Source organism: Astatotilapia calliptera, chromosome 5, assembly GCF_900246225.1.
Source record: "Astatotilapia calliptera chromosome 5, fAstCal1.2, whole genome shotgun sequence".
NCBI lineage: Eukaryota > Metazoa > Chordata > Actinopteri > Cichliformes > Cichlidae > Astatotilapia > Astatotilapia calliptera.
The window spans coordinates 671149-815327 of record NC_039306.1 but is presented as its reverse complement, the minus strand read 5'-3'; the positions used below and the strand labels follow the sequence as shown (position 1 = coordinate 815327).

Genomic DNA, 144179 nt, shown 5'->3' with positions numbered 1-144179 from the left:
TTAAAGATAACATATCATTATTGTTTAATCGTGACTATAAGTGAAACAATCATTCAATCAAAATAAAGATGATTAATCAATTTGAACTCTACAGTTTATTCCAACAAGCCCAAACCTGGAAATACGCAGCCTGACAGAAATCTCACATCCAGTCACAAACAGTAAAGTGAAGTTTAGTAACCTTTGCTCCTGGGAATACGACAACACGTGCCTTGATCATCCTGCCTTAAGGTTTGCAGTCACATTTGCGACAGCCTGTCTCCAGCGGCCTCGGTTAGTCTCGGTCACAGTTTTACTTTCGTTGTTCGGCACAGGGAGCGATCTGTGCTGTGAATAGTAGAAGCAACGCCAGGATGTTTCGTGGTGCTCGTCATGTTCTGGGAAAGTCGGGTCGTAGGGTCGTAGGGCATTTTGTTTACGTCGGATGAGACGATCTGTGTCGAGAATCTACATTTATGTTCCTCAGCTTTCCTCGTAACGGAGGCTCGTTCCTCCCGCTGCACAGTTTTACAGCAAGCTTGTAGATTTGTATATAAATGATTAATTATTATGCTCTTCATCACTCTGCACCGCAGTGATTCCTCCTCAGTGGAGCAGCAGATGAGGACGTAAAATCACTCTAAGCAATAAGGATTGATACCGATCAATAGTTCTGATGTGTGTCTTTTGTTTACTGCTCATTCAGTGGGCGCCTTCTGTTTTTATTTGCCCCCAAATCAGCTGGACATTTGATTTATTTGTATATGTTTTCCCATGTAATGTACATTATACTGTATATACATGAAGTTGGGTCATTGTTAAGAAAAACACTCTTCGACTTTATTTTTACAGATTACTGGAGAATGTGAACTTGAAGTTAATTTTGTGTGTTTAAGTTGTTTTTAATTTGTAAGATGAACAAAATTTAATAAAAACATGAAGGTAAAGTTGAGTTCAGTGTTCATTTTTCCATAAAACCGAGTAAAATGATTCCTGCCTGTATTTCATTTAAGAATGTTTTGTGGAAACATCACTATAATACGGGAGAAACAGCAGGAGCAATGACAGCCAACTTATTAACTAATATTGGTTAAAGAACAAACATTTTGACTAAATATGCATCAATTCAATTTCCCTTGATTGTCTGAACTTTCCTTCAGACCTGAAGATTATTTGTCCAAATGTGATGGTGAGACCCTGGAGGGTGCTTGGAAAAGCATCGTTTTACTTCCTCCCTGATGTCATGTTTCACAAAGAATCAGTCATTTCAGGGTTGCAGGGATGTTGCCAGTCACGTCAGCTAAGCCGATGAGCTCATACGTGCATTGTCCAACTGGTTGCTGAAGGTTGCTGAAGTTGGTGTCTTCCATGCAATTTACGGGCAATCGGCACTGGCAACCAAAGTAACTGCAACAAGGTTTTTGGTGCAGCAACCTCCAGCAACCACTCACCAGCTGAATAATAAACACATTTCCCTAGCAACCAGTGGTTACCATGGAGTCACTGACTGGTCTCTAGGCCTGTGTGATTGAGGCATAAACTGCTTCAGGTGCATACCTGCTGCTGCCTCTGCAAGCTGCTTGTCAACCATACCTCCACCCATACTCCTCCTTTCATACTGTTCATGTTACTTCTGATTTAATCAGTGTCACGTCTGTTGTTATCATCCATGCTCTGTTCTTTGAGTGGCGAAGGGTGTCATGAAAAATATTCTCCAGCAGCCCTTTGAGTGCAGACAAAGAGTAAACAATGTCCTCAGACGATGGAGTTGGAATGATGTTCCTGTACTTCCACAGGAGTCCACCTTCAGCTCCCTAAAGATTGACTTTCTTGTGCACCATCGCTAAAACAAAAAATGAAATTATTCCGAGTATTCCTAAAAAATTGACAGCTTTTGAATGCTCCTTCTGTTGTAACTACAAACTATGAGTGGGTGACACCAGGAGCAGGTTGTGGTCTGTAGCAGGTCAGTGGAGGGAGAACGTTGCAGCCATGTTTAAATCTGTGTCCAAACATAGGCTTGGTGTTTCCCACTGGGCCTCAGCACTGAAGGTTTTCCTGTCAGGAAGTCCAGACGGGGCTCTGGGTCACAGGACGCAGCACGAACAATGTAAGTTAATAAAGCTTGCAGAGATATGTGAACAATGGATCATCCAAGAAATCTCTCCCAAAAGTCCCTAAACTGGAACACAAATCCATAATTCACGAGACAAACACCAAGACTAAAATATCTCTTTGTGTGCAGGAAACGAGCGCACGAGCCGCCGGGGTGCTGTAAAGCTAAACTAACATAAAGACAGTTTCATTTGTCACGCAGTCAAAGTTTGGGAGCATTAATGTAAAGGTGGAGATGTGAGCCGTTTCACACGCAGCTCTGGTTGTTACAGTCACAGGTGTACTCATGCTGGTTTGTTAGGGTTACTGCATGCCGGCTCACAGCCCAGACTTTGTTTTTTTTAACTGTCAGCTACACTTGATGAACTCGTGGGGTTAAAAACCTGCTCCGCAGCTCTCCTGCCAGCAGTGAAGTTTCTGTTTGGGCTTGTGTTCAGCTTTGTGTTAATACACAAACACTGTATGTGTGTTTTTATTATCAAAGGGATTTATGTGAGTGTGCAGGACTGTAACCTAAGGTTTATATTATTAACAGGTCAGAGTAACGCAAAAATAATGTAACAAGTAACAAATTACTTAATTACTCCCTGGAGCAAGTAACAGTAATTAGTTTTAAAAAGTAATTTATTTTTGAGTAAGAACCCCAAACACTGATAGAAAGCTGCTTTGATCCCTATAAATAATTTTCTCCTTCATAACAACTGAATGTTTGAACTCACCTGTTTAAATTGTATTCAGGCTTAAAGGTTGTGGCTGGGGGCGTGGTCTCTTTGACTGACAGGTGGCTGCTAGTGATGGGATTTCCGGCTCTTTTTAGAGATCCGGCTCTTTCGGTTCGGCTCACTAAAAAGAGCCGGCTCTTTCGGCTCCGAACCGGCTCTTCAGGTTGTTTTGTTGCTTTAATTAATTTATTATTAACAATAATATAAAATTATGCACAAAAGGAATTACTAACGTAAAAACAAGTGGTTTTATTTATATATGTTTATATATAAATATATGCGGTGGCCCCTAGAGACAAAACACGTACAAACTCCAAAACACGTTTCTAGCATGAACTGAACTTCCAAAGCAGAGCTACTAGATCACTTAAATTACACAATTGAAAGCATGTGTGTATTGTTTGTGTATTTATACACAGGCACTCATATATATATTCAAATAATTTAAAAAAAAGTTCATTTACCTGTTATTACCACACACCAAATCCGGTCGTTGGTACTTGCTGGCTTGTGTAGCCACAAGATAACAAAGGCTCAACACTGCGCCCAGCATCCTGGAGCACTTCTGTTGTCTTTTGTACGTGTTTTGAGTTTTTATGTGCTTCTGAGTTTTTAAATGCTTCTGAGTTTTTACGTGCTTCGGAGTTTGTACGTGTTTTTACGTGTTTTGGAGTTTTTACGTGTTTTGGAGTTTGTACGTGTTTTTACGTGTTTTGGAGTTTGTACATGCTTCAGAGTTCGTACGTGATTTGAAGTTTGTATGTGCTTTGTCTCTAGGGGCCACCGTAAATATACTTTGATTTATTCACTCCACATAAAATGTAATAAATAAATCATATAATACAAAAATCAACTATTCACATTTCAAGTTTTAACTATTTAAATTTTCAGCTTTTTCCTTTCACAAATTTAAAGTGAAAAGAACACAAAACACTGCAAACCACAACACAATTAAATATAAATTATAATATGAAAACTAAAAGAACATGCATATTCTCTGTCATATGGACCTGCATGAATAAACTTTCTCAATCCTTTATCATCTGCAACCGAAAATAGTTGTGGATGATTACTATACCTTTCTAATGTTGTTGTCCCTGCCTCTCTTTCTCTCTCTCTGGCTCTGTTCCTGTGCTACTGAGTGTAACTACCGCCCCTCCCCCCTCTGCCCAGCGTAAAGCACAAGGCTCGCGTGCAGAGTGAAGCGGGAAAAAAGTGCGAGAGAGAGGCTGAGAGAAAGAAAAAAAAAAAACCCACGTGACGGCTCGCGATAAGGAGCCGGCTTGCGTCGTTCACGTCAAAGAGTCGGCTCTAAGAGCCATTTCGTTCGCGAACGACCCATCACTAGTGGCTGCAGCTGTTAGCTGTGTGCTAGGCCTCCCCTCAGCTAACTGGAGCCCCGTGTTTGTGCTGCTGGAACATTTTTGATGACATTAGCTGATCAATGACTTGGCTGCTGTACGAACAGAGCTCAGGTCCAGTGTTGGTGAGTGAAACTGGGATTTTATTTGGATGTCGCTGAGCTCCTTAGCAGGTGTGTGTTTGATGCACCTGTGCATAGTTAGTAGTTGGTTTCAGCTTTGCAAAACACTGCGAGGAGAAGTTTGGCTGACAGTGTGGATGACTCAGGCATGACAAGTGTTACAGAATCCAGCGACAGCAGTCAAGTGTGAAACACGAGCAGGGAAGCTCGTGTTGCCTCGTCTACCCCAAAAACCACCCGTCAGGGTAACGCGCTGTTTCTAAGTAGTGGTTGTATTTCAGAGCTTTAATTCTGTCCAAAGAGATAAAAACGACCACAAAATATCAGAAAACTGATGCAAAATAACTACAAAGAGGCTGAAAACAAGTAGCACGGAGGGATTAACCACGTGCTCAGTTTTAATGACACCCAGTGATTAAATCAGCTGTAAACAAATGTCAGTCATACCTCTGTGGAAAGCCTTCTTTATCTTCATTTCCTTTATCTAAAGTGCTCGTCAGGAGCTTTCAGAGGAATTTTCATTCACTTTTTACACCCACAGTATAAAATAAATAAACGAGTGTTTATGGTGTTGTTGTTTTTGAGCGTTAAACATTGGGGATCTCATGCTGGGCCTTTGTGGCATTTCCTGTGCAGCAGAGGAGCCTCTGATTACAGGAAGCCGCCTCTTACTGCGTTTGTAATCAACTGATTGGAGATGAACAGTCACCATCTGGACTCAATAAAAAGGTGTGTTCACTTTTTAAGGCTGCAGCAGTTTATATGTCACCTAACGAAGGACGAGTTGCCATTTTTCCACCTGATTTACTTCCCAGATAAAGAATTCCCAGCCAAACGTTCAGTGGCTTCAGAAAGTGCCTTTTTATGCTGAGGTCAGTGCTCAAATAATCGTTTATAGAAAGTCCTTCTTCCCATTAATTATCTTAGACTTATGTGGGGATGCTTGAAAGGGTTTAGTTTGCTACTGAAGCTTTTTATTATGTCCGATCATTACTTGCACTGAAGTCTTTTGCCCTGTTTTCTAATGGCGCTCTAAAGTGAAAGATGCCACCTGCAGACACGTCGCTGTTAACAGATCAGCGACTCGCAGGTGAAAGGCTGACGGTGTGAGCAGCTGTAGCACAGATGTGCTGATGTTTAAACAGGCAGTAGCTGTGATGTCATCCCTGAAGCGAGCTGTAGCCTGCTGTAAGAGCTGCAGCGCGTCCTGTTTAGATGCTCCAGCAGCATTTCCTGCAGCTGCACGCTGGAGACCGGCCCTTTGTGTGTGCGTTATCTTCAGGATGCAGCTCTCTTCCTGCTGACTCTTTCTTCTGTAACAGACCTTCGGGGTGTTCGGTGGATGAATGCGTGCCGTCCATCGAGGGTTGTTGTGAAACGTTGTGTCCCTCGACTCCTTCGGGGGTTTTCTATGTTTGTTCTAAAGCTTTGTCTTCTCAGCATTTGGGGGCAGGTGTGAACTCTATTTAGGATCTAAATTCAGACTCACAACAGTGTTACACAACACAGCATTAATGTCCGATCACTGAAACCCTGAATAGTGAATAAAAATCTCCACGTGGATTTAACTGAGGAAATGGGTCAGATTAGCTCAGAAAGTCCTGCAGTGATTCATGTTTCAGCTGATTTATGCATTTTTTTTTTTTAGCAGTCATGTCAGGAGAAGACAGAAGCTGTTTGATAATGAAGAGCATGTCCACATGTTTAATGAAGACAACTCAGTGTGGGCCCAAACAGCTGTGTAGCCTTTATAAAACACTTATGCTAATTATGGAAAAAAGGCACTTTGCATGGGAGCATAAAGATAAGGCTCCGGAGCAATGGATGAAGGTCATGTGGTCTAAGAAGAGAGGTCAACAAAGTGTTGCACCCATCATGCCTAGTGGCCACTGTGTGAGTCTGTGGGGATGTGTCGTGGTCTGGAGTCGCTCTGTTGGACACTTCAGGACATCGATGGCACAGCGTGCTCCAACTGAGAGCTCGAGCAGTCATCAGGCTCAGAGTATGAAAGAGTGCAGAACTTTAAAGAGTCTGTGGGATGTGCTGCAGAAGACTGTTTGCAGCAGTCCAACTTTCCCATCATCCATACAAGATCTCTGGGTGGATCCTGCAGCACTGCATGAGCTTATCAACATGATGCTCTGGTGATTTAATGGCATCATCAAAGCTAAAGGCGATCCAACAAACTTTACAGAGAAAACATTCGACCTTGCAAGTAAATCAGTACAGTATTATTAAACTGGCTGTAGACCGGGCATGACTGTTTCTGGGACTAAGACTGACTCTGTTTTCGTCTCTGAAGGGTTACCATGGTATTCGGAGATGGGCGTGGCTGCTTTATCGCGCTGTAGCTCTCAGCACACAGTGTCTTCATGATCCCTTCCATCAACGCAAACATAACAATGATGCAGTGATACCCAAAATAACAATTGGCTTGTTATAAATAGCATTTGGTCAAACAGGCTTGCACAGTGTTGTGCTGCATTAGATGTGTTCAAGTTGCCTGACTGCCAACACAGAACAACAAGCTGCAGCCACAAATATGTCTGCCTCTGGTTCTGAGTGAGCCACAGCACCATTTTCAGACAGTCAGTCTCCTAAAGTCTGACTGCTGATGATTTGTTTGTTTTTCTTCTCTGATGGTGCCTCTCCTCCTGCTGGGGAGTTTCACACCAGCGTTTAACTCTTCAGCCCGAGCTTTCAGCTTTGGCATGTCACCTGAGTTTAGATCACATCTTCTACTAAAGCTGCAGTTTGCATCGGGCTGTAAACGTGTTTCTTTCTGCTGTAAAGTTGGACGTTTTAACCTGTGAGTCTGTGGGGACTGACTCACTGCTGGAGCCCCAAGTGGACGTCAGAGGAACTGCAGCTTTTATTTTCAGTCACCTCAATTTTAATTTTTTTGTGATAAAGTTGAAGAATTTCAGCAGAATCATAGATTTACAGAATTATAAATTTCAGTGTTTGCTACCACTGAATATTAGCCTCACAGACACATCTCACTCTGAATGTTAGTCGCTTTAAAAGTGACGATCAGAGGGACGGAGTTTGATCTGGAAAAAGTAAAATACTTTTGTCAGATTTCCTGCAACTTTTTGGAAACTGCTGAACCGTCAACGACAGTTTGTTGTTGTCTTATTTTATGCAAATAGTGTGAGTGTGTGCGTTACGGTGTGTGGTGAATTGGAGCTAAACCCAGATATCTGACACCAACTGCACAAACAAAAAAACAACCTTTATGAATGTCATGAAAAATCCAAAAACAGGAAACAAAATCCTCAGAAAATCTAAAAGTTACAAGAAACAGCCAAAACATTGGGGACCTCAAGACTTAAATATGAACAGACCAGAACCAGGAACAGGACTCGGCATCTTCCTCCCAGTTTATTTGTTTTTATTATGAAGCACTTTGTTTTTAAACTTGCTGAACAAATAAAATAAACTGACTATATATGGATTTTATTGTCTGATCATGTAGCCGTTCTCTCCTTGGTTTAGTGGACACGACATGAACGAGTGATTCTAAAATACTTTTAATGATTCACAGTTTTTTGTACACTTGTGTACTTTATACACATTATAAACACTTTAGAGAACGATGATAATAACTGTAAGAGCCTCTGATGATAATGTTTTATCATTCATTGAGCCAGAAAAGCTCACAGGTGAGATCCTCACCTGGTCTCCTCACCAGAAATCATCATCCTGCGTTAGTAAAAAAAAAGAAACTAAACCAGTAAATATTTAAAAAAAATCTAACTTTTCTTTGGCTCATAGAAGCTTTATGTGATTTGAAAGCATCTGCAAATAAGATCAGTTTAGCGGTGGAGACGTAAGCCCACCTCGCACGGTGACAGCGGCCCGATGGCCTGCAGCTCACACTGGCTTCAGGTTTTCACAGGAATGAAAACGCACAGAGCTCAGCGTCGTATGCAAAGCTCCCGGGGCGCGGCTGATCTGGGCAGACTGCGGTTTAGCTTCTGCTGACGTGGACGACTGTTCGCTGGAATTTATTGTAAAGGATCAAAGCTGAAGAAATGCCCATCGGAGGCTTTACTAACACAACAGGCTCAGAACAAACAGCCGTGCAGGAGGAGACAAAGAAACGAGCAGCAACCAGGAGAAGACTGCAGTGTTTTTATAAAGAGGAGCATGCACCTCAGAACACAAAACACTCATCCACTGTTCTCCTGTTGGCTGAAAACTACAAATCTGAAGTGACAACAAACCAAAAACACAACAGTTACAAAATGCAACGCAAAAGCAAAAGAAAGGAAAAAGATAAGAAACAAAACGACTAAAACGAGATGAAAAAAGCACCAACACATGTCATGAAAATGACACACAAACCAAAATGTGACACAAACATCAGCAAAGAGAAGCAAAACTGCTAAAAGTTCAAACACCTCTGTTTATTGTGTGTCTCTGAATTCAATCACCTCGATTCTTAGCGTCAGTATTGTGAGTAAAATAAAGAGAAAACACGACCAAACAGGAGCAGAGCTTCTTTAAACCTTTCCTGCCTGCGAGCTCCGGGTCCGTCTCAGCTCTCGCCACCTCTGCAGCACGTGTCATGTTCACCACCTGAGCACAAACACACAAACTGTGGCTGCTGAGTGTGTTTGAGGCTCAGCACACCTGTGGCCAAAAAGAAGAAGTTTGTCTGCTGTGTCCACATGGCTGAGACACACAAGAGTGAAATGAGCCGTCAGTGGCAGAAAGCTGCAGATAAGCCTGAAAACTGTGGCTTTAAGACACTTCCTGCTTTCTTGCACAGCAGCGAACAATACAGTGGACATTAAGCCACACACGTGTCATATTTAATGCCGTATATGGAAGAAAACACACGTGTGTATAATCTTCAACTGTCAAACTTCATAATTTCATTAAGAACATCCCATTTATTTACTTTATTTGCTTTTACAGTTTGCTTTGGCTCATACTCCACCTGCTCTGTCCGATCAGTTTTGCAGCTTTTGCGTGACTCTGAGCGGAGAGCAAAGGTCACACGTCACAGTTCATCCTGCTGCTTCGATTAGCAGTCACAACATCAATAAACCGTGACCCACTTCCACCGCAGCCGTACAGGCCCGAGCCACAACATTACCTCCACCATGTTTGACGTGTGATGTGGTATGCTTCAGACCACCAGCTGTTTCTCTCCTCTATATTCACGCAGCCATGAAACTGTTTTTCAGTAAACTGTTCAATTACTGTGATAATGGAGGCCTGTATGAAAGTGTCACTGTCTAAATGAACCTGTCTGTAGATGGAAATATTAACAGCAGGTGTGTAAACATCCACTCTAGTCTAAGACACTCATCCTTTGCTGACCTGTAGATGTAAAACCAAAAGTTTCCAATGAGGAGTCATGATGGGAGAGCTCTGAGTTAATGGCATTAAAATGCAGAACATGAAGGAACATGTTTATTAAAAAGGCCAGCCTCGTGTACCAACTTCACAGGAAAAAACATCAGCTGGTGTTCTCATTTATACTGCAGTAAAACCACAAAACTCCCACCAGAAGTTACACTGACAGAAAGAAGCAGAGAAACTGTAGCGGTATCACAAACCCAGACCTCTCAGTTTTTCCACACCTACCATCTCTCTGCTACGTGGCACAGATGTTTGTACTGTTTGAACATGTCAATCAGTTTACTGGTTGGATTTAAAAAACCTTTCAACATTTCTGTTCATTCGTGTGCCACACAGACAGTAACAGACTACATGTACCGCCGTTACGTATTTAAAATACTAAATATGAGTAACTGTATTCTGTTACAGTTACCGTTTAAAAAGGTGGCATTTAGAATACAGTTACTTTCTTGAAATAAAGGGATTACTTTCCTGTTTCATATGTTCGGCTATGCCCTCTCTGTTTTTGGTAATTCCACACTGGTGGAAACCCAAACAAAACACGCATTAAGACCAGGCTCTCTGTCCTGGTCGTTGTGTCCTTGGGCAAGACACTTTACCCTACTTGCCTACTGGTGTTGGCCAGAGGGGCCGATGGCGCGATATGGCAGCCTGGCTTCTGTCAGTCTGCCCCAGGGCAGCTGTGGCTACAACTGTAGCTGCCTCCACCAGTGTGTGAATGTGAGAGTGAATGAATAGTGGTATTGTAAAGCGCTTTGGGTGCCTAGAAAAGCGCTATATAAATCCAATCCATTATTATTAATTCAATTCAATTTTATTCATATAGCGCCAAATCACAACAAAAGTCGCCTCAAGGCGCTTCATAGATACAGAGGAAACCCCAACAATCATATGACCCCCTGTGAGCAGCACTTTGGCGACAGTGGGAAGGAAAAACTCCCTTTTAACAGGAAGAAACCTCCGGCAGAACCAGGCTCAGGGAGGGGCGGGGCCATCTGCTGTGATTGGTTGGGGTGAGAGAAGGAAGACAGGATGAAGACATGCTGTGGAAGAGAGACAGAGGTTAATAACAGATATGATTCAATGCAGAGAGGTCTGTTAACACATAGTGAGTGAGAAAGGTGACTGGAAAGGAAAAACTCAATGCATCATGGGAATCCCCCGGCAGCCTACGTCTATTGCAGCATAACTAAGGGAGGATTCAGGGTCACCTGGTCCAGCCCTAACTATATGCTTTAGCAAAAAGGAAAGTTTGAAGCCTAATCTTGAAAGTAGAGATAGTGTCTGTCTCCTGAATCCAAACTGGAAGCTGGTTCCACAGAAGAGGGGCCTGAAAACTGAAGGCTCTGCCTCCCATTCTACTTTTAAATACTCTAGGAACAACAAGTAGGCCTGCAGAGCGAGAGTGAAGTGCTCTAATAGGATGATATGGTACTACAAGGTCATTAAGATAAGATGGGGCCTGATTATTTAAGACCTTGTATGTGAGGAGCAGGATTTTGAATTCAATTCTGGATTTAACAGGAAGCCAAAACAGGAGAAATCTGCTCTCTCTTTCTAGTCCCTGTCAGGACTCTTGCTGCAGCATTTTGGATCAGCTGAAGGCTTTTCAGGGAGTTTTTAGGACATCCTGATAATAATGAATTACAGTCGTCCAGCCTGGAAGTAATAAATGCATGAACTAGTTTTTCAGCGTCACTCTGAGACAGGATATTTCTAACTTTAGAGATGTTGCACAAATGGAAGAACGCAGTCTGACATATTTGTTTAATATGTGCGTTGAAGGACATGTCCTGGTCAAAAATGACTCCAAGGTTCCTCACAGTGTTACTGGAGGCCAAGGTAATGCCATCCAGAGTAAGAATCTGGTTAGATACCATATTTCTAAGCTTTTCAGGGCCGAGTACATTAACCTCAGTTTGATCTGAATTAAGAAGCAGAAAGTTAGCGGCCATCCAGGTCTTTATGTCTTTAAGACATTCTTAAAGACTGCAGTTTGACCTCAGCCTTTCCAAGCAAACCCTTGAGTTCATCTGAAATGTTGCAGAGTTGCTATATTTACACTTACAAACACGTCACATGAGCGTCAGGCTAATCGAGCAGGGAGCCCCGCCCTCTGTCAGCTTGGATTAAGCTTTTGCACGTATGAAGCAGATGAGCTGTCAGATTTCTGCACGTTCAGCCTCTTTTTTTAAATTGTTTGTAGACATTTTGGATGCGTAACCGTCCCCATCTCTCCTCCGCAACGGCTGGCCTCGGTCGGCCTGGACGCCAAGAACACGGTGTGTATCTGGGAGTGGAAGAGAGGGAAGATCCTGGCCACGGCCACGGGACACTCGGACAGGGTGAGAGCGTGCACCAATCAGCTTCCTCTGCAGTTAAGCCTCGCCGCTTGCCGCCGTCTGGCAAAGCCTCTGGGCGGTGCCGTCTGAGCGGGACAGAAAATCAGCGTGAAGCACCACACACCAATCAGATCTCAATAAAAAATCTTTTACAGAGTTTGAAAGTGTTTCCTTCTCATCGTACTTCCACTGTGCATGCACGCGTTTTCACATAAACCCGATAACGGACGATTCTTCTGTTCTCCAGATCTTTGACATCTGCTGGGATCCGTTTCAGCAAAGCCGCCTGGTGAGCTGCGGCGTGAAGCACATCAAGGTAACGCAGAAATCGTCGTTTTGTGCTCGTCTCCAGAAATGTGGAAGTAAAATGTAACGTATTCCTCCTACCCAGAAATATGACTGGTCAGCACATTTACCTTCTCCACCTTCATGTAGCTGCTTAGTTTCACTCGAGGTAATAAAATAGTTCCTCTGAACGCCCGTCATTAAATATCTCTGACTCTCTAACGAGCCGAGAAGGAAGCAGATATAAAAGCTGGAGACAACTCCCAGCTCAGCTTCTCTCATTGTTAGTTTGTATTGTTGATTGTTATTTATGCTTAGAAATATTTAACCATAGATGCTTAGAGGTGTATAATCAATTGTGTAGTGATAAGTTGTGTGATCTTTAACAGGCTACAGAGGCTTGGTGTGCATTCCACACCTACATCCTGGGAGCATGAGAGAGGTCATACCTTCTCTTATTGTTTTATGGTAGGATTAACGTAGCTACGTCTGTTTTAGTCTAAGTGCTTTTCTGTTTAGATGAACTGCTGGACTTCCTCACCGGGGGGGGGTCTAGTCTACCCTCTTCCTGACCAAGGATGTTTGACCCTTTGATCAGCAACACACACACACACACACACACACACACACACACACACACGGTACTCTTTGTTTGTATGTAGACGTCGTATGTTAATGAACCTATGCATATTCATGTAACCTCAATAAAAGGATAGTGTATGGGAGGACGGACGAGAGCTACTGGGGTCAAGCGAAGGGACGGCGCTCTGTCCAATCTCTCCCGTGCACGAGTACCATGAAGAAGTTTGCCTACTTGCGTCTTGCTTGCAGTGTAATTATATTGTCTTAACGTTCCAGCGAATAGGTTCAAGCTACAAACCTAACACTCATCCAATCAGAGTCCAGTCCAGATATCAAAAAGCACCTTTACATGGTTCACTGCTGTGGATTTAAATACAAGACAAATCCAGGACAATTTAGATTGTTTTTTCTTTTTTATTTGCTGTTTTGAACACATTTTCCCAACGCCTCTAACCTGTAGATTCGCCGGATGGTGGCCACTTCATGACTGGCTTTAGCGTCCTCAGCCCCGTTTTTCTCTTCAGACTCGTGTTTCAGGTCGTGGTCCATGTTTGCTTCACTAAGAGTCACGACTTCCCTTGCAGGATAAACAGACGATGTCACAGGTTGCTCCTCAGGGAAAGTTTGATCCGGCAGCATTTCAGGCTCGCTCTCACTGAACTCGCTTTCTCTCGTGTCTCCGTCACTTTCTGTCGTGTCTCCATCGCTCTCCAGAAACTCTTCCATGAAGCGGTCTAAAACCGGAAAGCCATCCTCCATGAAGTGTTCAATGATGCTCGTCACATCTTCACGTAGCTTTTCCCAACGCCTCTAACCTGTAGATTCGCCGGATGGTGGCCACTTCATGACTGGCTTTAGCGTCCTCAGCCCCGTTTTTCTCTTCAGACTCGTGTTTCAGGTCGTGGTCCATGTTTGCTTCTGTGTTTGTGAAGAAGCAAGCTCAGGTGTGTTTGGTTTTAAACTCTGCAGAGGGAACTGCCATGCAGGGCCGTTGCTAGCCATTTGGGTGCCCTAAGCACAAATGCTTTATGGTGCCCCCCCCACTGAAAAAAAAAAAAAAAAAAACATTAATACTTTTGAATTTCTCAGTGGAATTTGTTTAAATAACAACAAACATGACAGTTAAACAAATAAATAAGGTTAAAGGAGGTTAAAAATACTGTTACAAATAAATACTGAAACAAAAATTGAACATTGGAACAAGAACAAAGAGCCTGGCAATAATGTGTAATTTTTTTTATAAAAAAATAATATATATAATATAATAGTATTATTATTAATATATTTACAAATAGTTTCACAATAGAATTTAAATAAGAAACTTAAATAAGAAAAATAAGAATTTGAACACAAAAGCCACATTCCTTAAGTAACTATGTTAAACATTTTTACAATTCGTTGTCAGAGTATGCCCTAGACTCTAGGGCATACTCTGACAACCAGAAAATGCAGGCGTGGTGTGCCTCTCTAGGGCCTAGAGAGGCACACGCCTGCATTTTCTGGTTGCAAAATCAGCTATAAGGTCATCATATGATAGCTTCTGAGCCACGTCACCATTGATGCTGATAACAGCCAGACCACTTAAACGTTCCTGCCCCATTGATGAACGCAGGTACGTTTTAATGAGTTTGAGCTTTGAAAAGCTTCGCTCAGCAGAGGCAACTGTGACAGGCAGGGTCAGTGCAATACGCAGAGCAATCCACAGATTGGGATATACCTCTTGAAGCTGATTGTCATGTAAAAATGACAGCATTTCCAAAGCAGACGTCTGTGGTGGCAGCTGAGGAAGGTTGATGATTTCCTGCATCATCTCAGGTCCATCAATGTCAGCTACTCCCTTATCTGTCAGTGTCTTCTGTACTTCAGTGCAGTGTTTTTTTAAATCCTCCTTGGACATCCCATTCACTTTGCTGAAATCAAGCAGCACTCCATATTTCTCCTTCACTTGATTCATGGTCTCAAACCTCTCCTGTAGGGAGATTAAAGCAGAGTCCACAACACAATTGAAAAATGTGACCTCAAGCTTTTTAAGGGCATCATGGAGGGGCTCATCAACAGCTTCATATGCAAACTGCCTTTTTGTGCTCCTGAGCCTTTTCTCCTTCAACTGTGGTTCTATGTTCAGGGCCTCACAGAGTTCTTTGGCAGCTGACACAGCCTCATCAAACCCAGACTGTCTGTATTTAGAGAGGTTACTTTTGGCAGTGTCAATGAGCCTGACAGCAACATCGAGCTGCATGGAGCTGGACTGTAGTAACTTGTTCACCTGGTTTGTGATTGTAAGAAGTTCACACCACACGATGGAGCAAATCAAAAATCGAAATGAGGCTACTTCCTCAGCAAGCACTTGAGCCTCCACCTTTGCGACTGCATCACTTACAGCTTCTCTGGCCTCCAGGAGAGCATCCCTCACTTCTTTTGTCTGACTCCGGACAGCAGTTACACTTTGAAGCCTGCTTTCCCATCTAACGTCACTCCAAGATTTAAGTGTCAATTTCACGTTTTGTTAAAATGGCCCATCGCTTGATGAACAACTTCTGCAAATACCCAAAGTAGCCAGTTGCATCTGGAGAGGACTTGGCAGCATCAGCTATGACCAGATTCATCGTGTGAGCTCCACAAGGCACAAACAATGCTCTCGGGTTTAATTGTAGCAGTCTGGCCTGAACACCTTGCTTCTTCCCCTTCATGTTGGCCCCATTGTCATAGGCCTGTCCTCGACAGTTTTCAAATGGAATGCCAAGCTCCTTCAACTTGTCAAGGACAACATTGGACAGGTTAAGGCCAGTTGTTTGCTCCACATTTATATAGCCAAGAAAGTATTCTTTAATATCTGGTTGTGCTTGGAAACAAACAATGCGTACTATGACTGACATTTGTTCAGTGTGACTCACATCTGGAGTACAGTCAAGAATGATGGAGAAGTATTTTGCCAACTGGATTTGCTTCACAATGGCGCGGAATGTTTCTGAAGAGATAATCTGAATTAGTTCGTTCTGTGTCTCAGGGCTGAGGTAATGTGTGTGGGAACCTTCATCTTTTATGTTGGCCAAGTGATTTGCCATTACAAGGTCATATGTTGCCATAAGCTCTACTTCCTTCAAGAAGTTGCCATTGTCCGGCTCATAAAGACAGTCAGAAGAGCCCCTAAAAGACAAATTTCTGGAAGCCAGTGAGAGAGTTATTGAGAGTAATCGTTTGAGAATCTCTCGCCACTTTTTCCTTTCTGCCTCTAGTAAGGTCAACTCCTGTTGATCTATTGCCATGCTTTTCTTTAGCCGTGTGTCCAGTTCTCTCCACTTAAGCATGCACTGTATGTGGTCTTGGCTACACTCATGACCCCTCAAACGGATGTTGATGTTCGACCAGTCACTGAAGCCCTCTGTACTCAGCTTTATATCCTTCACACTGAAAAGCTTACATGCAAAGCAGAACACAGCATTGTTCTGCGGTGAGTACACTAACCAGCTCCGGTGAACCTTTTCTCCATTGGGAAGAATTTTGAACTTAAGGCTAGTGTGAAATGCTCTTCCATCAGGCCCCTTTGGAAAATTAAAATCAGAGCTGACATTAAAAGGACCTCTCCGCACAATTTCAACACGATCAGCATCTACAATGTGAGCTGGCCAAAGAGCAGGATCGGTTGAAGGGGGCACACATGTCTCCACAGTGTCACTTTCTGATAGTCTCTCAGTGACAGGACTCTCAGTGGTACTTGTGTATGGAACTGTACCTGAACTGGTGGTTGATGGTTCTTGTTCTTCTTGGCTAGGGATTGTTGCAGGGTCTACAATGGCTGGTGGTTGATGTCCAGGGATGGCACTACTACTGGATGGTTCATCCTGTCCTTGAGATCCTCCTTGAACATATTTAAGCATTGACCCTGCATACAAGAGAAAATATTCAGGGATTTTACAGAAATACAATTTTGAATCTACAGTAGGCCTACGAAAGATTGCATTATAAGACTAATAAATTAAGTAAGTCACTGGTACATTTAAAAATTACTAACTATATTTTACATGTATAGATTTTCATAATGGCAAATGGCAATATAAACATGCTGTACATAATTTGATATAAATGCGCAAGTAGGAAATCTATATTACTGGAAGATATAGGTTTCATATTACAGTTTCACCAACAGATGTCGCCCTTGATCTATGAACCTAAAGAAAGACGAGAACTATTTATGTGTTCAGACGTCAATGGCATAAATAAGATATGCGTCTTTATAGATATCCTGAAATGCAGCAACATACAAAGTAATCTTGTCTAATCTGATAATAATACTTGACTGCATCACTGACCTATCCCAAAGTTAAGGTTAATCAGTAGCATGCATGACGTTAGCCAGCTAGCAACCTGAGGAGGGAAATGCTAGTCTCACGAATCACGATAACGTTAGCAATCGTGAGTCACGATTGCTAACGTTATCTGAAAACCGTCAATTGAGTGACCATGATGAGTTGCTTTTAGTAGTCCATTCTATATTCATATCCACAACGTAAACAAACTACCCAACATCAATCATTTGCAACATTTGTTAACACAGTATGAACACTGCTAACAGGAGCTATCACAGAGTTGACGGACATGAGCGTGCAAGCAAGGGCTACAATAATGAACTTTTTTTATTATTATTATTTAAACATTGCCTTACCGGCAAGCGACGCCTGAGTTTCATCACGCTTCCTCTTCTTCTTTCTTTTCTCCGCTCCCGACTCCTGTTGCCGTTTCGAGGCCATGTTCAAACAGGTGTTTACCAATTATAGAACAGACCACTGGGAGTGGGGGGGCACCAGGAGGAGACTGGAGACAGGGCACAAAGCAGATTCACCCCTTTTCTCGGGAAAATTGTTTTATGTTGCTTTTGTATTGTTTAACCATATTAATGCATATGATATTTATAGTATTAATATGGTTTACTTTTTTTTTTTTACGACCCTGATTTTTTTGGTGCCCTACCGGCCATTTGGTGCCCTACGCAGTGTGCGTTATGTGCGTTTGCGGAGCTACGGCAGAGGTTTCCCCTCGGGAGCAACTGTTTGCTTTCCTTCACTAAGAGTCACGACTTCCCTTGCAGGATAAACAGATGATGTCACAGGTTGCTCCTCAGGGAAAGTTTGATCCGGCAGCATTTCAGGCTCGCTCTCACTGAACTCGCTTTCTCTCGTGTCTCCGTCACTTTCTGTCGTGTCTCCATCGCTCTCCAGAAACTCTTCCATGAAGCGGTCTAAAACCGGAAAGCCATCCTCCATGAAGTGTTCAATGATGCTCGTCACATCTTCACGTAGCTTTTCCCAACGCCTCTAACCTGTAGATTCGCCGGATGGTGGCCACTTCATGACTGGCTTTAGCGTCCTCAGCCCCGTTTTTCTCTTCAGACTCGTGTTTCAGGTCGTGGTCCATGTTTGCTTCACTAAGAGTCACGACTTCCCTTGCAGGATAAACAGACGATGCCACAGGTTGCTCCTCAGGGAAAGTTTGATCCGACAGCATTTCAGGCTCGCTCTCACTGAACTCTCTTTCTCTCGCGACTCCGTCACTTTCTCTCGCGTCTCCGTCACTTTCTCTCGTGCCTCCGTCACTTTCCAGAAAGCCATCCTCCATGAAGTGTTCAATGATGCTCGTCACATCTTCACGTAGCTTTTCCAACGCCTCTAACCTGTAGATTCGCCGGATGGTGGCCACTTCATGACTGGCTTTAGCGTCCTCAGCCCCGTTTTTCTCTTCAGACTCGTGTTTCAGGTCGTGGTCCATGTTTGCTTCTGTGTTTGTGAAGAAGTAAGCTCAGGTGTGTTTGGTTTTAAACTCTGCAGAGGGAACTGCCATGCAGGGCCGTTGCTAGCCATTTGGGTGCCCTAAGCACAAATGCTTTATGGTGCCCCCCCCCACTGAAAAAAAAAAAAAAAAAAACATTAATACTTTTGAATTTCTCAGTGGAATTTGTTTAATTAAATAACAACAAACATGACAGTTAAACAAATAAATAAGGTTAAAGGAGGTTAAAAATACTGTTACAAATAAATACTGAAACAAAAATTGAACATTGGAACAAGAACAAAGAGCCTGGCAATAATGTGTAATTTTTTTTATAAAAAAATAATATATATAATATAATAGTATTATTATTAATATATTTACAAATAGTTTCACAATAGAATTTAAATAAGAAACTTAAATAAGAAAAATAAGAATTTGAACACAAAAGCCACATTCCTTAAGTAACTATGTTAAACATTTTTACAATTCGTTGTCAGAGTATGCCCTCTAAATTTCAAAATTTAGATTGCTTGGCTGGTCGGCTTATTGGACTCACCAGTGACCTGCCACTTAAGACAAAAGAAATCCAAATAGAATTTGCAATATTCAGATTTACCTCTTGCATGATCTGCAAGTGGTGGGCAAGTTTCTGCCCAGAAACACCGCCCTTCTTCTGGAAAACTGTCATCAACTGAGGTGTAATTCTGTCTAACTGTGCCGCGAAGGTCATCTCCAGTTGAAGTGTTGTAATACACTGGAATTCAGCATTTACCTGTATCTCTCACACACACACACACACACACACACACACACACACACACACAAGACTGGTGCTTAATCATTGGTATGATTATTTTGTTATTTCTTCATTAAATGCTACAATGCAATTGCCATCACTTCATAAAGCATGATTATCATATGGGTTAGTATACAGTGCATGAAGGATGTTACTACTGTTAATCAAAGAAGAAATGAATGGCATCAGTCCATTTAACGGGTTTAAAGGGTTTTAAAAAGCAGATATTTGTCTGTTTCAGGTGGTTGGCAACACATTTTCCTGTGCTCTTTGTCCACTGGTGGGAGTGTCTCACCTGTGAGGTCAGCGGGGCAGAACTCTGCCATCAGCAACAGAGAGCAGAGAAAATTTAGATGTGCAACTAAAAACATGCTTGCCATGTAAGCCCCAAACATCTCTGAAATTGCTCTGCAAACTTCAGAGTACTTATACTTCAGGAGTCCTGTGGGTACCGTAAAGACTCATGTATGCAAACAAACCACATTTTTTTTTGCAATCTGATCCTTTTTCTCTTGGCTGTTTCCTTCAGGGATCACCACAGTGAATGATCCACCTCCATCTAACCCTATGCTCTGCATCCTCTTAACTCACAAGAACTAAATTCCTGTTTTTCATTTCACTTTCGCAAGTTTTTTTTTTCTTTTGTCCTGGATAAAAGAAATTTAATCATATATATTAATTGATATTAATTAATATCAATATTAATAATCACAAGAACCCTTAAGATGAGATAGATAAACTTGTCCCTGCAATACTGTGACAAATACTGTTGTGATAAATATGTAAGGAATTTGCATGTACTTACCAAAATAACACCATCTTCTTGAATAAACAGTAACACATAAGGGGAAGAAAATCTGCCAGAAAAGGAAGACAAATAAAAAATAAAAAAAAACTTTAGAAAGACAAACAATTACCGTTTCCAAGCCATTAGTGCATTACTTCATGATACTCCCTTGTAACAAAACAAATCTTACTTGTGCCTCTGTGCAAACTACAGATGGCACGATACCACTTTTTTATGTCCGATACCGATATCATAAATTTGATTATCTGCCGATGCCGATATGAATCCGATAGTGTATTTTATAATAAATAAAACTGTTTTTATAAATATTTTGCTGCATTTTGTATAAGTTCATACTCAGTTTTAAAAACAAAACATTAAAGCTATTCTGTTATACCTGTATGCAAAAAATACACTGCACCCAAAATATTTTATACGTCAGCAATACTGATCAACCTAAAAAACTTACACCATCCTCCTTATTCAGGTATTCTAAACAGTACATAGAAATATTAAACTAACTAATAGGACTGCCAACTCCCAGCAAAAATATTAGGAAACCACCCCGCACCCTTCGCCTGATAATGCTTAATTGACGTAATCTACTTTAATGCACAGAAATCAATTATTTTTCTATAATAATTTGATTCAACATTTTTCTTCAATACAGTTGCAGACAGCGTACCTTCCCAAAGGAAAAAGTGCTATATGTACTACTATTACTAGGGCATATATTAGACTTAATATTTACTACATACAATAATGGATCTCTATACATTTAACCAGATCACCACTTTGGTAGTAAGATTTAGAATAATTATTTATTAAAAGCTAGACATTTAAAATGAGAATAAGAAAGAAAATTATGTCTTTGTGTCTCTCTTTCCCTGTTAATGCCCTACCTGGCCCCCTGGCAAAACTTTGCTAGATCCGCCCCTGCACAGTTACCAGATGTCAGCTACATAGAAAAGGATCCTGGTGTTATTTGTCTCTCATAAACAGTTCATAACTTCCCTTCAACTCATTCATGTGACCTAAAATGTAAACCTGTTTCTTCATTACCTGTTCAGCTCTAATGATTCAGTAAAAACTTCTCCTGGTTTCACCTTCATGTTTCCTTCTCACCACATATCCAAACTATCATGACCAGCAGCTATTACGGCTGTGGCTCCAGAAAACATAAGCGGATACTAGAAGTAATATTAAAAAAATTCTAGCAACAGCTTATCAAGCTTAAACGTGCTGCTGTTGTTTATCTGCCGTTTTCCTCTTTCTAGCGCAAACTGGGTGACTAACAAATGAGAGAGACTAGCGACAGAAAAGCCGATCAGCTGATAATCGATCAGTTTCATGATTGAAGTAGCAACAGGAGAGGGAGGGGGGAGAATGAGGGAAGAAGTTTTAGCTGTTCAGCATGAAGACACCGAATAACTCCAGCTTTGTGTCTTTTTTCATTCTAGCTGAAGTATAAAACAAATCGCTTCCTTTCCCCCACAATACAAAACTCCGACAGCCAGTCCAGCTGTGGCTCCATACATCGGTTGTTAAGCTCAACATGGAAATACTATGCAAACATACAGAGATGAACTTACACACTTGCTTTACTTCTGTGTTAGTTTTCTCTGAGATTAAATGCAGCGGTTTGGAAGCACGTAGCGAGGCTTTAAATGCTAAACCAGACCGCTGACAGGTCTTGCACTCAACAGCTCAAGTGAAGCAACTTCTTTTCTGAGTTAATTTCAGTCCTGACAAACATCACTCTCAGTGCCTTTTGAGCTCACATTTTTGGCAACCACTGAGTTATTCTCCTCCACAGTTTACAACCATTATTTTTTTCTGCACAAAAGACGTTGTGCAACGCCAATCCTACTTATTTCCTACTGCACCCCTGACTGTGCAGGTGCGTTCAGAAGCCCCCTCCCCCGCCCGACTATTCCTTAATGCCAATGTTGTGGCGGGAGGGACGATTTCTCCACTTAAAACTGCAGGCGACTGTACAGTGAACTTTACAGCTAACTACAGAGAAATTGCCTCGTTCCATAATTTGTTAGTACAAAGTGTGCCACAAGAACTAAGCTAAAAACATATGACATTTTAACGCATCAATACAATTACTCTTTTAATAGAGCAGTAGCTAATAGAGCACATAGCTAGCTTAAGTCAAATCACGACAAAGTTCAGAGGTGTACAACTACTTAGACTTCTTTCTCCATGTGCACACGTCTTAAAGAGTCAACATGCTTTGACTGCGGTAAAAAAAATAAAACAAAAACGACCGTAAAAGGTTTACTTACCGAAGCTAGACCACCTTTATATGAAGTTGTGCGATTAACTTGAGCCCGCTTGCAGCACACAAAGAGTCCGCTTCTTCAGTCCGCGTGCAAAATGGTGGCCTGTCCTAACGCATGCGCAAAATGGCCCAGCAGGAGGCTATGAAAAACATACTTAAGCATTTTGAGCTACATTTAATTAACTAAAATTAATTGGATTAAAACGCAGGGAATGTATTCTGGAGTTACTCGAATTATATATGTAGACAGGAATTACTCATTTGAATTGAAAAGATATACCAAAATATAATATGCTATATTTAAAAGGAGACAATATCACTTTTTTCAGTGTACAGTCCCAATCAAAAGTTTAAGGCAACTTGAAAAAGGGCACAAAATCATATTTTTAATGATTTTTTTTTTTTTTTTGGAAATAATTTTTCTTAACAAGGTTCCAAGTAGAGCTTCACCATGCAACAAGAAGACATGGGAATGAGACAAAAAAAACGAGCATGCAATTTATTGAAAACGACACTTAAACTGAAACTGGCTGTTTTACAGCTGATCTAAAGTTTAGGAGCACACCTCCAAATAAACCCTGTAAACCCCCCAAAAAAGAAATCAATGTTCCCAAACATAAACATGGAGTAGCTCCACAGTTATTGTTTTTCTTCTATGGTGCAAATAGTTTTTAAAATTACTTTGGAAATTTTGTTCAACCCCAATGAGCCTTTGCGGTGTATTATATTAAAAAAAATTGTGATTATTTATTCCAGATAATTCTGACAATAGGTCATTTAACAGATTTATATCATTTTCAAAGGTAAAATTTTGATGTTTACAAAGTTGAATTAAGTTTTTCAAAGCTGAAAAAGACTGCATATGTTTGCAAGCAGCATATTCTGTTAATATTAATTGCAAGGCAAGGGTTATCTGATGATTGTAGGTTATCTGAGGATCACATGGTCTGACCTTGAGGTGAATTTGGTGGGATGTCCACTCCTGTGAAGATCAAAGGCTAAAAGGCTAGCATATGCATATATATATGCATATATATATGCATATGCAGTAAGGGTATACTTAGTGTTTTTTGTATTTTAGTTTGCTTTTTGTTAAATAAATAATAACATTGCATAACATCATGTATTATTGTTCATCTGAGGATACATTTAAATAATTGATTTTGGATATATAGACTAGCTGCTCTAATGCATCATTCTCTCTTTCTCTGCAAATTTGCCCAAACTCATCTCTTTTTAAGGTACGAGGGTTATTTACAGTAAAAACTCATGTTAACAATGCTGGAGGATTAAGGTGGTACTCTGCTTTGCTTTTTCTTTATCAAACTAACTCCTTTATGCAGAAACAGTAGAAACAATTGATGACAACATGTCATATTGTTACATTGTTAACACTGTTGTTTGTTGTCTATGATGTGCTCACAGGCGCAGCTCCAAAACCGTATGTCACAATACTTAAAGAAAAGGGGCTGCTGCAGTGTCAAGTTCCAGGTGCTTCTCCTAAACCTACAGTTGAGTGGTGGGACAGTGACAACAAAACACTTCCTTTTAAGACGGTGCAGGATGAAGAACAACAAGGTCGCTTCCACGTCACCGTCCAGACTACTGTAACTGAGCCTGGCTGTTATCACTGTGTAGCCACACAGATGGAAAAATGGCATCGGATTTCTTCAGAGATCTGTGTGCATCATGGTGAGTGAGATATAATTCTTCAAATAAGTGTGAACACTAAAATGTGAATATGTGCTTAGACTGAACACTAAGAATGTGGTCGGGGAGGAAAGACATGAACATAAAAGACGATGTGCATGCTGGAAAAAAGCTGTCAGTTTCTAACTGAATGTTGAAAAACTAAACTCGCAAACACATACTGTATATTATAGAAGATGAACTTGCTGTTGTGACTGATTTGTTTATGAACTCTTACATGATGCTCCAAGCTAATTTCTCTATCAAAATATTGGTGTTTTTTAAACCTGAGCATGCTTGCAGACTCTTGAAATAACACTTCCATGGTAAATCTCACTCTGCTTTATTTTTCATTTTTAAACATTAATGGCATCATATTCACACTCTGGGTGGTGCTATTACTTGGTGTTGGCTCTCTCTAGAGTATCATTTTGTGTTGCTGTTAGGACACAGTGGTGTTTTTGTGTAACTTATCTGTGTACCCAGTTTAATTAAAAACTTGTCTTATTGTCTTATTTCATAGTATAATTTTCACATGCCCTGTCTGAAGCACTCTGTTGATTCACTCGCTAAATATAGTCACAGTATTCACTCACTATGTCTTTAGGGATTTGCTAGCTTGACTTGTAGCTGACTCAGTAGCAGCATGGATTCTTCACCTGTACCTCCTGCACTTTCCTGCTCAGTGTGTGAGACGTCTAGTTACTCCTCAGCCTCCTTTAGTAATAATGATACTTGTAATAAATGTAGCCGCAGCTCTGCAGCTTTGCAGGAGGATTACTGAATTGGAGACTTAACATCACGGCTTTGAACAACCCATAGCTAGCCAGGCCCCTGTAGCCGGTGCAGCTGAAGGTAGCATAGGCCCCAGCATATTGTCCTGAGCAGCCAGGGAAACAGGATGGCTGGGTGATGGTGAGGAGGAAGCGTAGTCCTAAACAGAAGCTCCAGGTACACCACCAACTCATTCATGTATCTAACTGTTTTCCCCACTCGGTGACACACCTGCCAGGAATCAAACTGTGGTAATTGGTGATTCTGTTCTGAGACATATGAAGGTACAGGGCTCGCAAAATTTCTCCAGTCGGGCTACCAAAATCTGTCTCAGCCCTGAGGTAAAGACAACAGCACCCATAGTCAATTGTCTTCCAGGGGTCAGAGCAGGCAACATTGATGGAAATTTAAACAATTTCAGACTCTGTAGTTTTCTCTGGTCTCCTCCCTAGTCAGACCATGACTCGCATGTTTAGCCGCATGTTCTCCTTAAATTGCTGTCTGTCTGAGTGGTGTCCAAAAAGCGTTGTGGGATTTAATTGGCAAACCTTCTGGAGGAAACCTGGTCTTGTTAGGACAGACGGCATCATCCCACTTTGGATGGAGCAGCTCTCATTTCTAGAAATATGGACAAATTTATTAAACCCCCCAAAATATGACTATCCAGAGTTGGGACCAGGAAGCAGAGTTGCAGTCTTGCACGCCTCTCTGCAGCTTCTCTCCTCCTGCTACCCCCCCAAAAACCCATCTCCATAGAGACTGTGTCAGCTTCCAAACAGACAAAATAAAAATAAAAATCTGCACAAACCAACTTAAACATAAGAAAACTGCACCAACAAGTAAAACAGTGAAATGTGGATTATTAAATATTAGGTCTCTCTCCTCCAAGTCTCTGTTAGTACATGACTTAATAATTGATCAACAAATTGATTTACTCTGTCTTAGAGAAACCTGGTTGCAGCAGGATGATTATGTTAGTTTAAATGAATCAACACCCCCGAGTCATTCTAACTACCAGAAACCTCGAAGGCCGGGGGGGCGGTGTGGCAGCAATTTTTCACACCAGCCTATTAATTAATGAAAGACCAAGACAGACTTTTAATTCATTTGAAAGCATGAAAGCTTAGCCTCAGAAACCAGTCTTACTTGTTATCATCTATCGTCCACCTGGGCCTTACACAGAGTTTCTGTCTGATTTCTCAGACTTTTTATCTGATTTAGTTCTGAGCTCAGATAAAATAATTATTGTGGGTGATTTTAACATCCATGTAGATGCTTTGATCTTTAGATGCAGATGTACAGCCGATTCTTGTTCTGTCCAGGTGGCTCTTCTATGTTGTGCCATACATTTATGGAGTGGCTGTTTGGTTTCCCCAGTCTAGAGATCTGAGTACTCCTTGCTAAACTGTACACCATACACTACGTTCTTAAGTTTGTGTTTAGGAGTTTTGTCTTTTGGATGAACCAGTTTTTGTCTGAGTGTGTGGCTGAGTCTGAAGTACACTGGGATGTCGTGCTTGGAGAAGAATCTCCGGAGTTTCTCTGATAAACCTGCAACATAAGGGCTGACTTTGTCTTTCTCCCTAGTTGATCTCTGACCTTCTTTACTGTGCATGCAGTGGTTTGTATCATATCTATCTAATAGACTCCAATTTGGAGGGATTTTTTTCTGGCCAGTGTTGCCCCATTGTTAGCAATATTAACTCAGCTAACTGCAAAATTTCCAAGGACCTCACCACTATCCTAGCTCCCCTCATGAGGAACATGCCCCATCACATTAAAAACTCGAGATGATGGATCATGATGAAACTAATCTCCTGTGATGTAGTCTCTCTCTTCACATACATAACTACAACTGAGGCAGTGGAGACTGTCAGAAAATGACTACAACAAGACAGCTTTTTAGAAAACAGAACGAGCTTCACGTCTGATCAGATTTGCACACTGTTAGACCTCTGCCTTACCACCACATATTTTAAATACAACAAGGTTTCTACAGAGAAAAACATGGATGTGCCATGGGCTCCCGGTGTCACCTATTGTAGCCAAACTTTACATGGAGCTTGTTACCTAAACTGAAATAATTGCTACTATTTGGAGTAAGTGTAGTAAATGAAAAGTATTTTTATGAGCCACCTCATCTATTTGATCATGAACATTTATGTTGGAAAGGTTTGGTCACCATTTTACACAATTTGTTTTCTCAAATTCATGTTGTTTTCTGATGTGTATGCATCATTGTCTGTTACACTTGTCTAATGAGAAACTTTTTGTACTGTTTCCACAGAAAAGATGTGTTAGGGAAAATATTCTAAAACACTTCTTCAGTAAAGACTCAGAGAAGAGAAACACACAGAACTTCTTGCTAGCAAGGGCAGCCTCCAGACTGAGACTCGCACTAATCTGCCCCAATCTTTATTTATACTTCAGTAGGTGTGTGTGTGTGTGTGTGTGTGTGTGTGTGTGTGTGTGTGTGTGTGTGTGTGTGTGTGTGTGTGTCCTGCTGATCAAAGGGTCATGAGAGCACAAAAGGTACATCCTTGGTCAGGAAAGGGGGTAGTCTCCCCCACCCTAGATAACATGGTGAGGAAGTCCAGCAGTTCATCTATATGTAAAGAAGCACTTAAACTAAAACAGACATAGCTACGTTAATCCTGCCGTAAAACAATAAAACAAGGTATGAGCTCTCATGCTCCCAGACGTGGGGGTGCATTCCTGGGATGCACCCCAAGCCTGCAGCCTGTTAGAGATCACACACAATTAATTATATGCCTCTAAGTATACATGGTTGAATATTTTCTAATACAAATAACTACATGCAGTATTCTACCATATGCAAACTTATATCACTAAAAGATTATACTGACTACTAAATACAATTTTCCATTGACAAGATGGATCAACCACCCTCAGGTAAAGTCCAAAATACCAGCCAGTCAGCAAGGTAAATGACAAAAAAAAAACCCAACTCCAGGAACCAGCACAATAAGTCACACAAAAAGATCTGTTAGGAACATAAAGAAGTCATGGTAAAGTTTAAAAAAAAAATCGAATAATGTAATGTTTAATTTTTTAGAAGTACAGGAGAAATATTTGTTGTTTAAAAATATTTAATTTACTTCAGCAGTTGAAATTACAAGTTATGCAGGCACAGGCTTTTAGATTAATGAAGGCTAGAAATGTAAAAAGAGAAATAGGGAGGAGTGCAAAGTGAGCAGAAATTATAAAGTCAAAGAGGAATGACGTTAAAAAATGGAATTTGCAACTGTCAGTTTTATATTTGATTTGCTTCACTGACTTCTTCAGAAGGAGACAAAACACTGATGGCTTTATTCTGACTTTATTTAAAGATTATACATAGCTTCTCCTGAGTGACAGAATATGTTCTACAGCAGTTTTTACAGGCAGAGTGACACTGCTCAGGACCTGCATATTTCCATGTGTAAAATCAGATATCGATCCCTTTACAGAAATCACAGTGCAGGTTTACCATTTATCATATTATAATTTGTTGGATTTGTTCAGAATGCCATATTTATATTGTGCAAAGGAGTTAATAGATTTCAGTAACTTTGTGTGTTGTGTGGGTCACAACATTAGGAGTACCAGTCATTATAATTTAATGCTGTATGATATATCAACATTTACTCAGCCTCAAATACCTTTATAACAATGTCAGAAAAACCTTAACATTTAATTTAAATGTAATTTAAACTTTATAACAGATGAGACTTTATGGTGCTGAGTTATAAATGAAGTGATTCTAAAAACTTTGTCTCACTTCACTTGTTCCAAATTTTGTCCTGTTACAGCTTTATTCCAAAATGGATTAAATTAATTTTTCAATTCAATAAGAAAAATGAAAATTTGGTAGAAGGGTAGAAAAAAGTGACTGCAACACTGAAGGACCCAGTGAGCACAGAGGCATCAGTCATCTGTCAGTGGCAGCGCTTCAGCATTGCTCTGTGGAGAGGAAACTCTTCAAGAAGAAACTTTTCTGCAGCACTTCATCAATCACATCTATAAGCAATGTTCCCTCTAAGCTGCATGCGCAATTGCACACTGCTGGCACGGTCTCTGTGCACAGAAAATCTGCGTTGCGCACAAAAAAAATCTTAAAACGATGCCACCTTATCCCATAGTTCAGCCAATAATGCGATTCACATTCGTATATACGCAGCTAATCAACGTCGTTGACAGGCCATGAAAGCGTCCTTATCAATGTTTCCTCTAGTTTTTCATGTGTCTGAGCGAACATACAAACTCCCTGAGCGGCCCCTTGTGCCGGCTTTATAAAAAAAAAAAGTTGTGTTTTTAAAATTGGAGTTCAAGTTATTTTTACTTCCAATAGTGTTAACATACTACACAGGTCATGAACAAGAATTTTTTTTTTTTTACATTTTCATTGTAAGTGGGCTAAAGCAGTCAATTAAAAGTAGTCTAACATAAATGTAAATGCTGTAATTTGATTATTTTAATAAACCATGTGACTTGGATGGATTGGATGCTGGCGTGACCACAGCGCACACGTTTGATGTCGCTCACAGTGGTCCAAGGGACCGCTCAGGGAGTTTGTGTGTTTGCTCAAACACATGAAAAATTAGAGGGAACATTGCCTATGTGGTAGAATGGCCAGACAGAAGCCCTGTAAAAGTCACATGACAGCCTGCCTGGAGTTTGCCAAAAGGCATCTGAAGGACTCTCAGACCACGAGAAACAAAATTCTCTGGTCTGATGAAACAAGATTAAACCCTTTGGCCTGAATGCCAAAAATAATGTTTTGAGGAAACCAGGCATCACTCATCACCTGACCAACACCATCTCTATAGTGAAGCATGGTGATGGCAGCATCATGGGGCCGAGGGGGAGGGGGCTTAAGTGTTAAGCAAGGAAGAAAGAAAGTATTAGCAAACTGAAATGTCATATAAGCCAGCTGGTAAAGCGTGAGACATCAGTCACCCCGTCTGTCCCCCGTGAATATGTGCGCAGGTCCTCACAAACATCTCACCCCCAATATCCTGAAAAACCATCTACCATCAAAGAGGGCAAAATACACCACCATGAAATCCAGAAACCAAACACCGTAGCAAGGACAGACAAAACAGCAAGTAGTTTGGTGGCTCATGTTTGTTGCATTCCAAATTATCAGAGCCTGAACACAAACACACAGAATTGTGACAGAAACCCACACAAGCAGAAACTCCAAGTAGCTGCAACCTACAGCAAAGACCAAGCCGCTGTGGGCACCAGCATGCCAAGCTAGAAACATGCAAGAAGGCCTCACCAGTGTTCAAGGCACCTCCCAAGATCCAACAGGTGCAACCAAGGCACAAGTGTCACAGAATGACCCAGCCCACAGAGTGCCCATCCAGCTCGCCACCTCCTGAGAGAGTGGAAGGTTTCCACCCAACTCTAGAGGACTGGGCATAGCACAGGGGGTTAGATCCAGGGGAAAGGAAAAGAAAGAAGAGGAAGTTCCCAAAGCCATCAGACCTTGGCATACCATTTCCCATGGAGCCACCAGGAGAGGCACACTGGGCGAGCCCCCACCACCGAGAACCACAGACAACCAGATCCAGTGAGCACAGAAGGAGGAGAGAGAAGCAGGGGAGAAATGGGGAGAGACACAAGGGGGCAACAGAACAGCCTCTGGTTGGAGGGAGGGGATGACATTAATGCCAGGCAGCCCGATCTGTGATTATTTTGGTGGTATTTAATTAGTTGTTGTTGTTGGTGTTGTTTTAAATCACATTCTAATAGTCTGAGGGTTAAGGTCACTGATGACGACTGAGACTTTTTAGGGTTAACCTTCAAAGAAATTCACTTAATTTAAAACAAAAAAACAGACTCTGTTTTAATGATGCGGTTGTAAGAGGAGGAATGAGTCAGTATGAAGTGACATGAAAGACATTTCTTCTGTGAAATCACTCAAACACACTCACAGTAATCTCATACACTTCACAATAATTTAGTGATGAATTTAGAAAAAGCTGGTGTGACACAATTGTTAAAGACATAAAAAGACATCCTTAGGAAATAAGATCATGACAAACAATTATATGTTCTAAACCACAAGTGAAAAGAAAACAAACTCATTGAGCCAAATGTACCACTGAGTGTTTTAGTGATAACTCGGCAGATTAGATGGAGGGAAAAAATGTAAAAACCCAGCAATGTTACAGTCACACATGTGGAAGAAAATAAGGGCACTAATACAACTTTGGTTCTACTGTTTTTATTTTTCAATTAAAATTATAATGAAGCTAAAAGATAGGACACTGTCTTCATCATAACAAATTATTAGAGTCAAATGATATTAATCCTATTTGAATATTTTGGATTGCAGGATAATATAAACCTGTAATTATTCATTTTACACGTTTCAGTGAGGTGATAAATATGTTTGTCCAGATGAAGCTTCCATGAAAATGCAACTAAGACAAAGTTAGAGTGTCACACGTAACTCTTCTCCAAAGCATACGCCACACAAGATGGTTAATTTGGGTAGCAGCCCTTTTACTTGCCACACACAAATACACTGTGGTTTTTGCTCATTCAGCCTGGGACACAGAAACTCCCCTGGTGGTTCACTGCTGCCTTCTGCCTCTCTGCTTCTCACTGACAACAAAAAACACAAGTCCACGTTAATCCCCTGCCCAGGCACACATGCTCTTCGCTCCACCCCGTGAGCACACTGCATCACCCCTCCTCTGCAGCAGGTCAGAGACCACGCCCCCGCCACACAGAGATTTAAGGGTTGTTGTTTTTTTTCTCGTACCTACTTGGTTAAGATTCCAAGCAAGTGTCGAAAATGTGATGTCAACAGACTGGATGCCACTGATTGGCTAGTCAATGGCATCACCCACTAAGACGTGAGAACATCTCCTTCACAGAATTATCTATGCTGACATCACTCAGGTCGCTGTTTAAACCTGCTGTTTGTTGCTGACATGTAGTCACAGTTGGAATTTTTTTCTCTTCTTCTTCAGGGCTCCCCGTATGGGCTGCTGCACTCATCGGTGTTATTGTTGGTGTTATTGTTGGTGTTGTGGCTGGGCTTACATTTAAAAAACACTGTGTGAAGAAAGGTGAGTTTTACTACTGTACTATAATATCACAAATTCTTCATGACTCCCTGATGTTAGGTCTTAACCTTTTGATTTATGTCAAAGAAGATAAATACTTTGTTTGCTCCATTCAGTGGGTGACCAGTGTAGTTGTGTGCTTCTTGAATATTTTGATTTCCTTCCTGCAGGTTCACAAAGAAGAGAGAACGGTGTGGTGTAAAGTGCTCTTGATTCTAAACAACCTTCAAAAGTGTGAAGTGGTGGTACTTTAAATCTGTTTTTCCCCCTTTGATACATCTGAGATTTTAATCAGGACAGGTGAACAAGTTGGTTTGAGTTAACTCTTCTTCGTCTTGGCTCAGGACATTGCTCCTCCTGACTCCTGACTACTTTCCCATTTTCAGCACAGATCTGAGCTGCATTTGAAAGCTTTGCTAATGACATGAAGATGTTTCAAGAAATCCTCTTTTAAATGCACCAAAGTACAAGGTTTTACTGTAGTTGCCTAACTTTAAGCTTAAAGTAATCAAAGCGTGCTTCCAAACAGTAATTATACTGTCTTACTCAGATATTGTTAGAAGAACACATTTTGACTTTTGTCAAAATGGCAAAATGACTTCATGTCATTGTGATATGTGTTCTTACATAAAAGTGTGCAGCTCTATAAATAATTTGCTGACCAAATTTTCTCTGACATTTCTTGACACATGCTGACCTCCCAGCCCATTGTTCCTTCAGTGGGCTGGTTTCAGTCATTATGCAAATGTACTGTTTATAAGATTGAAACCTGCAGTCAGCTGAGACTGAAGACGTCACTTGGATGAGTGACAAAATGTTTCTCCCACTGAAAACGTCCAGATGAACAGAATGAACTTTTGGAGATTTCTCTGACATTTATGTTATTAATACGGACAGTGATGGTTTGTTTTCATCATAACAGATTAAGATAATTGTAGCTCTAACAAAAATTGATAAATAATAAGAAATGCAAAATTAAATTTACCTAAGATAAAAGGGACCCATAATGTTAAGACTTGAGATGTTAAAATATCAGGTTTGTCAGTCCAAAGCTGTCATACAGATGGTGAAGAATATAAACTCATATTTAACTCAGGTTAGTTAAACATGTGTACTCATGTTGGAATACTTGATTAAACTGAACCCGCAGCACTTCTCTTGTAAATCAATGTGAGTATTTTGCAGTGGCAGAGATAGTTCAGTAGGTAGAGTGGTGGCCCCATGATCGGAAGGTCGTGGATTCAAATCCACTGAACGGCTACTGTGTGGTATCCCTGAGCACAAGGTACCGTCCCTACACACTGCTCCCCCAGCGCCCAGTGGCTGCCCACTGCTTCACTGAGTGGATGGGTAAAATGCAGGGAGGAATTTCCCCACAGGGAACAATTAAGAATACATTATTGTCATTATTATTATATAAAAATATTTCTGTTTGCCAAGCAGGTCTGTCAGGTACACGTGTGCTGTAGTATGTTGTTGTTGGCTCCGTTGAATTTTTTTTATTTTTTTTATTTTTTTTACAAGTTATATTTATGCTGTTAATTGTTGGCAGATTTTTTTTATATTCATGCCATTTCAGAGAGCGCTTAAGGGTGCACAAGTCTGAATAAGAGATGAAACAACAAACTTCTGTGTCTACTATTTTGTTTTTGGTGTATGTGTTTCTTTAAAGATTCATAAAGAGAGGAAATGTATTAATGTCTTAGTCAAATTTCAAAAAAATTCTTATTTTGAAGCAGCTGTGCTTTGATAAAAGACATTTTGAGGCCAGGAAACCATTTTAATAAAACATATAAACCCAGGACTCTTATCCTCTATTGACTGATTTCATACACAAAATAATATCTGGTATATGTAGTGCCTCTAGTCAAGACCAGTACAATATCAATTTCAGTAGAGATCCTAGACATTGAGGTGGTTTTGATTTAGAGATTTACAAAAGGGGGTTGTCTCGGAAGTGAACAACTGGGATCTTTATTTCCTCCTTACAAATTGTCAACAACATATACAGTCACAGTCAACAAGTTTGCATTCTACACAAACAGTGCAGAAGAGTGAATTTCCTTTTTATCTTTTGTTCATTTAAATCATTTAACCTCTTTCCCTCCAAAAAGATCATTATGAAATATTATCCATCATATATAACCAAATATTTCAGGGTATTCTTAAATTCCAGATGTATTGATAAAAAATGGTATTTCCTATTAGCTCATTTTCTTTGTGGAGCTAAGCTGGGCATACACTGCGATTTATTTATTTATTTATTTATTTTTCCCCAGTTGCGTTATTCAGCTCCTGCTCAAACTGTACAACAGAATCACAGAGTGCTCACATTTTGCATCCAAATTTGAACTTGGTGATAAAGTGTTACCAAAACTTATATTACAAAGCTAATATGTAACACAAAATCTGTCTCTCGCTCTCCCTCTCTGTCTTTCACTAACACACACACACACACACACACCATCATAACCATCAACTTTGCTAAATTGCTGATGAAAAACATAATTGAGCAGCAATGTCCATCCAGCTCTTTTCACATTTGGTGCAGTCGTGATCATTTTGTGAGGCCAGATTGAAAAGGCTAGGATGAGCTTGCCAAAGCTCTACAAGTTGTGCCTCCATCGCTTGTGTCCAGATCACACGCTGCATTGTCATGCTACTCTCTTTTTCATTTCCATTTCTGTGTTTGTGCATGCTTATTTACTGTCCGTCTCATTCAGCCAGTTACTTAGACAAACTAGCCTGTTCACATTTCGCAAACTTAAATAGCAACCCAGGCACACAGTGGAGAGTGAGTGGAGTGGAGAGGAGAGTGACAGAGAAAACAAAAACACACCACATGGTCAGAGGGCCCGGGTGCGCCAGTGTCCGACAGCGTCGCCTCTGTCAGTGCGCCCCAGGGCAGCTGTGGCTACAATAAAGCTTGCCATCACCAGTGTGTGAATGGGTGGATGACTGAATGTGTAAAGCGCTTTGGGGTCCTTAGGGATACAGGCCATTTCACATAGCGATAGGTGGCGCTAATGCACTGGGAAGCTGGTTTGTCAACCAAACTCAAAGAAGAAGAAGGAGCGATTCAAACCTGCTGAGAAGACGCTCCAGTTCTTCAAGAGGCGGTTAAAATTATTCAGAGACGAGAAACGACATGTGAGAGAGTGAAAGAAAACAGTTTTATTATAAGGTTTGCATGTAAAATGGATATTATTTTTTAAAAAAGGATGAAGCTGTGGCTGATCTCTGTGGTGAAAGGACTTGAATAAGGACACGAGGTAAAGATTGGCTTGTTAGCTGCTCACATTTTAACTGACGAGTAAGGTTGTTTACAAGACTTTTAGGGTTAAATTCCCGTTGTTGGGATAAGCGTATTTGTAATCACTGTGTTGTTCGATGCTTTCGATCCAGTGATTAATATCAATCTGTGCTAAAATCATAACAATGAAGTAAGTTTTATCTCAAAACAAGTCTAATTTTCAATCAACAAATTCCACCAAATTTCTCTAATTAACGCATTAGAATAGAATAGAATAGAATTCAACTTTATTGTCATTGCACATGCACAGGTACAGGGCAACGAAATGCAGTTTGCATCCATCCAGAAGTGCTTTAGTGATATAGATATATTACAATATATATTAGCAATAGTATAGATATGTAAGTATATTACAGAAATGGGTCTATTATGTTATAATGTACACGGTATGAAGTATGTTGTGAATATTCTATAACTATAAGTATGTACAGGCTGTAGTGAGTACAAGCTATGTACAGGATATGAACAGGATATAAATATGAAAAACTATACAGAATATGAAATAAATAACTTTACAGAATCTGAGATATACAGTTATACAGAAATGGGAACTATGCAAGTTGTAAACAGTTGTAGGGTTGAAAATTATCGTATGTACAGAATGATTATTTACACAGAGCTATACAGTAGTGCAGTTAAGATAAGTGAGGGTGTAGATAGTTTCTACAGAGGTATATAAAGTGCTAGTGGTTGTGAGTGGTGGTTCACTCCATGTTATTATTGTGTTTGAGGGTACAGTTGTCCATTGTGGGTGTGTGTATGTTCAGTCCATGAGTTAACGTGGGTCAGATGTCAGGAGGCAGAGTTCAGGAGTCTGACAGCTGTGGGGAAGAAGCTGTTCCGGTACCTGGTGGTCTTAGTCCGGAGGCTCCTGTAGCGCCTCCCAGAGGGCAGGAGGGTGAAGAGTCCATTAACGACTCTTTGTGATGGCTTTCATATTTTACAAAAACTAAAAGGTAAATGCATAATACACTAATATACAGACACATTTACTCATTTCAAATAATATGATCATCACGCTGTTCTCAACTGTTGTCGGTTATTAACCAAATATTCTAGTTTAAGCTGTGTTCAGGTGGCTCTGTGTGTGAACCCTGGCATGTCAGAAAAAGTTTGAGAACCACTCCTATAAAACGTCCCAACCACACCTTTTTTACAGGGTTCCTTATGGCTCTGACAGTAAACGAAATAAAAATCTTTTCATGTTTATTAAAATGGAAACAGCTAATTTTTAAAAACTTTTTTTTCATTCTTGTAAGTGATCATTTTTATTCTGGCATTAAAAATGTGCATCCCATACACCTAATGCTTTAAGGTTTCCTCAGCTAAAATTTACGACACATTCTGTCTCCGGTTTCCTTATACAGTGGTGATTATATTGGAAGTACACCTGTTATTGTAAATAAAACAAACATGTATACACATAAACTGTTTAGGATTTGTCTCTTATTGGTAAAGGGACTCCTGATATATTGTTAAGTAGTTTACAGTGTCAGAACTGAGCAGTGAATCCTTAAATGGAAGAGGTCGCGATTTACATCATTGCCATGCGACCAAACAGTCCGGTTGTAGAAGCAAATTGTGCTGGTTAGCTTTTTGTTTTTTATAGCAAAACGCTGCAATTTAAAATTAGGAAAATTAGTTTAAGCTTTAGTTTAGTTTAATACCTGCTTGTTAAACCCTGGGATTTTTCAAAGCTACTTTCAACAGTGGTGCGCAGAAATCTGGCTGAGTATTATCTTCAGAGCTGTAAGGAAACGGGGATTGGTAGGGGAAGAGGGGTTATGGATCCGGTTTACGCCTGGTGGGTGAAATTAGGAACACAGGGATAATAAAGAAGTTGCTGTGTTCTTTGATGTAGAAAGGCATGTGATATGCTCAGGAGAGAGGGTTTAATGATTAAATTGTATGGTGTAGGAATAGGAAAAAGGATGTTTAATTGGATATGGGCTTTCTTATATGGCAGAATCATTCAAGTTAAGATAGGGACACGTGTCAAAGCCATGCAAAACAAAAAATGGAACCTCGCAGAGAAGTGTAGAAAGTCCAACGTTGTTTTCTGTTATGATTAATGATATTTTTAAAGATATATCTGATAGTTATGGTAAATCACTTTTCGCTGATAACGGAGCGGTATGGGTAAGGGGGAGGATTGTTGTCTATCTTTTTAAGAAACTTCAAGAGGGGATAGATAAGGTGGAAAAGTGGAGTTGTAAACGAGCCAAAATTTGTCAAAGAGCATAATTCAGTTGTTTCATGTTCTGAACCTGAAAGCAGGGTTTGATCTTTGCTTTCATTCTATAACACTGGGCGTGTTTTTCTACAAAGGTTTGAACTTTGAGAGTTTAACCAAGAGAGAAAAGTGTGAAAATGTTCATGCCTGTCTGAGAAAAGCGTATAAAGGTTGTAGTGAGGGGTTTTACAGCCTTAAAACATCTATAATCATTGTAAAAAATAAAGTTGACTACTTCGCAGATTTCACCTATCGCAGGTTATTTTTAGAACGTAACTCCCGCAATAAACGAGGGAGCGCTGTAGATATAATCTCACAGAAGTTAGTATCACTCTGCAAACATGTATATAACAGAGTAACTATATTTAATGTAACTCACCTGAACAGATAACACCAGCATATTTATGGAGTCTGCTGCTTTTTATCTCAGATCTTCTGCACTCAGTTAGAGATGTTTCATTTCCTGAACACGTCACATTATCAAACCAGATTTCTCCGGATCCTTCACCAAAGTGCGTGACATTAACTGGTGTTCCATAGTCCAGCTCATTACAGACTACCTGAGCGTCAGTGAAGTCCCAGCCATCATCAGAGACTGTTCTCCACGAGTTTCTGTGGTAGATTTCAACTCTTCCAGAACACAGAGTCGACCCAGCTAGCCTGACCCCTGAACACAAAACACAACGAACATGTGTGTATGTCATTGTTGTCATTATGGGTGGCTGTAGCTCAGGAGGTAGAGCAGAGCGCCTACTGATGGGAAGGTTGGTGGTTCGATTCCTGGCTTCTCCAGTCTGCATGCCAAGTATCCTTGGGCAAGATACTAACCCCAAGTTGCTCAGATGCATCCATCGGAGTATGAATGTGTGTGAATGTGGTTAGAGAAAGTGCTTGTGTGAATGTAGCATGTTGTATGCAGTACTTTGAGTACTCCGGGAGAGTATAAGAATCAGACCATTTACCATGTTGTTTTAGGTCCCAACTAGGGATGGGTGGCACCGGTTCTGACATAAACGGTAGTAACCAGACCGAAAAGCAGCGCACGTTTCGGTGCTTTATTTTCCTGAGATGTCAGACACTTTGGATTCTAGCCAATCATTTTACCTTTCCAAGGATAGTGGGCGGGCCCAGGTACGTACGTTCTTTTAGAGCAGAGCTACAGATTAAAAATGCCCAAGGCGAAGCGGTCAAAAGTCTGGCTGTACTTCACAGCAAAAGATGCAAACTCAGCAGCAACAAGTGCTTTAAGCTGATACTGTGATACTGTGAAAGGAGGTAACACCTCGAATCCGATGAAACACCTGGCGACGCATAGCGTTTTTTAAAAGCCGAGAAATGCGCCGTATTTGATAGCTTGCTGCGAGACCTCACACCGAGCACATCTACTGTGGGTGTGGTGCCTGTTATCAACCCGGAGTTAGCAACATCCCCCAAGAACCCAAAGAGGAGAGTCCTGGCCCCTAGCCCTGCCAGTGTAGCAGAAATGATGAGGATGATGATGGCAGCAGCAGCCGTTCTTCTCTGCGTGAGTAGCTTCATGTTGTTCGAGTGTAATTTACGTTGAGTAGGCTAACCACGTTATTACATTAATGCATGTAAGGTGAACTAGCAAACATCATCATAGCTACATGCAGCTGTCTTCTTGTTTGATGGCAGATACTCCCTTCACCCTGGCTAAAAAGGCTAAAATGACCAAAGAAAAAGTGGAAAACAGCTAAACAAGAGAGGTTTTTGGACAAAGTTTGTGTTTTTTCCATTGTTTAAGCACCGGTTCAAGCGCCATTTCAAAAGTACCGGTTTGGCACCAGTATCGGATAAAACCTAAACGATACCCATCCCTAGTCCCAACGCACCCGAGCCACAACTCAGGCCTGCAACGAGGTGTTTGCTAACAGAAAGACTGTTGCAGTTAAGGTGTGTGTGTCAGTGAGAGTGTGTGTGTCATGGCCCTGTGTCGGTGACCCAGTGTTTTTGAGTTTTGGACACTTCCCTGTGTTTCCTGTTTTACTTTGAAGGTCCTGTATTCTGTTTTACTTCCTTGTCTTGTCTAATTAGGTTCAGCTGTGTTCCCCTGTGGTGCGTCATTCCCTCCTTACCTTGTGTGTATTTATAGTGTGTGCCTGCCTGTGTTCCTTGTCGCGTCGTCTGTGTAACCTGGTGTAATTTCTGCGTCTCTCTGCCCAACATTCTCCGTGCCATTTTTGCTCTTCATCCCGTGTTTCTGTGGTTTCAGGTTTGTTCTTTAGTTGTTCCCAGTTTAGGTTGTGTTTTAGTTTTGCCCTCACTTTGTTATGTTCACCTTCTGTAATAAAGCTCACTCGCATCACAGCCAGTGCAGTTTGGGTCCTTCCTTCACTACACCACATGACTGCTGCCACAGCCGTGACAGAGTGGGCCCACACTATTATTTAATTATTTGGTTTCAGTTGATGTTAAATACTTTACCATTGCTCAACCAACTTTATTAATTTTACTTATTTTCTTTTGTGTTTTTGGAACTAATCAGTCACTAAAGCAGTGTTAACTTTATTAACCTGCTAGTGTGTGGTTTGTTTCCATATAGTGTAGTTTAGTGCATATTTCATTTCACAAGCATCAGAAAGGGGGAATCAGCACTAAGTAACAACAGGAACCCAGGGCCCCTCTCAGTAGAGACAGGTGTCACATAATTATAACATAGCTGTGTGGACAAAGTTGTTTTCAGTTTTATAGCTTAGAGAACAGTGGATGTTTTTCTCTGTGGATTACAGCTGCATTCATATTGAATAGGAAACATTTCATACCTGAACTGCTGGATAATAAAACAGATTTGTTTAATGTACAGTGCAGCCAAAAACATGTGTTTACAGTATCTGACACACCGTGCGTAATCCAAACATCTCTCACCTAAACAGATGACACCAGCGTCCTCATGATGTCCAGTCTTGTTACCGAAAGCCTCCATGATCGTACTTGCGTAGAGATGTTTCAGTTCCTGCGCAGCCCAAATAATGAAGCCAGATCAGCCCGGTTCCTTCACCAAAGTGAGCTTTTGTAGTGGCTCTCAGTGCTGTTCCACAGTCTAACTGTCTGCAGACCACCTCAGCATCTTTTAAGTCCCAGGCATCGTCACAGATTGTTCCCCAGGAGCCATTGTGATAGATTTCAACTCTTCCAGAGCAGCGAGTCGACCCAGACCCAGCTAATCTGATCTGACCACCTAACAGAAGAGAGAAGAGCGTGCACAGTATTTATGTCGTGTTATTTACACCAAACTTTATCATTTAGACTCATTTTGTCAAACACGACTGACCTGCAGCAGCTGACACATAAGAGACTGTAGAAAAGAGAAATAAGGCTGATTATTCTCTGGACTGTAAAGTGAAACATGCTGAGATAAGAAAACTACTCAGTGATGTCAAATGCATCTCACAGGTAAAGACAGTGACCTGTGCTGTCTGAGGAGCATCAGAGTGAAGGACGTCAGAGTGCTGCCATCTTGTGGTTTAAATGTGCGCTTACATAATCCTAAATCTTAGCACGGAGCTTCAGATGTTTGTTTCTGGCCTTCTTCACTGTTTTTTGTAACTAAGAGTAAATGAGTTAAAAGTTGGGGGCAGGTTTTCTCTCCTCTCTCTGCCAGGTGAAATTCTTGGTGAGCTGAATTGTGGAGCTGCTCTGTTTCTGTAAAAAACCAAAGAGATGTATCAAAACGTATCTGCCTGCTCGCCTTCAACCGCATCAGCCTTCTGGAAAACTCGTGCTCGCCGCTCCTGACCCCCCTCAGTTCTGGAGAAACAGTAAAGTAAGAATTCAGACTCAGTTATCAGCAGAGGCGGAGCCAGACATTTGAAACACCCGGGGCTTAGCCCAAAGAGTAGTATGCATGTGGGATTTTTTTTTTTTTTTTTTTTTTTGGGGGGGGGTGTAGAAATGACTGAAAGATTAATAGGCTCTGTTCAAAAAAGAATGACTTCATATAGGGAAAAATATATATCACATGTGCAGGACACCTTAAACTAGTTTTTTAATTAAGCAGCAAGGCAGAACAAGGTCAGGGCTGTATCAAGACACGAGGACTAAACCCCAATTCAACCAGACCCAGAACTGATCCAGAATTAAAACAGGACTACAAGAGTTCAAAATCAGGACTACTGAGGACTTAACCAAGACAGAACCAGAATCAGAACTAGATGATAGCACTAAAAATCATCATAGACCTGCACTACACTTATTTTTTAATTCTACCAAAGTCCAATATTTAGATTGAGAAACGTTTATATAATTATTTAGCCTTGTTGTGCAAACAAGCCTGCAAAACTTAATAAATACAGAATTTGAAAAATAACAAACCTAAAAAGAAACACTAGGTACGAGATACATGAGGACCTGTGATACGGTGATACTTTTGGTAAACAACCATTTGACTAACAGGTGTGTCTCACCTGCTCTTGTTCATCTGTTCTGTCCTCGTTCTCCATCTCCCTCTCTGTTCCTCTCTCTCCCTCTTTGTGCTGACAATCATCAAATATACAGATATTTACAAACTCTTCAGATAAAAACACTTTTTTAATTGTAACATCAAATCAGACTAAATGTTTATTTTTTTAGATTGATAAATATAAAAACATATTTGTTAACTTTAAGAGTAAAGAGAGAAACTATCTGTGTTTCTTAATTGCAAATGGCACCAAATTGTATTCAAACTTGAGCCACATTTATGGAGCTCCACAGTTCTGTTCCAGGTGTTTTGGTTGACATCTCCTGATGTTCCCATGTCACAGAAACAGGCTCTGTGTTTTGCCTTATATGCATCCACAGGTGTGCCACCAATTTACTCACATGGACTCTACTAACCTATCAGAAGCTTCTTCAGCTCAGAATGGAATCGTCTGGAGTTTTCTTATTAATTAACAATAAATTTAGTGTACATGTACTCCTACATTTGATGAAAGTGATAAAAATAGCTCTGTCTCTCTTTATTCTGAAATTTAACTAATTCAAAAGATATTTCAATATTTATCTAAAACAAAAGTTTATCTAAATTGATGTTGTACAGTAAAAATGTTTTCTCCCTAAAGTGTAAATATCTGGTTACAAATGTGAATATCCTGCTGTGTACTGAAATCCCTCTTGTTTTGCATAGAAATATACTGAACAACATACAAAGCATAATATATAAAATAACATTTACCTGAGTTTTTTCTTTGAAAGAAGCCTCGAATGTCCATTCTTATATTTCAGTGCATAACTGAAACCGATTTAGTCGGGGAGGGTAAGAACTGAAAATATGAAATAAACACACGTAAGCTAAGAATCTCTAAAAAAATAGCATTTGTTCGGCTTTTCATTTTGCCATTTGTTGATTCACTTGAAGAGCGAGTAACGTAATATGGGTCAAGTGATCAGTTTGATATCAATCTTTCGTGATGCACCGCCATATTTACATTATTTGTACAGTACGAATGATTTGCTTTGGTACCTGGTCAAACTTAAGCTCTCCTTAGTATGGCTGGCTCTGTTTCTCCAACAGCGCACTCACGGGCAGCAGCTGCCCCGCCCTCTCGCTCAGTCGCTTAGTGCCTGAGCTCGGATCATACCAATATCAGGGGGGGATTCACGCACAGTCGTAAATTCCCACAGTGTGCACTATGTGCTTATATCATCGAGTTTCTTCATCCTATTGCACGGACCTATTTGAAAACAAAACAGGAATCATGCTTTCCAAACCGTAGCACCAAAACTGTGGACCAGTTGACCTCCCCCTCTACGCACCATTGACTCTGTGGCTTCTTTTAAAAACCAGCTGAAAACTCCTCTATTCAGACGGGTTCTTGTGTAATGTGTTGTTCTGTCTGATGTCTTTAAATTCCCTGTAAAGCACTTTGTAATAGATTCCCTTCTTAAAAAGTGCCATACAAATAAATTTTACTTACTGCTTTCAATGACCGGCGCACAGTGCAAACACTCAGATTTGCAGATTTTTCAAAGTGGTCCGATTGATCTCGAAGTGAACTGACGCGTGACTGCAAAGATTCAGAGAGATGAAAAGCAGTGAGTAGCTCTGTGTCAGGTTTTTAGAGTCAAACCTGAAGTTGTCTCCTGCTGCAGAGTTCAGATCGACGGTGGATGTAAATCCAGTGTTCTCTCTTTTAGCTCTGTTTTTGGTCTCCACCGGCTCCTTTCCTCTGTCGCTGCTCCGCTACAGCAGCTGGGCTAATTACAATAAATAACTATTACCGTAGCTTTAACTACATCTCTCTGTGTGCAGATGTTTGTCTGTGGAAAGCTGCACTTATTCTTCAGTTTGGAGGGAAGAGACGTGTCAGGAATGAGTTCAGTAGGTCAGCGCTCAGCTGGAAGCAGCTCCCGTCTGTCAGACTGTAAAAAGAGGAAAATGTTTTTCATTTGTCTGACAGGTGTGTTGATTTCACGCTTCCACACCACACGACTGCACACACTCCTTTGTGAACGTCAGCTCACACTGAAGGCAGAGGTGAAGGTTCTGTCTGCTCAGAGCAAATCCAGCATTAAAACCACTTCCTGTTTAAGAACTTTGTACATCACAGGGAAAAATAAGACAGGCGAGGAACCTTTGTCATGTTTGCAGGTCTTCCAGCTCTCCTGCTGCATGAGCAGCTGAAATCTTACATTTGACTCAGACTGAAGAAGTCACCTGGATGAGCGAAAATGTTGCATTTATTAAACCGAATCAACTTTTATGGCATTTCCTTCCCTAAATTATCGAGCGTGCATCAAGAACTTCTTGCAGTTAGCATTTCGTTCCCTTTACGAGCAGCATTTTTAACAAGAAGGAAAAAACTCTAAAACAGGTGTTGGTCTGTTCAGTGAGCTTTAGACAGGCGTTCATACAGTGAAAATAAATACTGGGACAGGTGGATAATGTTCTTTGCTGAATGTGTAGCTCTACAAATAAGTTTATTGATTTATTTTTTAATAAATAGGTATAAGTACTTGAACTCTTCCACTTGGGGCAGGAACTTGTCCTGCCCCAGGAACTGGTTCTCATTCCCATCTGTTCACACTCGGCCACGAACCATTCCAGTGCGAGCTGGAGGCCATCACCCGATGAAGCCAACAGAACCACGTCATCTGCGAAAAGCAGAGATGAGACCACCGTTCCTAACCTCATCTATGGTCACGAGCTGTGTGTAGTGACCGACGACAGAAATGAGCTTCCTCCAAAGGGTGGCTGGCCCTTAGAGATGGGGTGAGAAGTACGACCATCTGGGAGAATCTCGGCTTCCCCTGGACCGGCTGGAGGAGGCGGCTGGGGAGAGGGAGGTCTGGGCCTCTCTGCTTAGGCTGCTGCCCCCCGACCCGGCCCCGGATAAGCAGAAGATGGATGGAGGTATAAGTAGTTCACAGCTTTGCAGTGAAGCTCTTACTGGCCAGACTTGGCTTTACTCACCTGGCTTGTGCGTCCCGTCATCAGTGTGACTGCAGTGATTTGACCTGTTCTTTAACCTTCAGTCTGTTCATGTTACATATACAACATGACGGACTTCAACTTTATGACAGTAAAACATTTACAGGTTCCAAACTTCCTTCTTAATTTTGCCAGATTCTGTGGGAATGATTTGTGATTTACAGTCAAACATCACGGAGGCGGTCTCTCCTGCATGAAGTCCAGTTGCTGGTTTTCCTGAGTGGGTGCCTGCTGCCAGCAAGCTGACTCAGTGCTGTCAAAGCCATAACATCCTCCACAAACATGGTGTGGAACAGCTGTGGGCGTGTCCTCATCTCTCCAGGCTATCATCCACACACAAATACATTTAACCATGTCACCCAAAATACCAACAGTCATTCCATAACTACATGGCCTCTATGACACGTCACGACATTCAACAACAGAGCCTTTATAGGCACAGAGGAAGTTAATAAAACATGTAACACACTGAGTCTATTTCAGGTTTTTGCTCTTTATGTACTGAATCACACTTGTTATTAATCCACAGCATGTCTTTATCCTGTCTTCCTTCTCTCACCCCAACCAATCACAGCAGATGGCCCCGCCCCTCCCTGAGCCTGGTTCTGTTGGAGGTTTCTTCCTGTTAAAAGGGAGTTTTTCCTTCCTACTGTCGCCAAAGTGCTTGCTCAGGGTCATATTTCCCGCTGTGGAGCGCACAAACATTTATGGATAATATTGTTACCTGACATTTGATCAGTCCTGTAGGTGCGGTGAATACTGCTGCAATATGATTGGACAGTCGTTGTTTACAGCGAGCATATCATATTGAGCAGGCCGAGCTTTGATAAATCTGAGCAGCATCCAACTGTTCTATATCCGTCCGTCCAAGTCAGGTCAATGGAGGGGGGCTGAAGGCTGTCCCAGCTGTCATGTCGAAGATTTTGTACCTGCAAACATTTCATGGCTCAGTCGGCGTCATCATGTTTTGGTTTTGTGGTCGATGTTGAGTCACGATTACAAAATGCTTCCAAAATCGTGGAGTTTGGTTTGAGGTACTTACCAGGCGTTGCCTCTGCGTCCAGGTTAGAGTTTCTCTCCAGGGAAAGTTTGTGTTTCAGAATTGCTTTCCACCGTCTCCTTATTGATTAGACGAAAGCGGCATAAACAAAACCTGGTAGGTAGAATGAGAAGAAAAACAGACTATAGTGGTGACTCAGACTCACACACTCGTTTTCTTGCCGAGCTAATTAAATTCACACTTGAGCGCTCACATCCCTGACTTTATGATGCCGACACCGGGAACAGAAATAGGGTGGCTGTAATAGTCCAACCGTCGTTCACCCTGCAACAAATGAAGCTGGATTTAGACGTACATAAACATACCTCGCTTAGAAGTGTCCTGTTTGTTTTTTATACCATCTGTATGGCCGTTCTTCCTGAGTAACACTGAAAAGGAAGAATTAACCCTGAAGCGAGCTCACCGAGCTGCAGGCCTCAGGAGGACCGACCTCAGCAGCTTCCTGTTCTCACTGCTCAGGCTCTCATGTCTGAGTGGACGGGGACGGCGTGTGACTCATCAGGTCATGTGATTGGATGTGTTACGCGTCACTTTGATGTGTGTCTGAAAACATACTGTAAATGATCTAAAATAATTCCCACAGAAAAGAGCTGCACAGTATCAAACAAAAGCCCAGGTTTGTGTTGCTCGTCTCTGCTTTTTATTTATTCACTGGTCGCACCGTTTGCAGTCTTCTGCTGTGATCCGTGGATCCTGAATCCTGCCAGAGGGCATCGGGGGAACAGCTGCCGGGTCCTTTCAAGCTCTCGGGGTCTTCCTGAGGCAGCGCCGGGTGCACGCCTCCTGTCAGCGGGGCAGATTAGGCTCAGTGATGTGCCGAGCTGTGTTCGTGGCCTTATCGTCCATGCTGTATCACACGATGAAGCCACCTGTCAGAGGGAGCTCCAGAAAAGTCACCTGGGGTTTAAGGGGTCAGTATGAAGGTCTTTAAATGCCTGAGGTACAAAATCCGTGGTGGACTCGCAGTTTGAAGCTACTCACCACTGAGTTGTTGATGAACGTCAGAGCTTGATGCTTCATGGTGTGGACCAAGTGTAAAAACCTCAGGCTGAAACTGACACCGGTGATCTAAGGAGGGCAATAAAACGCCGGCTGTAGTCCTGCTGAAATGTCAGCTGCATAATAAGTGGAGCGTGGAGAGCGTTCGCTGGATACTCGTTAGTGTTGTCACACACGGAGCGCTAATGAAAGGCTGTTAACTGTAAAAGGCTGCGGAACAAAGGGAGTCGTGGTCGCGGACCAGAGCGGGGAACACGCCTGCTGCAGGAACGTGGGTCAAACCCACAAACGAGAAACTGTTCGACATGAACAGGCGGGAGAGAGAGGCGTGAAACGGCCGCAAGACAACAGGAGACGATGGAGAGTGAAGAGAGCATGAGTGTGAAAAGTCAGTGAGAGCAGAGAAAGGACAAGTTCCCTCTAACAAAGGCAGGAAACCAGAGCGAGGACGACTGCGGCAGACTGATTTATGGAGCTCACAGATGATGCAACCAAGTGATGCGAAGGTGGACAGCTGAGGTGAAGAAGAGTGGCAGGAGCGAGTGTGTGATGACGAGCCAGAGAATGGATAATAATCTGAATAATGTTGGCAACTGGCTTCTTCTCAGATAGTGTTTATTCACACGCCGCCTGCCAGTGAGCACAGAGGATTGTGGGTAAGGACTATGGCACAGTAAGATCCTGAACACAGACACGTTAAAGGCTGCAGAAATCCATGAGAGTGAGGATGATGCAGAGAAGTCTGTTTATGTTTAGGCACCTGAAGTCAGCACGCCACAAACTGCAGTTCCTCTGATGACCACACGAGGCTGGCCCCCAGAGTGCGTCCACCCCACAGACCCTCACGTTAAAATGTTCAACTTTACAGCAGAAATGTAAATGCTGTGAAGCATTTTGTTGTTGTCGTTTCGTGTCTGCTGTCTTTTTGCACCTCTTTGGCTTTTTTCGTGTCATTTAATACACGTTTCTTGTCGTCAGCGCAGAGGAGGGAGGGTGGATGAGCTGGACAAAGGATGATGACGATGAAGCTGTCAGGCGGGAGGAAACGAGGAAGAGCTCAGAGGAGGTTCGTGGATGTAGTGAAGGAGCACAGAGGAGGATGCTGGGAGAGGAGGTGGTGACGCCTGCGTCTGAGGTCATTTCCTGTTTGTTCTGTTGTTTATCTTTTCCAAGCTCGTGTTTTATTTCGTTTTCAGGTCATCTTCAGTTTCTTTGACATTCTGTTTGTGTTTTTGTATTTCTCATACTGATGTTTTTTTTTCTCTGCTGACATTTTGCATCTTTCTGTTGTTTTTGTGACTTTTGTGCATTTTTCTTCCTTCTGCTGTTTTGTCTCATTTACATCTTTTACCTCTTAGCCGCTGAGCTGTGTCTTTTTCTCGTTGGTGTCTTTTTCTTTCTTGTGTCGTTTTCTGCTTGTAGAGTCGCTGACTTTGGTGCTTGTTTGTCTTCTTGCTGTAATTGTGTTTCTCCCACTCACCGTGTGGTTGTTTCTGGGTTGTTTAGAGTCTTTTGTGATAGTTTTGCACCTTTTCTTGCATTTTCTGTCTGCCTCTGGTCACTTTGTGCAGTTTTGCGACTCAGACATCAGAACAAAAAAAAATGGCAATAAAAGCAAAAAAAAGTGTTCAGAAACTGAAGGAGACACAAAATAAAATACTGTGAAACAACTGGAGATGTTATAAAGGGAAAAGAAATGCACGACAGCAAAGCTGAGAACTACAGAGGCGGTCAGGTATATATTTTTGAACACACATATAACCTATGAGCTCGTTCATAATTTAAGCTCCTGTGGAGCAGGTGGAGGAAAATGTCTCCGCAGTGACGTCAGCAGAGTCTGAAACTATAGATTCAATTATATGGTTTGAACCGAGAGCCGGCTGGACACGACTGTCATTACATTGATTCTGCTCCTGCAGCCACAGTCCATTTAAAGTAAAAGGAAATTACGGTGCACTGCGAGCGGGGCGCTGTCATTTCTGCTCTGCTTGTGTGTTTGACACACGTGCACGCACTGTCACATCTGCGTGCACGTGCAGCACGTGTGGATTTACGGAAATTGCTCAAACCCGCAGTTGCGGGCGTCCGAGCGAGCCTGTCAAATGATGCCAAGTGACGCACGGCGCAGCTGTAGTCAAGGAGATTTGCTTCAGATTTAGCACTCTGTGGATGCGAGCAATAAATAAATAAATAACAGCAGGGCGGCCGGGTGGTTCAAGAGGCCATCGGTTACATTAAAGGTCACCCCGTCGCAGCTTCGATCCGGCTCAGCCATCCGTCCCATTATTACCACAGCAATAATCCAGTAATCTGCTAATCAGGAGCTGTTCGGGCACAGCGTGGAAAACTGAGAAGCAATAAAATGGTAAGTAATTTGCAGATAAACACATGTGACTCAAAGTGTTACTATAGCCTTCTGTCTCACTGAAAAGATGCCCACTTTCCTCAGAAAATCCACAAATAAAGCTGGAAATGTTTTCCAGAGGATCGAACACAGAAACGGGAAGCAGTCCAAATCCTTTTCTTTTAAACAAACATCTTCCAAAGTGTCTGCATCAAACGATTAATACCCCTCTGTGATATTTGTAACGATACTTAAAGCAGACTGTCATCTTTAATTAGGACCACGGCTGTCTTCAGTTTATAATCAGCCTCTTTAAATGGAGACGAGTCCTCTGTGGGCGAATTTCAATCAGTAAAGACTCGTTTGAAAGGCATAAATATACATTAAGTGGTTTATTTGATGGCGCATATGATGAAGAAGGTTTTGGTGATCAGACCACACAGTGAAGTCCTTATTTTAAGGCGACGATGGTGGTGGAGCTGTTTTTTATTTCAATTTAAATTATGTATGACATTAAGTCTCTTCTCACCTGAATGAGTGATGATTGAACAATTGAGCAATAATTGAACAGCACTCTGAACGCTGCCTCACTTACTTCCGTCCGACTTTCATCACAGAGCCAACGTCTGCACACTCGAGCTCCGAGATCTTGACACGTTCAAATATCACAAGATACTCGGCGAGTTCAGCTCAGACGCCGTCCCAGAGGTGAGCTTGGAAATCAGGCTGAATTCAAAGTGAAATTAATTTCACTGACTGAATATTCTGAGTGGAAACAGCCTGGCTGATTTTCTTTCTATTACCAACCACAGCAGTGCAAAACAGACTCGGCAGCTAATTAGGACCAAGCGTAAAAACATATTCATGCATTCATATTCATGTGGTAATGCAACACACAGTTTGCACTTCGTTTGGTGGCATCATTAATGTGCTGCTTACACACAGGTGTCAAACCTCCACTCCTCATGCCTTTAGATTTTGCTTCCAAAGAGCCGGACTGTCTTTTTTGTTTTGTTTTGTTTTTTGTTTTTTTAAGTGAGTTCTCCAAATTTCACAACTCTTTTTCCGTCCTGACTCATTTGAAAGTATATTCTTTTGTTTATGAACCTTTGAGTCATTCAAGGTCAAAACGCCTAACTCACTGGAAGAGCCAGTGTTGCATCTACGCATAAGATCAACCTAAAACCTAATCAATGTTAAATTAGATCTAAATTAGATCAAAGATAACGCAGTTTGATGAAAAATAGTATTTTTGCACCAACACAGTGACTCCCAAAGAGCTTTTAGCCTGTAACCTGTTATATCTCTGCAGCGTGTGCAGTGTGTCCTTAAACACGTGAAGAAACTGAAGACGTGGAAGAGTAAATGAACAGCATCTGAAATTCATGTTCTTAAGAAACGGGAAGAAATCCGGCAAAGCCCTGACACAGGACCTGAGAGATGATCTGCACGTTTAGCTGATTATCAGAAATGTCTCAGTGACTGGCAGCTGTCAGGAAGCCGTTCTTAATAAAGGAAAACTGAGGCATGAAAATTATACAAGAACTGAACTGAAGATCAGAGGAACAGGTCTGATGGAGAGATGGATCCACATAATGGTCAGTATGTAGGAGGAGGTCCAACACTGAGAGTCTGCAGCCATCTGTGAGGCCGGGCGGAGGCTCTGTCATGGTTTCAGCATCATGTCAGTCAGTGGTTTTGGAGATCTTTAATAAACTGATGAATTATGAACTCAGAAAAGGACCACCAGAGTCTGATCTGCTATCTGTAAACTTTGATTTTCAGCAGGACAATGATGCCAAACCCTGGCAGTGCAGTGAAATAAAGTGGATATAAAACACACACAGTATCAGTCGTGGATGGGCCCCCCCAGAGCCCGGGCCCCAGCATTACTGAAGCTGTGTGGGATCATCGTGACAGAGACATCCTGTCCTTGAAAATGTTTCTAGGCGACCTTCACGACTCTGACTTTAAACACAACGCCTCTCATCCATTGACCGCACCTCTCAAGCATCATCTTTGTGTAATGTGTGGAAATGTAAAGTTTCCATGACTTCTTTATTACTTTTTTCCATTAGAAACGAGCCCACTTCAACCCCAACGTCAAATCAAATCAAATCAAATCACTTTTTATTGTCACATCACATGTGCAGGCACACTGGCACAGCACATGCGAGTGAAATTCTTGTGTGCGAGCCCCACAAGCAACAGAGATGTGCAAACACAACAACACAAACGAGCAAAATACAAGAATGGCCAACCTGAAACTAATAAATATATGTACAATATATAATAGTGTATGCATTTCTGGATGTGTATACTAAATATTTTCCTACGTGTGTGTGTGTGTGTATATACATTTTTACAAATTAAATAGTAAAAAAATAAAATAAAATAATAATAATAATAATAATAATAATAATAATAATAATAAAATGTATAAAATATACAGAGTTGAATATGTGCGTCCAAACCAGCTTTCTGATTCTGAAATCTCGACCCTCTAAGGGACGATAAAACACGCGCAGACGAGTCCTCTGCGTCTGCAGCGCTCCTGGTGTGGGCAAAGAGGTACTGCAACAACATCCATCACAACATCCATCTCTCTCCTCCTCTCTCTCTCCCTCTCTCGGTCCCTCCCCCTTCTCCTCCTTGCTGTTACCGGACAGACCGGAGCAGCATCCCCGCGTTACTGTAGCCAGGCTTCCTTCAGCTGTTTCCGCTGCACCTGCGTGAGCCGCTCGCCCCTTAAGTGAAGCGAACCCACAGCGCGATCACAGCAGCGGTGCGTGGAACCCGGAGAGGAGGAGACGCGAGTGACCGTGGCCGGGATGAAGCAGGAGCGCACGGACCGTTTCCTCCGGTAAAAGAGCGTAGCAGGAGCCTGGACATCACCGGCGGGAAGCGGAGGCGGAGGAGGGGGGGAATTCGGGGATACAGCCATGGCGACGGGAGGAGGAGGCGGAGGTGGAGGAGTGAGGCGCAGGAGGAGGAAAGCGGGGCTCCCGGGGTTCTGCTGGAAGACCTGCTACTTCCCGCTTTTGTTCTGGGTCGTTTCCGCGTGCGGGGAGGAGAAGACGTTCATCGTGGAGGTGAGTGAGGAGGTGTGCGTGCGTGTGTTAACGTGGGGTAAACACCCACGCCGTCATCACTCCCCGCGTTAACGCGCGCAGGCTGGAGCAGAGAGTCGTGCGGTCCTCGGGATGTTTTTCACGTCCGTGCCCCCCCCCAAAAAAAAAAAAAAAAAAAATCATCTCCCTCCCCAGCCTCGAACCTCACTCTAAAGTGACAGCCCCCCACCCCCCGGGAGTCAGAGAGGGTCTTTTGTTCCCATCCTGGGGGGATGCCCGCTGCCTTTACTCGTGAACGCTCCTGGTAGTTTTTTGTCTCGTCACGCGTGGATCGCAGATATCTGGCTGTCCTCCTCCTCTGGCTGTGCGGAGGAGGTGGAGGAGGAGTAGGTCCTAAATGATGAAGCAAGTGTGAGAAACTTTGGGGGAGCTGATGGACAGCTGTTACCCCCCCATCATCCCCTAATTAGAACTGAGGGTGAATGTGCGCGTGCAGGAGAGCGCGCGTGGCACCAGTCAATAAATGATGAGCGCGTACAGTGAACAAAGCTCCAGCAGCACAGCGAGCCCCTTCCCTCGGCCTCCACACTCCAAATATAGCCTCCCTCCATAATTCATGGAGCTGGCTGGGAGTCGGAGGAGAGGTGCGCGCGGATGCTCAGACCTGTTCTGCTCGTGCACGAGGGCCGGGCTTTGTCTCGGGCCGCACAGAAAGTTCAAGTGTGGAGAGCGCACGTGCGGCCCTGCGATGTTTGCTGAGAGGCAGGATGATACCTGGCTGCGCGTTTGGGTCACGCGTGATGAGAGTGGGTGTTTTCGGCGCGTGGTCTTTGTGAAGTGACACTTTGGTAGAGACAAAGGGGCGCCCGTGGCTGTGCCGCGCGCGGCTGTGAAGTCACAGACCCGTCTGAGCTGCAGCGGTTCCAACTGAGACAAACAACCAATGAGCCGCCGCCGCCCCCCCCCCCCCCCCCCCCCACACACACACACAAACCCGCACCATCGTGACGTGTCGCAGAGCTGAAGGTGAAGTCTTTGTTTAAGGCTCCACAAACCCGAAATATTGTAATGACGCTGATGTGTGATGAACAGAAACACACGTCTCCTCTGACCCGCGGAGCTCTGCAGATATTTGTCTCTTTTTATTTTCCAACATTTTCTTATAAAGAAATAAAAATAACAAAAATGAATACGAGTTACTCAGGACGGTGTTTGTTTCAGCTGCGTTTACTCAACACATGCTGCAAAAACATTATCAGTACTCTCAGAATAGTTTCAGTTTCATTTGAATGCCTTTCCACAAATGTTCCGCTCAGGGTGATGTCCCCTAACATCTCGCTGAAAACTTAAAAGCCCTCTAAATTTTAAATGTTAGTGACTTCATGGAATAAAATGGAATCTGGTCTTTTTCATTGTTTTTTCATGGAAAAAATAAACATCAACGACTTTTTATCAGTTTTTAAAAGTCACCGCTGTTTGTCTTAAGTTTCAGCTGCCTTTGGTCAACATTAAATGTTCGATGTGACATACAGTCTGTACCAAACACAGACTGTATGTAAAAGATGGAAGCAGCCACAGCATTTTTAAGCTGTGGCTTTCTGACTTCGCCATGTTAGTTTTCATGGAGCCACAAGTGGCCACATGTGTTTCGCAGTAGTGGATTACTAAATTAGCAATACTAGCTATCTTAGTTAACAAGCTGCATCCATAGGCTGTCAATCAGAGAGGCCACGCCTCTAATAATGCAAAGTTTAAACCTTCATTCAATCTAAGCAGATGAAAAACAACAGATGTTATTTATAAAAACATTTTCAGGTCCTCTACAGTTGTTCTGAAAGTATTTATTTATTTATATATATCAGGCTGTAAACAAGTTTATTTGAGCCTATTTATTGCAGCCTCTGCTGGACGTTGGAGGAACTGCAGTTTTTGGCAGTTCATCACGTCATTTGTTTCTTACTGTTAAAATCGATACATTGTTTATATTGTTTGCTAAGTTTTTGGGGTTTTTTACATTTTGAGGCTTAACAAACAACATGTTTGTGCAGCAGCTTATTGCAACATGCCGTTAAGTTTCAGGTTTAAACGACTTCTAGCAGCGGTGTAAATAAGTGCACGTATGTGCCCTGAACTCTAAACTGGTACTTTCAGGATTACAGGGTTATTTTAGAAACAACTGTCAGATCTGAGTGTTTATTTGGAGGACGTGGTCGGGGCTGAGAAAACCACTGAAGCTCGAACTACTGAAACCCCTGCAGGGAAGACGTGGGGAGGCAGCGGACGTGGAACCGGGTGACTCCTAACAGCTTCGGTCTTGAAGCTCCAGCCGTCACATGGATTGTGGAAGTTGTTTGATTGCTGATGTTGTGTGCGTGTGTGTTTCTGCCTGAGCATGCTGAAGTCTTTGTGTGACAGCTGAGGCTGCAGAGGTCACATCTGTGCAGGCCTTCATGTTTTTCTGGGAAGCTTTTGATCACGTCACAGGTGCCGTTTATTCATGTGTCTGCTTCACATGCTGCTGCTCATCATGTGAAAGTTTGAAATTGTGAGTTCTCCTGCTGGGATGTAATGAGGTTTGCAGTCTCAGTACTTGGAGGTTTGGGAGGAAGGCTGTGCCGTGAGTCTGTATTAGCTCGTTTGATGAAAACGATGCGTTTCCTGATATTTCTAATCCCGCAAAGAAAAGCGAAGCTTATATTTGATTAGTGAACACACAATGTTAAAATTAAAGCTAATTCTAAAACAAAAGGGCTTTACTTTAATTTCATTCTCATTAAACGCCCTCTCAGGGTGAAAGAGAAGCAAACGAAGCAGAGGGTTATTCCGCACACTTCTGTCAGCAAACCCCCCGAACACTGGTGCAAAATGTAATAAAGAAATTGCAAGTTTACGCTGAATCACAATTTCCAAGTTCTCCATATTAAAAACATTTGGTCTCACCCTGAAATACACAGGCACATTTATTTTGTCTTTGCAACTTAAAGTGACTGCCTTCAAATAAATACTGATGCCTTTAAATAAATGAATGACATTTAGCTACTCCAGCCTTAAATATACTTCTCTATGCAGGAGAAATCCTGTGACATCACTGATGTGAAAACAAAACACTAGAAAGCTTCGTTTTGCTCATTTCTAACCATGAAATGTTGCATATTGATGACTTCAAAGAGAGCAATTAATAGATGAATTAAATAAATAAAGTTTTTAAATGGATTGTTTTGCATGGATGAACTTTTTCTTCATTATAGAGACATTAACCTCCTAAGACCTGAACTCTTCCACTGCATTCATTTTTAATTTCTCTTTGATATTTGGGCTGATTGGGGCCCGATGAATGTAAAAACAAAGAATTACCAGATTTTATTTTTTACCTTATTTTTGTTTTTAAGAAAAATAAGAGCCACATATGAGGATATTCGTTTAAGATTTTGATAGAACAGTAGCAGCATAATGTCCTCGTAGGTGGATATCACGCCCTTCTAGAGCAAAATTGAGTATTTTGGTCTAAATAACCCAAAATGTGTGGACGCCAGGTCCTAGGAGGTTAAAGCTCTTAATGACGTTCTACCTTAAATGGTAAAAACACGGAATTGAGTTTTTATTTAACGGTTCTTCTTGAAAAAATCTTTTAAAAATGCAAATAAATGAATAAATGCAGATGTGAAAACCACCACAGAAGCACTCATTGAACTAGTATCATATTTACAGTTAGTTCATTCTGATTAGCGCATGCAGTGACACTTATAGTTCATTTTCTTAATTTACCAGTTAATAATGATGAAGTGGCAGATCGTGAATAAATGAATGAATGAATTCAGCCTATTTTAAGTATTGCACACTGTCAGTTACTCAAATTAAATTCATTGTTTCTCCACATGAGATTATTAATATGTCACCTGTTAATGTTGATATTTCACTTGCACTGCATGAGGTAATTCCTCAACTTTAATTTTCCTTTGTTCGTGCTCACAACAAAACGGACGTGACGGGAAAACTGTTCATTTCAAATCAGCGCTGCAGTGATTACAGTGACTCATAGCCAGGCTTCAGATGTCCTCGTTGGCACGCAAAAACATGAAGACCTCTGGGTTTGAGGCTGGGTGACTGTGGTTGATACGATGCCCTGCTTTCGCGATTCAAAGAAAAAGAAAGTTATCGATCTCTCGACACTCAGCCGTCACTCCGAACCCTTCGGCGCCTCGTGGCCGAGCAGCGACCTTCAGGCTGCCGCGGTGACACAAACACGCAGCCCTGCAGCGGTGGGCACGCCGCCGCTCAGGAGTGAAAACACAGATGCTTCTCTGTGCAGACAGGCAGAGAAAGAGGGGGAGCGGAGGCAGAAGGAGGCTGACTCGCTCGTCCGCGCTCCTTTGTCTGTTCGCCTGTTTACACAATTGGTCAAATTTCTGCAGCCTGCAAACCTACAAATGTGTTTCAATCCAAGGATTTGCGACTAGAAGAAACAAACAACTGTTGTGTGGGCCGGCGCTGCTGCTGCTGTTGTGCTGCTGCTTCATAAACAGATGATTAACCCAGTGTTAACCAATGTCAGGTTAGCAGCCAATCAGCTGAGTCACTGTTAAACAAAAGATGTTTCTGGGTGCTGAAGACACTGAGCGGTGCAGCGTAACATTCATGCCCCTTTGATTCAAAGTATCTTTGCTGGGATTATAACGCTGTGGATGTGGATAATGACACCAGTGGTGGTGACGTGGCAGAAATAATGTGAAGATGACGATGAGGAGAACGTCCAGGCCTAGTTATCGTGATGGCAGCGGTTTGTTGTTATGACGGGGAAAGCACGTTTCCAAACCTCTCTAGGTTTTTGTTTTTCTCTGCCTCCCTGGAGGAGAGGAGCGCTGGGGGGGAGCGCCGTCCCTGGAGGCTTATAAACACCACATTACACCTGAGAAATGGGCTAAACGAGCCTGCTGTGCTGTACTTACCCGAGCCCTGTGTGGGCGGGTGTGAATTCGCACCTGTTATCGATAAGCTTTGTCCCGATTTGCCATCGCTGGAGTGAAGTGCCGACGTTATTCTTCAGAGTTTCCCGATCCACAGTGTTGCCTCGGTCTTCCTCTCTCCCGTCCATCGCCCTCCTCAGCCATTGTCTTCCTCATTGTCTTCCCTTTGCCGCTCGCTCGGTGCGAGCTGCAGCTGTAAATAAGAGGAGTTGTCACTGTGCATTTGATGAAGGTATTGTTCTGTCGGGGTGCAGCGAGCCGAGGACAAACTACATTTGAGGAGCCGTTTAAAGGACTTGGAAGCAGAGATGCGGTGGATGGTTGGCTCAGCTGAACTCAATCAACCTGCCCTGTTTAATAATTTACGTGCTTTTCAAACCGCCATGATATAAATTCATAATATGCACGACTGCCTGATGTGCTGCTCCTTCTGTGCACAGTCTGATGTGTCACTGGCAGAGGAAGGACTGTCACCGGTCCTCGCTGTCGTGATTGACTGGCAGAGCTTCTTAATGTTCTCAGCAGGATCACAGCGTGTTCACACATAAATGCCTTTTGCCAAACCTTTCCAGGTATACATCAGCAGCAGTGTCTTGACACATTAGCCATGTTTACATGGACGCGCGTAACCGGATCAAAGGTCTGATGGGAATAAAAATGCTTTATGTAAACAAGCCAGTCAGAAGATTTTCAACATTTCCAGGTGGTTGCGTCAATCATTAATTGGATTTGTGCAAACACTTCTTCTCATGTTTGGAGAGAATTTATCCTTACGGTGCAGGTCAGTTAGTTTAGTGGTAGACGTGGTGGGAGTGACAGAAAACTGGTCTGTGTTAGTGTGAGAAATCCTGACAGTCGGAAATCACAACTTCTACTATTTCTGGGAAGATGGACAATTCTGCACGTATCAGAATTATTGAATCTGTTGAAACCTTTGATCCACAAAACGCTCGTCAGGATCGGATCACCTTGAAGCTCTAATCTCAGTTTTAATCAGATTGTGCACGCGTAAACATGGCTGCCATCCAGGGAAACGGCCCCCGGCGGGAGCTAACGTCTACAAAGACGCATCGGTCTCACGACGCGAGAGAGGCGGCACAACGACGTCTGAAAGTTCCAAATATTTTCAGATCTCGATTAATTGCTTGGATCATAAATGCGACTTCCAGGAAGTAAACTGTAGTTTGTAATGCGACGATTGTGGTTGCACCAATGCACAAAAACCGAGACGTGCTGTTGACATCTCAGCTTCTTCGTTGTGTTTCCGTAAATATTCATGAAATGTGAAAATGTGAAGTTTGATCTGTTTTTACTCCATATTTTTATTTTAACTTGTCATTTTACACCATCCACGGTCCCCTAATCTGGAGCTCTGAGCTGTTCCCTTATTTAATGCTGCAGAATCATTTGTCCCGTGCTACGGTCACATGGGGGGAAAAGGTCAGTGATCACAGTCAGATCGAAGGAGACAGGTGGAGACAGTCTGTCTCCCATCAGTTAAGTCAGTTTGATAATATGATTATTAACTGTGACAATCAGTGAAAACCACAAATCAGCAGTTATATGGAACCTTAAGCAGAACCCAGCTGTGTGGAACCCGTTCAGTCGAGTGCAGAGATGAGTTGTGTTCATCAGCACAAACTCAGATTAACTGCAAACCGTTTCCAGCGTGTCTGCGAGTGATTGCAGTCGGTCTGAGTCGCACCATGATGTTGTGGCGACAGGTTGCCTCTGACCTGTGCAGCTGCTTTATGATTGAAAGTATTAACTCAGAGATTGAAGATGCTGCACATTCAGATCTTTTAATATTCTGTTTTTTTAGCATCTTATGAACTTTTTAATGAAGGTTTATAAAATCAAGTTGCACACAAAGGGGCCTAACAATATTACAGAGGTTTTTCAGACACGATTCCCAGCACAGAGGCCGATTAATTCTCAGTCAGGTGGCTAATTGATTAAATCGAGTAATTGTTTCAGCATCCAGTAAAGCTGGTGTCGTGATGTAATCACAAGCGTAAACAGCAAAACACCAGCAGGACTTTAATGGAAAGCCATTGTGTAAGACATACAGCAGTCAAGAGGCTGTTAGATGGCTGTTAATACCACAGCACTGTGTTTTCTTGCATCATTAGGCTGCAGCTTTAGATGAGAGTCCTGCAGCGCGCTGGAGATGCTGAGCAGGACAGAAATGTGAGTGCCGTTCTAATTATAAATGAATCCGTGCGTGCGGCGAGTAAGAGCATCTTGCCTCTCCGCGAGTTCCCCGGGTGCGCCGCCGAAGGATTACGCTTGATCAGTGTGGCAGCGCAGGAAGAGGAAACCATTTCACACCAGGATGTGAACTTAATTACGCTCTGCGCCTGCAGCTGGGCGCATCATCCTGGTGTACCTCTGCAATGTGCATCGCTATGGTAAACTAACTGATCTGTTTGTCAGGAATTTTTACTGTGAACTTTCAAAAATAAAGCGAAAACACAGGCGTGACGCGCAGGGCTGTAAGCCTGTTATCTGATTATGGTGCGTCTGAACAGAGCTCAGAAGACTAGCATTTGGAAGCTGACAGCAGTTTGAACAAAGCAGAAGTACTTCCCACATCCCGTTGTCCATCACTCAGACCTCCTCTTCCCTTCTGCTTCATCCATCCATAAAATCTCCATTGATCTGTTGATAAATCTGTTCATCCATCTGTCCATCAATCCTGAGACGGCACTGCTGACATCGAGCCTTCGCTGCATGCTGAAACGATGCTGAAGTGATGCGGTCACATCTTTGCTGTTAGACGTTTTGGATCTTGCGTTATAAACTGGATTAGCAACGTACGCTTTGATCCGATTGATCCAACCGAAGTGCAAAAATCAAATCGCATAAAAATACCAGAGAAGCCGACCGTTCATCCCCACAACCCAGCGATCCGCCCCTCACACCGACCTGATCTACAATCTGAAGACCGAGGAACACATTTTAAGAAGTGCCTTATTTGGGGAAAACATAAAAGACGGTAGCTGCAGAACGAGAACAGCTTTGCTCATCGAGGCAGGAGGAGAACAGCAGCTTGTATAGTTGAACATGTGACTCGGCGGAGTGCACGTTTAAAATGAGCGTGAGCTCCATGGACCCTGTTGAACAGCCGCCCTGAACCCTTTTACATTCTCAGCCATTCCCTGCAGGTTGTGCATTAACTTTTTATCGAGTGGACATGAGCAGCTTCAGTCTTTCATCGGTTTTTATTTTTTAAAGCGGGCGCTTGGATTAAATTTAAATTTTCATGCAAATGACCTCTGAGCTGCTTTGGACCTGTTTCACTTTAGTTCTACGAACCTTTAATTCTTTATAACATTTGGTGTAAAATAATTCACTCTCACATAAACACAGTAGCCACTTCATCTAATAATGCATGGCTGCAGATACTTTATTAAATCTGATCTCAGTTCAGCGCTGTGTCTTTCATCATGTAATAAACGATTACTTTTTATGATGGCCTGTTCCTCAAACATCAGCGGGATCACATGTTTTATTGTCATGTGAGCACCAGCATGCATCAGAAGCATAAAATGATGCCGTCAGAATATACATGATAACTACAACAATAAATAAATGGGTAATAATCCTCGTGAGAGCAGCTTTAGGCAGTGAATGGATGGATACACCTGAGGCCTGTCAGACACCAAAATCACATTTTTATGTTGGTATATTTTAAGTTGCTTTGAAGTTTGAGAGCCGCGTTTTTACCATAACAGCTGAACTTGTTTCTTATTCATGCAATCTGTAAACAACGCTTAATAAAAGCTCATCTGCTTAAAAATACGCTTATAAAGTTTGAAGCTTCAGTCAAAAGAAAAATGAAGTTTCGTTCCCGTTCCTCTCGTCATATCTTTCTCATCTGTAAATCTTCTGCTTAAAAGCACCACAGAGGAGCTCGGCCTTTTCAAGCAACAACAAACATTTTACCAGAAATGACGCCTCAAAACGATAAATCTGCCGATGGTTGCTGATGGCTCCCCCGTCCCGTCTTCCAGTTGGATGTGGCCGGGATGGCCTGACAGGAGCATCACCGGTATAGCTGCGCACCTGAAGGGCTTTTTAAATTATTGAGGATGTTGTGGAGGTAAAGCTTCTGCTCCCGTTGACTCACGAGTCTCCTCCGTTTCCACAGCTTTGATTCACACCCTGACTGATGCTGGATTTTCGCTCACGCTCGCAGCTCTAGGGAAGTCGATCCATCGAGGCGGATGCATCTGAACGGCTGCTGGCCGCATTTCCACGAAACGTTTCTCAGATGTACTCGTGTGTGTTTTGCTGTTGTTGCGCAGCTGCTGCAGAGGTCTTCACTGTGCAGCGGGGAGAGGTACCTCCAGGGTTACCCCTGTGTTTTTGGTGTTCGCCCACATTACAGGGCCACATCTGCACAGAGACTTATGCTGCACAGCTAAGACTCACTCCATGTATGTCCAAACATATGAATATACATTTGTAATTATGTGACCAAAGCACTTGACGCGAACATTCAAACAGTGCTTATTATCGTGTCTGTTGCTGCTTTTCTAATATTACACTTCTGATTATCTAAGTGGACCTGTGCATTTTAGTAATTGGTTATATTCTGTCTCTTAGTTAGATTAATAAGCACCGGGTGGATTTATTAAGTTGATAACCAGCTTCATGTGACCACTTAGCCTGATTGCTGATGTTAGGATCAGTCAGATATATCCCGTGTATCTGGAGCCTGCTGTGTATTTCCTGTGGTGTTTTTCTTTTGTTGGTTTTGCAATGAGGTGATGATCCAGACACCAAAGGGGGCAGAACAACAGTTACAAAATCAAATACTTTATTTTCTGAAGTCTTGCAGTAAACAGAAGGTGCTGTGGGTGCGAGGCGGGATGTCCAAAGGTGGTGCAAAGGATCCGAACTCTGCAAATAAATTGGAAACAAGACAAAGACTGAGGGAGCGCGCTCAGACTAAACTCTCAGAGAAACAGAGAAAGGCTCCGGTGAAGTCAAAGGAGAACAAAGGATGTAAAAAAAAGAGAAGCCACATGAGGAGCTACCCTTCAAAGGAAGCGGATCCAAGATCACACAGAGGAGCAGTAAGAGGCAGACAGGAAGCACAGGAAGAGGAGCAACACCAGCCCTGGACTGGAGAAGGTGGCGATGTAGGAAAGCTGTTGTTTAACATCTCCCAGCTCTGCGTCTCCCTCCTCTCTGTCTGACAAAGGCGAGCAGCTACGCTACATCCTGCACGCTCTGATCGTCCGGCACGTGTGTCGCCGTGTACGGCGTGTGAGCGTTATATGAAACCACAGACATGAGGTCATAGCTGTGAGCCCATCAGTCCCACCTGGGCGTTCCTCAAAAGGGTTTCATATTACATAAACACGAGTGTTTTCTAAGTTAGACGTCACGTTGAAGTGCAGCGTGTGAGTCCATGTGTGCTGCAATTGGTGTGATGGAGGAGTAATTATTTACTGTGAGATGTAAACAAACATTTCCTGAACATTCACAAACCTGTGAAAAGCTGCCGGCTCTGGAACATCTGACAATTTATGACCCTTGTTTTTGTGCTGGAGCGTCTGTAGCCTGCTCACTGTGGATGGTGCTGATCACAGTGTGTTTACATGTAAACGCAGAGGCACATAAAACCAGACCTGTTTTTCTGTGAGGGCAAAAAAGTGGCAATATTTACATGACTAAAAATAGGACAAATATGAGAAAACAACAAAATCAAGCAAAAAAAAAAATGTTGGTAACACTGACCTGTTTTCAGCACTAAATTTGTTTCCTCATTTTTAACGTGATGTCGCACATTTGTGTCTGGACTCATTTCAAAGTCACACTTTGAACATTTTGTCCGAAAATGACCATATTTGGACAGGAAGCCATGATAACTGCCAATCAGTGCTCAGGAACATCCAAATAAATCCACGCCTCACAGTTACCATGGGGCGTGGCCTTTTGTAGGACCCGCCCCACAGTAACTGTGAGAATCTGAGCTTCAGACTCACGGGGATTCTTGTGCATGCACTGATCTGATTATCTAAAACTTTGACCTTTCACATGAATGTTAGTTATGGAAGTCTTTATCAACAAATCGATCCAGCTGTGAGCTGAGCCGGGAGACGGCTGAGTGGAAAGAAAACCTCTCAGGTCCCACAGGGGGAACCTCCCAGAATGCATCGTGCCTGAAGAAGTGCTGTTATTTTCAGTTTGTGAAAGTTTGGCATTTGTGAGTCTGAGCACACTCGCCAGCAAACCCACTGCATACACCTGAAGCTCGGATTGGCCCCGTGGGAGTTTAACCTTTGACCTCTGCTGTGTTAGTCCTGCTTTCTATCAGTACAGCTCAGAGTCAGCATTTCTGAAGCTTGTGCTCACGCTCTCCTTCGAGTTGGCTTTCTCCTGAAGTTCTTCAGCTCACCGAGTCCGTCACTGAGTGATCGACAGATCCGACAACAGTTTGCATTGTTCTCTCTGAGCTGCCCTGCAGGGTGTTGGATTAAACCACTGACAGCGCTTTTGGCTCAGTCACGGATTTCTCTTCACGCGTTTAATGCATGAAGATGATCATCTTCAGTTTAATTTGATTTTTGGCCTCAAGGTCCGTTTATTCATGTCGTCTGATTTCTGTTCGTGGTGTGTGGGAAGAAGGGGAATTTAGTTTGCCCGTCCCTGTGAGCACAGACGCTGTTACTGAAACATGAAGCAGCAGCTTCTTCAGGCTGATCTGATGAACAAACGTCACAGAATGAAGCTTCACGGCTCAAAGTTAAGACATCAGGCCTCCACAGTCAGGGGTGAGAGGTGTTGTCCATAAAGGACATTAGCTCGGCTGACATCGTCCACTCACCAACCTCCTCTGTGGAGTCTAGGGGCCTGGCCAGGACACTCATTACTAGTCTATTAATCTGTGTCTTGTCCCTCTCCATCAAACAACCACATAGAAGCCTGCAGAGGCCGTCGCTGTGTCGTAAAGTGTCCTCAGTCCCGACTCCCTAAAAGACGTCAGCGTGTCCTGCAGACAGAGCAGACCTGCAGATCTTTCATGCTGGTTTTCTGAAGCTTGAAGTGACAGTATTTGGAGGGTGGAGTACACAAGTACACACACACCTTTTAATCACCTCTAAGCAACAGATAATTAAAATCCTAGAATTTCGCCAAAACTGGAGGTCAGACTTTGTGGACGTGCTTTAAAATTTACTGCACAGCAGCCACATTATAGGTCAGATCATTTAATTACAAAGGCTCCAACAGCACAAACGGTCCAGTTCAGGGTCTCCAGTTAGCTAGCGGACCGCTAACAGCTACGGCCATCTTTGTCAGCACACCTGCCTCTCTCTGCGGTCATGCCGGCATCTTTCAGCCTCAATAAAGTTTAAATTGGGTGAATGAAATCCCGCTTTGCCACCTGAGATGTTGTATGAAGGGGAAATTAGCTACAAAGACCAAAACATGTTTATTTCTCCTGTAAATTTCAGGCATTTTAACATTGGGTCTGACTCACTGCTGCAGCCAGCCTCAAGTGGACATTAGAGGAACTGCAGTTTTGGGCGGCACAGCGTTGGCTCCATTTTTGAGCCCCAGAGGCTGCTTGGAACTGACCGAATGTTACTGCAATATGTTTTAGAGAGAGGCTTGGAAAGAGACGCGCGTCCTGCAGGGAAGTGTGTCCCTAATCAAAGTTGAGTGATAGATTTGTGTGTTTTCAACAAATCCGGGCATTTTATCAAGTGGAAAATGGAACCAGGATTTCTGTAATGAAGGTGCCAGTGTAGGTGTCAGGAGAGGAAAACAAGCACAGAATATAAAATATACCTTTAATTCTGCTAATTTGATTGTAATCTGGCTTTTGATGGTCCATCAGGGGGTGGGAGAGGTACAGGAGTACGGCGTGTGCTGGTTTTCCGAGGAAGCAGATAAACGAGCAAACCTGGTGATGAACATAAGTGAATACTGTCAACTTCAAACACTGAAACATAGAGAACATCAGGATGTGAGTAATCTGTAAGTCTCTGCACACAAGAGAAAGCTTCGTTCCATATTTATTTATTTTTCTATCAAGTCACATCAAATCAAAGCTTCCATCGAGGCTGCACGGCACCAACGGTTGGAGCTGGTGCCAGGAAGCCAAAAATAAAGCCCCCGTTCAGGCTTTTACAATCTCTTCAGGTGCCCCCTTCAAGCCACAGCACTCATATTCAGCTGACGGATGAGAAACACTCACAGCAGGCAGCGAGCGAGTGTGAGAAAGTGTGTGAGGGAAGCTTTGCTGAACATTTGTGACAAATGCATCCCCGGCGGCAGGGAGCTGTTGTTGTTGTGCTGCTGCGTAGATGGAGACGGCGAGGCTTCGCGATGGAGGAAAATGAAGCGTCTTTGTTGTACTGATAAAATGAATGCTTGAACAGCAGGTTTGTATGTTTGCGTGCACGGCCACAATCAGACCGACCCCCGAGCTTCCGAAATATTAGGAGAAGCTGTTTGGAATTTCTTTTTGATCATCTTCGGCCTCGTTGCCCTCATCTTTCTAAATTTCAGTTGTTTATTTGAATCCTTTATTGTTGCTGTTTTAAATCTGTTTTTGTTTTTTGTCGTTCTTGTTGTTATTGTGTTGTTCGTTGTAGTTTTAAGTGTCTTTGTTGTGTTTCTGTGTCTCTGCGTTGCCATTTTAAGTCTTTGTTCCTGTAATTTTGGATTTCTTTGTTGTAGTTTTCGGTGTTCAGAATTTCTTTGATGTCTGTTTTTATTTCAAGCGTTTGTTGCTGTTTGAGTCTTTGATGTTGTTGTTTTTCTTGTCTTTGTTCTTTCGTTGTTCTCTTGTCTGTTGTTGTTATTTTTGAGTCTTTGTTGCCGTATCTTTGAATCACGTTGCTGTCTCTTTGTTTCTGAGACTGTTGGATTTTGAGTGTGGTCATGTTTTGGGGGTTTCCTGTTTCATTTCAAGCTTGTTTCTTGTCACTTTGATTCCTTTAGTTGGCAGTTTGAGCGTCTCCGTTGTTGCTACAAACTGTAGTGGTTGACACATTTCCATGAAGAACTGGGACTGATGTAAAAATAATCTGCTAAATCAAACGTGGGCTGACTTCCTGTGGATAACAGAGTAGCTGAAAGCAGTTTTTTGTGGCTGGTTGAGGCTTTGTTGGCATTTTGAGCCTTTTTGTTACCGCGTGAGGTGCCTGTTGTGTTTTTGGGTTTCTGTGCTGACATGTTGAGTCTTTGTAGTTTTAAATCTGTTGTTTGGAGCCTCTCTATCATCATTTTGTGTCTCATTGTAGTTTGATTCTATCTGAAGACTTTTTTTATGTCACTAACGTGAATTATTTGAGTCAGTCTGGTTCCTGCACGGTGGCACGGTGGTTAGCACTGTTGCCGCACAGCAAGAAGGTCCTGAGTTCAATTCCACCATCAGGCCGGGGTCTTTCTGTGTGGAGTTTGCATGTTCTCCCCGTGTTTGCGTGGGTTCCCTCTGGGTACTCCGGCTTCCTCCCACCGTCCAAAGACATGCAGCTTGTGGGGATAGGTTAATTGATTAATCCAAATTGCCACTAGGTGTGAATGTGTGAGTGAATGTGAGTGCGAATGGTTGTCTGTCCCTGTGTGTTGGCCCTGCGACGGACTGGCGACCTGTCCAGGGTGTACCCTGCCTCTCGCCCTATGACAGCTGGGATAGGCTCCAGCGCCCCCTGCGACCCTGAAAAGGATAAGCGGAAGCGAATGGATGGATGGATGGATGGTTCCTGATGGTTGAACAGTTAGTGAGGGAGACGCATCGTCCTCATCCTGGGTGGAAATGATGTCCTCTTGTTTGTTTCTCGACTCAGTCGGTTTTTACAGTTTCCAGGGTGAAAGCCCTGACTTTGTACCACATGATGAATCTGATCGCATCAGGGATTTGTCTCTGGATCGTCTCCTGCTGCGTCTCGCTCGTCTAATCAGGCTGAAGAGGCAGAGTGCAGAAATGATGGGAATAAATTTCATTACCAAACATCTCAAATTCTTCCTCTTCACTCCGATCTTTGTTCTCCGAGGGAATCCTTTCTGACAAGACACAATGCCGACTTTTCATTTTCTGCACAAATATCAAATTGCAGCAGCAGACATTAGCTCTCTGGGACAGCGAGCGCTGATTTCATTCATTAATCACTCACCGCACGGCACCGCGCTCTGTTTTGACTCATAAATTGTGCTGTGGAATCATATTACTGAGCGTGGTGTTTGTAAAAACAGCAGAAGGTGAGTCCAAAAGGATTCACTTCCCTTTCCTGACATTTCTGATCAAACATCATCCCTGAATATTTTGGTGCTTTCATTTTCATGCTACAGTGAAAAGGGAAGCACTGGACCTCATGCTTTAGTGCAAACTGACGCTATCGTCTCTCTGCCATAGTTCAGACAGACTCACTTCCTTCCATTATGTGCATCACTGATACTGAACCAGTGCACGGTGCCAGGCGGTATGTGATGGCACCATGGGGAACCACTTTAAAACAGTTCTATGAGAAAGCTCCAAGTCTTAATAGGAATTATGGAAAATTTCCCATAGCATCAAAAAAATAATGATTTATTTTTTTAGGGGCATTTTAGAACTAAAATGCTAAAACATCTGCTTTTCAGATGTTTTAGGGTTAATATCAGGTCCTGTGGCTCCGTGAATGTGAACTCTGTAGAGTGGAATATGTGTGTGATCTCTCACAGTGGACTCTGAGGCCTGTGGAGACCACATGTGTGATATATTTTACTTACAGCTTCTCATACACAGAGAACACAACAGTCTTTAAAACAGTCCAGATTAAGTGAATAGCTTCAGAGAGATTAAAGCTGCAATATGAAAAACCTATATGAACGTCAGTGTGATATTCTTGACCACCGAGTACAAATGCAAACTAGAAAGAGCAGCTTTCTCCTAATATTACAGGCCTCTCGACTAACCTTTTGTCACGGCTGCACCAGCGTTAGGTGCACCCAAAATTTTCAGCCTTCATTTAATAAGTTACCGTATTTTTCGGACCATAAGGCACATTAAGCGAAACAAAACAGTCAGATGAGATAGCATAGGTAAGCATGTCTCCGAACAGGAGCCATTTTGTGGTCCTTATACACACATAATATAATATTACGTTGAATCACAGTACGTATCACTCCGCGAGGCTCCGTAATGCTCCAACAATCCATCAAGCGGTGCGGCTTCGTAGCTTAGCAAAGTCGAGCTAAAATGTTTTGACAGATTTCTGAGCGCCGTGTAGCACATGACATCAGTTCGAGGTCAGTAAGCACAACCAGAATTCATACATAAGGCGCACTTTTGAGGAAATTAAAGGATTTTAAGTGAGCCTTATAGTGCGGAAAATACAGTACTGAACATGTTCTTGTGCTTCACTGAGCTGAAATTTAAACTTAAAATATTACGAGATGTATCAAATAAAAAGAAAGTCAAAATTAAAAGTGCCTCAAAGGCTTCGAACTGAACATCTTAATATCTGAACATCTTAATATCTGAACATCTTACCGTGGGCGTGGGCATCTGAGAGGCTTCGCCCTTGACTATCTCTGATTGGTTTACACCACGATATGGGCATAATGCATGTCTGCTGTTGACCACACAGAGACTTTCAGAGTTGCAGAGACTGTTTTTTCAGGATGTTTAGTGCAGGGAAAGATTTGACGGAAGAACTGAGATGAATCTGAGCTCTCTGCCAGACTATGCACAAAGTAAAATGTATGAAGAAAATGGCAGATTAATAATCGTTGGCTTCTCCTGGTGATCATCAGAACAAGTAAAACACGCTGGTCCTTTTCACAAACTAATATTAGAGAAAATATGCAGCATGCTAAACACCCGCTTATCAGGCCGTGCACGGTGTTCGGACGGGGGAAGCGCCTGGCGGGTTGCACCCATTGCACTCAAGCTGCGACGGTAAATAGTTTAGCCGGGGGAGACGAGGTCTATTTTTATCGCAGCAGACAGACGGAGGAGACACACTGGCAGGCTGACGCACAGGTTGAGGCTTCGGGGAGAGACGGCCAATCAGGCTCCGAGACGGACAGGGACGCAGCCAATCAGGTGGACGGGCAGACAGGTGGACACAGATGCAAACAGACAGGCTGTTACAAACCAGGAGGAAGAAATATCAGCTCCCACAGCACATTTTAAGTGGCTTTAGTGTTCCTGCAGGGCCGGCGTGGGCACATATCAGCTGTTAGTCAGTTAATCAACGAATCAATCAGAAGAAATGTTCATAAAGACAAAAATATCTGAAGACTTGCTTCCACCAAGATGTCTCATTTTGTAGTTTTTCTTTGTTGTGTGTGGCTGCAGAGTGAATCTGTCGAGGTTTCAGGCAAACACTTTAATGATTATGAGGCTGCGGTTTGAAGTGCCGTTGAGAAATTACGATCTGTCCCGGTTCTCGTTCCGGGCCGTAAAACAAACAGCACATTAAAGAGTGAAGCCTCCTCTAATATCTTATTCTAATCTTGCATTAACAGCGCATTAATGCAGCTGTGTCTTCGCTTTGGCTGCGTCTCATGCTTACATTAGCCGATCTTTTCATTACCTGTCTTTAGCGTTAAGGAGCTCACTGTGACTAAAGTGGTCTGCATGAGAACCCTGACCCAAACACGGGGCCCTAATGGAGTTTCATTAAAGGTCAAAGAAAGTATTTTCTTCCTCTTTCCAGGCAGATCGATCCGTGTTTGGAGTTAAAGATGGATCCAGACAGACCCTAGAAGACTGGCAGCTGTAATTGCAGCAAAAGCTGGTTCTACAAAGTATTGACTCAGGGGGCTGAATAATTGCGCACACCCCACTTTGCAGTTATTTATTTGTAAAAAATATTTGGAATCATGTATGATTTTCGATCCACTTCTCACGTGTGCACCACTTTCTTTCACGTGGAATTCCAATAAAATTGATTCATGTTTGTGGCTGTAATGTGACAAAATGTGGGAAAGTTCGAGGGGGTCGAATACTTTTGCAAGCCGCTGTACATCAGCGGGCCTGAACAGATTCACCTGTATTTGATTAGAGTTGGGCATAAACAGCTTGGTTGGCTCCTTTTCACCATGATACTGTCGTTCATTATTATTATCATTATTACAGCTAAAAGGAGAGCTTGATACAAACAGCTGATGAAGATGAGTTCATGGTCATTTTTGAAGCATAAACTGTAAGTAAAGAAAAACCTCCACCCTTAGAAATGAGATAATTTCTTGCTTTTTTGAGAAAGATGTCACACAAAGATGTTGCACAGTCCTCCACTGATAAACAAATAGACAGATTAATTTATATTTAAAAAAAGAGTTATATCCATGGTCGTAACTGAGGAGCGGGGTTTGTCCGGCCCAACTGTTGTTTTATGAGTTCGTCGAGTTCCTCCCATAAACTGTATTTAAAAGCTGGATGTTTGTCATTGTTATTGGTATTTTTTTAAACCTCATGTTGGCTTTTTCATTTTTTTTATTTGTTTAATTAGACGTATGAATTTGGCAGCTACAATTTAGTGCAGCAGGTAAAGGATTACGAAAACGTCCAGACGGTCTGTTGTATCATCAGTAGGGATGGGTATCGTTTAGGTTTTATCCAATACCGGTGCCAAACCAGTACTTTTGAAACTGTGCCGGTGCTCAAACCGGTGCTTAAAGAATGGAGAACACAAAATTGGTCCAAAAACCTCTCATGTTCAGCTGTTTTTTTGTAAAAAGATAACAATGTTAGCCTTTTCTGCAGCTATGGGGCATATATGGTATCACTCTTGGCTGGAAGCAGTGCTTAAACAATGGAAAAAACACAAACTTTGTCCAAAAACCTCTCATGTTTAACTGTTTCCCACTTTTTCTTTGGTCATTTTAGCCTTTTTGGCCAGGGTGAAGGGAGTATCTGCCATCAAACAAGAAGACAGCCGCATGTAGCTATGATGATGTTTGCTAGTTCACCTTACATGCATTAATGTAATAACGTGGTTAGCCTACTCAACGTAAATTACACACGAACAACATGAAGCTACTCACGCAGAGAAGAACGGCTGCTGCTGCATCATCATCCTCATCATTTCTGCTACACTGGCAGGGCTAGGGGCCAGGACTCTCCTCTTCGGGTTTTTGGGGGATGTTGCTCTGGGTCCAATAACAGGCACCACACCCACAGTAGATGTGCCCGGTGTGAGGTCTCGCAGCAAGCTATCAAATACGGCGCATTTCTCGGATTTTAAAAAAAACGCTATGCGTCGCCAGGTGTTTCATCAGATTCGAGGTGTTACCTCCTTTGACAGTATCACAGTATCAGCTTAAAGCACTTGTTGCTGCTGAGTTTGCATCTTTTGCTGTGAGGTACAGCCAGACTTTTGACCGCTTCGCCTTGGGCATTTTTAATCTGTAGCTCTGCTCTAAAAGAACGCACGTACCTGGACCCGCCTACTATCCTCGGAAACGTAAAATGATTGGCTAGAATCTAAAGTGTATCACAGCTCAGGAAAAAAAAAAGCACCGAAATAAAGCACCGAAATGTGCGCTGCTTTTCGGTCTGGTTACTACAGTTTATGACAGAACCGGTACCCATCCCTAATCATCAGATATTTGCATTAAAATGTTTCAGAGCAGAAACGCTTTCCAGACGTTTCGTTTATTTCTGCTGTAAAGGTGGATGTTTTAACGTGGGACTGACTCGCTGCTGGAGCCTCCAGTGGACATTAGAGGAACTGCAGTTTTTGGCTTAATTTTCTTAGTCAATGTTGTGGAGACATGAAAATAAAAATGTGGCATTTTTGAGCCAACTGAAGACGAGTTTTGGCATCCTGATATCTGCCCTCGCATCCTCCTCTGAATATCTCAGAGAACAGTCACGATTTTCTGCTAAAAATGGTATGAAAACGTGATTTCTTCTGCTAAAATATCTGATCATGCTGTCTAATGTTCATCTAAACACCGTGTTTAATCAAAGCTCAGTGGAAGTGCTCATGTTGCGTCTCGTTGACAGGAGCCTGGATGTGAATCCCGGTGTCTCTGCTGTAGAGCTGTGTGCTTTGTATACATACATTTCAAAGCAGTAATCCTTTAGCCGGCAGCCTCCTTCTTCGTTTTTCATAATTTAATGTCAGAGTGAAAGATGAGTCACCTTCTGTAAGCCGGACACTTTACTGTAGGCTACACCTTCTCATCAGCGAGCCGAGCAGAGGGTGACTCAGCTCAAAGTGACTATTGACCCCTGAATAATGGCTGCAGAAATTAGAGTTCACGCTTCATTTTGTTTTGATTTGTATTTTGTTCTCTGTCATCTTCAGCGGCCTGCGGGGGGTTTCTGAAGCTCAGGTTCAGAATCAGCCGCCCCCCACAAGCAGCAGCAGCAGCAGCAGCATTAAAACGGGCTGCTGCCTCAGTGAGGCCTGAATCATCAGCATGCAGCGCTCACTTGCAGCCTTCATGCAAGTACAATATGATTTAGCACCATTAAAATATTGAAATTAAAGCACTTCTCTTGTTGTTATTGTGTTACCCTCGTGGTTTTTATTTGCGCTCATATTTATGGCTTTGTTATTTTATGCTCCAGTAGCTTCATCTTACTTTCCTTCCTTCGTTCTCTCCTTTTTCCTATTTTTCTTCCTTCCCTTAAATGTCACCTGCATTTACTCAAAAACTGACAAAAGCATGAACAGTGAACAGCTTTTCAGTGGGTGGCAGGTCCGCTGTATCCCTGCAGAATGTGGTTATGGCTCAAAGAGACGTCGTCTGAATGCAGCATCTCCAGAACGCCCTGATCTCAGCATTAACGGAGGTTATCCGTGCCGGGTAGACTGCACTGTTGGAAATAGTTTATTTTGATGCTGTTTTTTTGCAAATTGTGCACAATAGCATTTATTTTCATTTTTCCCACAGTTTATAAAAATTAGTGTTAAACTATGAAGACAGATTTCCTGTGGTTGGAAACTATTTTGTGCAATTTTTGTGTTTACAGTTTTGAGGGATAAACCTCTGAAATTTCTGTAACTATGTGTAGAAACCAAATGATTTTCAGGTTTTTGTAGTTTATTGCACTTTTTTCCAGTTTATCTAGTTACTATGGACTTAATGCATACATGTTATTAAAACTTGTGATATAACGGTTGTATTGATACAGCAACTTGAAATGCTCCAATAACTGGCACTACAGCTGTTAAAAAGATAAAGATAATGTTGGACTTTAAACGAGTTAATTGTCATAATGTCCCACAGAGGAAACTCAGACTATCCTCAGCGAATCATCTGCCTCCATCTCACCCTATCCCAGCATCCTCTGTGGTCATCCTGCCTGTCAGCTCCATTTGCCCAGTAAATCCACCGTCTCTTCTGTGCACACGTCCAAACCGATTAACTTCAAATTCAAAATGAACCGCTATTTCTCCAAAAGAAAGATTTCCCAGTTCTGGTGTCTGATATTAAAATGATTTGCACATATCAGCATTTAGCACAGCGTCACGTTTCTGTCTACATACTACAGCAAATACTACAGCGGTGGTTAAAAAGGCCCAGCAGCGTCTCCACTTTCTGAGAGTGCTCAGGAGGAACAACCTGGAGGAGAGGCTGCTGGTGACATTTTACAGAGCCACCATAGAGAGCATCCTAACGTACGGCATAACAACATGGTATGCAGGGTGCTCAGCTGCAGACAGGAAAGCACTGCAGAGGGTCATCAACACAGCCCAGAAGATCACTGGCTGCTCTCTGCCCAGCCTGGAGGTCACTGCAAACTCTCGGTACCTCAGCAGAGCTGGCAATATCATCAAGGACCACTCTCACCCCAGCAACCAACTGTTTGAACTATTACCGTCAGGCCGACGGTACAGGTCACATAAAACCAGGACAAACAGATTCAGGGATAGCTTCTTTCCCAGAGCTATCACCGTAGTAAATAAGCACAAAAACAATTGAACCTGCTTAGCTATACCATACGTCACTGCCATTATATTAATGCTGCTATCCTGTATATATCGTACTTACTATTGTTTGAGTACTTACAATTGTTTTTTTTGTACTTTTTATATTTTACATTTATATTTATTATTGAAACTTGCACCAAGGGAGTGGCACTCCAATTTCGTTGTACTCTGTACAATGACAATAAAGGCTATTCTATTCTATTCTATTCTGTCTCTGCTGCCTTCTGGCTCGGCCTCCCTCGATGAAAAGACTGTGACAGGTGTAACTTGTTGTCAGGTGTTTCCTTCTGCATGGATTGTCCACAGATATCAGGCCAGTGGGCATCTCCCATGGTTTAAACTGCCTCTCCACACCTGACAGTGAGGGCAGCCGACAGCAGACAGACATGTCTGAAACACGTCTCATTTATTCCCTTCGGTAGACGTAAAGTTACTGAGAGTTCTAGTATCTGATATTTCAGACCCTGATTGTTGAGCAGTAGGAACGTCTCTCTGTTACCAGAATCAACCCTTGAAGGCCATAAATCATAAATCTTTGCCTTTTTCTTTTAAGCATAAGCAGCGTTGAGGCTGGAAATGTGCCGCTGCCTGCCTCAGTCCTTCTCTCTGGATAACGGTCCGAGTATTTTGTTCATTTACTAAAAGGCGTGCCGCCGTGGCGTCGGAAACTCCCACAACGTCTAATGAATCACCGCTCGCCTGCTGCGAGAGAGCATTTGTCCCAGTCAGATAAGAATATGAATTAAACATGTTCACGTGTGGAGGGCTCAGTGCTGGAGGTGATTTATGCCGCTGCAGTCCCGCTGTGTGAGGCGCATACATGAAGCACAGAGGTGGTTTCGTTGTAGTTTCGCTTTCCCAACTTAGACTCTTCACAGCGGATCATCGTCCTCTCCCTTTTCCCGTTCACTCACATGTGCTTCATTTGTTTTAATCTCATTTAATATCCATGATATAATAACACACGTGTTCTTGGATAAGTGCAACCAGTGACAGAAGATCCATCCAGGTTCTTCCAGTTACCAAAGCGAAGTCTTAGTGGCAGTTGGCAAAGCAAGAATACTTCCCAGTGCCTCCTGAAGGATCCCGATTAGCTCCCAGGCCAGATCCCCAATGAGTGCTGGGTCCTAACTTCTATGAATTGGACATGCCCAAAGAGTCTCCGAAGGAAGGCGTCCCGATCAGATACCCGAGCTACCTCGGAGGGTTCCTCTCCACTCTGCTCCGAGCTCCTGGAGAAAACTCATTTCGGCTGTTTGCATCTACTCGCTCTTCCGCTCATTCCCAGATCTCGTGACCAAAGTTGAGGACTGTAGAATGATACATGGGAAATAGGAGGCTCCGCCTACACTAATCCACCTGTCAGCCTCACCTTCCACTTTTCCTGCCACATGTGAAGAACAGACAGTGAGATTTGAACTCTTGAACTTTTCTTGTGAGTTTCAGAGACGCTAAAAGTGTTTTTGATCAGTCCGCAGTTCAAAGAAGTATGGAAGCAGCTTAAAGTGAATTATACACGTAACGGTCACTCGATTGTGGCTTCAGAACGCCTCCCGCTGAAGTTCTATTCACTTCCATTCAGAAAGCACCATCTTAGTAGAAATACTAAGCCTGTCATTTCTTCAGCAAGCAATTATGGCCTCCATTGATAAATTCAGGCTCTCTAATATGTGTGCCGCTCGTCCTGTGGGACATTATTGGCCCATTAATTAGATTTGAAGGCTTACAGGAGGCTTTGCTGTCCGCGGCGTGGTCGTTGGTTGACAGCTGTGTGACAGAAGTCGGCCCGGACGCTGTCCTGCCTCCAGCTGACGGAGCTTTTATTTAAGGGATTATTTCTTTCTACAAAGATGATTACTTTACCTGTTGTACTGTTGTTCTAGCATCACTCTGGTCTGAGGTAGAGAGGTTTGTCCTTTCAGACTGTGAAAGCTAACACCCTGCACCAGTTATCTGGTAGTTTCTGGATTCAACAGGAAATGATGGCTCTGAACAAAAGCTGCAACTCTGAGCTCTTCAGTGAAAACACCGGGTGGCACTCGGTCCATCTGTGGGCTGGATAAAAGCCCAGAGAGGGTATCATGTCAGAACGAGACCTCGTAAAGCAGAAGGACGCATGGGCTGTCAATTTGACTCGGTTTCAGTTCAGAGACAAAGAAAATCTTTAAGTCATGAATCATTGTTTTAAAATGGGGACGTGTTTAAAGTTATGGTCAGTTTAAGTGTTCAGAAAATAAATGTAAGTGAATGTAACGTCCTCTGAAGTGATGAAAACGTGTGTGTGTGTGTGTGTGTGTGTGTGTGCTCACCCAGCAGCTGCCAGCTCAGAGGAAGCAGTTTGAATTAAATAATTCACCAGCTGCTATTATACAACAATTACTACACTTCCATCAAAGCTCTGAACACACACAGACGTACACAACCACATGGATGCACATGTATGAGGACTCACAGACACGGTGACCGGTGCAGTACGGGGTCCTCAGAGGCCTCACAGAAGCAGAAAGTTCAGTATTTCAGTGCGTGTGGATTTAAAACGATCGTAGCGAGGCGCTCGGAGGACAACTTCAAAGAGGCGTTGAGATCTGAATCAGGTGTGTCTGAGGCCTGACTCACGCTCATTGATGAGGACGAGGACAGCTGCGCACAGCTGCACACCATCAGTTGCTGTTGTTGTTGGGGCGATCGTGGCTCAAGAGTTGGGAGTTCGCCTTGTAATTGGAAGGTTGCCGGTTCGAGCCCCGGCTTGGACAGTCTCGGTCGTTGTGTCCTTGGGCAAGACACTTCACCCGTTGCCTACTGGTGGTGGTCAGAGGGCCCGGTGGCGCCAGTGTCCGGCAGCCTCGCCTCTGTCAGTGCGCCCCAGGGTGGCTGTGGCTACAATGTAGCTGCCATCACCAGTGTGTGAATGGGTGGGTGACTGGTTGTGTAAAGCGCTTTGGGGTCCTTAGGGACGAGTAAAGCGCTATACAAATACAGACCATTTACTTTTTTCATCTCTGCCCGGATGGCTCATGCACGGTCGCATGCACTGCAGTTAAAACGTGTAGGCAGGCAGCTCTGCTCAGTGACAACACATTGCAGGGCACATGGACTTTTGCTTTTTGCCACTTGGACCCGAGCAGACTGTTATTTCCATTCGAAGCAAAGGATGGCCTTGTGTTACTGGCATGTTTTTAGAAAAGCACCAAGGGGAGAAAAGAGGAGTACAGCTGACAGCTGGGCTCAAATAACAGTAACATATTTCAGGAAACACCTCTAAGGAATATAATTTCACTCATTTTCCTCCTTTATTTTGTTCTTCCTCTAGCGGCTGGTTAATTCTGGATGTACTGACCCTGTTTCCAGCTGCTCCTGCAATGGATGACATATTAGTGACTAACCGTGTGTCGTGGATAGGCTGATCTCATCCATCAGGTCATCCTGTGGCTTATCCAGGTCCAGCTCGTGGGTGCCGCAGTCTAACCCTCAGTTTGTGACCGTAAATGAGGGTAAGCTTTGCTTTCATGCTCAGCAAAAAGAATTACTTTATCCTCCGCTTCTAGTAGCTGCTGATGGTTTAGAGATTTTCTTTAATATCTTAACCAAAGGAAAACTTTGCTTCACATTTGTCTTTGAGCGATGCAAACACTGGAACAGAAAATAAACGCACCGGCTCTACTTGAGCTCTCAAAGGGCTTTTTTACAACATGACTCGTTCGCTTTTTTCTGCGCCTGAGTGCTTTCAGTCTAACATCAAACACTCTGATGGAACCATCAGAGAGAAACTTAGACCTCAGTATCTTTGGCACGCACAGCAACCAGGGATCGAACCACCAACCTTACCGTTAGTAGACGACCTGCTGCACCTCCTGACCTGCAGCTACCCACGACTGTGAAATAACGACGAGGGTGAACCGAGCGGGATTCAAGCTAAGCATTTCTCAACTTCCATACGAGCGACTGAAGCGGCTACAAATAAATGTATATGTTGATTGACATTTGACCTGGTAATAAATCAATTAGGTCACCTAGGCAACCAGAGCTTGGAGCTCCTACAGGTGACCAGCCTTCAAAGAGATGTACGACGAGTGAATCACAGCTTTAGGGCTCACGTTTGTTTCAGAGGCCTGGAAATATTTCCCGGTCCTCACAAACCGAACGGGCTCGTTGTTCTCGTTGTGTCTGTAATTGCAGAGTTTGGTGTGCACGCTGCTCCTTACTGACTCGTTTCCTTCTCACAGTGAAACGTAGGCCTGCCAGATGCTGTAAGAGAGTTTGTGTTTGTTGCCCGGAGCTCAGATATGTTTCTGTTTTTTATTGCCTGAGCAGATGGGACAGGATGAAATCACATGAATCAGATTTAGATGTTTTGTTGCAGTGGAAGTTGTCATCGCCACAGATTTATTGCAGGGGAGCTTTTAATTGGATTGTAAGCAGTCAGTTTCCTCTCAGCTCATGGACCATGTGGCACTTTGTGTCTACATTTACACTTTGGATTAAAAGCAGATCGGCACAGAGTCTAAATAAGTTAGCTAAACAGCGGAGTTACAGACCAGCTCTCACATCAGAAACCCTGCATCTCAAATCTAAACACATGTGAGCATCAACAGCAATTAGCTGTCCAGTAAAATGATTGATTATAATACAAGAAAGACACGCTCATGCTGACTCGTGTTTCCTCTGTTCAGACTAGAAATATGGAAGAGCATCTGTGCTTTCAGGATATGTTAAACTAGCTGCACTATTTTAACTCTTTAAAATGTTATTTGATAAATAAAACCATTATTTAAAATTATGTTTACAAATTTAGATTTTTTTTTATCTCTACTTCTGTTTATTATGTTTATAGTGATTTAAATCTTTATCTTTGCCACATCAGTTTCACTTATTCTATCATATTTCTGACTCTTTCCTCGAAATCTTGTGGTTTTAATCTCTTCAGCGTCACCTAATAATTCATTGTGTTGACTTATTGGCTTAAACAATGACCTCACGTGCTTTGTTTAATTGCAAATATTGTAATTTAAGCATCATGTGGTATGTGTTATGATTTGATGCTATATAAATAAAATAATTGAACTGAAATCTCACGATTCTCCCTTTTATGGAAAAATGTTCCCTAATCTGTCTCATGAGTGGTTCAATAATCTTAAATTAACGTTGGTCAAACGTCGTGTTTTTCACACTCAGGTTTTATCTTGACTGACTTTAATGTAACATCATCTTAGTCGTGTTTTCCTGCTCGACGCGTCTTCGCTGGGGGAAACGGGCTTCCATAAATGCCCTCGGTGTTGGAAAGCTGTGGTCGGGCCGGCGTTCGCTTTTCTGGGCCCGGACTTGCTGGGAGAGGCTGCCTCGCTCTGAATTATTAATGACCTACTGTAGAGAACAGCTCAGCCTCCCCCCTCATTACCTCACCCGCCTCTCGTGTCCTCTCCCTCTGAAACCTTCTGCCTCTTATCTCTCCGTGCTGCTGTTCGCTCTTTCAACAGCCTCCTTTTTATTTTTCCATCTTTTCTTCTTCTCTCCTCTTCATTTACCCGCCTTCCTCTCTGCCTTTCCTCGCTCTCCCTCCGGAGGCTTGTGAGATTGTGTTATGTCACATTAAAGAGACAGGCGGCTGCTAAATGAAAAATACGACGTAATAAGACTCATCCGAGGAAAACTGTGGATTCAGCATCGATTTTGGATCGGTGTGAATTCGATTTTCTGGGATTCGGAGGAACTGGCTCCCCAGTTTCTCTCCGACATGTTCAATGTCTTCTTTTCACTCACCCTGAATCTTTTTTGTCCGCCTACTCGTTACACCTTTTTTCTGCGTTTTGAACTATTGTTCCAATAAATTGTGGTGTTTTGAGGCCACAGGAACCTGAAACTTGATGTAAAAACTGAACCAGCTATTGGCAGCTGCATGTTGCTGCAAACCTGCTGATGTGCAGGAGTTATTGTTGAATTACTTGAACACTGAGGGAAACTTTAATGTGCGATTGTTCTCTGGGGCTGTAAGCACAGCCTGTTTTGTAATATTTGAAGGGTTATATTGTTATGATCAAAGGTTTCCTCAGCAGGTCAGAGGGAGACCTGTGAGACCCTGCAAGGAGCGTGGATTTGAATCCAAATGGCAGCTGTCAGCTTATTGGTGGGAAGGTGGGGAGGGGCGGTGCTGCGGGCGGTGCTGCGCTGACATCATGAAACTCAAAGAAATGTCACATTCAGCTGTCTGCAATTATTTTATAAACGTGTGTGTCTAAGGCAACCAACATGACAAAATAACTAGCACACCTTAGTCTTTAAGTTACACGACCTGGTTACATTTGGCCTGCGGTTCAGCACCATGGACACTACCACAGCTTTCTATTGTGCATATGGACTCTAGAGAAGTCTATGATGTATGTTTAATATGTTTCTATAATTGGGAATTAAGAAGGATCTACAGTAAGTCTGTTGTGGCTCTACTGTCTAGCAGGTTAGTCCTGTGTAACCGACCTCTTCTGTCCGTGTTTCTCTCAGACGTGGCTGAAGAACTACGGCTACCTGCTGCCTCACGACGTTCGGACATCAGACCTGCGGCAGGAGAAGGCCATGCAGTCTGCCGTGGCCGCCATGCAGCGCTTCTACGGCATCCCTGTGACGGGAGTGTTGGATGAGACGACTATCGAGTGAGTAATCGGGACGTTTCCGTAAAAGTGGGAAAGGCAGGGCACTCCTCGTGCAGGCGGGGACCGTTGCATCATGAAGGGCATGTGGTGTAACATCTTGGCCAAACCAAACATGCGTATCATAAAAAATGAGATTTCCATACCAGATCAGTCGGAGGTAGATTTAATAGCCTTCGGTGCTGTTGGAAAATCTGCTACTGTTGGTCAAACACGAAGGACGAGGAAAGGGGGGAAGGCGTGTTCACAGGCAGCGAGAGAGAAATCTGACAATCCCGTTAGTCAGTTTACATCTCTTGGCACTATCATGATCATGTGTATTCAATAATCAGTAAATATTGTATTAATACTTTAAATAACTGTGTAAATGTTCCTTTTGTATGGCTAACACACAAACGACACACACTGTATTAAACTACATGATATTATTTCTTTGCAACTTTGCTCATTTCTCAATAAGTGAATCTTTATTTTTATTCACAGTCCAAAAAAATACTTTGGTTAATCTGGGTTTTGGTGCTCCTCACTTCATCCTCTACCTGAAACAAAACAGTAGCTCCTGCGCCTTTAAGGCTCTGCTCCATGAAAGCCTGCTGTGTTCTGATTGGCCAGCTTCCAGAAGCCTACTGAGGGGCAGCACCCACTGCCTGTGAGCTATGCTTCTTGACTTTGGTGTGTCTGTAGCAGTGATCTCCAAACGATGGACCACACTTACATTTACCGTTGAATATTTCCACTTAAGAAGAAACAGAGAAGCTTCATTTTCTGATCGCTAACGTGACCACCCACCAGTGTGACCAGTTTAAAGTGTTACACTCTTCTGTTTTTGCTAACCTGAGCGTCTCTAGCTGCTCTGCATTTACTAGCTTGTCTCTGACGGCGTCCGCCTGCTGTTTGCTGCTGAGCGCGTCGTCTGAAGCTGTTCTTCAGATGTTTTTGAAGCGTCTGAAACAACGCTGTGAAAACGATACGACTGAAGCAGAATGTAAAGTGTGAGCCAGAAATTCAAAACAATGATTTAAAGAATCCGAGGAGCTCTGCGAAGCTGAGCGTTGACCCCCTTTTGACATTTCACAGACACTTAATCCACCCAGAAGCAATCAGCCTCACTGCTTTCAATTTAAATGTGCTTCCTCTGCTTCAGCACACAAACTGCTCTCCACAAGTGAATCTGCTTCCTGTGGGTGCTGCTCATCCTCACATCATCTTCAACAGTCTGCTTTTTAAAATGTTTTAGCAGAAATCTAATGGCTGTCTTTATGTTCCAAGAGTTCTTTGGAAGATCGTGCATCTCCATTAAACTCAGAGATTATCAGTCTTATCACTCCCCGATATTCAGTGATCAGCTCTAAATGTTACAGAGTTAAAGCGCTGAGCAGCACGAGAGGCGGGTGCCTAAAAGTCACCAACACTCTCCCAGCTCGATAACTTCTTCCAAACGTCCTCTACACTTAACATCAGCATAAAAACTGTGTCCCGGGAGCTTCCGAGCACATCCTGTATGTCATTCTTATTTCTGATGGGAAAAAGCAAAGCTTGCTAAGGAGAAGTTGGTAACCAGAGCATCAGCAAACATTCGAAAATATCTCAGCACACTTGGTTGCCCCCTGTTGATAACAGTTTTAGATCAATTCTGTAGTTTCATTACCAAAAGTACTTTTAAATGGCCTCACAGTTTACACGTAGTTTACATCAACATGTGAAAGCACCCAGGTTCAGGCGTCCAGTGAAATCGATTCTTGTGTCAAAGCAAATATGTGAAACTGCCGGCTGTGGTGCGCTGCTTTGGTGAATAATGAACAGCTAAGAGAAACTAAAAATGGCTCTGATGATTAGCAGACATGAGATCGTTTAGTTGGTCCTGTAACTGCAAATGCAAAACTAATTCATAACCATCTCCAGCTGTGTCTCCCCTAAAAACAAAGCTGCTTGGAATAAACACGGTTCACTGAAATTGTTGTTCAGCTGAAACCACCCAGTCTGTGCCAAAACACTAACATGTTGCTGTTGTGTTCAGGTGGATGAGGAGACCTCGCTGTGGCGTCCCAGATCATCCTCACACCAGCCGGCGGCAGAGGAACAAACGCTACGCGCTGACGGGACAGAAGTGGAGAGATAAAAGGATCTCGTACAGGTGTGCATACCTGACTTCATTTTCCATAATGAGCTCTAAGATGGCAGTAACTGAGCGCTCTGAGCTAACATGGCTATTAAAGAGGCCGACACATGTTAATGGGATGCTGAGTGAGTGTTTCTTTTTCTTAATTCTCTGTTTCCATCTTCATCCTCCCTCTTTCTCTCCCAGCCTGGGCTTAATGTAAATCAGCTGCGTCCCAGGGTACCCTGAACACATCACGTATCCATACATTACATCCACCCACCCACATCTCTCCGTCTTTATTTCTTTATGGACGTACGGTAAAACCCTCGGCTGTGTGATCCAACCAGCAGCTCGGCCGTGTAATGTGGGTCTAATGCAGATTAGAGCCATCCCACGGGACTCTGAACGCATCCCAGCTCCTGCCCACTTTTTCTCTCTCCCGTCTCTCTCTTTGTCTCCTACTTTAGTTCTCTCTGCTTCTTGTTCCCCGACTGCGTGTCTCTCAAATTCAAATCCAGCTTCAGTGCCACGAATCAAACTGAAACAGTACTTGTGTATTTCCACAGTTTCTTGGTAAAAATGACCAACAGTAAGTAAACACTGCTGCCCTGAACGCCTCAAATTCAAATTCAAATTCAAATTTTATTTGTCACGTACACAGTCATACACAGTACGATATGCAGTGAAATGCTTGGACAACTGCTCGTGACCTAAAGAAAACAAAAAAGGAAAAGGCTATGAATAAGATAGGAAATAAATATGAAAAATTAAAAAGGGTAAATTTAACTAGGAAGGAATAAAATATAAATTAAGGTTAAAAATGAAATACCTGTACAAACACAAATTAGAATGAAGGGTAAATTTAACTGGGAAGAATAAGATAAAATATATAAATTAAAGTTGAAAATAAAATAACTGTACAACAAAATACACAATATAGAACTATATAAGAATGTATGAAGAAATATAAATAAATAAATACACAATAACAGCAGCTGTACAAGTATTAACTGGAAATGAAGAATATAATGTCCAGTGTTGTGCGATCCACATTATGTCTTGTAACGCTGAAAACTAACTTAAAAAACAAAGACAAAGAAAAAGTGGTCGGAGCAGTCGTGACGGCAGCCGACCTCACCGGCGCCATCTTGTTCTTCCTCGTTTCCATTCTCTGTTTCTAGTTTCCGCTCTGGGGACCAAAAATCCTTTTTTAGGGAACTTTAACTGTTTGTGGCTGTTTTTAATAAACTGCCTCGTCGTAACTGTTAAAAGCAAAATGTTCCTTATTGAATGGGGCTGTGGTTAGTTTGTATTTGTGTATTTATCAGGGGCCACGAGAGGAGAAGCATAGCACCAGGTTTAGCTTGTCGTGGAGGTCAGCAACAGTTAGTGTCTCGTTCTCTCTCGTTGAGCTCATTTAGTGTTCAGCATTCACTGTTATCTGCTACGACTTTCCAAATACTCCAGAACTCTGTGGTTCTGCTCGATGAGCGGCACTTGTGAGTCCAGGATGAACCTTTTTTCCCTCTCTTGTTTCAGTAGAAAGGGTTTTTTGCAGAGCTTTAATGCAGTCCTTCCTGTAAGTCTCAGTGACATCACAGCATCCTCCATTTTGATTTGAAGTGTGATGCGAGCAGCAGCCTCCTGATAGCTCCACCTTCATCCACCACGAGTTCCCTTTCGGTATCTCTTTGTAGAAATCCTTGTTTCTCTGTCATTTTCCAGCACCTCTGTGTGAACATTATTTATATCTCTGGTTGGTTTTGTCGTATCGTGTGTTCTCGTTTCCTTCTGGTTAAACTCATCGTCTCTGCTTTTCTTCCTCTCGCTGAAATTTTCCACGTCTTTGTTTAATTCTGTTCTTCTCCTGCTTCAACATCTGAGATCAAACAGTTTCTTATTTAGATGTTTGAATCCCCTTTCAGCCTCCTCTTGCTTTTCCTCCACCCCCGTCTCTCCACACCATCCCACTCAGAGTTTTATAGGTCTAATGTAAATTACGCAGCTCCCGCGAGACTCTGGGCCCATCCCAGTTCTGCTGCTTTACTGGGATCCACTCTACAACGTTACATAAAACCCACAGCGTGCGATCGGCGCTATCCGGTTACCCCTTACTGCATCTGAGTCTCCTCGGGCCTCCTCGTGTTTCACCTGTTATCTGCTGTCGCATTCTCGCAGTGTTGTCTTCAGCTCGGCTGCCGTCGCTCGAGCCGTTTGCTCCAATCATTTCTAACTCGATTGTTCTTCTTCCGAGGCACCGGCCCATCTCCAGAGCCAGACCAGCCTCCTCCTCTTCCACTCACACTCTGTGATATGGAGCCAGTGTTTAGGCTGGTTGTGCTCCATCATTTACGGTCCATGCAGTATTCATGTTCACCTGCCAAGCTGCGCTTCGGGCCACCTTACTGTCACATCCAGGATCCTTTGCATGAATTATGGGCGTACCTCTGGTTCACTGAAAGTGCAGGAGCTGAGCTTAAGCTTCCAATGCTTCATTAACTGGAAGCGGAGAAACTATGAATGATCTTTGCAGCTCTGCAGGTTGAATGTGAGCAGCCCTTTGCTAAAACCCGAGTATCACGAACTCGTTTTCATTCGGACTGCAGAACGTTTCCATCCCACACACAGAATTACAGGATAGTTTCTCTGAAGGAGACAAAACTGCTCTTAAAATCTGTGTTGAGAAGAACGATGAAGAAGCTAACGCTGGTTACAGGTCTGTCTGTTCCAGAGAGATTCTGGTTTGCAGCCCTTTGAATGTGAGAAATGAACTGAGCGGTTCCAGACTCATTTGTATTTATGCATTGATCTGAAGATGTCAGGCTGACTGAGCCACTGTAGCAGGAATTTTAGCTCAGATTAAACTGTAAGATGTTCCAAGCACTTAGTGAGATTTTACTCTTCATTGTAGCTAAAAAGCAAATGTTATTTATCCAGGGTCAAATCACAACAACACTCACCTCAAGGTGCTTCATATTGTAAGGTCGACCCTACAATAACACATACAGAGAAAAACCCAACAATCATATGACCCCCTATGAGCAGCACTTTGGCGACAGTGGGAAGGAAAAACTCCCTTTTAACAGGAAGAAACCTCCGACAGAACCAGGCTCAGGGAGGGGCGGGGCCATCTGCTGTGATTGGTTGGGGTGAGAGAAGGAAGACAGGATAAAGACATGCTGTGGACGAGAGACAGAGATTAATAATAAACGCTAAAGGTTTAGATTTAAGGCGGTGAATCATCCAGAGGAGCTGCTTTTGGAAACTCAGCATACGTGTACATCTACACAACAACTCCAGAGAGTAGCAGCAGCTCCCACACAGTGTGCTCCTAACCTTATTTTGCTCTGTGTGTATCCAACACATACCCGGCTCACATGCTGCATCAAAACAATACGATCTGAAGGTGGTTGCCGTTCAGTGCGCTTACCTGAGTGACAGCGATGAGCTCAGACAGGAGGATTTTTTCTGCCTCTGCTCTGCATTAAGAGGAATTTCAGGGCTGCATGTAATCACACCCGCTGTTCGATACTGTAGCTGCAGGATTATGCAACTGTGCATCTCCAAGTGAAAATTTCCAGTAAAGCCTCCGTGCAGAAGGCAGATATTAAGAAGAATCGAGAAGGCTGGAAAGAAGAAGAAAATACAAGTGAAGGCCAAAGCAAGTTGAGAGAGCACTCAGAAGAATGTTTCCCCTTTTATGCCGATGCCTCTGCAACTAAGCAAATTCATTAAAAGTCAATCAAAGGACAGAAACAAAAGAAGAGAATAACTGCATTTAGAGCTGCTCCGACTGAGCTCAGCGATGGATTGCGATCAGATAAAGATGTTAAAGCTCCTCTAAAGGACGAATCCCTTCAGCCGTGTAGAAATTTGTGTTCTTTGTGAAGCATTTCCATAAATTCTGATCCGTATATTAGTGAAGTATCCAGACAGCTGCTGAAACCTTTTCCATGAACTTTGATCCAGACGTGACTCTTCCCTGACATGCAACTTATTAAATAATTCAGAATTCAACATGTGGTCAGACGTTTGGTGTGATTTCGCATTATGGATTCTTTTCTCATTCTCTTGTGGTGCTTTGTTGGTTATTGTTATTATTATAACAAGAGATTAGTTCTTAGGTTTGTGTTTAGTGTAGGTTTAGTTCTGTGTCTAGTCTGCGTCTTTGTGTAATGGTTTCTTGTTTCCTGTTTTATTGTGAAAGTCCGTGTCTTATTTTGCCTCCCTTGGCTCGTGTCGTCAATCACTTCCAGCTGTGTTCCCCACCTGTGTGTAATCTCAGTGTTCTTCTGTGTGTATTTAGTTGTGTCTTCTTTTGTTGTAGTCGCTGGTCCGTCTGCTTATCTCCTGTGAATCAGCTGTGTGTGTCTCTGCTATCAACCGTCATGTGCTTCCGGTCACCCTTGTTCGTGTTCATGTTTAGTAGTTTAGTTTTTTCCAGTATAGTTTAGCTTTAGTTCTGTTTGCCATCTTCTACTTGTGTCTCATTTTTATAATAAAACTCCTTCGCACCTCAACGAGTGCCTGCTTGGACCCTCCTTTACTTTCCTCCACACGGTTCATCCCTTTCACTGTGACATAAAATGTTTTCGCAGCACACATATTCATGCTCCATTCAGGATTTATCCTCCTCACTTTGCACCATCAGCAGGTAGATATTAAATTATTCCAAATGAAAATCATTTTTGTGCCTAATCTTCTCTTTGGTGTTTGCAAATTGTGCTAAAGCTAAGCTAACTAGCTAAAATTATTTTACCTGGTTCAGTAACTTGCATCGTCCTGCAGCTAATGCTAATGCTAATGCTCGCCTACGTCTTAAAAATGTTGTGGATGATGGAGGAAAGTATTGGCTGTAGGAAAGAAATATGTTAAGGATATGTTTAAAATAGAGGCTGTAAACACAGATGATTTCAGAGTGGACATGCAGTACTATGCAGATGCCTCATTCCTTTATATCCTGCTGGTAAAACAGGAATGTCTTTAAGTATATTTGGGAATAGCTCTCCAGGCATTCTGAGGGACATCCAAAGCTCTCCTTTGGGTGTTTCAGCTTCTGCTTCAGGAGTGTTGAGGTCCGGGCTCTGTGGAGGCCAATCCATGGCTGACAGTGTTCCACTGTGTGTTTTATATAAAGCTATGCTTTTATGGCACAGGCCGTGTGTTTGGGATCATTGTCATGTTGAAAAATGAAGCTGGTGCCAATCAGATGTTTCCAGATGTTTCTGCATGGTGGATAAAAATCTGATGTTACGGTTCTGTGTTTATAATTCATTAGTTGTCCAGCGCCACTGGCTGACAGGGCGCCCAAACCATGAGCCGTGAGAGAGCCCCCACCCTGTGGGAAGAAATTGTTAATTGCAAACGATAGTGACCTGTCAGCATTGTCAATTTGGGTTTTTCCCTTTTAAGGATTCAGTTTCCGATTCTCCAAAGAACTCCTGGAGTCATCTCCTCTGATTTCCTCTTTTTCTCGCCCATTACCTGAAATCTGTGCAGCACATTTCATTATCTAAATGCATTAAATGTGTGAGACTACAGTGTCTGCATATCCAACCGAGTGCTAGACGTGTGTGTGTGTGTGTGTGTGTGTGTGTGTGTGTGTGTGTGTGTGTGTGTGTGTGTGTGTGTGTGTGTGTGTGTCAGACAGTATACCATCTGTGTGTTTTGGCCACAGGTCATTTGGCCAGTTTCACTGCTGTAACGTTACACACCATTTACTCAAATCAGACAACTGCTACCTGGCTGTCTGTCTGACACACACACACACACACACACACACACACACACACACACACACACACACACACACACACTAATCACCAGGCTTTAGGGTGGGAGTTGGATTTATAAATAAACTTCGTAGAGGATTTGCAGGCACAGTTATGAAATGCAGTAAAATCTCCTCAGACGTGCTTCTGTCCACTTCAAACAGATCTTATATGATATTATCATGTTGTTGCACTAATAGAGCTGCAACTAATGATTATTTTTAATATTGATTAATCAACTGCACCTTTAAATGTTGGTCAAAAAACTCCAAGAACCAAGAGAAACGAGATGTTTGCTCGTCATGTTTGGAGATTTCCTTGAAGAATTATTACTGAGTCGTTAAAATGATTTCTTGGATCAGCTGATCGTTGATTCTCTTTCATGTGTTCAAAGAGCAGCTCACTTCAGCTCCAGCACAACGATCCAGGTTGATCTTGTTTTGTTTTCTGATCTGGTTTCAGTGAAGATGAACTTTATGTAACTCGCAGTGAGCTGCTGTCACAGCCGTCACTGTCCACACGATTCATTTCCTGTTATCTGACCTCATTTTGAATTCCTTCTGAACACCAAACCAAAAAATGAAGAAGCACAAACTTTGCTATAATATAGGTTTATTAATGATGTTTCCAAATGACGTGATTCTGATGACATATTGCAGATGATCAGTCAGTAAAATTCCAGTTGTTTGAGTTTTCATACATTAACCTGATGGAGGAGGCCCCATCTGTGCAGGCTGCTGCGTACACGATAGCTGAAGCTTATCAGGTGTGGGCTGCAGGGGCAGGACGTACCTGTCCCCGGCCGCCGCCTCCTGTCACCACTCGCAGTTTGTTCTCAAGGTTTTTCAGGTTTGTTGGAGTTTAATTCTAATATATTCTCGTTGATGAGAAGGTTCTCTCAGTCTGGGTGTTATGTCTGTTTTGATTTCTATAGATTTCCTTAATCCTTTGAGTCTGTTTGTATTAGAGTTTGCTGGTCCTTGGTGTTCCCTCTGGATCTCGTTGCCCTCCTGTTTCCCTGATTAGTCCATAGTCCAGTCTTCCCTTCAGTTTGGATTGTGCATGTGTTTGTGTGTCCCTTGTGTTTCTATGATTTTATTAAATTCGATGACATGTTAAATAATCCAAGTCAAGTTTTCCAGGCTTCTAGTTTTGTGTCTTTGTGTTTTTTCCAGTCTTTAATCTTCGGTTTCCTCCTGTGTGACCTTTGGGTGTGTTTTAGATCTTTTTGTCTTCCCTTTGCTGGATTTGTTTGCTTCACTCACTGATTACTTGTGTGTGACCTCTGCCTGGATAAAGGATTTGGATTTTACTGTCTGCCTCCAGTGCGTTCTCTTTCTCGTGTTCCTCACTCATAACCTTTTCAGCGTGGGTGGCCTGCTGGTTGGACACGCCCAAAACATACCAACAAGGAGGTGTTTGGGTGCAGCCACAGCAGATACTGAAGCACTGAGGTGGATCCTGTCCATGTGAAATATGAAGCACAGCTTAAAGCTCCTCCTGAATCTCTAACGAGGCGCCCACACACCTGTGACAGGAAGCTCATTTCTGCTCCATCTTATTCTTTCAGTCGCTACCCACAGATCGTGCTCACGGGTGGGCGTGGCGACGTAGCTAGCTGACAGCTTCGTGCTCACGTCTCTCTGTACTACAGCCTCGCTGTCACAGCAAACCAGTCTGCACTGCCCGACACACGGACGAAGACCCAGAGATACCTGAACTCCTCCACTTGGGGTAGCAACTAATTGTGAATCCAAAGAATTGCTGCCCCATGAAGCTCCACCCTAACGTGGTGTGTGGTTCTGAACCAAGCAGCTACGTTGCTGAGGGCATCTTTCCCCTGGTTGGATCTCCCAAGGTATTTAGGCTTTGGAGAGGGAACAGGGATTCGTGATGACTCCCCATCGTGGAGTCAGGATTCAGGTGGAGGCCCATCAGCTGTAGGAGAAGCTCTCTGGATCCTGTTTATGGAGTAGATGGGGGGTCAAAGGGCATTAGTCCAGTTTTGAGGGGCTTGTTTGGTTTGAGGGACGTGCCAGCGAAGCACCATAGCATGACTCATGACCAGCTGCATTCAGCGGTGAAATAAACTCGTTTTTGGCGTCTCATCGAGTCTCGATCGGCATCTGTCTTCTAGATCGTTGGAGACGTTTTTTTATTCACTCCATCACAGCTCACAACAACTTTTAATCCATTTCCAGGGACTACCTGTAAAGTGCTATAAACATTTCTATTTCTTTGCCAGCTGGACTTATTTTTCTCACATCAGGAAGCTGCTGTGCTCATGAATGAATGTTGAGTTACAGCAACTGTGTAAATGTGCTGATATTTATTTCCATAATGCATGTTTCTGGTCGGGAACAAAGCCTTTGCTCCCCCGTCGAGAGACAGATTGTGTGAAATGAACTCAGCCGCCTGCTTTGCTGTTTTATCCCGCCGTGTTTTTTCCTTGCTCTCCCTCTCCTGTCCTGGCTTTTCTTTTCCATCCTCCACCCTCTCTGCCTCTGCCAATTACTCCCATCTGTCCTCTAACGCTCCCTCGCTCCTCGACTCACTCTCCCGTCTCCTCCGACAGTGTTGGAAGGTGACAGCAAAGGTTTAAAACGCTGCTTTTAAAGACGCTACATGAAAGTGTTTCCAGTGACAGTGAAGTGAGTGATAAAACATGTAATGATATACCTCCCATCCTCTCTCTCGCAGCAGCAGAGTAGCTATGGGTGGCACATCGTCTCCTGCAATTACTCTAAAATGACCTTTCTGCCTCGTTCGTCTCTTCCAGCCGAACACGCATCAGCCGTCGTGCCAACCGCGCTGCTCGTTGACTCACACTGAATCCTAATCCGCTGATTTCACTAAAGCGTGTACAGGTCTGGATCTTTGCATCAACAAAGACACTTTTTATTGTCGTTGTTGTTTTAGCCGATGCTTCCTTGCACATGTTGTGTTCTCACAGGTTTTACAGGCAACGCAATCATCACAGCCGCACTCACTGACCTCTGCTCACCTCACAGTGAATGTGGGAACACGCTGTTTATTTGAACTGTGGCGTCTTTTTCTTTCTCGCAGCATATCCAACTTCACCCCCAAAGTTGGAGAGAAGGACACCCAGAGAGCGATTCGACAAGCCTTCAATGTGTGGCAGGCCGTCACGCCGCTCTCCTTCCAGGTGAGACGTCCAGATACACGCCTGAGTCATACAGGTCGAAAGCTGGAACATATGTAGCGCCCGATCACAACAGTCACCTCGAGGCACTTAATGCTGTAAGAGAACGAGAAATTTGCTTTGGACAGAGAGGTTACATCGCACACACACACTGCACTCCTCCATGTAACCTTTAAAAAAAGCTAAATATTACATCGATTAATGGGGAGTTTTTTATTATTCTAAACCAGTTCTTCTCATGCTCTGTGTTCATTAATCATCTCGATACTATACAGTACAATAACAGAGAAAACCCAACATCAGACGACCCCTTGTGCACAAGCACTTGGCAACAGTGGGAAAGAAAAACTCCTTTAACAGGAAGAAACCTCCAGAAGAACCAGGCGTCCGTCTGCTGTCGGTGGTGACGGGAGGAAGACGGGACAAAACATACACTGTGGAAGAGACACAATGACTAATAATAACTAATGATTAAATGCAGAGAGTTGTACATGGTGAGTGAAGAAGAAACACTCAGTGCATCATGGGAATCCAGCCCTAACTATATGCTTTAGCAAAAAGGAAAGTTTGAAGCCTAATCTTGAAAGTAGAGATGGTGTCTGTCTCCCAAACAACGGAAAATATGTCAGTAAATTCTAAACACCACAGCAGACACAATAACATACAGGTGAAACAAGAGCTGCTATTATGACTCTTTCCATCAATCGATAGTTTGGTTTCTGGATCAGGTTCACCTTTCTCCAGTGCACAAGGAGCAGAAGATCCTTCGACGCTGTAATAAACAGAAGAGCTTCGTAGTGCTTTGGTTTGCGACCTTCAGCAGTGTCGTCGTGGCCTCGAGGTGAAACCCACTGATCGAGCACTCGAGCTGTTCTAGCAATCAGTGAATAACCTGTGATATTATCGTCTGGTTTATAATCTGTGTTGCTCACTGTGGCGTCATGGCTGGGTATAAAAACACGTACCCGTAGGTAGCTTTAGTCCAGCTGCTGAAAACAGCTGTTCAGCTGAAACAGATGTGCAGAAATCCTGTTGTTTATCAGCCCAGAAGACGTTTCAGTGAAGGAAGATGTCTTTGAGCACGGACGGCTGATTCCCCCATTTTTGGACACACCACAGCGAAACGTATGTTGTTAAAAGAGTAAACCTCTGATTACAGTCACTGTCATTTTTATATGAAATAAGTATCTGTTGGTGTGCAGTAGAAGTCAGGCCGTCGTTTCTGAGGAGGAAGCCTGTATTTTTAATCTTCTGAAATATTGATTCCTTGTTTGTTCCTCTGATCCCGCTCAGGAGGTGCCGTACTCGGAGATCAAGAACGAGGGCAAAGAGGCTGACATCATGATCTTCTTCGCCTCTGGTTTCCACGGTGACAGCTCCCCGTTCGACGGAGAGGGGGGCTTCCTGGCCCACGCTTACTTCCCCGGCGCCGGCATCGGAGGAGACACGCACTTTGACTCCGATGAGCCCTGGACGCTTGGCAACGCCAACCACGACGGTTAGCCGAGTCTTTGCCTCTTTGACCTTGGCGCTCGCGCCGATTCCGCTGAAACATGCTGAGCGACGGTTATGAAACACCAGCTAATGGATTAAATTATCATTTATTTTCTTCACTAACTTTTGCAAATTAAATTCCTCGAATGCGAAGATGTCCTCAGTCGTCGGCGCCGTATCTCTGAGCGCTGCTCTGTTTAGTCACTGGATGAAAAGTGGAGGCCAAAACACACTTCACTTTGTAGTTTTCTTCTTCTTCTACTATCTCACTTTGACAAATGACTTGTGCCAGATTCCCTCTGCTTGAATAACTAACGTGTTGACAGAGAGAGAGCGAGACGCGGGGAGGGCGCACTGATAGAGCGGGAGAAGGAATCTGGTTTGAAAGATTAGCACAAACGAGAATTAGCTCTGACAGAGAAGCTCTGCGTTCCCACATTACAGCCCGAGTTTCTTTTTTTCTCTTTCAGGCTGAAATAAGCATCCAAGGACACGTCCACGCTTTCATTTTAATGAAGACTTTTATTCAGACGCACGTATAAACGTAGCAAACCACTGATTCTCCTCCTGCAGGCACTGTTTCTGCAGACAGCAGGGGTCTGAACATCAAATGATTAAACATAAAGAATAGATGGGAGGCGGCTGTGGCTCAGGTGGAAGAGCGGATCAATTGCGAGGTTTGTGGTTTGATCCTCAGCTCGACCTGTTTATAAGATGGTGATGCAGAACAGCTGCCCCTGATGCACGAAACAGCTAAACAAACCAAGTCTATTTAAATGTTTTAGACCAGGGGTGCCCAATCCCGGTCCTCGAGAGCTACTATCCTGCAGCTTTTAGATGCATCCCTACTCCAACACAGCTGAATCAAATGAATGGCTTGTTATCAGGCCTTTGCCAAACACGATGGCATGCTGAAGAGGTAATCAAACCATTTGATTCAGCTGTGTTGGAGTAGGGATGCATCTAAAAGCTGCAGGACGGTAGCTCTCGAGGACCGGGATTGGGCACCCCTGTTTTAGACGCTGTCCAGCATTCAAAGAAAATGGGCTTTTTACTTTATCTTAGATTACAGTGTGCTTATAGCATGTGGCTCGCGTTACCCACTGACTGCATATGAAAGATGGGTTATTGTGGGGGTGTTGGCATTATCTGCTCAGGTTCTCTAACTTGATTAGTTTCACAGTGAAATTAGCTGTAAAGATCAAAGCTGCATTCTGTGTCAGGCTGAAAACATATTTCTGAGGTAACTTTGGACATTTTTACACGGAGGTCTGTGGAAACTGACACTCAGGACCCGCCAGCCTCAACTGGACATTAGAGAAACTGCTCGGATTCAGTTATGAGCCTGCACTGAAATCGTATCATATGTCTTTAAATTCAGAAAAACATCAAAGAAACTCAAAAGTGCACCAAAGGAAATAAACTCAGACACAGAAAAAAGTGCAAAGAAACAAAATGAGTTCGAAGAGATACAAAATGATCCAATCGAGATATAAAACAAACGCTGAGAGACAGAAAAGATTTTTGTGCCTCTTTAACATCATAACTATAAAGATGTAATTAAAGAACAACCATAAAGAGATTAGAAAGAGATCAGAGATGTTAATGTGACTGCGTCCTTGAGCAACACATTGATCCCCAAATGTGCCCAGATGGTAAGACCAGCTCCTTGTGTGGTCGCTCTTTGCTGTCACTGTGCTGATGGCTAATTAAGAGCCAAGGATGGGAAGTGCCTTGAATAAAAGCTTTGAGACGCCGGCTTCACTTTTAATCCCCGGAGTTTGATTTCTACCCAAACTGTGTTATTTCCCGAACCTCAACCAAGGAGGTGCTTAAACTTGAACCAACAGCGAGTGAAGAAGAAAAGCGTCTTACAACTAAGACGTCAGCATTTTAAAGAGATAAGGTTGGACATTTGATTGTTTTTGTTGTTTTTAAATGAGTGAATGCAGTAGTTAGGCAAAATTAATATGAAACTGGTAGCTTCTACCCCCAGAAACTTAACCAGATTCACACAAACACTGACTGTTTAACTGTGGCAACTAAACTATTGTAACAACGTTGGCTTTTACGTGTAACAGTGCTTCAATGATCAGTTTCAAACCTGTGATGGAGGCAGAGAGCAGTCGAGCCGGCCGTGAAAATGCACCAGGTTTTTACATAAAATGGTAAAATTATTGATTAATCGCTGAATCTTCTCTCAGCATGTGTCTGTGTGGTCACAGGTCCTCTCTGCACGTCCTCAAAAAGCCTCTTTATCTCTAAAATCCCTCCACACACACACACGCAGTAATTGAAAGATTAGAGACGAGATAGTGAGACGGGGAAGTTCTCAGACTCTGTGAAAACTAATTCACGGTATCAGCTTCTGAAGGACGTTGGGAGGACGAACGGACCTCATTTTCACCTGGGCTTAAAACCTGACGAGGGACGGTCTCCATTATTAACCTGCTGACTCCTGCAGGACAGAGCTGAGGGCATGAGTTCCCACGAAGAGGCGGGAGGAAAACTTTATGAATGAAGTGTTACGTGTAACTACATGTATTTATAAAGTGTAAAGGATTCAGACGCACACTTTTATTCCCTGATCTTTCTTGGCTCTTTTCTGTTGTTGTAAATCCCACAGACTGTCTGTGAATCTGCTTTTCAGCCAGCAGCAGCGGCCTGAAGGAGCATTAGCCGACCTGTGAGGCAAACGGGTGTTTACACCTGCAATAACTTCAATATATTTAATGAGGCCCTGAGAAATCTTTGCCTCAGTTACAGGCGCACCATCGTGAGTGGGTGTGAGACGTGTCCACAGGACATTTTTACAGCTGAAAAAATGTTTTATGCTCTGTTAAAAAAACTGCAACCAGATCAGTTTTACAGTCATGTCGGATTTTTTTTAAATTCTTAACTTCATCACACCCTGTGCATGTGCGGCTGCTCTGAGCGGGCTTTTCCCATCACAGCCAGGAGCGTTGCTGGATGAGGATTTGGGGCAAAACCACTTATTTACAGTTTTTTCATCAGAAAATTACATTTTCGAGAGATATTTGCAGACAGTTGAGATGAGCATTGGAAGTATAGAAAAGTCCGGTTCTTCTTGATTGTGTGCACGGCTGGTGTTCTTGGCTCTTTGGCTGGTTTCTCCCGTTCTGTATCCCATATTAGAAAATGATTGTGACACAGAAGGAATCTCAACTAGAAGATGATGCTGTCGCCAAAGGGAGGCAAACGTAAGGTCCTTCAGACATAAGACCTTCTGTCACAGCTGCGCTGGCAGACCGTGGGGGTGGACGACCCAAACGCAGGACTCTTGTGCGTTTTATTTACAGTGGAGTAAATAACAAGAACACAATTAATCCCGGTGAGCTCCCTCTTACTCCCGTGTCTCTCTGCACTCCCCGTGCGTGCTGCCCTTTTTGGCTCCACGCTCCTCCTGCAGGAAACAACAGAGGCAGCCGTCAAACACTTACTCCTGCGGGCATACACAACCAGCACGACGCTACACTTAGACACGCACTCACTTGGACTTTAACTCAACGATCCAGCGTCGAGGAGCTCTCAGCTACTCCTATGTAGCTCCCCCGACAATCCTGATCAGCTGCAGGTGTGTGAGGTCCTTATGTGTGGACACACCCACCAGGCCTGAAGGTGCCCGTCACAGCCACACCCACACACACACGCGCGCACACACATGCCTATACATACACAAGCATGGAAACAGGACAGCAGCACAGTGCTGAAAAGACACAATATAATACGAGTCCACAACTGCTCATGGACCCTGGTTCGCTCAGACCCAGGGTCCCTGACACTTACATACGCTGTCAGTTGATTAAACAGCCACCGATCCCACGTGGTGATATGAGCATTCAGCATTTACCCAGAATGCACTTTCCCCCCAGAGTTTTTAGCTGTGAATGATCAGAAACAGATCAAACGTTCAGCGTACCAATGCCTGCTTCTGTTCCTCTACATCAGGGGTGTCCAACTCCAGGCCTCGAGGGCCGGTGTCCTGCAGTTTTTAGATGATCTATCACAGCTGGTTCAAATGGCTAAATGACCTCCTCAACATGTCTTCAGTTCTCCAGAGGCCTGGTGATGAACTAATCATGTGATTCAGGTGTGTTGACCCAGGGTGAGATCTAAAACCTGCAGGACACCGGCCCTCGAGGCCTGGAGTTGGACACCTCTGCTCTACATCATAGACGTTAAACTGGTACAGGTTATTGAAACTGGGATATATCCTATGATACTGGTGCTCAAAGCTGGTCAAAGAAAAGCAGACTTTTTCTTTAGACTCTTGGTGCATTAAAAATTAGCTTAACGTTATTCAGGCCTGAAAATCTCATGTGGACATCTCCGCTTTTTTATGATGGCTCAGAACAGACGTAAAAAATGAGGTGAAATGAACTTTGAGGTTCTGTAACTGTAACAGTTTCTCCTGCATGAAGCTAAAACGTTACATTGTTTCATTAAATATATAAAGGTAAATAAAAAGTCTGATTCTGAGAGGGTACGGCGGCTCTCTCTGCTTTCAAAGCTTAACCAACGCAACAGTTAATGTTTCTGTCTCGAGTCGAGGGGAGGACATGTTCTTCCATTTTTACGATTTACAGACTTGATTGTATAGGCGATGACTCGAGGGTTAAATAAATCTGTCCTCTCCTAATTGTAAGACTATTTCAAAAAGGACTTTATTTCTAGACAGAAGTTGGTAACGTTGATAAATTGTGGTTTTATGAAAAATGTGCAGTGTGTTAATGATTTTTGCCAGACAGGAAAAAATATTCTTGGCGGGTAATTTTGATCGCTGGTATAAGATGAACTCATTTCGACGGGTTCCAGTTTAACAAAGCAGGCTCTGTGGACACGTCAGACTGGGACTACTTGAGAAACAGGTTTCATCACAGACATATCAAACATCGTCTTTATCACAGGCGAACAGACGAGTGCAGGGGCAAGCGTGATAGAAGAAGTCGTTATCCTCACCGCGGGAAGGCAGACCGACCACGAGGGGACGGGCAGAGAAATGGAGAGCGACCGCAGGGGGATTCCCTCAAGCCGTTGTACATGAAGTGTACGTCTTGTGCTCTGAAATCATCTTAATCTTTCCTGCAAAGTGGAAGAAAGAGAGGGGAGATAAAAGCTGCTGGAGGGATGCGGGGGGAGGAGGAGGATGAAAAGGAAAGCAGTGGTGAGAGAGGGGGAGATAAAAAAGAGGGATGAAAGAAACTGCAGCACACAAGGACAGAAGAGCCAGAATCTGTGAAGGTGTGAGAAAGTGAATAAAAGAACACAGTACAGAGTAACGGCAGCAGGAGGCATGAAGATTAAGCCAATATTGTAACAACCTTACTCTGTAGCCACACGTACTTCTTAAACCTGGGTGCAAAAATTAAAGCATTCATGCAGTGTTCACATTTCTCACTGGAACATAAAATAGTCAAATCTGTATCTCACTGTTTTGTATGTTTCTATGCAGATGATGTAGTTCTGTATTTCACTGCCCATTCTGCTCAGCGGCCACAGCAAACATGCAATGTTCCTTTAATCCAGTGGTTCTCAAACGTTTTACATCATTCCCCACATGGCAGGAAGAAATATTTTCATTTTCTAAACGAAACAATGACAGAAAAGCCGAACTGCAACTTTATTTCAATAATAAACTACGGTGGCCCTTTGAGGCCAAACGGACTGCAACTTAAGAGACACCAGCAATAAGAAAAACGCTGCAAACGCACAAAAACACAACGGAAATAGGAAAAAACAGATTTACCAAAACACAAGGGAAGTGTTTCTGGGGAGACAATAACCCGACGGACCAGTTGTAGGAACCAAAATATGCTAAGAATTGCGCTGAGAGACACTTAAAAGAAGTGGAGGATCTATCGGTTTTTTGAGGAAAGAAAACATGAGAGGTGTGTTAGCCTAACTATTAGCCTATCACACTTACCTAGCATGTTTTGGTTCCTGCAACTGGTCCGTCGGGTTATTGTCTCCCCAGAAACACTTCCCCTGTGCTTTTGGAAATCTGTTTTGGGGCGCACCTCCGCCTGTCAGAACTCCACACACTTTGAGAACCACTGCTTTAATCGCAGGTCTAACACTTGTATAAAGATGGACTCAGTTTTGGAGAAAGCCGGGAACTGTCCTTCTGGAATTATCCTCTCAGCCCCACGAGTGACTCTGACTATGGCTACAATGATTTTTCAGTATTAAGATCACTTTCATTCGTCATGATTATTATTCACTGATTTTCATGATAAAAGTGTTTTCATTTCACTTCCATGTTGCGCGACTTTCCTGCACTAATCTGATGCACCGTACAGCTTTAAGGACGTCTGAGTTGATGCAACCATCGCATTGTTTTTCTTGCCCTACATGCGGCGTGTTTCCTGGGCATTGAAGAAGTTAGCTCTCTGACTTCTTGCACTAAATCGAAATTCAAACCAGGGATGATGTGCAGGCACATCGTCATCATTAGCGAGCCACTCTGTGTCATGTATTGATATGGCTATGTCTTAAGGTGATGACCTTTGAACCAGATGTGGTTGTCCGAAGGAAGCCCCGTTAAGTGGCTAGTTGTAAGATGGACAGTGTTCAATAAAGCAACATAAAGACCGTGCTTTATGTCCTGATTCAATTCGGAGTGCTCTGCCCAATTTAGTAATAAGGTGGGCACACAACAATGGCGACGAGGACGACACGGACCTGGATTTGTTTTTGTGAGAAGTAGACCCAGCGGCGGCACGGTGTTAGCGAAAAACTTGTGGGCTAACATGGAAAAGTCGGGTATTCAACCGTTCACCTGCTACACTGATCCAGCTATGCTCGGACCAAGATGGACGCGCTGGTTAACATCCTTCGAGTTGTTTGCTGATGGGAAAGGTCTTATTTTGACGGATGATGCTACAGACGCGATCAGACAGCGGAGACGCGTTCTTCTACTGCACATGGCCGGACAGGATGTGCAGGACGTCTTCTCCACTCTACCACAGACGGGAGAGGCAAAGGATTACAGCGCTGCGGTGACTGCGCTCAACACTTACTTTGTTCCTCAAGTGAATGCAGCATACGCATGCCAAACTTTCCACAAATTGTCCCAAACACCAGGTGAGACTGTGCAACAATTTTGTACACGTTTGAGGCGAGCTGCAAAAGACTGTGACTTTCAAGCTGACAATGATAACCAGATACGGGACGCTATCCTGAGTAAATGCACTTCTGAATATGTACGGAGAAAGCTGCTTGAGGAGGGTCCAGGCTTAACCCTAACTCGCACGTTAGAGGTGGCTTCACACTGTGAACGCGTGGAGGAGCAGATGGCGGCGATGAGCGTCGCCGGGGAAAAGAAAGGAGAGGACACGGTCAGCCGGATTTTTACAGCAAAGAAAGAGAAGAACAACAGACCAAAAGGAAAAATGAAAGATGATAATAAAACAGACAGACAGACAGTGTTACAGGTGTGGTTATACTGACCACATGGGCAAAGATCCCAAATGCCCAGCACGAGGACAAACATGTCACAAGTGTAATGGTGAGGACCACTTTTCAAAAATGTGTCGTACAAAAAGACAAAAGAAACAAAATGTGAATGCTGTTGAACAAGATGATTATGCATTTACTGTAAATGATGATAATATACCTGAGAAACTTACCTTTTCTGTTGGGGGAATAGAGTTGAAAATGTTAGTTGACTCTGGAGCTACAAGTAATGTGATGGGAGAAAACATATGGGAAAAGCTAAAAGCTGAAAAGATAAAATGTCACTCATATGTACCCATAGAGCAGAGGAATTTATATGTATATTCCTCAGCACAGGCACTCACGGTTAAAGGTGCATTCAGATGTGAAATCAAGATTGGTGACAGGACTGAAGAGGCTGAATTTATTGTGATTAGAGGTAATGGTGAACCACTCCTGGGGAAAAAGACTGCCATAAAGTTAGGAGTGTTGAAAATAGGTGAAAATGTGGCGGCTGTCACAGATTTAAAGCACACTCTTAAAGAAAAGTATCCAAAAGTGTTCAAAGGAGTAGGAAAGCTAAACACCAAACAGATCAGCCTGTACATTGATCCAAATGTGAAACCAGTAGCACAGCCACTGAGGCGCATACCTTATCATTTGAGGGATGCAGTGGAGAAAAAGATCAATGAACTAATTGACATGGACATTATAGAACGTGTAGAAGGACCTACACCTTGGGTAAATCCTGTAGTGGTACTCCCAAAGAAATGTGACAAAGATATCAGAATGTGCTTAGACATGAGAAAAGCAAATGAGGCAATAATCAGGGAAAGATACCCCATACCCACTGTGGATGAAATCTTGCAAGGACTAAACGGCTCTGCAATCTTCACCAAACTCGATCTCAAGTGGGGATACCATCAACTAGAGCTTACCCTGGAGTCAAGAGAGATAACTACATTTGCAGTGCACAACGGAGTATACCGGTACAAAAGGCTAATATTTGGAGTCTCATCAGCTAGTGAGCAATATCAGCATGAGATTGCCAATGCACTAGCTGGCATTGAAGGAGATGAGAACATTTCAGATGACGTAATCATACACGCGCCAGACCAGGAAACCCATGATAAACGCCTGCATGCTGTGATGAAGAGACTCTCTGACTGTGGCCTGACGCTAAACTCAGAGAAGTGTCAGTTCAACATGGACAGACTTGTGTTCATGGGAATACTGCTGACACAGAAAGGCATTGGCCCGACTGAAGAAAGAGTGAGAGCTGTGGTGGAAGCCCGAGAACCGAAGAATGCTACAGAGGTGAGAAGCTTTCTTGGACTGGTAGGCTTCAGTAGCAGGTTCATACCACAGTTTGCTACACTCTCTGAACCACTAAGACGTTTAACTCGAAAAGAAACTATGTTTACATTCGGGCCAGAACAAAAGCAAGCATTTGAAAGACTAAAGACTGAGTTAGCCAGAGCAGGTACCCTAGCCTATTTTGACAAAGAAGCCCCAACCAGAGTCATAGCAGATTCAAGCCCTGTAGGCTTGGGCGCAGTGCTAATTCAAATACAGAACGGAGAAGAGGTACCAGTGTGCTACGTAAGTCGGAGTTTAACAGACTGTGAGCGAAGATATTCTCAAACAAAAAGAGAAGCACTGGTATGGGCATGTGAGAGACTACATCCATATGTGTATGGCAGGAAGTTTGACCTCATCACAGACCACAAGCCATTGGAGGTCATATACAGCCAGAAATCTAAACCTTGGGCACCCATAGAAAGGTGGGTTCTCAGACTGCAACCATATGACTTTAAAGTAGTGCACATTGCGGGAAAGCAAAACATTGCGGATTCACTGTCAAGACTGCTGTCTGACACCACGTCCAAAGAGACACATAAGCATGAATCTGACAAATATGTGAGATTTGTTGCAGTTAATGCTACTCCAAAAGCACTCACAACAAGAGAGGTTGAAGAAGCCTCTGCTACAGACTCAGAATTAACAGAAGTGCGAAGAGCTATTGAAAATGGACACTTTGAAAAATGCAAAACATGTGCACCCATTGCAAATGAACTGTGTGTCATCGGCTACATAGTTTTGCGGGGAACTCGCATTGTAGCTCAAGCACTGTCACTAGCTCATGAAGGACATTTAGGAATTGTTGGAACCAAACAGCATCTCAGAACAAACGTTTGGTGGCCAGGGATGGACAAAGCTGCAGAAAAGTTTTGTAAAGCTTGTCACGGATGTCAAGTAGTAGCCAGACCAGATCCACTTGAACCACTGAGAAACACACTTTTACCGGATGGACCATGGCGAGATGTGGCGGTAGACTTACTGGGACCGCTACCTTCGAACCACTCAATACTTGTACTGATAGATTACTACAGTCGGTACTATGAGTATGATGTAAGGTCATCTACAACCGCTGAAAAAGTCATTGACTCTATTGACTGTATATTTAGCAGACATGGGCTACCAGTTACCATCAAATCTGATAACGGCTCACAGTTCAAATCTGAGCTGTTCAGAGAATATTGTGAAACTAATGGAATCAAACATATAAGAACTACACCAAAATGGGCTCAAGCAAATGGAGAAGTGGAACATCAAAATGCATCATTGATGAAAAGAATCAGGATCGCACAAGCCGAAGGACTTGACTGGAAGCGAGAGCTACGAAAATATGTAACAGTGTATCGCAGCATTGAACATCCAACCACAGGGAAAAGTCCCGCAGAACTCCTGTTCAACCACAAAATGAGAGGAAAGTTACCGAACATCAGTGAGGCAAAAACAACGGAGTTGGACGTGCGTGACAGAGACGCTGAACAGAAAGGAAAATCAAAGATTTATGCTGATGAACGAAGGGGAGCTGAGTATTCAAAAGTTGACTCGGGAGACACAGTGCTGGTTCAACAAGACAAAGTGGACAAGTTTACAACACCATTCGACGCAACACCACACAAAGTTGTAAGCAGAACTGGAAACCAAGTCATTATTGAATCACCAACAGGAGCTCGCTATCACCGGAATACCACACATGTGAAGAAATACGAGACAAATGAGACCAGAGAAGGACACTATGACACAATACCTGAAAGGGAGGAAGGTGAAACACCCACAAAGACTGACACCTTCACTCCAACACCACAAGAGGGCTCCCAGGGGCCCGAGAGACCAAGTAGATCACAGAGGGCTAAAAAGATACCCGAGAGGTTTCGTGATTTTGTGGTGAAATGAACTATAATATGTTAAGGTGAAGAGGTAACTTAAAGTTGGCAAGTTTCAAGTTCATATGTGTATGTCGACATGTATATATTGAAAAAAGAAAGGTACATGTGTGGTGAGACAGTTAGATTATATACTTGTTAGAAAGTAAGACGAGAAGAATGTTCAGTGTTGGAAAAAAAAAGACATCAAAGTTATTACAACTAAAGTTTGAGTCTAAGGAAAAGGGGGATGTCATGTATTGATATGGCTATGCCTTAAGGTGATGACCTTTGAACCGGAGGTGGTTGTCCGGAGGAAGCCCCGTTAAGTGGCTAGTTGTAAAATGGACAGTGTTCAATAAAGCAACATAAAGACCGTGCTTTATGTCCTGATTCAATTCGGAGTGCTCTGCCTAATTTAGTAATAAGGTGGGCACACAACACTCTGTAGCTTTGCTTTCTGTTGCTTTGGCGTTTTTAACTTCACTCGATTATGTTCATTTCATATCTCACTGTCTAAAGTCTTGCATGCCAGTTCAGGAAAGTTTCCCTGCTTTCGAGTCGTGATCGTGTTTCTGTCAGAGAAATGTGTCCTCACATAAATTAATTTTTCTCATTCTTGATCGTGACTTTTCTGTCGGTCTGTCAGAAATAGCACGTACTAATATTGGTCCTTCCAGCTAAAATCTGTGAATACGTCGCTGAGTGTGTCCTCAGCCACGTCTGGGTTTTCTTTAGAAAATGCTGCACGTTTTCTAATTGAGATTCAGGGTTTGTTTTCCTCTTCAGTCAAACAGGAAACGCTGTAATGGCTGCCAGAGGTGGACGGGGTGATTGGCTGTTTCTCCATAATGCTGTGCTGCTGCAAGTTTGTATAAAACCACTGGATTCAGTTAAACACAGCAACTTGCCAGGAAATAAAAATATATAACTGGACCCCGTTAAACTTCAACAGGAAACACAGAAATTTCACACTGACATCACTTCAGTCTTTTCTAAAAAATAAAACAAGTTGTAGAGGAAGCCCTTTACCCGTTACTGACTCTAAAATGACTGGTTTTAAACTTTAGGAGACATGCTGATGAGTGTATAGGTCAGTAAAAATCATTTCTCCTGAATAGAACAAACGAGACAGGAAACAATGAGTCGAATTGGAAGAGACCTCGGGAAGAGGAACTGAAAATGAATAAAAGGATTGACACAAACGGTCGTCAGCGTCTGCTCATTTCCATCTCCATTAGTCTGTAAGTCAGGCGCAGGCCACCGAGGCTATAATCTTCAAACAGAGTGGCCTCGGTAAAGGAAAAAGATAATTATGTTGTGTAATTTGGTTCAAACAGAGTCAAACCAATTACAAAGCTGAGGGAAAGTATTAATTTGAGCTCCGCATTCAGACAGTAAGAAGTCATTAAACACATGACAGCAGCTCTGGATCTCTGCTCAGAGTCTGGCTGTAATAAAGACCCCACATGAATACACGACGTCTGGGAAAACAAGACCTTCTGTTCTCCTTCGTAATTTTACTTTTGATAAGTTGTGATAAGAGCACACGTAACAGCGTGAACTGTAGAACTGGAGCTGTTATTCTGGCTGCTATCAGGTGCTTTAATTGGAAAATTGAAACCTGAATTTAATTGAAAACTATTGAAAAGTCTGTTTTTTCCAGAACCTCAGCTTGTGCTTCGATCACATCCTTCAGTTTTTTCCAAAGACTTCCTGGACCTCAGGTACTTAATCTGAATAAAATCCTGTTTATTTACGTCTGCATATGTGAGCTCTGATGAATTGTTGAGACTTTGTGAGGATGCATCACACCTGGTTCTGCTGTGGTGCATAAACTGTTCTACGTGAAACGACCATAAAACTGCACAAAATGGCCAAAAGTAACACAACTAATGATAACTAAGAAGTCCAAAACAACTACCCAGGTGTGAAACGGCCACGTAATGACTAATTAGCACCTGACTCATGAAAAGCAGTTACATAGAAAATGTGTAACACCCACAAGGAGAGTTTTAGAAATGACAGGAGGACAACACGGCTGTAAAAGATGCAAAGTGAATAAAAAAAGGGAATAAAAAAGGCCAGAAACAGACTGAAATGACCAACAGTGACACAAACTGACAACTAATTATGGCTAAAAGATACTAAATAAATATACACAATGGGACAAATTAAAAAAGCAGAGTTTTGATCCACTCACATAAGGTTTCTAACATGTCGCGGAGCATTAATTGTGCGCATGAACATGGATTGTTTTCACATTTTCATCTCACTGTAACTAGTTTATATGCAGATGATCCAGTGCTGTATATTACTGCCCATTGTGCCACAGCAAACATGCAGCGTTCCCGTCATCACAGGAGCATTAATGAAACAGCCTGACTGCGGAGCATCTCCACTCTGATGGCTTCCTGCTCCAAATTCAACATGTTTGCTTGTTCTCCAGCGTATTTTAGTCTCGAAAACAGCCGTACATTATTTATACATTTGCAGATTATGAATTTAAAGTCGCTTTCTGTGAGACTGTGAACTCTGTGAATTTTGCAGGCAAACAGTACGGCGCGCTCTGAAGTAATCCCCGTCAAGCAGCAGCCTTTGAAGAAGTGGACTTTAGAAACAGGAGCTTTGGATTCACCAGCCTGACAGTCGCTTCCATTCGCCGCCAATTCTGCTTTTGATGTGAGATTCATATTACACAGCTGATGAGTCAACACATCACAGGCTAACTTTAGCTCACTTTGCCGGCGCCTTTGACGCCGTCTTTGGTCTTTGCTGTTTACACTGGGGAGGCTTTGTTCTGATTCAGACAGGAGGGAGATGTTGAGGCTTTCTCAGTAAACTGATTCTCTTTTAATGAACCGGCAGCGACGGCCTGCAGGCAGCACAGAGATGCTCCTGTTTTCTGTTTTATCACCTGATTTCTGAAACAAGCTTTTAAGGCGCTGTGAGTGATGTTGAAAGCGATGCTGCTTCTCTGCTTTGCGTTCTCTAATCTCATCATTTTTTCCTCCTCCTCTTTGTCGCCTCTCCCCTCTAATCATCTTCCTCTCTTTCCAGGTAATGATTTGTTCCTGGTGGCGGTGCACGAGTTGGGGCACGCGTTGGGTTTGGAGCACTCCAACGATCCCAGTGCCATCATGGCTCCTTTCTACCAGTACATGGACACGCACAACTTCAAGCTGCCGCTGGACGACCTGCAGGGCATTCAGAAGATCTACGGTGAGCTCTCGGGTTTAGTTCTGTGTAGGCTGTAGCTCGGGAGGTGGAGCAGATCGTCTACTAATCGGAAGGTTGGTGGTTCGATTCCTGGCTCTCCTTGAGCGAGATACTGACCGCCAAGTTTGTGTCAATGTCAGCGAGAAGGTCCTTAAGAAAAGGTGCTTGAGTGAATGGGTTTAAGTCAGTCATTTGTTTAAAGAAACATCGTTAGTTTGGGTTTTTGTCCTTTTAGTTGAAGAACAAAAGATTTTCAGTCACTTCTTTATTTCAGCTTTTCAGACGATTCAACAAACATTAATGTCACTTTTGTCTCCAAGTGTGAGAAACAAGTAAAATCCCCCAAATATCCATCCAGGTTTGATTTTAGCCAATTCCCTTTTTTAATAGCACATAGACAGGAAGTAGAACTCAACAAATGTCAAAATAAAAGCCAAGAAAATCGAATTTGAATTAAAGACACTTATTCCAAATTATTGAAAAAAATGAAGAGACTTTCCTCTCATAGATGTCTGTTTTGTATCCAGCTGAGGACATCATTCTGTTTACGGTGTACTGACGCCGACAATTTTGGGTCAGGATGACGCAAAATACACAAATATTGTGTGAAGATAAAAGCAGAAGGACCGCGCAGTGAATCGAAATGTAAACTCGAGCGCTCTCGTTTCGTTCTTTTCTTTGCGGCGCTCCAGTTTATCCTCCTACACACTTCAGCCTGCAGCAGTTTGGAATCAGTTTAATGTCAAAGAGTCGGTGAGGAGCAATAAATACGAGTTTCATGGAATATTTGATGGACAGTGTTTGAAAAGTAAAGTTAAAAATATCACCGTTGAACAAAATAATCATGGTTACAATCTTTGTTGAGCATGAAGCTGTGGCTAATTGTGTGTTTGATCTCTGACCCTGCCGACGTGTCCTTGAGCAAGAACGCACAGGACAGAGCATGAGCAACCTGAACGTCAGCATCTCCTCTAAACAGCCAGCGGCTTCTCACAGGGTTTTGGATCGTCGCAGGAAATAACCTCTGCGGTGAATAAAAGGTTTACGACACGTTTCAGGAGGATGAGCTTCATAAACTTTTTATAATTAAACTTTTTATGATTTCATTTTATGAAAAGCCTGCATGCCTTAAGCAGAAGGAAGATGCTGACGTTATAGATGCATGGTCAATCCTGAGTCTGTGCTGTGCAAACGCCTTCTCCGGGACAGAGTGTGTATTTTATAGCAAAGAGGAAAATATATGAAGCTCATATTAGAGCTCTTCACTTTGAAACGAGGGATCTTTTAAGTCACTGCACATTTTCATTTGAAGAAATTTGCCTGCGTTAAATGAAAAACGTGATGTTTTGACTCTTTTCTGCCTCTGACTGGTTGAACAGGTGACTTTACGCTAAAACAAAAACCAGTAAAATTTGAATATGAAATATTAATTGAAAAAGCCCCGAGTGCAGCTGCAGGAGTGTTCGGCGTCCGTCAGCCGGCAGCGGAGCTCGAACGTGAAGAAGAGCCCGGCTGATAAGCAGACCTGAGCCGTCTTTGCCTGGAAAGAAAACGCGAGTCTTTCCCTTTGTGTTTACACCAGAGACGCTGTGTTGCATTTCAGAAAAGGCGCAAAGCCTCGCGTTTCACTGAACGTTTCTAAGTAAACAAAGAAAAGCGAAGGCCTGTCAGCGGCAGGCGCGTTTCCTGACAGGCTTTCTGTCTGCGCTGAAGTAATCACGACAGCTTCTGTTGTAATGTAGTGTAACATTTATTTGTGATGCAGAGACACAAAGAAAAGGCAGGGAAAAGAAACACGTCTGCTCTGTTAAAGATAAGAACATTTCTATCTGCACCATCTCTCACAAAACACCCAGGTAGCTGAAATCTACTGTATCTGCAGCTTTTTTCATCACGCTTCTCTTTTTCTTTGCTTTGGTTTCCTTTAATAATCAAAGCAAGAAGGTTATCTCGGCCCTCAGAACAACTGAGCCTCACATTAAAGGTCGTGATACACAGGTGACATTTGAAGTCAGCGTTGAAGGGAAATACCGGCCAAAACTGTGCAGTCGGCGGTTTTTCTCCGCTGCACTTCATTGTTCAGTGTGGATAACAAAGCCTGTTATTTTATCTGCTCAAAGTTCATCCTGCTGGATGTGCTGCTCTCAACACCAGCCACCACAACAGCACCGCACTGTTCATTTTACAACGAGACTGTTTCTGTGCAATTTACCGACTCGTGTTGGTACGCTTAGAAAAAAGAGAATAGATTTTCTTTTCCTGTTGGAACATTGAGCGTCTTTGTCATGGACGGATCTGCAACAGAAAGAGTTTCTGTTTGTTTTTTAATAAAAGGCAGAGGAAGTGGAAAAGAATGAAAATAAGACGGACACCAAACAATGCAGACTAAAGAAATGAAAAGGAGAGCAAAGCAACCACAGCAGAGGCCTAAAATGATCTATTTTTGGCTGCTTGGCACAAAACAACAATAAGAAGATGCAAAAAAATCACCAGAAGTGTCACAAAGCAGCACAAAGAGACTCGCAACTAGAAAAACCCAAACACAGAGAGACACAAAGGAAACATAAAACCACACAAAACAACCACAAATAGACACAAAAACACGCACGATGGACAAACGAGATGGGGTGGAATGAGCCGCACTGCTGTTTCAGGCGTCTCGCTCCCGTGTCGATGCGAGGCAGCGATTTAAGCAAACAGATTTATAATCCGAGGTTTTCCTTCTGCCCATAAAACCAAATGAGTCATTGAACCAAATGTACTAGTTGTGTTTCTGCGGTCTGCATAATGCTGTCTCACAGGCTCTTACATAAGAAGTCGTGTTCGCACAGCTGATGACCAGTGACTCATGCTGCTGTGGGTCTTTGAGTCTCAGTGCTCTTAATGATCCTCTGGAACCAATCACGGTGCCCGACTGATTCATGCTGTGATTGACGTGATTCTCCAGGCATCCCCACAGCCATGCTGGAACCCACCCGGCCCTTGCCCACCTTACCCTCTCGACGGACGCATTCGACCTCCGAGCGCAAGCACGACCGGCATTCCCGTCCGCCGCACCCGCCCGGTAACCGGCCCGCACTGCCTGGAAACGGCAAACCCAACATCTGCGATGGCAACTTCAACACTGTGGCCTTCTTCAGACGGGAGATGTTCGTGTTCAAGGTGAGCGGAGACGTAGCGGCGCAGACGCCTGCTGCTGGTCTCTTTGACAGTGTTCAGTAACAGTCGCTCATTTTTGAATTCTTTGATTACTTTTTCACGTTGTTGACAAAGCCAGAAACTTGTGACAGCTGACCAAGGTGACAAATCAAGACAGTTAATGTTATTTTGGAGTGAATCAGTTTTCACATTAGTTTTCTTCCCTTTGATTAATTGGTGAATCTCCAGTAAAATAAAATGATAGATCATTTCAGCTGGCAGGCTGACGTCGTCTCCACAGATGAAGTTCAAGTTTTCAATGAGGTGTTATTGTTGTGAAATCAAAATGACAGGATGGTATTGTAAGATACTGTGCATGCATAATAATTATTAAAAATGTCGTTTTTGCAAGTTGGTATGTGGTTGCTAAGCAATGCGATGACATCATAATATCTGGTAGAGATAAGAGCCTTCAGGATGCTCGATGTACCCGTCTGCCAAGTTTGGTTGCTCAGCTCCCGATCAGGCAGCAGCTCGCAGACAAACAGGCAGAAGATCGATGATTCATCACATTTCTGTTCTTTACGCCCAAGAAAACCTGTCACTGTAGCTTTCCAGGAACTCTAACTCCTGGATTTTTCTTTTCTGTGGTGATTTATTGGGATACATTAAAGACCTGGTATAAAATATCAAACTCAATCTTAATTCTGATTCATCAAAGGTTGTATTTTCCACCACAAATGCAACACAAAAGTTACATTACAACACTTTTAATTGTTTTTAAATAATTTCACATTATTTTTTAACTACATTTCCCAATTTAGGAAAATATATAATCGCATTAGTCCTATTATTTTTATTATTATTTTACAGGTGATTACAATGATGAAGCAAGTAGCACAACACGTATCAAACACGTTGATAAATAATCATCGTCATCGTCATCATAATAATTAAAATAATACTAATTTTATATTTAAAAAAAAAATGTTGGACACAAATTAAAAATATTTTTGAAAATATTCAACAACAGCATTGAAAACACCAAAACAATGTAAATTATGAGGGACTCCATTAAAATAAAGCAACAACAAATCTCATATCACATTAAGATATCTCTACGATAACATAAAATAACTATTTTTTAAGTATTAAAAAACAATTAGACCACTGGGTAAAAGCACAGCAAAATATTTTAATTTATTATTTATTTTCCAGATTTGTAAATGAAAATATGAAAAAAGGCCAGAACAAACATTTAGTGCCAACTGCTTTCCATCAAATAACAGAAACATTAAAACGTCTAAATAAGAAATATTTAAATGCATCAAACCAATAAAAGTCTTTGATATCTCATCCTGTTAAAGAACCTGAGTGCTCGTTCCAACACGAGCTTATTGAACAGGATGCTGTTGTGTCTGTAATTAATGGCTGTTATCTCCTACAGACGGTGAGTCACACAGCCGTGGGTTGCTATAAAAAACAGGGTGTCACTGGGGGATTTAGATAAAGCTTAATTGAACATTACGGGAGGAGGATGCAGAGTAGCAATGATGTTGGAAGTATGGTTGAAGTTTATGTCTCATAATCATTATCCATAAACGCAGGTTTGGACGGCGTGGTCCAGATTAGTGTTTAGGAAGGTAACGATGGCTTTAACACTGCCAACAGTATGGGTTTGGACGCCACCGCGGGGCCGCTGGTGCTAAAAACGACCACTCTCATGGTGCCGTCAGATGAAAGAAGCAGCCCAGTGGCATATGGCGCTATCCAGCCTATGATCATTAGCATCAGCCATATGCTTCCAGTACAGTTAGTAACCAACCGATGCAGCTCTGTAGGCGCTTGCATGCCAGCACACAGCAGGCGTGCACATTTACAGCGTGTTGCATGTAGTAGTATAAACTGTATGGCTTTATTTAATTTTATATTTTAAATGTTTAGATATTCAAAGCACCCAACAGGCCAAAGACTGTAGAGAGATGAGCTAATACCAGCAAGCTTGCCAAGTAACACACACAGATACCTGCACATCAGTGTGACGCAGCATATAAATAAAATATTAGGATGTGGAAGGTCTGTTTGTGCAGTTAAGTACAAAGTAAGATGAATTTTTAGTCACTTAACTGCATTTGAAATGAGTTTAAATCATGAGACTAATTTTAATTCTTAATATAGTTTTTAAATGTGAGTTATAAACAGTTTACCACCTGTAGCGTTTGTATAAACAGGATGCTAGCCCATAGAGACTCGTATCATTTTAATATGGGCGTCAATGAGGACTGACTCGTTTTTGGAGACAGCCTCGAGTGGACATTAGTGGAAGTGCAGGTTTGGGTGCTAAAGCTAATTTTACAGCAAGACGTGATTGATGTGATGCTCCAGTAACTTAAAAAATAACAATTTGATATGACACAAGCAACAAATCCAGTTTTTTTATTTCTCAGAAAACTCATCACCACTAGCACTGCTAAAGGCTAGCTAGCCTAGCTTGGCTTAACCGTTGCCCCTGCAGCCTCGAACTCTTTTGCCTCATACTGGACAGTGCCGAGTTTTTAAAAGTCCAACATGGTGCAGAGTAATGTCACACCAACCAATCGTTAACTTTTGTCTTGTAAAACTTGTAATGCTTCTTTAGCTTAAACATAAATCCTTCTCTGGATCTCACCTACTGTTCTTACAGCCTGCAGTTAGCTAGCTAGCCCTACCTCTGTTTTGAGACAGAATCTCATCCTGAGCAGAAGAAAAATTCATTTTGGATGTCTTTGATATTTAAACTGAATGTTCGAAAAGGTCACAGACTCGTCTGGCTCTCTGTCCTTCCTGCCTGTCAGTGAGTCTCTCTGTTTTCTGTCAGTCTCAGCTGGACCTGTCTGTCTGCTCTGCTGGATTCATTCCCATTGTGACAAAAACAGGAGAAAATCTTCAATCATCACTTAAAACAGGATCCTGTGGCTGCTAGATCAGCGGCCAGCATGGATTCTTGAGTCAAACTAAGTCAGAAATGTAAAGTAGTACTAATGTATGCTGTCGTATTCTGATCGGCTTCCTTTTAAAAACACAAGGCGGGTAGGCGGAGCTCCTGCACCTGAGATGCCTATGCTGGATATGTCCTCTCTGTAATATCATACAGGCTCAAGAGTTTTAAAAGCAGGTTAAACTGAGTGTTTAAAACAGCGCACTGGGATTGCATCTATTATTAGAAACCTCTTTAATATGAACGCCCACCACTAAACAGGAGAAATATGACAGGAAACAAAGAAACACAAAATTGGGCCACTTTAAAAACTCACAAACCCACAAAGCTCATTTTGGTTTTCCTTTGACAAATAAAGTTGATGCCACCTACAAAACAGATGGTGGCACTAACATGTAATAAACAAAACAAAGCTTTTCTCGTGTGCCCCTGAATGACACAGACAAGCATCCAATAAATATCAATGATAGTTAAAAATGAAGCCGCCATTTCCACGGAAGAACTGGGTCCCTGAATGCACCATCATCAGTCAGGAAAACAAGCATCTTTTGTCTCCTTTAAACTGGAGGACGGGGGCACGCGAGGACATAAAGAGCAGCGAGAGCTGGTGGGCGTCTAAAAGGAGACGCTCATTATGGGATGTTTCCTCTGTGAGAAGCACTCATGGCTTCTTTGCTGAATGCAAAGCATTGATTTTTCTTCTCTGTTTGGGTTCAGACAGAAAAGCATTAGCGTCCACTCGATGATGTTAGGCCAGGCGAGAAGCAGTGCGCGTGCGTGTGCACCCGACTTATACTGACAGTTATAGAAAGCGAGGACATTTTTAGGCTGTTCCTCTGTGGAAAAGCACTGAGAGTCCCCACAAAAATAGAAGCACAAGCGAGTGTGTGTGTGTGTGTGTGTGTGTGTGTGTGTGTGTGTGTGTGTGTGTGTGTGTGTGTGTGTGTGTGTGTGTGTGTGTGTGTGTGTGTGTGGTTGCGCGCGCACATCATTCAGCGGGGGGACTTAGCTTGGCTGTGTCCTAGATTCACGAAAGCCAAATGATAATGAGCTCAGATTGATGCTCGCCTTCTTCTCCTCCTCTTCAGCTCCCCTCTCTCCTCTATGCTCGCCTCCTCTTTCCTGCTGCCTCCCCTCCCTGTAGTCCTCCTCTTAACTTGCATAATCATTTCTTTCACATCTCAGTCTCTGTCTCGTCTTTGCTCGTCTTTTGTTCCAGTTATTTCTTCTCCTCTTACCTTCACAGTGGTTTCTGTTGTCGTTCTGAGCTTCTCTCTTTTGTTGAAAACATTTAAACACATTCTCCACAAAAGCTCCAGATAAAAAAATGAAGCCAACTTTGTTAACGATGAGAATATTTGATAATAACTGTTGTGCTTCAGCTGTTACACATTAAGCACTTCCGGTTCTGCTGGAGGACTTGACTGTTGTACCGTCACTAAGGACACATCTTCTTTATCTCTGCCAGTTTTCGCTCTCCTCTCACCGTCCTTTATGACCAGCTGCATGACTCAGATTCTCCTCAGGTCACCTGTAACTCCTTCTCACGCTTGTCTAATTATGGAGTTCGGGACGTTGCCGCCGTTTTAGCACAGCGCTCTGCAGTGATGAATTGTGGGGCTTTTTTAGGACCGGTGGTTTTGGCGTCTCAGGAACAACAAGGTGCAGGAGGGCTACCCCATGCAGATCGATCAGTTCTGGAAAGGCCTGCCACCTCGCATCGACGCCGCCTACGAGAGGACTGACGGCAAATTTGTCTTCTTCAAAGGTATGTGGAATAAAATTTGAGGTATACAAATAGTTTCCTTTTTCCTACACTGACTAACAGTTAATATCGGTGCGTCACAGTCCTGCTGGAACTAGGATTTTATTTCTGAGGGTCCAAACACATGTATAGATAACTGTCGTATTTGTTAATGGCATCAACAGATGGAGGAGCATTCTAAGAGTAGGCACGGGCAGCGATTCACTCCTTTTGCCTTTGAATTTTATTTGACCCTCAATGAAACTGTAAACTCACTGAGGGACATTTGGTTCATGTTGTATTGATGTTATGTGATCTCATTACTGACCAAACTTATTTATTTTGCATAATTTAGCAGCCGTACTAACAGGCATCACACGCTCGGCCTGTTTTCTGAGAGCAGGTGTATAAAAATCAAAAGCCTTACATTTAAATTCAGCCTGCTGTCGTGTTGACGGTCGGCTTTTCGTGCACCACTTCAAATATTTTGAGATCTCTCAGCAAAGTCACGTTATGCTAAATCGTTCTTGTGCCTCTGTGATGGAAACTCGCTGTCCTCCACTGTGTCAAAGCAGCGATCCTTAAGTGTCGTTTACCTTTTTGAGAAGTCGACAAAGTTGCAGGGAGGTAACTCTGTGATGTCGACCAAGTGGTGAGCAAAGTGTGTGCTGCTGCTGGTCCTCTTGTCCTTTCAATGTTGGATCAGTGCATTTACACCCAGAATAACAGTGTTGGGAAGGTTACTTTTAAAATGTATCCCACTACAGATTACAGATTACATGCCCCAAAATGTATTTAGTAACGTATTCTGAATACCACCTTTTTAAACGGTAACTGTAACAGAATACAGTTACTCATATTTTGTATTTTAAATACGTAACAGTGGTACATGTTACTCCCCAACACTGCTGAATCATTTCCACATGAAATTCAGGTCAGTTTCTGTTAGCGTGACAGTGACAGACATCCTGAGGTGCACAAAAGATGATGTTGATAAGAACATCAGCCAAATCTAAATCAGATTTTTTTAACAGTTGTTTACATGAGAAGGTATGCAGAATTAAACAGAGGAATATAAATTCAGGTCTGATTCCTTCCTCCACCTTCAGTCTGAGCTTAAAGATTTCTGTCTCTCATTTTCACTGAGGCTGAATTTACCTGCTCTAAAAAAATCTCTTGATTTTACCTGATAAGCTGAAAAATTCTCCAGAATCTGCCACCTGCTTCAGCGCTATGAGGCTCTGTCCTGCTCTGTGCATGCCCGCCTTCTCCTGATATTTAATAAAGTGTGAAATAGAGAATGGTGTGGCGGCGGGGAGCACCCGGCCCAAAGGCCCCTCGTCCCCTTCCTGCTGACTGTGTCTCTCGTTTTCTTTCACTCTTTCTTACGTTCCCGTCAGCACTGACACACTCTGTCTTTGCATCACTCCTGAGGACATCACGTTCACTTGTGTTCAAATCTTAATCTTAGATTTGCGTCACACTGATGAGAAAAGAGCCAAAGAAACACGTGATTAATGATTAACAACAAAAAGCGCTGCAGGCCGATGGCAGCAGGAACGTCTCAAACGGACAAGGAGGTTCATCCCAGAAAAACGAGGAGTGCGAGGAGCTGACAGTCAAACGGACTCTCAGGAAAGAACAGTGAGAAAAAAGTCACGTCTAACCTTCAAAATAAAACAGGAAGTGCACTGATAGAGGCACCAGGATCAGACCCACTCTGGCTGAGGGTTTTTCTCATTTCTCCAATTTGCCCCTCCTCGTCTCCTCCTGCTTGTGAACCGGAAATCAATCTCAGCACGCCATGTTGGAGGACGCGTGGGCGTGTCCTTTTAAGTGTTTTTTACCTTCAGTATGTAAAAGCAGAATCGATGGACTGTTTAACCAGCTCATCCTCTGTTCACGTCGCTGATGGGAGGGGCTGAGCTGGGTAGGATAGCAACACAGATCCAAGAAGCAGTCCTCCTCCTGACAGGATCTGGATGTGTGGGCGCCTCATGCCACAGGTGAAAAGGACACACCTGTGCGACCTCCTCTCTGCTCCAGGTGCTTTTTAGGACGTGCCTCAAAATCAACTGTCCAGATTGATTTACGTGTCACAGGCAGGACGAGAGGAGAGAAAAACCTGCGGTAACCCGACCTCACCCCACTGAACATTTACAAGGACTGAGTGACGGGAAGCTCTGAGGAACGCCGTCACATCATATTTTCATTTGCAATAAAACGTTTGGTGACAAATTCTCAAGTAAATGAAATAAAGTGAAGGATTTTCAGCCGTGCTCTCAGACTTTTGGACCCCTCGTTCATCGACGTCTTCTGCCAGCCAGGAGCAGAAATTAATAGCTTTGCTCTGTCTGAGCTCTCAGCTGCTGACTCTCTCTCACACACACACACACACACACACACACACACACACACACACACACACACACACACACACACACACGTTGGGTATTCATATCTTGTGGGGGCATCTAATTGACACAAGCCCCTCCCCTAACCCAACCTAACCATAACCTAATTGTAACCCTGACACTTGAATCACATTTTAAGTCTCAAAAATGGCTTCAAACTCGTAGCAAACCTACAAGTCTTGGTCCCCACAAAGATGTGAACACACACTCACACGCACTGCAAAGCTTTATTCTCATGTTTGTGAGGACGAACACATATTTGTACCAAAATGTTTAAATAAGTCTGAATCAAACTTTCCAGTTTAGAAGCCTTCAAGTTAAAGGATGTAAAAGACATTAAAAAAGCATCAGAAACTGTAATTTCCTGCTTAAATCTACCCATTAATTCATAATGTACATTACAAACTGCTTTAAATGCCTGCTGAGTAGCTATTAGTGTCTGTAAAGGACATAATTGGGATTCAGTGGCTTTGTATTAATCTTTGTTTTTACTGTGTGTGTTTTTCCAGATGATCAGTACAGGCTTCCTAAAGGAGCGTCTGTCACAGCAGGATATTTAATCAGCCTTTAAAAGGGGCTTCGTGGAGTACTTTTATTTATTTAATGTCTCTTTGCCTTTTCGCCCATATCCTTCTTCCGAACAGTGAGAGCTGAATATTTAACAAAGCTACAGAGCAGCTGTTTTAATCTTTGTTTTCTCGCTGTAGTGGAAATCGACGCTCTTTAACCACGGCTGTTAAATTTCACAGTCTTCTGTCCTGTGCAACCCCACCGCCAAAAACAAGAGTATCTATAAAGATTCTTATTTATGATACGACGCCGGGGAGGTCGTGTTTTCGCCTCTGTTAGTGTTCCTGGCAGCTAGCGGCTTTATTTTGAAACCTACAAAGAGAAAAGCTGGCAGACGGATCGGCTGTCTGCCAGAGAACAATCGATTGTTCATGATCTATATCTGGAATTTCAAATATTAAATAATCATTTGAGAAACTGAGGGAGAAACACATTTTCTCAGACTGTTTGGAGGATAAATAATTTAGTTCAAGTCAATAAAGTTTGAGAGCAGCTATTTGTGCTCAGAACCACAGACTGTATAAAGAAGATGGAGGCAGCCAGGTCGTTATGGTTGAATCTAAGCGTAAAGACTAAACCTGCTGGGTCTGTGGGGCCTGACTCACTGGAGCCCCCAGTGGACATCAAAGGAACTGCATTTATGGCAGTTCTGTTGCTGCTTCTGTAAGATCACAACACAAACTGAAAATATTAAAATGCTCACTTACTTCTTCACGCTGGTTCCAGGTGATAAATACTGGGTGTTCAGGGAGGTGACGGCTGAGCCAGGGTACCCTCACAGCCTGGTGGAGCTGGGCAGCTCCCTCCCCAAGAGTGGCATCGACACGGCGCTGCGGTGGGAGCCAGTCGGGAAAACGTACTTCTTCAAAGGGGACCAGTACTGGCGTTACAACGAGGAGAAGCACACCACCGACGCAGGATACCCCAAACCCATCACTGTGTGGAAGGGAATACCGGACGCTCCGCAGGGGGCCTTCATCAGCAGGGAGGGATGTGAGTGGCAGCTAATTATTCTTTTGGTTTCAGGCGTGAGACGAAATCCGGTCAAATTGGAGGTATCCTTCATCGATCTCAGCGTCGCCTCGTGCCCGACGGCAACACTGGAGCTGAGAGATTTCAAAACACGAGAAAAAACAATGGTTTCAGTATAATTTAGTTTTGATTCTGTGTTAATGTTCAAACTTTTCTGACACTGATTTTCACACAAGCTGAAGAAGAATTTCTACTACAGATCAAACAAAAGGTTTTGGACATTTGATATTAACGCGTCAGCGTGTTAACGAGCTAAACGAGCTAACCGTGCTAAGCCATTGACGCCGTGCAGCCCCACACACGGGGCGATCCACGGTACCTCGCTAACAGAGATTTGCCGCATTAATGCATTTATGGCGTTAATGTCATTTTAGCGAGATTAACGCAGACAGCAATAATTTCTTCCAACATATTTACCGTTTGTCTCCTACATTTGTTTTCTTATAAACTTCCTTGAATTAAATTCTATTTTTATGAGAGTTTGACTCCAGTCAGTTACATAATATACAGACATCAGGTAAAAGCAATTTTAATGCAAAAACGTTACTTTTAACATAGCGCTGACAGAAAAATACGTCCATTTCCATTTTCCATAGAACTCAGCTGACTGTAAACTGAAGAAGAATTGCAATGCAGAGTCACAATCAGCAGCTTATATTTACACTGAGGCCACGTCCACACGTGCAGTTTTGAAAAATATCTCTGTCCACATGTAAACAGCAAAAACGCAGTCAAACGTTGTCAAGAACATGCCAAATCCTAGCCGTTTAGAAATATTGGCCAATCAGAAGTCTAGAAGTCAGGGCGGGAAATAGTAAACAGGCTTTACTTCTGTGCTACTTTTCAAGTCATCATTTCAAATGTCAATAACCAAAAACAGCATTTTGGCTGGTGTAGACTCACAACTTAGGAATGAACCAAATGCATACAGCATGCACAAATTTTAATTTAAAACAATTTCATTTATTCAAAAGCGACGACGTCAGGACTGTGAGAGCGTCTGTGTTGAATGTTCACTCTGACGCCTGTCTGTGTAAATGGAGGGACAGTAACTGTGTGTGTATGTAAGCGTGGACAAACTGCAGATAGATTGACAGCAGCAGTGTTTTGTCTCTATCTGCTAAATCTCCGTTTTCCTCGTCCACACGTAAACGCAAAAACTGAGTTTTTGAAAATCTCAGTTTTCAGTGATCAAAAACGCCGTTTACGTGTGGACGAAAGGTCCAAACGCATATAAAAATCTGCGTTTTCAAAAATACTCGTGTACGTTCGGACACCTGAGTAAAAACCCTGTTAGTCAGCTGTTTATGCTGCAGGGTCATAAAATGCAGCGACAGAGGTGTGAGACACAGAAAACTGTCCATCGTCACTTCCTTTCCTTGAGCGGTGACCTTGTGACCTTGCGGCTTCCTCTGTGGAGTTGAGGCCGATCTATGCGCGACGTGGTGACAGGACGACACGGCCAGCCGGGTGTGGTGTCAAAGATGAGAAACCGTCCTGCAGGGACTTTAGAGGCAACAGACAAATGTGTGCGACTGTGCGTTGGTTTCCTCGGGGCTGTTCGGAGGTGATGGAGCAGACGAAAAGGCAGACGGCACAAGAAGCCCTGTGGGTGTTTTCTGTTGTTGCTACTTCGGCATGTGATCCCCTCACAGTGGAGTCTGTGGAGGAGTAAACATACAGAGCTGGGTTCAAACCGTGTTTTAGTCGCTGCGTCAGAAATTCTTGCTTTGCCAGACGCTGCACATCATCTTGCACAACTTGTTATTGAGAATTTGTTCCAGAGCAACAACCAGAGTGATGTTTGACACCTCGTGTCCTCAGAAAAACCTTCAAAGTCAGTCTTTACCGTCGCGTGTGTGCAGACGAGCAGCGTGTCAACATGTTAGAGCAAACGTTAGCTTTTATTACAAACTGGATCTGGTTTGTTTACCACCAGTTAAATGATGATGGGCTCTAGTGACATCATAGCTGGCACATCCAGTAACAACAAACAGGATTTAAGTGACCGTGGAGACGAACTGATCCATCGGGAGGATCCATTGAGCCCCGAAGTTGTTTCATTTTTTAAAGAACGTCCAACCACCTGCTTCTGTTTTTACAGTAAAATCTGAATGCATGACTTTATAAGATGGTCTCTTTGCTGAACTGAAGGGCTGCCTCCACACGCCTGAAGAGGAAACAGCTGATATTTATAAAACAGTAATATTAGTTAACAAATGCACTCTTCTCTTTACGTGTCGCTGAGTGTTTCCTGTTACAGCATCCGTCTCGCAGGCATTGCATAACATCGTCCTTCAGTGAGAACATCCACTGCTGGGACCAGAATATGGTCGCTGCCTACAGCCGCCACATCACAGCAGAAACGATACTGCCTCTAATAAGATCCACCACCACAGGGACACACCAGAGCTGCAGACGGATGAGTTACAGTTTCAGAGTGGAGGACGGCGTTTTTCTGTGCCGTGCATGGACGTGTTCGTTCCCTCGGAGAGAGTTTTTGAGGAGTTTCCTGTTAATCGCTGTTTGGTGTTAGTAAGTGCAGCGCCACTTCACCCGAGAAACCTCGAGTGTTTCTGACACTGAACCAGTAGCTGCTCATGCAATATGTGTGTAATATGGTTGAGAAGTGTTTGTTTTGTGGTCCTGTGGTACCACAGTAGATGTTTAAGATGGTTCACAGCTGGAGCTCTGAAGCTTGCAGGGCGATGATCCAGCGGCTATGTTGAAGCTCACGATTCTTCTTAATTAAAAAAGCTAAAAGGTTGGGCACATGACTCTGACATCGTAACGTCCAGCAGGTCAAAATCAAATAGCTTTAGGGGTTAGTGCTGATTTCTATTTAGCTACATGCTAAACAAACAGCGTTTTGGAAATTACAAGATGCTATATTTAAAGTGCGTCAAATATGTGGAAATTCCATATGAACAGGTATGAAGTTAACTGCACAGAAGTCGAGGTGGTGGAGCCTCTGTGTCCTGCCTCAATGACAAACACAACAATAACTAGTATTACTGGAGCGTGTTTGTTTGTGATAACACATTAGAACCATTTATATGTATGTACATCTAAACTATGGCTCATGTATTGTGTGATAAACTTTAGTTTCATAATCATCGCCTCTTCGTCTCTGATGTCAGCATCATCAACCCGGGGATGCGACCATTGGCTGGAGATCCTGAATTTGAGTCGCAACTTTTTTTCTCTTGTCATTCATTCTTTCAAGAAGCCTTTATTTATGTTTGCTTTATTCTAATATATAAAAAGATAACAGATAAAGAGATGCAAGAATTGTTGGAGGGCAACAAATGTTGAACACGTGTTTTCTCGAAAGCAGCAGAGTGTCTTGAATGTCACAGTTTTCCTTTTGGAACAAGTTTTAAGGAGACTTGACCAAAGTCCAGCCAATGAATAGTTTGCAGTCAGTCTACAGCTTTGCCTCAAACGCTGTTATTTTGCCACTGGTTTTGAATGCAATCAGATTAGCTTGGTTTAAAGTAAAGAAAGCGAGGAACAGCTCCCAAAACTCTACACAAACCTACAAATGCACTGCCAGTCCTTCCACAAACTAAATTGGACTAATCTGAAAAAACCGTTCAATGCGCCCATACCCAAAGATACCTTGTGTGTCTCTACCAAGCCACGTTTATCAGGCACAGCAACATATCCTCAAGTCTTTTGGGTCCCTGTAGTGTCGGAGGCCGTTGGGTAGTTGCTTAATTTGCTGTACTTTCAGTGTCTTCTGTTTATTTTTGCTTCAGTAAAAAAAAGTTCACCTGACTGATTCCTCTGCTCTGGTCTTTCATTGATATCACTCTCCCATCCTCCTGCCCCTGCATCTTCCCATCCTCAGACTACACCTACTTCTACAAGGGGAAGGAGTACTGGAAATTCGATAACCAGAAGCTGACTGTGGAGCCTGGATATCCAAAGTCCATCCTGCGTGACTGGATGGGCTGCGACCAGTCCGACATGGAGCGCTCCGGCAACAACGGTAACCCTGGGGAACGCCAGCTGCCCCCGGATGATGTCGGCATCATTGTGACCATCAACGACGTCCCCCCGACAGTCAATGCCATCGCCGTGGTGATCCCTTGCATTCTGTCGCTGTGCATCCTGGTGCTCGTGTACACGATCTTTCAGTTTAAAAACAAAGGAGTGCAGCAAAACACCATGACACAGCACTACTATAAATACCCTGTTCAGGAGTGGGTATGACAGCCAACTTGATTCAGAATAGGTCAAAGGTCGTGGATTGAAGGACGGTCGAGCTGTAGTCATGCGTTAGCTAGCTAATGTAGGCTAATGGCCAAAAATGCTAGCAAAGGACAAAACGCTAACGATTGCTTAAAGATGTAGGCTCACTCAAAATGTCTTTTTGGGAGTGGATTCAGATTTCTGGCTCAGAGTGGGAGAGATTTGTTTCTTATAGCACATCCAGAACGATCTAAAAGACTTCAAAATGCATCTTTCTGGTTGTGCTTTCACTTAAAATGGGATCGTATGAACTTTGAAACCTTCTTCTGCGACGTACAACACACCGCTCTCCTGCTCAGTGAAAATTTAAAAAGAGTGGAGAAAGAAAGATGCTCCTCTAAGCCAGATATCACCTCCAAGCTTGTTTTAACAACTTGTATATGTGAACTGCTACAAGTCAGATGAAATTTAAAGAAAAAAAGAGAAACAGTTTCAAATATCAAACTTGAAAATAGAATATAGGTAGAAAGGCCATAACAAAAAAACCAAGGATCTCTCCGTGGATCACTGATGTTTGTTTGATTTGCGTTCAGCTGTTCTGAGATGTTAAACTGTCAAAGAGGATCTTTTTCTCTCTTTTTTCATCATTCACAAAAAACATCACTATTGTCTTGGTCCATCTAAAATCAAAAAGCAAATGCACTGGTTTACACTGCCTGTTTACACTGGTTGGTTTCTGCAGGCGTAGAATAGCAAGTCATCGGCGTATAGACGTGGAAAAGCTCTACAGCTTAGCAAAATGCTAACACTAAACTTCTTAAACATCCTCTCAGATTTAAGGAGCTCTATAAATCCATGAAACGCCTCATGAGACATTTTTTAATGATTGTAGAAAATATCATTCATGAAGCACCATGAACCAGGAAAAAGGATTCATGCCCTCGCTGTGCTTTTTACTTGAATCTTGTTTCCTTTCATGGCATGTAGCAGTGGTGCTAACCACAACAGAAAGTTCAGAGTTCCTTTAAAACCATTTCTTTGACTTAACTTTTTTACCAGCAGGAGATTTTCTTTCTGTCCCTTTTTATATGTTATAAAATATATCGGACTGTTGTTACTGGACACGCAGAGAAAAGCTACTCGTGTTTATGCAGCTACAAACATATCACTGGGTAAATTGTAAGGGTTTATTTTTGAGGAATGAACTTTAAAGTAACCTCATGTCTGATTGGCTCTTCCTCCTCTGAACATACATGTGATTAATAATGATTTCAGAGCTTCTCTTAAATGTTACATAATAGTCAGTATTTATTCTCACCTTTGACTTTGTGTTTTACTACAGCACGCACATCAAACTTATTTTAGTTGAGACCCAATCAGAGTGAAAATAAGACGGCAGCCTCTTTGTAACTAGAAAAAATTTGTGAATGTTTACCGGTGTGGTGACCGATTACTTACGACTGCACGGGTCACCTGGTGAGGGATACTTAGGCTACGTTCACACTGCAGGTCTTAATGCTCAATTCAGATTTTTTGATCAAATCCGATTTTTTTGTCTGCTCGTTCACACTACAAATAAAATGATGTCACACACAACGCGCTCTGTTCAGACCCAGAGCAAACAATATTGTTTGACTGATGGCCCTTAATATAAAGACTTCGGACTTTACGTTTCCCAATTTTTGCTTTAAGTTATTTTGTTATTCACATAATAATGTAAATAACCTAATAATGATCCTTATTGCTGTTTTAGAGGAGCAGTGCTTCAAAGGATAGCTGCAGATTTCTGTCAGAATCTGCAGATTATACAGTACAAAGAAAATGTTCACGTTTCTCCAACATTGTCTTGTCACTAACATCTACGCTGGATGTCCAGGAAGCGTTCGCGGTGTCTTCTCCGGCGCTGATAATTGGCGTCTGTCTTGTGTCGGTGACGTAAAAGACGGATTTAATGCGACGTGACCATCAAACAGCAGTCGCTTTCTGAAACATCGGATAGGTATCGGATTCAGGACCACATACGAAAGTGACCCAGATCGGATTTGAAAATATCGGATTTGTGCCGTTCACACTGTCACACCAGGATCGGATATGGGTCGCAGAGGGTCAAAAAAGTCGGATTTGATGCGCTTTCGCCTGCAGTGTGAACGTAGCCTTAGTATCCTCGTCAGTTCAACATAAGGAGAGACTGAGCATGAGCATTTCTGCAGGATGCGGTTAAACCAGATGCAACCTTCAGTCTATTAACACGATGGAAAAATGATTTGGTGGAAACTTTACCAAATTCGCAGAGATGTTTCTTCCAAAGCATATTTTCAGTTTTCTATAAATGTCATTAATGAAAGACTAATTACAGTGAAGAAAGGGAGGAAACACAAAGTTAAAGGAGAGGTTTGACTGCAGGGAGCTGGAGAGCGTGGGTCTGCATTAGTATGCCGGCTGCGGCGCCGCGACATTGACCAAGCTTAATGAAGTACTTCTGTTCACAAAGCTCTAATAGGGGCTACATGCCCTTCGCATCCCTCGCTTTAATCCGACTGTCTTTTCTCGCTGTCCTGCTGTAATTCTCCTCATCCGTCCGGCCTCTCGTCTCTTTGTCCTTCTAATCGTTTCCCCCTCGACCTCCTGAATCCATCAGGGCTCCTCTCCTGTCTTTTTTTTTTAGGATTTAAATCCATCTGTACGAAGGCCTCTGTCACGTCCAGTGAGCACCACTAACTCGATAAATTTGATTTGACAAGCGATTTCACCGTGGAGGCTACAGTGTGGTGTGAAAAAGTGCCAATATTCCTCTTCGTCTTTAGCTCTGACTTGGCAGGTTTTATGGTTTTAAACATCTTTACGTGTTAGCTTTGTGCAAATATGCTCAGTCAACTCACAATATGAAGTTATATGGATGCATTTAAAGTGGGAAGTTATACGATATGTGTTTGGGTACATTAAGGTTTGTTAGGACAGACTGAAATCTACATCCAATCTGTTTCCATTTTAATCCTTTGAAATGAAAAATTTTAGGGCGTAAGTTTGGACGTTTCTAACAGCTGCCGAGCGGGACGCCAACATAAAGATGTCTGTGCTGTTTGATGAAAAGTTTTATCCATCTGGCCTCGCAAAGGCAGCGATGTACCCTCAAAGAAGCAGATTTGAGTGCTGTTATGTAACACTCCAGCAGCGCTGCGGTGCTAACTATAAAGGCTGCTTTATTTAAACACACAAGCTGCTCATTTAAATGCCATTAACCCTCCTAACATGACTCATAATGGGTCGCGCGGAGGCCATTCTGCTCCCCAAAGGGGCTTTGGAGTCCCCCGTCCGTGACCTCGCACCTCCAGCTAAAAAACACCGCTGGGACATCCCGACTGAGTCACTGTTTATCCAGACGCAGCTGAACATTTATACAGGCCTGCTTTAAGCCCAGGCAAACACAATGTCCCTGTTTTATCTTGTTCCTAAAACACTTAATGATGTGATTCCTGCACAAGTAGGTGCAACAAACCTACTCGAGACCCCAAACATTTAAAAAGCTTTCCCTCTCTCTACCCTGCCTTCGTCGGCTCATCCACAAAGCTCTCTGTCCTGCAGTAATTGAATGTGTTCGCGGCGTATATCCTTGCAATTACTCGCTGCTGTCGAGAGCAATTCAGCACACGCAGCATTCAGCACAAATCGATGGCGTTCAATACCCCGCAGCACTATTTCGACTAGGTTGGAAAAGTGCATATCTGTTCCTTGAAGGTGTCCAATAAATGCAGAACAAGACATTCTGCTGCTTTTTTACCTTTAAGCCTGTTTACAGCATGCAGAAAAAGTCTGCTGGGAGGGTCGTGTAGCTAACGGAAACACGAACGTCTATCCAAAGAAAATTGCCTCCAGGACCAAACGCGTCTTTTCTCTTTGTGCTTTCTCAGCTCGATGGTTTGAACAGAGCTCCTCGGCGGGTGAAATTTAAAAAGAGGAAAATTGAAAAGCTGCGCTCTGAAAAGTAATGAGAACGACGGGGTCACGTGTGCTGTCATCAGTAGGTTGGGTGTTATCGGAGATTTCCATGTACAAATGCTGCAAAAGCAAACACGGCGGCTCCACTAAGAGTTAGAAACGATCACCGTTCTCACAGGCGTACAAGAAACTTTAAGGTTCAGAACGTGAACCAACTTCAGCGGCTGTGCACCGACAGTTTGACTGCTTTTCTGTTGGGATATCACGAAGTACCGCAGTCGTGCAGAGGACAAACAGCTGGCTGTACAATGAACAGAAGGTTAACTTCGATACTTATTGATATTTGGTCAGATGACTTTATTTGTCAGTTCTTGATGACCAAAAAGGTGACTTACTGTTTTTCATGGTGCACTTCTGTGTAAAAAGAAAGCAAAGTTTCTGATGGCTGCCCGGGTTTGACTCGTGCAGACGTTTATGCTCCTCGCTGTGACCTCAGTAAACACTTTGTTGTTGACTCTGTGGTCACTCGTCTCACGTCTGAGTGATTAAAACACGTTATGGTCATTATATGGGTCACGTTGTTAGTCAATAACATGCAGTCAGATCCTCCTCTTGTTGGTCAAAACGTCTTGATAGCAACGAGGAAAATGCTCAGCTTGAGGCTTTTTCAGCAGGTCAGTGTTTAATACTGTTGTCACACTGAAATCTTAATTTTAAAAACGGAGCTTAAAGACATGCTGCACATGAACAGAGCTGATGAACTGTAAACTGCTTCGACGGGTATATTAGCTGGTTGCCTTCCTGACTTTTCTGGAGGAAACGTGGGGCAGATGTCGTGTGATCCTCGAGCTTGTTAAGCTGGTAGTTGGCTGTTTGTTGTGGTTTGTAAATAGCGTAGCTCCAGGCTCGGCGCTGTCATAGCTGCTCTGAGAGACGAGGAGGAGATAGAGAGTTGTAGTTTTCTTGCAGTGTCTTCACCTTGAGGGAGTAAACATTTCATGCCGCTAACACTAACGAGGGGTTCCCACCCCGCTTCAGCGCACACGCGTGTAATAATAACGGTCTCCTACGTCATTCTTCTCGCTCTCGGTGCTGATCCGCAGTCTCAGAGTGCTGTTATTTAGCTCGCACACAGCATTATTACTAATGTCAGTGTTGTTGTCATGTACTTACTGTATGTATGACGGTAGCAGGCAGATTAAAAATCTCTTTACATCTTCTTACATGTCGCAGGCCGCCGAGTCGCTGCACCGATGCAGTTGGGGATTAAGTGCCTTGCTCCAGGGCACTTCAGCAGTATTTGTTCATGTTGAGAGAAACACTTTTCATGCAGTTCTTGGTGCTGGTTTTTCAGCACTTTTCGGGTTAAAGCTGCCAGCTTTACGGTGGGTCGCTTGACTCGTATTTCTTTTTCAGGCTCCTGTGAAGGTTGACATGAGTGACTGAGGGCTGGTTTCACAAAGACAGACTTGTAGTCTGCTTACCTTTAACGTCAGGCTCAATTAGACCTCTGAATGCTGCCTCTCAGTCGGACTAATCAGATGTGAAAGGCTGAAAACTTTTAAATAAATAATAAATATTCTAATGTAATATTATGAGGTCAGTGAACGTGTCCATTTGAAATAAAGTCATACTGACACTAGCTAGTTTAATTTGCTAAAATTTGTAATTTAAAAATTCCTAAAATTAGATTTGTATTTAACTATTAGAGTTAATGTTCTGATCCTAAGAACAATGTTTTAGATTTTAAAGTCTAAGTGAAATATTTGGTTTAGTTAAATCTGCTTATTGTAATTATCTGGTGTCATTCCAGTTTAATTTTACACTCATGTTTATGGCTGTACTGTATTTACAGCTTTGTCTCAAAAGGTAAACTATGCATTAATGCAACGATACTTTTTATCTAAAAGTTATCTATGACTGTGATTTTACTTTTTCAACCACAATAAGATGAAATTTGCATCAGGCTTATATATACTTCTACAGTATAATCTCAGATTTAGCTTTCAGATTACTACAGAGTGATAGTCTCAGTAACTCAGATATTGTACTTTTTTAAATTTTCTGACAGGTATAAGGAGGTTAATTTGGATTTAATTAAAACTGGATCAACAGCTAACCTTAACTAGCTGAACAGTGAAATTTAAACGTTTGTAGATCTCATAGATAATTTTTTATTTTTATTTAAAAATACAGATTTTACGCTTTAACCATAAAAAAAGAAAATCTAACTAAAATCTCTTTGTAAAACCAGACCTTGTGTTCATTCATCCTCATCAGGTTGGAATAGTTGTACAAAACAAATTTTTATGGAGGTTTTTTCTCAGTTAAGCAGCAAGTTCAGCTTTTCGAGTGGCCTGCAGTACTTCAAGAGAGGATTCAGTTTTCACACAGGAGGGGTGGTGAGCTGGTAAATTTTCCATCGTATTTTACATGATTTAAAAATAAAGATATTTTTAAATCATGCACTCTTTACTAAAGTTTCACCACCACCTCTACTTTAATCCTCTGGGAGAAAAGTCTTTGTATATATTTACTGAGATTTACAGAAGAATAGCTGTTTACAGTGTTCTCAGCAGATGTCTGTTTGTGCAACGTGAAGAAGGATACAGGAAGAAAACATGCTGTTGTGATCAGATTATTCATATTAGTTATGGGACATGCATAGAGACAAGATATATGTACATGAGATTTTTAAAGTATGTGAAGGACACTGTCTGTCCACAGCTCTTTCAGTTTGAAACGTATTTATTCAGCTCAGTTCTGTGTTTGTCACAGAGGGCGAAAGGTCCTCTTTTATGGATATGCAGACCTGGGATAAACTGTCTTTGAATTGTGTCTCATTTCTGCTGCCGTTGTTGGATTTGTCAACTTTGGCACCTGGTTTCTCTTCTTTCCACATTCCTACTCTCATGACTGTCTGTGTGTCAGCTTCAGTTTAACAAAAGGAGAAACTTGGTCGCCAGGAATGAAAAAAGATCAAAGAAGTGAACAGAAGTCTGTGTCATGTTGTCCCAGGTCTGCGGACGATGTTCTGGTGGCTTCGGACAACAGTGAGTTGCCTTTAAAGGTAGACTTAGTTATCTGACACCGCCACTCCTGATCTGGGTGACACTCAGAGATGGTCGTTCAGAAGAAACGGCAGCAACGAGACGCTGCAAAGCAACATCTTTGATTTTTTAAAACGTTTCTGAGAAATGCAGCTATCGTGGATGTAGTAACACTTTATTTTACAGGTCCAACGGTTTCCTAACATTCCCTGAAATTAAATATAATCTGAAGATTTCAGTGCTGTACATATCAAAACACTGATACACTGTCTAACAACAAATCTATAATAATCTTCATATACAATACATAATAAGTATATCATTGCCTACTTATACCTCAAATAAAATCCAGGTCCGTATGCAGTATGTGTTGAGCATCAGTGTAAAAGTGGTCAAAGATTTAGACCAGGAAAAGCAACTGGTTAGAAAATCTGCCCACTTAATGGCTTAAAAGTAAATAATGAAACCTTAAAATTAATTTTAAAATAAACAGGGAAGTAATAAACTGATGCTGATGTAACAACATATTGAGACCTCCCTGTAGGCCGGTACACCACAGCCAGTGTTCGATGGTGGCGTCTGTGTCGAGTGTCAGCACACTGGCTGAAGTCATGCGCAGGTTTTTATTGCATGTTTGTTGAGTTTAGATCCTAAAAAATCTAAAAGCAACTGCAAAGAGTTTGGGTTCCTTTTGTGGAACAGATGATCTTACATTAAACACTGCCTCGATCCAGCTGTAGTTGTGATTTGGTGCTATATAGATGAAACTGAAAATTATTATGAGCTCTCCAAAAGTGGATCCCAGTGGGAGTGGGTGTAAAGAAAATCGAACCAGGCCAAGAATAGATCCTTGAGGGACACCACAGGTGACGGAGAACTCACCAAGGCTCACGGCTTCTTCAAATCAACGTCACAATATATTACAAAAATAATATTAATATATAACTTGAGCTAGAAGATGCTAAAGTCAGCAGGGGCCTTGCATATACTGATTGCACGAGGCTTTCACCTGCTCATTGACCTGTTTAAGTAACAAATCCACAGAGGAGGCAAAAACATAAGAAACACAGTAAATCGGTGTGTTTTTGCACCGAGCACACAAAGCTGTGCAAATATGCGACAGTTCAGGGACTCCAGACACACGGGGAGCAAAAGGCTCCTGAATTCACCAAACGCTCAGCAGATTTCAAACCCAAGTGCTGCAGCACCTCACACAAATCCCATTATAGGCCCAATTATTATAATGACCTCTACATGTTATCCATGCAGCAGTGCTTTAACTTAAATTCTACATTTGAGAAATTGAATAACAGGGAAGGCGGTTGGAAATTACGCAAACAATGCTATGCACAATATTTTCAATACATTATAAAAATATGGTTCCAAAGAATATCCATTTATTATCCGTACAGTGTGCAGCAGCTAAGGTGAGAGAACTGGCAAAGATGGCGATAGATAAAAGATTTTTTAAAAGATTTTTGGGGCAAAAATCATGAAACTTTTTGATTATTTTAGTTGACTTTGTCCCAACGACCATTAAAGTGATGTCAGATGTGTTTCAGCATGACTGGCTCCCAGAATAGCTTTGGTTTGGTCCACATGCCGAATCCTACAGAGTCCACGGCAGCAAAACAAATATGAGGAGCTGTAATAATATAGAAATGTACTCGGGTTTAAATCGATCTTTGTGTTTCCGATCAATAACACGTTAGCTGCTCTTTCTCCTGGAAATCAATCACAAGCTTAACAGCTAATGAGCTCCACTGTAATCCTCTCTGTGCTCCATCCTGACCAGCAGGAGAAGCCGAGGCTCCGATGAAGCTCTGAGTGAAGATGATGGATGGACGCAGTAACCACAGACAGCCTCCAGTTCCTGATTACAGGTTTACATCTACAAAGTCCTGTTTCATGACACGAGCAGAGGTTTAAAAACGTCATGGTTTATAACCTCAACCTGAAACTTTTTGATTATAAAATCTCATTTGTCAAGTTAATAAATAATAATGAGTTTAGATATCTGAAAAAAGATCGTCTTTATCCAAATATATATATATTTATCTCACAATCTTTAATTACTTTGAGCAAACAGGTTTACATTGTAGCTTATTTTACATTGTTTATAATGTCAAAAATCAGCAGTTCTGTAAGACACTAAATGCTGCTTAGAAAGCAGCTGCAGTGAAAATACCTCAGAAAGGACCTCAAATATTTTTTATTTCTTTTATTCAATCAGATAATCCCATCGAGGCTCAGCGCACATTTACAAGAGCAGTTTCAGACAGTATAACAAAAAAGTTTGTATAATTAAATTCATATAAAAGGAAAATAATTAGCTGAAAATTACTCTTATTGATGGTGTCAAATGCGAAAATTAATTATAGATAAATATAAATCATATTTTTTAGTGCTGCTAACTTACAGGAAGTAGGAAATATTTATTTTGCTGGATTTCATATACATACGTTTATTCAAGTCAAATGTTTTTCATTCAGTGCGGCGCCTACAGCGTCGGATACGCCGCAGCTGATTAAGTCAAACCACTGAAATAGTTCAAAACAACCAGATAAATAAAAATAGGATGAAGTCACAATAACACGACGATGAAATGATGTTTGTTAGTTATGCTCACCTGATCTGTTCAAAAGAAAATGTTACAGAAACTATGAAATCTTTATTTTATGTGAAATATCTATTTAAATCGTTTCCATTGCAGATTCTTTTATATTTCTACTTTGAATGTTTCAGTGTTTGATTGACTCAGAATGAGCTGAACACACTTTATGTTGTGATTGAGACACAAATCTGAGTCGTATGAAGCTGTGGAGCCTGTAAAATCCAAAACAACACGTTTTACTGCATCCAGAACCGTTTTTATCACGACGAATGCAAAAACCTGCTTTCTTAAATTCCACCGACACAAACGCGTCGCTGAGGTCTGGGAGTGGCGTCACGTGGCTGAGTCTTCCTTTAACTTGCCTGTTGTTGCCTTTAGTTTCTAACGTTGTCTAAAAAATGTAGGAGAATAAAAACATATCAAAGGTAGTCTGGCAGACTTTTTGAAGATATACTGATGTTCTCTGGATAGTTTCACTACTACTATTACTTCTAGGGAGATTTTATCAGAAATAGCTTTAAGAGAGATTCGCTTCAGTTTGTTTTTCTTATAGAGAAAAAGACGTTTTCTGTAAATACAGTTTGGTTTTTCTTTGGATTTTTGGGTTTTTATGACTAAATGGGTTGATTATAAAATTAAAATGAAAAAAATCGGACCTTGGCTTCACTTCTTTACAAGCGAACTAAAGCACAGTTTGGTTTCTCTCGTGTTCCAGTCGGACATCCTGTAAATAGAACCTTTTCTATCTTTATTTCTCTCTTATTTAAGATGAACCTCATCATCCTTTGCACACGACGTTGTACCATTTTTATGACGATGCTTATGTCTGATAGGCATGTTTACGTTAATGACTCGAGAAAATTATAATTGCGGTTTTCTTATTTAAACACTTGACTGGAACAGAGATGTTTGTTGTTGTTTTTTCTATGTTTGCTTTGGTTTTATTGTCCACGCTGGTCATATACCAATAACACCTGTTCTGTTAACAATGAACTGTCAATAAAAGTGAAAACTTCATCGTCTAAGACGCGTCTTTTACTTTTTTGCAGATCAATAACTCGTCATGAGTCATGGATTACATCTCTGATGGGCCCAGAGTTACATTTGAAACCCATGAACCCTGCTTCTGCTTGAGGTCACTTCCTGTTAAAAGGGAGTTCTTCCTCCCAGCTGTCACCATTGGGGATTGTGTGATTGTTGGGCTTGTCTCTCTGTTGTGAGCTTTTTGCTCTATAAAGCACATTATGAAGATAATGTTTGTCTGAGTTGAACTGAAATGAGCTGATTGGTGGACGCCCGAGTTTCCCGTGAACATGGTAACATTTCTGACTAACTGTGTCGCTGCCCCGCAGGCTGTTTGAGGGCATCATTTAATTTTTTCCTGCTGTGCTCCTTTTCCTTCTGTATATCAGGAACGTCGTTAATCTAACTTTTGATCTTTCTGTGTTCGCTTTAATGCCGTTTCCCTGCTTCATCACGACTGTGTCAGACAGCTGCTGCATAACAGACATATTTTTATTGATCTAAAAAGGAAAACAAGCATTTTCCCTGTGTTTTCTGTACATGCATTAATCTGCACATTTCATTTTTTTTTTAATAGTCCTGATCGGGGATGAATTTTTCGCAGGTTCGTTAACTGCTCCGGAGCATCTGCAACACGAGCAGGAAAAATCTAACAGATGTGCATCATAAATCTGCCTTGTGGTATTTTGCAGAAATGCCCCTTTAGGGACACGTATGCTGCTCTTCTGATGAAATGCAATATGTTCAGCCACCTGCCCAGTAATGTGACGGAGCAGACGAGCTCAGACACTGATGCCTTCCAACTCCGTTTTAATTTCATGGAGATTTAATGTGTCATTTGGAGAAAATTTGACTTCTTTTATTACGTCCAAATGGATCATTGGGTCGTTCATATGCTTTTGACTTCATACGCTTTATGGCTGAAACTGTAATTGCTCGAAATGGGTCAGTGCATCACCATTTAGCAAGTTAAGGGTTCCCCTCGGAGGTTTTTGAGGAGTCGACCTGCTAACGTCTCACAAGGACACGCGTCCACACTCTGCTATGGAAAGACTTACGCTCTGTCCTCCTGCCTCACTGAACAGCTGCTATTTTTCTCATCTTGAAGGTCAAATGAAAAGATGTTTCTTTAATTGTAAAATTAACTGAACCCACCAGGAGAACGTGAAGAAGCAACATCCATGATGTTCTGTCTAAAACAGATCCCCAAAGTTAAAACAGCACCAGGATTCTCTGGTGTAATGCCATTTTGGACCACAAGAGGAAGTAGTGAGTAAGTCTGCCCAACATGAGCGTTATCAAAGTTATTGTTAGCTTATATTTGTGCAAAATTCACATTTCTGTTATTTGTACCAGAACCGTGACACGTGAAAAGGGCGTCTTCCTGTCGTAATGTCTGTGATGTAGAGACACAGAAGCACGCGTTGCTACGTTATTGATCTGATTTCTCATAGTTCAGCAGAGGAAACCAAAAAAGTGCATTCTGGGTAAACTTTAAAAGTTCTACCACCATGTGAGACACTGTAGGCGGCTGCTCAGGACGAGTTAAAGCGCATGAAAGGACATTTTAATACCAGGCTTATCTTCTAGTCCTGATTCCTGCTTTCTGACACAGACTGGACCCATCAGCTGGGTGGGTTATAAAGCCTGTAAACCCCGTGCAGGGTTAGGAAGGAGGAATCGATCCATAGCACAGAGTTTACAGGCACTGAGTCACTGCTGGAGCCTCAAGTGGTCACAGGAGGAACTACAGTTTAAGTTTGTTCATTCGTTTCCTTTTCTTCCTCCCTTCCATCATCTTCTCTAATGTCTTTCCTTCATCCTTTCTTTCCTTCCATACTTCTTTATTTCCATCACTGATTCTTAATTCCTTGCTTCCTTTCCTTTTTCATTTGTTCCTTTCCATTTGTTGTTCCCTTTTCAACTTCTTCATCCTCATACCCTTTCCTTTTCATATTTCCTTCCTTTCTACTTCTGTCATTCTTCCTTCTGCTTCCTTTTCCCCTCTTTTCTTCCTTATTGTTTCCTTCTTTATTTCCTTTACTATTTCAGTCGAGCTGTAATATCTGATATAATAACCAAACTGAGGCTCATGTTGTCTCCGGCTGGGACGTCATCCGTCTTGTTTCCTGTAAAATTCCCCGTCTGTTCACACCAGTCGGGGCTTTTGTGACGTTCTCCGAACGACTTTGTTGAAAAAAAGGAAAAAGGAGCCACTTGTGTTAGAACCCGAGCTCATATTCATTAAACTTAAATCATTCGGCGCCCCGTCCTCTCAAGCACAGATGATTTATAACCACCTGAAGACTTTCTCATAATTATGAGACAGTAAGTGTCAGATATGCAGCATTAATCTTATCACAGACTTGAATAATGATGTTCCTGATGAATCCATCACGTCTTCAACTGAAACGTCTTTAGGTCTGCTGATTAATGTCGTTCCTGCTGAACTCTGAACACGCTGCAGTGTGTTTGCATTTTTACAGCTCTGAGTGAAACAAATTAGACCCAAAGGTCTCCTTTTCTTTGTTCCCTTCTTTTCTTCCTTCTTTACTTCCTTTCATATTTGCTCCCTTCTTTGATTTTCCCTTTCCTCCTTCACTCCTTAATTCATTTGCCCTTTCTGGTCTCATTCCTTACTTCTCCTTTGCTATCCTTATTTCATCCTTCTTTCCTTCCTTTGTTCCTACCTGCTTCTTTGTTCCCTTTCCTTCTTAGTCTTCTTCTTCCCGTTTCATTCCTTCCTTAGGTACTCTCATTTCCTTTCCTTTCTTCCTTCCTTTCCTCTCTTTCTGTCATCCGTTTTCCCTTCCTTCCTGCCTCTTCCCTAACCCCCTTTCTTCTTTCGTTTTCTTCCTTCCTTTCCTTCCGTTGTCAGCTTTCTTCCTTTTTATGCCTCCTTCTCCTTTCCTTACTTCCTTCCCTTTCCCAATCTCCTTCTTTCCTTCCTTTCCCTCTTCCATCCTCCTTTCCTTTCCTTTCTAGTCTAATTCTTTTTGAACATCAACAGCTGAAGTGAGCAACCTTAGTTCAGCTCTCGCGTCTCTCTGACCCACAGAGCATGACGAGCAACACTTCTTTACTTTTGTTCAGTCTTTATTGGCATGACCAGAAATCCAAGCATCTCCCACACAGTCCACGACTCTTGTGACCCATCGTTTGAAATCCTTTTCCATCCCTTCCTCTTATCATTAGTCTTGTTTTCGAGTTGAAGGAAAGTGAAGTCCGGTGCATTTGTTGTTGTAGCAGCACAGACGCAGACAGATCCTCCAGTGTGCGTCTGTTTCATCACGAGCCCAACACACGGGGACCAGTTCAGTACCAGTTAGTGCACGAGATCATGAAACACATGCTGTCCACCCTCCTGTTTCCCATCCTGCACTGGGGCAGCTCTCCTGGCACCTCTGTGGAAGAGAAACACGTTTCAAAAATGTTGAAATTTGCATGAATTTCAGTGCGCGGTGACATTTTACTCCTGTAAAATGAAAATCTGAGTACGACCTCTTCTGAAAGGAAACAATCTTTTTTATAATTACAGGTCAGCAGTTACTAAAAATACACCAGATTCTTGGCGTGAACGCAGGAGAACAAACACATCGCTGTGCTTCCATCGTGGAGTCGAGCGTTTACCTTCAGGAGTCGCGTCCTCAGTTGTGTCACACTGCTCGTGTTTTTCAGTTTCCTTCTCGGCCTCCTCAGCCTTCCTCTCGTGGCTCTGATCACTTCCCATCTTTAGTCATGAAAAAGAGTCCCGCCTGAGAAAAAGCACACAGGTGGAAGCTGAGGTTAAAGGACTTACAGAAGGAAAACACTAAAAAGATCTTTTGGTTTCAGTCAGAGCCGAATGAGAAGACGGAGCAGTGACTACCTGAGAAGTTTTATCATTTAATTGGGGTTAATAAATAGCAAATATGGCAGGTTGAAAGAAACCGCAGAGTGAAGAGGGTGAAAAGTCAAAGGCTTGTTACCCACAAACTCTTCTTCTATCTAAACTGAAGAGGCGGTGCAATGTATGCAGTGGAGGGTGAAATGAGACGGGGAGAGGACAGAGATAGAAAGGCCTTGATAGCGAGGAAGAGAGCTACAGACGGAGAGGAAGCGGACAGCAGACATCACCGCCACTCCTGGTTATCAGCTCGGACATCCCTAATCCCGTCCAGGACACCAATCCAATCAGACAAACACAATCAGCTCGCCGGACGCAGCTCGAGGGATCATCTTACTCTGCTCAACACGATCGCCGTGAGCTGCCCAGGCTTTCCCGGCCATGTGTAATGCATGCTGGGAAATTACACATAACCAGAAGGGCTTTTCAGCATCGTGTTACCCTGACGATAAAGCACACGAGTGTGTCGGTGCTTCACGAGCTGGAACAGTAAGAAAACACCGCCATCATCAGCTAAAAGCATAAACGCTGCTAAGTTCATTAACTGTCTGAACAGAAGCTGTTTGGAGAGTCTGAATAAATCATGCAGTCTCATCCACTCAGATCTGAGAGTTCCTCTGCAGTCCTCCCCTGAAGGCCGAACCAGAGCCAGTTCTGTCTGGTAACAGGAAGCAGCATCTACACCTGCTGCTGACGTCCTGTGGAGCCACAGCAGCGCTGGGATGTTTGTGCCCTGGTTGGTGACGGTTGCTGGAAGCTGCTGGAGGATGGTGCTGTACCAATAACCTCCACCCGCTTGCTTTGGTTGGTGTCACCCAAATAAACTATGGGCAACCGCTGCAACGGCCGGCGGCTGCCAGATGTTTGCAGACCGGTCTGTGTGACCGAGTCCTACCGTTAAGAAGTGCTGATGTTAAATATGATTCAACCTTAGAGAAAAACAACTGAACTAATCGTTCAGCTTCTGATTGGTCGGCCTGCGGCTCCAGACGCTCCAGACTCAGACGCATGAGCACCAGCTCGGGGACAGCTGGGACGTTTCTGGAACAAACGAGAACAAAATGCTGCTGAATATTTTCACACTTTTCATTCAAGGCACAGAGACAAACGGAGTCTCTAACACCGCCGGCGAGCCAGTGGAAGAAACGGCGGCAGTAAAACAAGAAGATATTAACTGCCTCACAAATGTGTAATGACTGTGGCCTTCTGGCCGGACCCCGAGGCAGTAACTTGTGATAATTTTCACATAAATGTGATTATGAGCCTCTCCTTTGGCCCAGATCTAAATCTAACACCAGAGGAGGCTCATCTGCTGGATGAGCGTTAAAGTGGAGCACAAAGAAAGAAAGAGAACAGCTGGATTGTTTTAACAGTAAAAATGCTGATGGCTTCGTTTCAAACACCTTTCATCTGAACCAAGTAGATAAAAAAGAGCTTTACTGGAGATTTGTGTACTTTGGTTTGTTTTGCATATATTAAGAGTTGCTTGCTGCCATCAGGCGCCTCATAAAAGTTCAAAACGTGACTTCAGAAACCAACAGGTGACATCATGGCGGCGACCTCCATCAAAACAGCCATCGACTCCAGTTGGGCCAAGACATTCAGGCCCATTTCTTAAGTGATGGCAGCTCCAAGAAACAGATGTTTTGGGGACATGTTGTTGGTCAGTGAGGAAGCGGCTTCGAAACACAAAGTGGAAAATGCCCAACCTGAGTCTTCATATTAGGACGCCACAAACCAACAGGTGATGGTGCGGCGGCCACGTTCCATTTTTATAGAACTATACCACAAAAAAAGGATCATGATACTTGTTCCTGGATAAATAAAGATATTCATAAATCTGCTCTGTTTACTGGCTTTATTCACAGAGCTGACCTGACGATTCAAATAATCTGGCAACCCCCAAAGTTCTTCTCATTAATGGGTTAGAAATGAGTCATGTCAGAAAGCAGTCCCGTTAAAATGGAACAAACGAGCACCGAACAAACTCATCACAGCGACGTGTGTTTCATAGCTGAACTTCAGAGTGTCTCGATCAGCATTCAGAGCGGTCGCCTCGCTTCCCTCCTCGACTCTGTGCAGCACGGATCACAGCCGGAGAGAAAGCCGAGCTAAAAATAGCTCCCTCCTCTCAGATATTGTTTTGTTTTGACTTGTGCGCCTCCTTATCTCTGCCGCTGCCCTCTTCAGCTCACGACAAACCGATTCGGCTTTTCCACAGCCCGAGGGCTCCCATCTGAACACAAAACTACATGTGACCCACAGAAAGCAGCTGCTGGCTGCAACAGCATAATGCTGTGGCAGGTACCTCCGATCTGACAACTCCACAGAGACCAACGGTGAATGCAAAATGATTTTAAATGAGCACAAAGAGGCAAGCTGACTGAAAACAGACACAAAACATGCACAAAAATGATCACAATGAGGCACAAAATGACTAAAAACGGACAGAAACCAACATCAAAGACGACAAAGTGACATCTAGGAGACATAAAATGACAAAATGCAGAAAAACCACAAAGATTTTCTGTAAAACAACTTAAAAAAGAAAAAATGACACAAAACAGGTGCAAAAAGACCACAAAGAGACTGAAAATGACTGTGACGAAATGCAAAAAGACTCAATATTTCTACAAAACAACAAAAAATGAACAAAGTGACAACAAAGAGACCAAAGTTACACAGAAGGCCGTCTCTCTGAATGCTGCTATACTCGAACAAACCACGCTGACTTCAGTTCTCGCTTTTTTTCTGTCAGTAATGAAAGACTTTTGGCACGAATGGGGTCCACCCACTAGGAAATAATTAAGATAAATAATCTCTCAGCAGCAGATTAATTACAGCCTATCTGCATTACTGATTCGATTAAAGCCAGAGTGAGTTTGCCTCAGTTTTATTCTCTCTCTGCTCTGATGAACGGCTGTCACCGATTCAGGACTGTGTGGCGTTAGCTGACAGACGTTAGACGCTGCTTCATGCGTAATAGATCCACGACTTTAATATTTTTACTGTAAATGTGCTGAATGTTTCCAGCTTCTTTATTCGCTGATATACGATACGCAGGTTAAAATCCCACATCAGCCTTTTCTGTAAAAAACAAGACCAGAAATCTCTGATGTCTACTGGAAATACTGCAGCAAAGGTTTATGATTATAAAAGTGCTTAATGTTGTACATGATCAGATTAAATCACACATGCTGGCTTTGGCTCAGACTCGAACTGTCAGCCTGCCAGTTATCTCAAAGAAAGCAGTCTGTGGGAGGCAGAAACAAATGACTAAGAAAAAACAAAAATGATGACTCAAGAACTGAAAATGAGATGAAAAAGACTTTAAATCAGTATAAAGAGATACAAAAACAACTTAAACTGCATACAAAACAGCCAGAAAGAGCCTCAAAATGACTAAAAATTGGTAGAAATGACGTCAGGGACACAGAACAATTAAAAACTGGTGCAAAATCTGCACAAACAGACACAAACCGAGAACAAAGACACTCAAATGTCTAAAAATAGGCTTGAATGACCACAAATAGACTTAAAATACACGCAAAACAACAAAAACAGACCGATGACTGAAAAGATGCATGAAAACTAAAGGCGCGCGAACTCAAAGACCACGCCCAAGCTGCTGCAGGTTCATGTTTCCCTTCTGCAGGAACACCTGTGCAGATGTGGGCGGAGTCTAAGAGGACAACCCCGGAACCAGAAGTGTGTTTGTTTGTGTCTGTGTAGCTGTGCCTCATCAGACCTCCACGGCCTGCTCCTCATTACAAACACCAAACATGTCCTGACTGTTTAAGCATCGTGTGTCACCCATTATGAGGGGATCACGCGTGTTTCAGGCTTTCTAACTCCGTGTTGGTGACACGTGTGGGTCCGCTCCAGCCTGCAAACATGTTTACATCTGATCGCTTCGCCTGCAGAGAGCACAGGAGCTCCGACAGCCGCTCGGGGAGCACAGATTAATTTTAGCCCACCTAATCGACCCCCACGAAGCCCGCGAGACCGCTCCGTCTGTGTCGGCCGCCGGTTCCGATTAGTTTGCGATGTTTCCAGGCAGAGAATCCCGATCGACGTGTCGGCGGAGTGAAGGCTGTGGAGATCCTGATGGAGGAAGAAGGATCACTCCGCGGAAATCTCCAAGCCAACGCGGAAGTGCCGCAATCTGCAATTCCTCTTACGTCCAGCAGAGGCAGCAGCGTGGCAGCCCCATAGACTTCCACAGTAAAAGACAGAAAACGTATTGTTGTGATCAAAGATACAAACAAAGAGAAAAAAAAACAGACCAAGCTGAACACACAAAACACAAACAACAAAGTAAAGAACAAAAGGTTTCTGCAAAATGATCACAAAGAGACCAGAGTGATTGAAAATAGACAAAAATAGAATTTATGACAAGGACACGCCAACAACAACTGACATCAGACACTGAGTGATCACAGCAGTAAAACTCCAGACGAAAAATGACCACAAATAGCAAACCAGAGACCTGCAAAATGATACAAACAATGAGATGAAAACGGTGAAAAAATAGATGCAAAATAAGTGAAAATAGAAACTTAAAATATCCATAAACAGAGAAAAAGCTCTTTAAGCTCCTCTAACGTCTGCCTGGGCGTGTTTATTCAACCCTTCAGAGGTCCAAAGAGAGACTCTTCTCCAGAGATGGGCAGTAACGATGTAAGGGATTACCATTGCACAAAAGGTAATTAGATTACTGTTACTTTCCCGTAAGCACGCTGCGTTACTAAAACCGTGATTTTTTTTTGCAAGAGTGTCTGATGACAGTGACGTAAGCGAGTGGTCGTTCGTGACAACAGCTGTGTGCAGATCAACAATGGATCATATATCGATTGTGGGAGAGAGTATGAGCGTGCAGCGTTTAAAGCGTGGAAGTACTGACCTTACTTTGAGTTTGATTCCATAAAAAGTGACAAAAACATTAGTGTCCGCTGTGCGTGGGAAGAAAACTTCTTTTTACAGCGGAAAAAAAACCCCTAAACTTCCAAGCAAGCACCGAGTAGCTACGACGTAATGGGAAACTCACAGAGAAACTCGCGGATTCTTCCACTGACCGCGGCACACCTGCACCAGGGTAAACCTCCGCCTGCCCCACTCCTGCTTTACAGGTGAAAATAGAGCAACAGGACCGCTGAGTCTTTGACTTTATTTATTTTCTGCTGTGTTTTACTTGCATCTATTTGAAAGACTGAGTGTAAACACACAAAATATTTTATTTTATGAGCTGGAATGTGCAGAAAATAGGTTTAAATGTTAAACTAATTTCTTCCAGTCAGAGAATGTTGCATATAATTAAATGTTTGCTTGATGCATAAAGTTAAAAGATTAAAACTGATAAAACAAGTTTTAAAAAGAGACTTTTCCATTTGATTACATTTTGTATGATGGATTATGTAGAAAAAGTAGAATTGGGCTGAAAGATCTATCGCTTTATCACCTCTTCAGGTTGTAAATCATGTTTTTAAAAAGTAACTAAGTAACTAAGTAATTAATTACTTTTGAAAATAAGTAATCAGTAAAGTAACGTGATTACTTTTTGGGGGAAGTAATCAGTAATTAGTTACTGATTACTTTTTTCAAGTAACTTGACCAACACTGCTCTTGTCCAAAGATGAGGTGGATCGTTGGCTGTGACAGGTCCTCGGATGTTTTTATATTTCTGTGAGGAAACTTTTGGAAACACTTCACATGAAGATGGAAGTCTAAATGCAGTCTGTGCCCGCATCAGGCACACTGGGCGCACCTGCGCAGGTATAAACAGACTTTAACGCTGGGGCGGAGTGATACCTCTTACTTCTCTCTGCCGCTCTTTGTTCCCTCCGCCCTGGTAACCCACCCCACACCCATCTCTACCAACCTGCTGCTGTGACGTCACGCAGGTGGTGAGCTAATGGAAGTGTCACCAAAACAAGACGTCACGCGGAGAGGCCGACGTGATAGGCTGAGAGAGCAAACCACGGCGCAGCACGAGGACGGAGGAGGAGGAGGATGGCGGTTGCTATGCAGGTTGTTGAGGAAGAAAAAACAGTTTAAAGATTTTTTTTCATGTTGCCTCCTCCTGTGCTCGTGCACGCGCTCGCAGGCACAGAGACATGGTGTAAAAACCTGCTGGAAAAATAACTAAATAACTTAGAAGGCA

The 144179-nt window shown here is 42.7% G+C and overlaps 3 protein-coding genes and 2 long non-coding RNA genes across 12 annotated transcripts in view; 2 read left to right on the top strand and 3 right to left on the bottom strand.

Moving 5' to 3' along the window:
- fam83c (family with sequence similarity 83 member C) overlaps window positions 1-80 on the top strand; it is a 15333-nt gene extending 15253 nt beyond the window's left edge. Inside the window, exon 5 of the mRNA XM_026166548.1 lies at window positions 1-80. This exon is cut by the window's left edge and continues 1767 nt beyond it. The gene's annotated coding sequence lies outside the window, so the exon portion shown is untranslated.
- An 11957-nt stretch (window positions 81-12037) lies between these two features.
- LOC113021799 (zinc finger MYM-type protein 1-like) lies at window positions 12038-22839 on the bottom strand. Of its 5 annotated transcripts, XR_003272359.1 has the most exons (7): window positions 22528-22838; window positions 19267-20303; window positions 17548-18781; window positions 16618-16767; window positions 14602-14853; window positions 13339-13927; window positions 12038-12103 (listed from the first exon to the last, which is right to left on the bottom strand). XR_003272359.1 is itself a non-coding variant. In XM_026166546.1 (5 exons), the coding sequence occupies exons 4-5, from the start codon at window positions 17630-17632 to the stop codon at window positions 15368-15370; spliced, it is 1485 nt and encodes a 494-aa protein (XP_026022331.1). In that variant the 5' UTR covers window positions 17633-17696; window positions 17853-18781; window positions 19267-20303; window positions 22528-22839; the 3' UTR covers window positions 14860-15367. The 5 variants fall into 5 exon arrangements, 2 of the variants coding, with proteins under 2 accessions (XP_026022331.1, XP_026022330.1); XR_003272358.1 differs by lacking the exon at window positions 12038-12103 and having other exon boundaries at window positions 13285-13927; XR_003272360.1 differs by lacking the exons at window positions 12038-12103; window positions 14602-14853 and having other exon boundaries at window positions 13285-13927.
- Window positions 22840-40508: 17669 nt separating this feature from the next.
- On the bottom strand, window positions 40509-41313 carry LOC113021618 (uncharacterized). The gene is made up of 3 exons (XR_003272328.1): window positions 41046-41313; window positions 40910-40933; window positions 40509-40816 (listed from the first exon to the last, which is right to left on the bottom strand). It is a non-coding gene; the product is annotated as an uncharacterized LOC113021618 (long non-coding RNA).
- A 10600-nt stretch (window positions 41314-51913) lies between these two features.
- Window positions 51914-136068, top strand: mmp24 (matrix metallopeptidase 24). 4 transcript variants are annotated; one of them, XM_026166544.1, is made up of 10 exons: window positions 51914-52541; window positions 80875-81023; window positions 83038-83154; window positions 91959-92058; window positions 93349-93553; window positions 107280-107441; window positions 110386-110600; window positions 115183-115321; window positions 119008-119274; window positions 134160-136068. In XM_026166544.1, the coding sequence occupies exons 1-10, from the start codon at window positions 52392-52394 to the stop codon at window positions 134165-134167; spliced, it is 1512 nt and encodes a 503-aa protein (XP_026022329.1). In that variant the 5' UTR covers window positions 51914-52391; the 3' UTR covers window positions 134168-136068. The 4 variants fall into 4 exon arrangements, with proteins under 4 accessions (XP_026022329.1, XP_026022326.1, XP_026022327.1 ...); XM_026166541.1 differs by lacking the exon at window positions 134160-136068 and adding an exon at window positions 123167-125047; XM_026166542.1 differs by lacking the exons at window positions 51914-52541; window positions 134160-136068 and adding exons at window positions 80514-80753; window positions 123167-125047.
- A 1143-nt stretch (window positions 136069-137211) lies between these two features.
- LOC113021797 (uncharacterized) lies at window positions 137212-142203 on the bottom strand. The gene is made up of 3 exons (XR_003272357.1): window positions 141997-142203; window positions 137764-137888; window positions 137212-137537 (listed from the first exon to the last, which is right to left on the bottom strand). It is a non-coding gene; the product is annotated as an uncharacterized LOC113021797 (long non-coding RNA).
- Window positions 142204-144179: the final 1976 nt, after the last annotated feature.

Coding starts and splice junctions, on each gene's coding strand:
- LOC113021799 (XM_026166546.1), bottom strand. CDS start 17,632: ATGGCCTCGAAACGGCAACAGGAGTCGGGAGCGGAGAAAAGAAAGAAG. Junction 16,768..17,547: donor AACTCAGGCGTCGCTTGCCG/GTAAGGCAATGT, acceptor TCTTGTATGCAG/GGTCAATGCTTAAATATGTT.
- mmp24 (XM_026166541.1), top strand. CDS start 52,392: ATGGCGACGGGAGGAGGAGGCGGAGGTGGAGGAGTGAGGCGCAGGAGG. Junction 81,024..83,037: donor TTGGATGAGACGACTATCGA/GTGAGTAATCGG, acceptor TGTTGTGTTCAG/GTGGATGAGGAGACCTCGCT. Junction 92,059..93,348: donor TCACGCCGCTCTCCTTCCAG/GTGAGACGTCCA, acceptor GATCCCGCTCAG/GAGGTGCCGTACTCGGAGAT.